At 43.8% G+C, this 144,179-nt stretch overlaps 4 protein-coding genes and 1 long non-coding RNA gene across 14 annotated transcripts in view; 4 read left to right on the forward strand and 1 right to left on the reverse strand.

Annotated features, from left to right (window-relative positions):
• Positions 1-16,761: 16,761 nt before the first annotated feature.
• PLCD3 (phospholipase C delta 3) lies at positions 16,762-64,461 on the reverse strand. 5 transcript variants are annotated; one of them, XM_044447031.1, is made up of 15 exons: positions 64,258-64,461; positions 54,215-54,376; positions 43,802-44,030; positions 42,984-43,113; positions 40,187-40,412; positions 38,861-39,062; positions 36,801-36,945; positions 34,195-34,347; positions 33,542-33,661; positions 32,656-32,815; positions 25,652-25,768; positions 23,672-23,850; positions 21,829-21,964; positions 21,127-21,276; positions 16,762-20,050 (listed from the first exon to the last, which is right to left on the reverse strand). In XM_044447031.1, exons 1-15 carry the CDS (start codon positions 64,361-64,363, stop codon positions 19,962-19,964), a joined length of 2,304 nt encoding a protein of 767 aa, XP_044302966.1. In that variant the 5' UTR covers positions 64,364-64,461; the 3' UTR covers positions 16,762-19,961. The 5 variants fall into 5 exon arrangements, with proteins under 5 accessions (XP_044302966.1, XP_044302970.1, XP_044302968.1 ...); XM_044447035.1 differs by having other exon boundaries at positions 32,656-32,854; XM_044447033.1 differs by lacking the exon at positions 64,258-64,461 and adding an exon at positions 55,987-56,980.
• Positions 64,462-64,775: 314 nt separating this feature from the next.
• On the forward strand, positions 64,776-96,875 carry ACBD4 (acyl-CoA binding domain containing 4). 5 transcript variants are annotated; one of them, XM_044447079.1, is made up of 10 exons: positions 64,776-65,233; positions 80,935-81,026; positions 81,994-82,114; positions 83,148-83,232; positions 84,730-84,871; positions 88,536-88,630; positions 89,650-89,845; positions 92,878-93,068; positions 95,609-95,662; positions 96,253-96,875. In XM_044447079.1, exons 2-10 carry the CDS (start codon positions 80,942-80,944, stop codon positions 96,361-96,363), a joined length of 1,080 nt encoding a protein of 359 aa, XP_044303014.1. In that variant the 5' UTR covers positions 64,776-65,233; positions 80,935-80,941; the 3' UTR covers positions 96,364-96,875. The 5 variants fall into 5 exon arrangements, 4 of the variants coding, with proteins under 4 accessions (XP_044303014.1, XP_044303013.1, XP_044303016.1 ...); XR_006416385.1 differs by lacking the exon at positions 64,776-65,233 and adding an exon at positions 77,807-77,914 and having other exon boundaries at positions 94,319-95,662; positions 96,253-96,348; XM_044447078.1 differs by lacking the exon at positions 64,776-65,233 and adding an exon at positions 77,807-77,914.
• Positions 96,876-102,522: 5,647 nt separating this feature from the next.
• On the forward strand, positions 102,523-105,079 carry HEXIM1 (HEXIM P-TEFb complex subunit 1). Of its 2 annotated transcripts, none has more exons than XM_044447195.1 (2): positions 102,523-102,582; positions 103,123-105,079. In XM_044447195.1, the coding sequence occupies exon 2, from the start codon at positions 103,575-103,577 to the stop codon at positions 104,640-104,642; it is 1,068 nt and encodes a 355-aa protein (XP_044303130.1). In that variant the 5' UTR covers positions 102,523-102,582; positions 103,123-103,574; the 3' UTR covers positions 104,643-105,079. The 2 variants fall into 2 exon arrangements, with proteins under 2 accessions (XP_044303130.1, XP_044303131.1); XM_044447196.1 differs by lacking the exon at positions 102,523-102,582 and adding an exon at positions 102,589-102,613.
• Positions 105,080-116,014: 10,935 nt separating this feature from the next.
• LOC123031837 lies at positions 116,015-121,511 on the forward strand. The gene is made up of 2 exons (XR_006416395.1): positions 116,015-116,889; positions 119,556-121,511. It is a non-coding gene; the product is annotated as an uncharacterized LOC123031837 (long non-coding RNA).
• Positions 121,512-140,973: 19,462 nt separating this feature from the next.
• Positions 140,974-144,179, forward strand: part of CDK5R1 (cyclin dependent kinase 5 regulatory subunit 1) — a 5,552-nt gene continuing 2,346 nt past the window's right edge. Inside the window, exons 1-2 of the mRNA XM_044447208.1 lie at positions 140,974-141,075; positions 141,893-144,179. The exon at positions 141,893-144,179 is cut by the window's right edge and continues 2,346 nt beyond it. Coding sequence (XP_044303143.1) covers positions 142,018-142,935 — 918 coding nt within the window. The 5' untranslated portion in view covers positions 140,974-141,075; positions 141,893-142,017 and the 3' untranslated portion in view covers positions 142,936-144,179. The remainder of the gene's footprint in view (positions 141,076-141,892) is intronic.

The following is a 144,179-nucleotide window of genomic DNA, read 5'->3' on the forward strand; positions in this document are numbered from 1 at the left end:
AGCAGGATGGGTGCAAGACGACCACCTGCCCAAGCTCATCAGAAACGGGTGTCTTTAGTTGGCATGTAGCCAGGAAGGCTACTAGCATTGATAGCCTTTCCCTCCATGAATTTCCCAGAACGATAATCCCTTTTTATTTGTAGTAGAGCTGTTCAGCTTGCCTTTGATCCCTCATGGTAAACCCATTGTTTCCCTTTCTGAAGTACTATCTTGTCTTCTATCTGAGAGAGGTTTGATGACGTGCCCCTTGAACTTCAAAATTTCCCTTTTTGCTGAAATTTCCTGCTATCTAAGGCAGCAGTGTCTTTTCCATACCATTCTTAACTGCAAGGAGGTTTGAAGGTTTCGTCTTCCTGTCTGTGTTGCAGAAGCATTATCAGGCTTTGTGCAGGCGTTGATAGATCCTCTTCTAGCATTTTTCATCTGGGGATTTGAATCACTGCTGTTCCTCATAGGGTTTCTGAGGTGTGCAGTTATGATTGTCCACACTGCTTTGCCTTATTTGTGCAAAAACTCCTTTGTCTTACTCTACTGCAGTCCATAGCATTCTTTATATATGAGAAATGTGTGACATTCCTTTTCACTGCTTTTTACCACTTGCGAGCATATTGGTGGGGGTCCTGAGATGCTTATTTTAGCCAAAGACCTGACAATTTTGCCCCTCCTCAAAGACAAGCCACTTTTGGTTGTGTCGTCTATGAAGAAGTCTTGAATTGCAATAATGTTGGTTGAAAATGGTATTAACTTTCAGTTTATATCCTAAACATGGAAGCAGTAGGTGGAAGGTTGATTGGCTCTTAGGTAGAATGCAAGTCAGTCACAGAGACTCCAGACAAATAATGTGGTAACTATAAACATCAACAGAAACAAAAATAGTCCTTTGAAGTCTTTGAGACTCACCCATATAGGCTCCATTTCTGCACAGAGCACTGCTGGGAACATTCGAGAGCTGAGCAGAATTTTGCCAGGAGCCCTCCCAACATCTCCACATTTTGTGCTCCCTTGTGGCTCCCATAATCCCTTCTTTGTTACCTTTCACCCACCTCCATTCTCAGCATTCGCCTCAGATTTCCCTAAGGTAGACATGAAGGCCTGGGGGAATGGGGAGGATTGTTTCCCCCTACAAGGCCATTTTTGTGTTTCCACAAAAACTGAACTATTGAGCAGCTTTGAATTATGAAATACTTTCTTCTAGAGCAATGAAGTAGTTGTTTTAGACAAGTTATATATTGTTACATAGCTTTTGCTGCCACCAAATGATCTCTAAAAACTAGGTAATAAAACTGCTTGAAAGACTAGGTGCATACAATTTCTAGGGATAATGAAATCATGGGGGAAATGTTTTTAATCCTCTCTGTAAGATTTCCAGCATGGCTACTTCTTCTGTTCCTTAATTGTTGCTCAAGCATATCTTTTATTGATAGACATTTGGGAATGCACCAAGTCATGCTCAGTTTCCTAACATGAGTAGAGTCAGAATATCATGAAAAAAAAAATTATATTCTTGACAATTCAGGTTCTGTTTGACAGTGTACTTTGTGTTTCTTCTTGGTTAGATGCTGCAGCAATCCGTATAGTTCTGTTCTAAAACTCGGATAAGAAAAATAGAACACCAAGATATTCTGCCACTACCACCAGATGTGACAGAACAGCCTTTTATCCCACCAATATTTTCTTTAAAAATTAACTTTGAAGCTTGGGTCCATGTAGCTTACTGTCATTGTTTTTAATAAAGTTCCCTATTAGACCTCAGCACTAGGGAATGCTGTATCAACTATAAAACCTTTAACTGCTGCCACTAGACTAAGCTGCCCCTATTTTAAAGAAGCTCAGAAGTTTGGTTCTTATCACATAGATGTGGGACTGATACCATTAGAGAAAACTTTCAGAATGAACCAAAAATAAGATCTTTGTTAATGGAAATTATTTTCAAATGAGAATAAAATGTCACTATTCACAGAATAGGCTGAAATTGCTTAAAGGTTCTTAAATACACTTGCATAACATTTCAAAATCTCTGGGATGCCCACATGGTAAGGGGGTTTGGGAGTGTAAGAGGAACTATGAGCAATGCTGCCAGGAGGCTAGACTGTCGCATTGGGCTAGTTTCCTAGCAGGGTCTCCCAAGATAGAATGGTCAAAGTGGCAACATGAGACTAAGATGCATCCACCCTCTGCAGGAGGAATGATCAGATCACCAAGAGAGAATGGATTTTTCTAATGATGATGTGGGCAAATAAGCTTCTGAAGGGCAGCTACTGGGCAGCAGCAGTAGCTGAAGGCAACACTGGCAAAAAGGATCTTTCACAGACAATGGCAGTGATGCTCAAGCTAACTCTGGTTACTACTATACAAAAGAAGGCAATGGTAAACCACTTGTGCATCATTTTAACCTTGAAAAGCCTATGTTGAGACCATCCAAAATGAAACAAGTGATAGTGCCAGAAAATGAGACCCCCAGTGTGGAAGCACTCAACCAACTGCTGGGGAAGAGCAAAGGACAAGTATGAATTGTGTTCTTCTTAATGTCACCACTAAAAGCCAGAAGGAAGACTAGTGGCTGATATGCACAGATGTGGAAGGAAAGCCCAAGGCTCCTCTACACATAAAAGTGGAACATGGAATGTGAGAAGTATGAACAAAGGCAAACTGGAAACCATAAAGCCAGAAATTAAAAGGTTGCACATTGAACTACCTAGTGTGAGCAAGATATGATACCAGAAGATGAGCCCCTCAGGTCGGAAGGTGTCCAATATGCTACTGGGGAAGAGCAGAGGGCTAGTACTGGTAGCACCAGAAAGAATGAAGCGAATGGGTCAAAGCTGAAAGGACATTCAGTTGTGGATGTATCTGGTGGTGAAAGGAGAGTCCGATGCTGTAAAGATCTATATTCCATTGGAACCTGGAATGTAAGATCCATGAATCAAGGCAAGCTGGACATGGTCAAACGAGATGACAAGACTGAACATCGACATCTTAGGAATCAGTGAACTAAAATGGACAGGAATGGGTGAATTCAATTCAGATGACCATCAGGTATACTACTGTGGGCAAGAATCCGTCAGAAGAAATGGAGTAGCCTTCATAGTCAATAAAAGAGCAGGAAAAGCAGTACTGGGATGCAATCTCCAAAATGACAGAATGATCAAAGTTTGAATCCAAGGCAAACCATTCAACATCACAGTAGTCCAAGTCTATGCTCCAACCACTGGTGCTGAAGAGGCTGAAGTTGACCAGTTCTATGAAGGCCTACAACACCTTCTAGAATTAACACCAAAAAATGATGTCCTTATCATCCTGGGGGATTGGAATGCTAAAGTAGGAAGCCAAAAGATAACTGGAATAACAGGCAAGTTTGGCCTTGGAGTACAAAATGAAGCAGGGCACAGGCTGGTAGAATGTTGTCAAGAGAATACGATGGTCATAGCAAACATTCTTTTCCAACAACCCAAGAGATGATTCTACACATGGACATCACCAGACGGTCAACACAGAAATCAGATTGACTATGTGCTCTGCAACCAAAGATGGAGAAGCTCTATACAGCCAATAAAAACTAGACCAGGAGCTGACTGTGGCTCAGATCATGAGCTTCTTGTTGCAAAATTTAGGCTTAAATTGAAGAAAGTAGGGAAAAGCACTAGGCCACTCAGGTATGACCTAAATCATATCCCTGATGAATATACAGTAGAGGTGACAAATAGATTTAAGGATCTGATAGACGGAGTGCCTGAAGAACTATGGACAGAGGTTTGCAACATTGTACAAGAGGCAGCAACTAAAACGATCCCAAAGAAAAATGCAAGAAAGCAAAATGGCTGTCTGAGGAAGCTTTACAAATAGCTGAGGAAAGAAGGGAAGTGAAAGGCAAGGGAGAAAGAGAAAGATACACCCAACTGAATGCAGAATTCCAGAGAATAGCTGGAAGAGATAAGAATGCCTTCTTAAATGAACAGTGCAAAGAAATAGAAGAAAATAATAGAATAGGGAGGACCAGAGATTTCTTCAAGAAAATTGGAGATATGAAGGGAACGTTTCATGCAAAGAGGGCATGATAAAGGACCAAAATGGCAGGGACCTAACAGAGGCAGAAGAGATTAAGAAGAGATGGTAAGATTACACAAAAGAACTATACAAGAAAGAGCTTAATGTCCCTGGTAACCACGATGGGGTGGTCACTGACCTCGAGCCAGACATCCTGGAATGTGAAGTCAAATGGGCCTTAGGAAGTCTGAGCAACAACAAAGTTAGTGGAGGTGACAGTATTCCAGCTGAGCTATTCAAAATCTTAAAAGACGCAGTAAAAGTGTTACACTCAATATGCCAGCAAATTTGGAAAACTCAGCAGTGGCCACAGGATTGAAAAAGGTCAGTTTACATTCTGATCCCAAAGAAGGGCAATGCCAAAGAATGTTCAAACTACCGCACCATTGCACTCATTTCACATGCTAGCAAAGTGATGCTCAAAATCCTACAAGCTAGACTCCAGCAGTATGTGGACTGAGAACTATCAGAAGTACAGGCAGGATTTTGACGAGGGAGAGGAACTAGAGATCAAATTGCCAACATACGCTGGATCATAGAGAAAGCTAGGGAGTTCCAGAAAAACATCTGCTTCATTGACTATGCTAAAGCTTTTGATTGTGTGGATCACAACAAATTGTGGCAAGTTCTTAGAGAGATGAGAGTACCAGACCATCTTCTTTGTCTCTTGAGAAACCTATATGTGGGTCAAGAAGCAACAGCGAGAATTGGACACGGAACCACTGATTGGTTCAAAATTGAGAAAGGAGTTCGGCAAGGCTGTATACTGTCGCCCTGCCTATTTAACTTATATGCAGAGCTCATCATGAGAAAGTCAGCACTAGATGAATCACCATTTGTAATTAAGATTGCTGAGAGAAATATCAACAACCTCGGATATGCAGGTGATACCACTCTAATGGCAGAAAGTGAAGAGGAACTAAAGAGCCTCTTGATGCAGGTGAAGGAGGAGAGTGCAAAAGTTGGCTTGAAACTCAGCATTAACTAAGATCATGGCATCCGGTCCTCTCACTTCCTGGCAAATAGATGGGGAAGAAATGGAGGTAGTGACAGATTTTATTTTCCTGGGCTTCAAGATCACCGCAGATGGGGACTGCATCCAAGAAATTAAAAGATGCTTGCTCCTGGGGAGGAAAGCTATGGCAAATCTAGCATACTAAAAAGCAGAGACATCACCCTGCCAACAAAAGTGCGTATAGTCAAGGCTATGGTTTTCCCAGTTGCAATGTATGGCTGTGAAAGCTGGATCATAAGGAAGGCTGAGCGCCAAAGGATTGAGGCCTTTGAATTGTGGTGCTGGAGGAGACTCCTGCGAGTCCCTTGGACTGCAAGGCGATCAAACCGGTCAGTCCTAGAGGAGATCAACCCTGACTGCTCTTTAGAAGGCCAGATCCTGAAGATGAAACTCAAATACTTTGGCCACCTAATGAGAAGGAAGGACTCCCTGGAGAAGAGCCTAATGCTGGGAACAATAGACAGCAAAAGAAGAAGGATATGGCAGAGAATGAGGTGGCTAGATGGAGTCACTGAAGCAGTCAGAGTGACAAACTCAGAAGAAATGGAGTGACTCTAAGATGGAGGCAAGACAGCACAGGCAGCAAGAGCACATAATGCAAAATCTGATCAAATAATAGCAGAATTTGTGGAAAACTTATCAATATAACCAAAATTCAAGTTTATGCTCCAACAAAGATGCTGAAGAAGAAGAAATCAAAAACTTTTATGCAGGTGTTCAAGAGGGAATGGATAACACATCAAAATAAGACTTGCTGCTAATCCTAGGGGATTGGAACACAAATGTAGGTAGCAAAACAGAATCAAATGTGGTAGGAAATTTGGCCTAGGGCAAAAACAGCAAGAGAATGACTCATAGAATTCTGTGAAGCCAACTATCTGTTTATCGCAAATACATACTTCAAGCAACCAGTCATACAAATGGACAGCACCATATGGCCATTACAGAAATCAAATAGATTATATAATTGGAAGCAGGAGAAGGTGTAGTCTCATTGCCAAAACAAGACCAGGAGCAGATTGCCGTAATGACCATGAATTCTTAATATCAAAAATCAGAGTAAAGTGGAAAATGATCACCATTGAGGAGTGTAAAGTCCACATAAAGAACAGATTTGCATTTCTTAAATGACCATGACCAGAAGAACTGTGGACTGAGCCAGTGACATTATGAAGGAAGATTTCAAGAGAACAGTTTCTGTAGCAAAAAGAGAAAAATATATGAATGAGAGAAGAAATACATGTGCTACAGACAGTTGAGAATCAAAAGCAAAAGGTGACAAAAATAGGATCAGAATCCTGAATGCAACTTTTCAGCAAATATCATTTAGAGACCAAAAGAACTATTAGACTGGCCAGTGCAAGGAACTAAAAGAAAGCAACAATAGAGGAAAAACAAGAGACTTCCAGAAGATCCTAGAAATCAAAGGGAAATTAAAACCTATATTAGGAGCACTAAAAGACAAGCAGGGAGACATACTATCTGATCAGGAGAAAATAAATAGGTGGAAAAATATGCAGAAGGACTATGCGGAAGAGATTAAAGGATGACACACTTCTTCAAAGAGGAATCCTATGAAGAAGAACCTGCAATATCAGAAAGCAAAGAGAAAGCTGCTCTAGAAGCAGGTTCCAGAGGAAGGAATAAAGCATCTGGAATAGATAGGATACCAATAGAATTAAGAATTATTCCAAGCTGCATACACTGAATCAGTCCAAATCATAACAAGAATGTGTCGACAAATATGGAAAACAACACAATTGCCCACAAACTGGGAACATTCAGTATGCATTCCTATCCTACAAGAAAGGAAATGCAAAAGAGTGCAGCAACCATTGGACCGTTACATTCATTTCCCACACAAGCAAAATGATGTTCAAATATTGCAACAAAGAGTGAGAGTGAGAAACGCCTGATGTTCAAGTCAGATTCTGAAAAGGAAGAGGCACTGAAGATCATGTTACAAATATATGTTGGCTACTGAAGCACACCAAGGAGTTTCAGAAAAAGATCATTCTTTGCTTTATAGGCTACAGCAAAGCCTTTGACTGCATGGATCATGAGAAGCTATGGATGGTGCTGAAATAAATGGGTGTGCCTCAGCGCTTGACTTTCCTGATGTGTAAGCAGTTTCACAGATGAAGCTTCAGTTAGGACAGACTATGGAGAAACAGGATGGTTTCCCCTAGGCAAAGGTGTCAGACAAGGGTGTATTTTATCTCCCTATCTGTTCCATCTATACACAGAACATATTATAAGAAAAGCTGGATTACAATCAAAGGAAGGAGATACAAGAAGCAAAAGACACATCAATAATTTGAGATATGGAGATGACACCATACTACTGGCAGAAAGCAGGATTGCAGTGATGTATTAAGAAAGCAAAAAATTATGAACAAAGAATTATTACCAAACTTTACCATTAACAGTGAACAAATAATTGTGAAGGAGGTCACATATCACCTCAGTCATCAATTCAAATGGATACTGCAGCCAAGAAATTTGAAGAAGACTGAGATTTGGAAAGGCATCAATGAAGGAAAAAGAAAAGATTCCCACATGCAATTCTTTCACTTGCATACCAAGGCCAAGGTCATCCACATGAGAGTATTCCCATGCATATTGTATATATGGTGGGAAAGCTGGAAGGTGAAGAAAGCCGACAGGAAGAAAATGGATATGTTTGGATCATGTTGCTGAGGAGAGCTTTGTGAATACATAAGGGTGTACAATGAAATCATAGATCAAATCAAGCCAGAGTTTTCCCTAGAAGCAAAAATGACAAAACGGAAACTGCCATACTTTGGACACATCATGAGAAAAAAGGCTAGATTCATTGGAGAAGACAATCATGCTAGGGAAAAATGAAAGCAGAAGAAAAGGAAGACCAAATAAGAGATGAATTGAATCCATAAAAGAAGCCACAACCTTGAATTTAGATGAGTGGAGTGGGGCTGATGTGGACTGGTCACTTTGGAGGGCTTTCATGCATGAAGTCGCCATAAATCAGAGACAACCTGATGGCACATGACAACAGCAACCAATTCTAAAAGAAGAAAAGCTCTCAATAGCTTTGCTTTCAGACCAGGTTTCCCTAAACAGCAACAGGTTTAGGCATTTCATTACAATCAGGATCAGAGGCTGTACTCTAATCTTTCTGTCCTGCCAGTTCTTTCTGCTGCTTCTGAATTTTAAAAAATCCCCAGTGTTTTACATGCTACGTCTAAAATACAAGTTGGTCAAACAGAATAGGTTGCTTTAAACGCGCACACACACACACAAAATATCATAGTTTATTCAAACAAAAAGTACAAATTTACTGTGTTTAATCATTTCATATCTTAATGATAATTGCATGAGTGAATCAAATTATTTTCTGTTCCTGAGGTAGCTTCCTCAATCTAGTGGTCTCCAGCTATTTTGAACTGCAACTCCCAGTATTACTGCTCACTGACCAAGCTACCTGATTTCTGAAATATATGGAGGGTACCAGGTTGGAGAAGGTTGCCCTAAAGCCACAAAGTGGCTTCAGATTTTTAAAGAGTGCTTGAAAGTATTTTTTTTCCAATTTTTGTGTTTTCATCAAAATCCTCTAAAGAAAAAAGTTTTCCTTCCTGTGCTTCAACATTTGTGGAAATTTTATATCTCTTCCTTGACATTCACCAGAACCTTCAATTAATTTATTTGCTTTTTTCTTTTTCTTTTCTTTTTTTCTTTTTCTGGCTTGTTATGTTTTGCTTTGTTTGTGCATTTTTAACTTTTTAGGACAGGAAGTTTAGTCAGAGTTTATCAGTGTCCAGTGTGGGGGCGGCTGACTAGCAGGTGAAGGCGCTGGGACCCAGGCAGACAGGGCATGGAAAGAGCAAAACCAGTATACAGTCCAAGAGGTCAGAGCCGGGAGTCAAGATAGAAGTCAAGTCCATACCGAGGGTAGCGTTGTCAAAAGCAGGCTGAGGGTCAGAGAACCAAGGAAGGCACGTCAAGCCAGGGAAAGCCGGTACCTTGCGGGTCAGGGCAGGAGAAGGGGCAGGCAGGGTCCAGGAGTCGTGAGAACAGGAGCACAGGTGAAAATAGGAGCACAGGCAAAAACAGGAACAGAGTTCCGGGTCCAGTAGACAGGAGAGCTTTGTCAACACTGGAAGATCTTCATTGCCAAGGCAGTTTCTGAGGGGAAGAGCTGGTTCTTCTATAGCAACTGTCCAGGGCTTCCCAGGTGGGACTCATGAGAGCCCTGGTAGCTGCAGTGGACTGGGGACAGAATCCCTTGGCCAGCAGAGGGAGCCCTGAAGCTGCTTCGGGTCTTGACAGAGTTATTTTGTTTATTTTCAGATTTATAGGCCACTGAATAGCCAAACAGGACTCTCTAAGCAGTGAACAATAAATTCAGGATAGCATTACACTTCCAACTGGGCGGTGGGGGGGGGGGGGGGGGGACCTGCTGGTAATGGTGTGAGCTCTTACAATCAGCTGGTGAAATTAGGTCTCAAAATACCTGTGAAATGAAACTAGTGCCAGCACCATCCGGACCTCTCTAGGAAGCCCATTCAAAGGTGGGGGGCAGCCACCAAAGAAATGCACTAACTGTGGAGGGAGGATTCCCTTCACTGGCAGTTGCTAACCCTGTCTAAACTCATGTTTAGGGCCTGCCTATTTACATCCTGACAAGGTAGATCTGCTGATAACATTTGTACATCAGATCAGAATATAGCAGCCTGCTATTCAGACATGCCATCTCCATAGACATCTGGGACCCCTCATGGCCTCCATGAGAGTCACACCATATACTTGCTTAAACCTTGACTGCTTCAACCAAGGTTATCTCCTTAATACTCGTGGCTTCTGCCTGAAGGACAAGGAAACTTTGTGAACATAAGAGCCATGCTGTACCAGACCAAGGGTCCATCTAATCCTGCATTCTGTTCACAAAGTGACCAACCAGCCCCCAGTGGAAATCCATCAGTAGGATATGAGTGCAATAGCTGGCGTTTTGCTGGGGTTTTTGCACTCTGCTGGAGAGAACACTCCCTAGCTTTGCATTCACACAGACACACACAGAGCAGACATAAGCTTTTAAACTGATGTTGTCTAGGCATCAGATATTCCTATTGCATTCCGATCTTACTCTATTTTTGAAGAAATAAAGAGCTTTCTGCCTTATAGAAACTAACAGAAAAAGAGTGTGTGCCCCAGTCTACTATTTGGAATTGTTCTGTGCAGTAGATTCGCCACAGCAATCTTTTGCATGGGTAGGAAGGGTGCACATGGTCCGTGTTCCAGGCTGGCTTGCCGCGTTTCCATTCAGAGCTTTCCAACTTCCATTTTCTAAGTCCCTGGTCCTTATACACTTTTCCTCTGTACTTGTTCTATGAGACTGAGAAGGTTCCCATTGCTTCCCATACTTAAGCTAATTGTTAGTGTGTGCTTGCTCTTGATTATCTTCCCTGTTGCTGCCTGCTTATGTGACCATGTCTGTTTTCCATGGGTAAAAGGTGAGTTCTCTGTATTTCCTGGCTGCTAGTGATTGGGTACTTTCCAGGTGTCTCAGGACAATGACCATCAACCTTGAGAGGTGGTTTTGCCTAATCTCTTTGTGGGGAAATGTCTTGTGCCTGACTTTGCTCTGCAAGAATTCCAGCTTTTCTGACTGGGGGATATGGATTGTACAGAAGATGTAACTTAATTTCCATTGGTATGGTTGGATGTGGCATTCTAGTTCCCCCCTCCATTTGGAGTGTCTGGATATAAAGCTGGTTATCACTCCTATTCATGCTGGCTAGCCCAGGATAGTAGATCCCTGCTCCTCTACAGAAAATTCTGCAACATGACACAGGAGCTGGGGGCCTGTCTTTGAAATGCATGTGCTACAGTAATAGCTATTAATAGCCTTCCCCTACATCCTCTTTCAAAGCCATCTAGATTAGTGGCCACCACTACCTCTTGTGGTGGTAAATTTCATAATGTGCTGTGAAGAAATGCTGTTTATTTTCCCTGAATCTTCCACCAATCTTCTTGTGGTGATGCTGGTTTCCAATAGGATGAAAAAAATGTCTTCCTAGGCACATTCTTTACACATGTGTTTGTACACCACTATCACATCTCCTTTTGTTCTTTTGTCTAACCTAAATGATCCCAGGCGTTGTCCCAGGAGAAGTTGCTCCAGTTCCTTGATCATTTCCCAGCTCTACAATATCGTCATTTTAGTTGTCATGATCAAGACTCCAAGTGTGGTCACACAGTAGATTTGTATAAGCCCAGTGCCATTTTAATTTTCTATTCCTTTATTGAGTATTCCTAATATGAAATTTCCCTTTTTCGCAGGATGGCCAAAACTGAGTCAACATTTTCATCAAGCTATTCACCACAATCTTAAGATAGTTTCCTCTTGTTAGTCACTATCTTGGATTCCATCATTGTATATGTGCAGTTGGGTGTTGTCCCAAAGTAAGGCAGTTTACTTACCTGTAACTCTGAATCTTTGAGTGACCATCTGTGCATTCACACATATGGGCTGTGTGCCTGTGTGGAGCCTGTTGCCAGGAAGGTTCAATAGTGTTTTTGTGGGAACCCTCCCCCCACCGTGGCATCCCTATTAAAGGGAAGGGTTCCTGCCATTTGCCTCAGTTCCAATGGTCAGCCAGTGGTGTCCGAACTGCAGTGCCAACCTCACACTGAGCAGAATACCTGCATTAGGAAGCAGTACTATGGAAGGGAAACACGGAAAACAAAACACAGACAACACAGGTAGCTAGGTCACTCACGACACCCAGTGGAGTAGTGAGTGGGCTGTGTGAATGCACAGATGACCACTGAAAGAATGAGTTACAGGTAAGCAACCTGCCTTTCTTCTCTGTGGTCCCCGTGCATCACACATGTGGGCAACCAGCCAGCTTACCCATATGTGGATGAAGGGTCAGTGTCATAACTGTAGTAGCTCTGAAAGGACAGCTCTCCCAAACATGCAGTCAGCCCAGCATGAACATTCAGGCAATAATACTTGGAGAAGGTGGATAGAGTGGACTGAGTCACCACCTTGCAAATAAAGTGATGCCAAAATGTAGTGCTGTTGAAGCTGCCAGCACCTGAGTTGAGTGTGCTTTGGGTTGTTCAGGGAACTGCGATCCAACAGTTCATACGCCAATAAAATAGTTTATACAATCCATCCCAAAAGTCTCTGTGATTAACGGGGTTGGCCCTTTTCCTTGCCTCCACAAGACACAAAAAGTTTGGGGAAAAGGTTCAGTCCTGGAGTGGAAGAACACCAGTGCTTTATGCACATCCAGAGTATGAAGCGTAGACCCCACCAGACTGGGTAGGGATAGAAAAATGCTGGTAAAACAATATCTTGGCTTAAATGAAAGGGAAATACATCGTTTGGGAGGAGGAGGGGGGATCCAGATGCAGCAGTACCCTGTCCCAGTGAAAGACAAGGTACACAGGATGTATCCGTAGGGCACAGAGTTCACTGGAGTGAAGTCATTGCTACCAGGAATGCCGCTTTCCCTGATAGGAAGCAGAGATCAATGGTCATGAGGGGCTTCAATGGTTTCCTCATCAGGGCTTGCAGGACCACTGACAAACTCCAAGGTGGTATTGGGATGCGTAGGTGGGAGAATGTTCTTAAGGCCTGTCAGAAAATGCCTGCTCATCAGGTGTAAGAGAGTTGAGGAGCCCTGAATCATGTCATGGAAGGAAGAGACAGCTGCTAGCTGGACTCTAATGAACAATCCCTTCAAGCCATGCTGTAGAAGCATGACCAAATATAGGATTACCTGGTCAATTATGCAGCTTTTGCGATCAAACCCTTGAGTCTTCATGAAGACAGAAAAAGCTTTCCATTTTGCTCCATAGGACCTCTTGATTGCCAGCTTCAAGACTGCCTCTAAGATGCTCATGGAGAGATGATCGATTGTGCCCTACAGACAGATACTCCAAGTGGTCAGGTGGAGGGTATGAATGCCCAGGTGAAGAATTCTCCTAGGTAAAATAGGGTCCCCTCCAGCATAGCAAGAAAGCATCTCCCAGAGCAGGGGTCCTCAAACTTTTCCACCAGGGGACCAGTTGAAAGGTGCTGGTGCTGAGCGCGGGCCGGCGGGGGCAGGGCATGCGGGCACGTGTGCTGAGGCGAGGCTGGGGCGAGAGGAGGCGAGGCGGGCGCACGAGACAGTGGCTTGCTCGCTTGAAAATCATTTTCCTAATAACCATATTAGCTATTGTACCTAGATGGAGTCACTGAAGCAGTGGGTGTGAGCTTGGGTGGACTCCCGGGAGTGCGGGGGATGGTGGAGGACAGGAAGGTTGGAGGAATGTTGTCCATGGGGTTGCGATGGGTGGGACACGACTTCACGACTAACAACAACAACCACTTAGTTTTGTGTCATCTGCAAATCTGTAATTGTTGCCTGCACTTCCTTATTCAAATCATTAATAAAAATGCTGAAGAGCGCTGGGCCCAGGACTGAACCCTGTGATACCATACTTGTTACTTCTCCCCAAGTTGAGAAGGTGCCACTGATGAGCACTCTTTGAGTCTGATTCTGTAGCCAACTGTGGCTCCACCTCATAGTAATTTCATCTAGCTCACTTTTTAGCTAGGTGGCTAATCATGGAGCACTTTGTCAAAAACTTTGCTAAAGTCAAGAGATCCATAGCATTCCCACATTCCATCCAGGAGGTTACCCAATCAAAAGATGAAATCAGATTGGTCTGGCAGGACATGTTCTTGACAAATCCATGTTGGCTGGTAATAATCACGGCATTGTTTTCAAGGTATTTGCAGACTGACTGCCTTATAATCTGCTGCAGAATTTTTCCAGGGGTTGATGTCATACTGACTGGTTTGTAATTCCCAAGTTCTTTTTTTCTTTCTTGAAGATGGGGACAACATTAGCCGTTCTCCAGTCATATGGCACTTCCCCTGTCCTCCAAGATTTCTCAAAGACAATGGACAATGGTTTTGAGAGTCCTTCCACCAGCTCCTTTATGACTCTAGTATGGCGTTCATTGGTTCCTGAATTCATTCAACACAATCAGATGACCCTTGACCATTTGGTTATCAATCTTGAGCAGCCATCCTGCTCCTTCAGCTTAGACTTCCTCTTCCTTGGGTAGGTCATAGATCTCTTGGGGGAAGACTGAGTCAATGGCTGTTCAGGTGATCCGTAAGGGTGAAACACCAGTCAAAAATCCAGGTGGCTACCATGTTAATATAATTGATCTGCTGCCTTCCTGCTTGTTGATGTAGAATACTGCTGTGGGATTGTCCCTTGCAACTTGCATATGGTGTCCTGGCATGAAAATCTGGAACACCAGCCCATATCAAGAATTATATGTGGGGCCTTGATGGTAATAGGCCCACAGATTGATGAAACCTGGTACGGTTGCAGTATAGATGAGACCAACCCCTTTCCCAGTCTAAAATCAGGGAGCAGGAACATTCCTTGCAGTCCTCGAACCCAAATGATTCTGGTGGAGGTGGAGGCAGAGATAGTACCATAGCTACTGTAGAGACAGTAGCTATTGGATGGATTTGAGACAGTGGTGTGTTTCATATCTTGCCTTCTGATTCCAAGGCTAAGACAGGCTCAGGTCATGGCACTGGAGCATCTATGGGCAACTCCAGAACTAATGGTATCTGCTGTGTTTCAAGACAGTACTATTTGGGTTTCTGGACCAAAAGGTCCTTGGAACTTGCCCCCCATTTGGTCAGCTTTTTGACTTTTTAAAGATGAGGGCGATGAAGGAACCACTGAGACAGTTACCAGGCGAGCAGTGCCTGAAGTGGAAGACACAGAGCAGACCGATTGGGCTAAAGCCACTGTAGATGGATGGGAGGAGCAGGGCAACCCTGTGGCATCAACTGTATGTAAGGCTTATTCGCAGATCTTGGCACAGAGGCGATGGGCTTATGCATGCTGATCTACGGCATGCTTCTTGCCCAGGCAGGGGAAGCACCAGGAATGCCTGCCCATTGGAAGCAGTTTTGCTCACAATGAACGTATTTTCTCAAGGGGCCTTCAATGCCATCCAGATGAAAAGGCGGAAAAGGCAAGGAAGTGAGATTAAGAAAAGATCAAGAAGGTGGTAAGTAAATAAAGGGAAAACTGAGAGGGTTTTTTTTTCTTCCTGAAGAAAGGTGAAACAATAGAAGAGAACCTGTGAGGGCTCCAAAATGAGTAGGAAGGGAGAAAAATGCTTAGAAAAAATTATGAATAGAAAAGGAGGAAAAACATTCTGGGGAGAGGAAATAGTGAAAGGATGTCCTGAGGCACCAGAGGCAGTCAAGGAACTGAGGGCAATGGCAGGAGCCCCTCGCTTTTATATGGACACCAGGGTTGGGGAGGGGTTCTGAGCAAAACATGCTTAGCTATTGAATCTCATCAGCAAGAGCTTCCATGCAGGTGCAAAGCCCATGTGCATAAAGCACAGAGACCACAAAAAACATCAGTTTACACGCTTACATTGAGCTGCACCTGTCACTTTGAAGCCTATTCTCCTGTTTTGGAGAAAACTGTCAGGAACACTTTACAATTCTGTTTTAACTACCCTAGATAATTGGGCACCATCAGGAAATCTGGTCACCTCACTGCATGCTCTAAATTCCAGACCATTTATGAGAAACTGAAAAAGCATTGACCCTGATACAGATTCTTGTGTGATCCCTTTATGTAAATTCCTCCATTGGAAATGGAATTGGGGTGTAGGAATATGTTACTACACTTTTCTTTTGTTCTTTAACCAGGTACTGATACATAAGAGGACCTGTTCTCTCAGACCAGAACTGCTAAGTCTGTTTCAGGTGTCTTCAGTGCAGGGCTTTGTCAAAAACCTTTTGCAAATCTGTATAATGTATGTCTACCAGATCACTCCTGTCCACATACTTGCACTTCCAAAAAATCCTGAAAGCTTAGTGAAACTTGACTTACCTTTACAGAAAACATGTTGATTCTTTTTCAGCAGGGTCTGCCCTTCCTATATGCTTGCTAATTTTATGTTTTGCAAAGCTTTCTACCAATTTACCTGGAACAGGCATTAAACTGACTGGTCTGTCATTTCCCAGATCCCTTCTGGATCCTGTTTTAAAATTTGGTCTTGTTCTCGACTCCCCTGATATAGCAGCTGTTCTTACATACATGTTATAGTTGTTTCAGAAGATCAACACTTTCTTTGGAAACTGTAGGACAGGTACCATTTGGGCTTGATTTGTTAGCCTTCAATTTATTTATAAGGGCAATAACATAGCCTGTCACACTCACCACCATTTCGCCTCAGTTCCTCAGACTTCCTCCTAAAAGCATCAGATCAGGTACTAACGTCTGCCTTAAATGTGCTGCAGTGATGACAAAAGAATTCATTCAACTTCTCTACAAAGTTCTTCTCCTTTACCACTCCTTTAACTCTTACTGTCATCCATCAGTTCAACTGTCTCCCTCGCTGGATTTCTGCTTCAGTATATTTAAAGAATTCTTTATTGTTGTCCTTGCTGTTGTGTGATTTACTTTATGTATGTTAATGTTCAATTTTGTTTTTATTTGGGCAAGTTTTACATTTGAAAGAGCTCATCCTTTCTATAATAGCTTCCTTGACACTGCTTACTCAAAAGTGTAAAATGTTGAACTATGAATTTTGCAACCCAAGCAGCATATTTGGAAATACAGATACTCATTCACACATGTGGCCATTGCAATTAATTTCAACTATACTCATAGTAAAAACTTGCAATTTTATTTTTTTCTTCTTGTTTAAACACTTCATATATTTTAAATATTTGATATATCTGTGACATTTTTCTTAAAATAAAATATTCTATTATATCTATTGAATACATTATAAACACCAGTCTCTTTATAGAATTTTGCAAAACCAAATTCTAGAAGGTGCCTTCAGTTCCTGGCATGTTCTTATAATACTAGAAGTGATACTGGTAGGCAGCTGAAATCACACCAGGGCTTTTTGTAGGTTTGCACGTGTTCAAAGGCTGGATGTGTAAACTGTTTCATTCAGTTAATGAATCAGAAAAAAGGTTAGTCAAAATCAAGCTGGAAAGAATTTGTCTAGTACTGGATATTTTCACAGCAGGTACAACAACCTAGGGATGGGATGGAATCAGTCCAAATGCCATCATCTTCCATGAGTCAAACTTCCAGACCTATTTCTGGTGTGTGTTCTTCCAATCACTTATTTAAGGTAGTGGCTTCTAGTTATCCCTAGAGAAAACCGGTCCAAAATTCTCCCAGGAAACATTGACTGCTATATTTCTATTCTATTTCTTGCATGTATAACCCACTTTCCTCTAAGGTGCCTACAGTGGCATATATGGTTCTCTTCCCCCACCTCCACATTTTATCCTCACAACAACTCTGAAAAATAACAGCTGGCTGAGTTTCACCCAGTGAATTTCTTGACTGAATGGGGATTTGAATGCAGGGTTGGGAGTACAACTCATCCCTCCAAACATGTAGTGCTTCTTCAGAAAGTAGGTAATGAAATGCTAGCTACCACTTTCTTACATCAACACCTATCTTCCATTCGCATGGGTGGGTTGGCAACAGCCATCAAAAAAAACAGTCCGGTGTCATTTCCCCTTTTGTTAATGCCAAATAACCAACACATGTCGTGTGATTGGGGCCTTGCAACTTTCCCTTCTCTCACTCCACAAGGAGATAACCTGTCAATTTTGTAGTAGCAGATAATATTGGGACGTGAACAGATGTGGGGCTTCTGGTTGCAATGACAGATGTGGCCATAGTGTCCAAGCTTCGGCTTTGTGGAAGCATGGCTACTTAGCATGCTTCCTCCTTACAGCACATATACTCTGGACGGCTGTCCTTAAAAATACTCCTGTATTACTGGTATATCAAAAATCTGTGGAGTGGCTACTCAACTAGCCATTTTGCTTGTGGGTTATTACACTGCCCCTCTGTGCATGTGGCCTTCTGCTTCCTGTAAAATGCAGTCTTGTGCCCTCATGTGACAAGTTAACATGGAGGGTTTTCACCATCAAGGAGGAGATCTGTTCAAGAATTCACCACATTTTAAAATGACCCAAAGTTGATTGCAAGTGCTAGGTGGGCTTACAGATTATCCCCATGACACTGAGGACCACATTTCACAGAAACTAAGCTTGTGTGAGGGGAGGATGCTAAAGAAGACAGGCGGTCGAAAGATGCAGCTACTGGCCTCAGCTGCTGCCCCTGGCTGAGCAAAGGTGCTTCCATTGACAAAACTCCCTTCAACCAAGATGGGCAGCTGTAACCTACATGGCCAGAGAGGCTCACTGGAGGAACAGCTTGCTTGAGAAGCCCCATTCATAAGAAGGAACAGGCAAAAAGGAAGTGCCTCCTGAGCTTTCCCCACAATCAGATGAAGTGCAGTGCAGGGGCAGAATGACAGAGGGATTATGAGTGATTGGCAACTCTGTTGCCTAACTTGTGGGGCAACCAGTTGGCATGGTCAAAGGGAGTAAAAGGTGCCACACTTAACATTAAAAGGGTTTTTTCCACTTAAAAGGCTTCTTCAAAGTCATTTTCATGAGAATTGCTGAAATTGTTGGATGCATTTCTGTCATCTATCTATTATCTATCTACAGTTGCTACGCCAACCTAACTTTCAGGTGCAAGGAGGTTCATTTTGCACATGTGAGAAATACCATAGCAAAATACTGTTTGTTGCTGGAAATAAAGGCCCAGAGGCTGACAGGGGTCTGGATGACAAAGACAGAAACAATGGTGACTACTAAATTTTTAAGGTTTAGCTTATCCAATAGAGAACAATGTTCTCAGTGAGCCTAACCCTCATCCAAATTAACACATTTTTGTGGGACTCTTGCATTTTTCAAGGTTCCTTGTTTACAAGGTGCACTATTTCCGTAATTCACATTCAACCAATCTTCTAAAAAACCAGTAGTAGAATAGTGCAAATATTGCAATATTTTCCTCATGTATCCATACATCCGATACAAACCATGCTGCCTTGGATTTAGGCTGTGCCTTCCACTGATGGAAGGTTGTGTCTGCTGAATTTTCAGGAATTTCCCACCCTCCATTCCACAACACTGTGCTGGGTAAAATTTTCAGGGGCTTAGAGGCACTGCTGTGGAAAGACAGCAGCAAGGAAGTCTACTTCCACTTCTACTAGCAAGTTAAACAACTGAATTTGAATCCAACACCCTTAAAATAAGAATCATATATACTTTATGAGGCTAGTTGTTGGTTAGCACTAGGTCTGGCATGTGCTTCTGCAACAATTAGGAAGCTTGCATGCAAAACAAACAAAATAAAAAACCCAAAATACCAGCTCTGTCGAGAGGTGTCAGTACAACTAATTTTGTAGCTTAGGCAGAATCAGACTATATCAAATGTTCCACTCTGACGGGCTGTATATTTTTGCAGTCAGATTCCAAACAAATTATCCACTGGCTCTTAGGCCCCTGTCAGAAGCTTCACACTCCCTTAAAGCCCTGAAACAAGCCCTTAAACCCTCTCACCTGATCCTCCTTTCTGGGATGAGTGTGCCCCATGAGTGTGTAAGATGGCTTGCTCAATCCTCTCACTAGTCATTTCTCACATCAAGGAGGCATCCCTCCAGCATGTGACTGATGCAGAGATGAAGTGCTAGCCCTGCACCCAGGCCTAAAACCTGAGCCAGAAGCAGCATTCCCAAAGCCACTGTGTAGTTGCCACTAGCCCTCAATAACATGAAGAGTCTTCTCTGACCCAAATGCAAGTAGGAAAGTTCCAGCACGGGGGCCCTGTTCCAGCCCACAGCACAGGGCAGGGTCACACCACTTTCTTGGCGTGATTCAGACACACTTCTGGTTCAACAGTAGGCAGCATTCAGAACTAGCACCGCTGTCGTCCTTTCTTCTGCTGTGGGTTGATCAGAATGTCTTTCTGCTCAGCGCTCTTCACACCTTCCTGCATCTGACATGCACAAAAAGCGTGGCCGGGGACAGAGATGTGCCATCCTTGGAGAGCAGGTGGATATGGCGGTAGCCTGAGGAGCAGAAAGTGGCAGAAGAAAACTAGTTGCAGAGGGGGAGGAGGGCACATGCCTCCCACCCACTGACCAGCACATGCCTTCTGTTATCTAACTTGGCTCCTTTCACCGTCAACACTGCTTCAACACAAAGCCACCTCTCTGCTGGAGGAAGTTAGGCAGTAACAAGAGCGGAAGGGATTCCGAAGTGGCACAGTAAACATTCACCTGGCACATATGACTCAGCTCCACTGCTCAAGTCAGCTGGAGCTAATCACTTTGCGGGCACATTCCTGCAAACAGCCTCTCTACCAGGTGCCCTCCAGAAGGTTTGGACTACAGCTCTCATCTCACCCAATTGTCAAGACAGCTGGGAGTTGTAGTGCAAGACACCTGGATGATACCAGATTGGTGCAGGCTGATCTGCAGGGCCTATGGAGAAATCGTCATGATAGGCATGACCAGTTTTCTCTGCGACGCACCTGGACTGCACTAAGAGTTAAAGGGAGGGAGGGAGGGAGGGAGAAAAAGTGCTGCTGGCCAAGGCAAGATCAAGCACAGCATGGGAGGAAGAAGCAGGGCACAGAGAGCGATGGCCCAGCACCAGGAAAGGACAGGCTACAGTGCAGGGCTCGACCCTCCACCTGGGAGTCCAGCTCTAACCATGCCGCTGAAATCCATATAGAGTGGGTTTTCAGAAGTGGGAGAAAAATCACAGACAGAATTAGACCATGTACATTTTCCCTTAAAAAGCCCACACAGCTGAAAGTCAAACCAAAGCCTAGCTGAATTGGCTGTGCACAAAACGCACTTGGGATTGGGCTCTGAGATTCTAGAGGAGCCACAGGAAGCCTCCGAGCTGCAGCTTTCCCATGGGAAAGTTGTGAGTCAGCTATCCCTCACCATACCTGGTCACACAGATGAATGGAAGGTGGGGGGACCATGTTTGTAAGCCAACAAGGAGTGTTGTCCTGTGCTCCACATGCTTATCTGAAGCCGATTCAGTCTACAGGGTGCGAACAGTCCCTCACTCTCAGTCACCCAGCCAGCAGGTCACACCGAAGCTCCCCTGATCCTGGAAGAGAAACACTCACCTTCCCTAAGGCTTGGCAGTGGCAGTGTGAACTGTCCCACAAAATCATTGGAAGAAGTCGTGTCATAATCCTCAACTACAAAGCGCACCAGGGCCAGCTCTGGCACCTCCACCTGGAATGTCAGTGTCTCATTCCAACATGGATTGAATCCTGCGGCAAGGGAAACCCATGAAGTAGAAATTTAAGGTAAACTACCATGGAAGGACCTCACTCATTGCTCTGCAACAAGATTTCAAAATAATACACCAGTCATGTGGACTGGAAACTTGCTTTCTTTAAAAGAAGTTTTAAAATGTGGAGGCACTCAAGTCTACGTTTTGTCCTCTTCACCAGACACATTCTTTTAAATAACTTTCTAAGTCTCAGAAAAGATGCTGTATTTGATGAAACTAAACAAAGCTGCCTTTTGGATTCTATGACATCTATCGGTACAAAGTCCTACAGCCAAATGTGTCGCCTTACCCTTAGCCAGTTCATCAGTCTTCTACTGGTTGATGTAAGTTAGCTTTGAAGACAGGGACTGGAATTCAGGTCCCCTGCAGATATTTTAGACTACATCTTCCATATACCCTTGGCCATGCAGGTCATGAATGCATGGGAGCTGAAGTCTCAAAGCATCTGGAAAGCACCAGACTGCCTAGCTCTGCTGTAAGACCTTCCCCATTCCAGCACTGTTTCCTCCATTGGGAAGCTCTGCCTCACCATTGTTTAACTGGTACGCAGTTTGCTTCTTGCAGCAGTCCACCGAAACTCCATGGATCTCAACACGCACAAAAGGATCCACAATGGAAGAATTCTTCTCTTTGTTCAGTTTTGGCAGCTGCTGGGCTGTGATCACCTGGGAGTGGGAGACAAGGCATGTGGAGCAGTGATATTTACTGTGTTTTCAAGGAGGAGCCATGCTGCCTCCGGGGCCCCTCACCAAGGCCCTTCCTGCCTATGCAGGGGCCACAGGCACTGACTCAGCCGCAGGCCGTTCATTGTCCAACCCTCAGTCAGTCCTCAGGCGGGCAAATTCCAACAGGATCACCTTGTCTGTGGATTAGAAGGGGCCTTTTTCTCATCACTTAGAGAGTGCTCTGCTCCATTTGGCACTGCACCATTTCCATACTGATTTGTAAAAGTAAAATCAAATAATCTATATTGCAATCATGTGTTGTAAATGTAACTGGGAAGTGAGTACATATTTCCATATGTGGTGGGAGTGTGAATACATAAGTAAGTTTTGGAAAACAGTTTTAAAGAAATTAGTAAAATATCGTATTTAAATATTGAAATAGACCCTGGATGTGCATTATTGTCATCATTTGGCAGAAAACAAGGTCTGTATTTGTTGGTCCTGGTGGAGGGTAGCACGGTTGTTTTGTATTGTTTCAATTAATTCATAATAATTTTATTTGTATTGTTTTATATTTGTGTAGATTGAGAATTTTTTTTTATTCTGTGTGTTTTGCATCAATTTTCAAAAGTAAAATTTAGTGGGGGAAAGCACTGCACAATCTCCCAGGCTTCATCCATATTCCCCCTTCCCACCCCCATCTGTGCTTTCAATTGCCTCTCCACAAGACACACATGCAGCTAGCTGATCACATTACACTTTTCCTCTGGGGTTACTCCCCCACCAAACCTAGAAAGCCCTCACTGAGAGTGAGCAGCAGCTGCTGCAGAGAGACAGGATTCATGAGTATTAAGTGGAGAGCAGCAAGTTTCATTTCTGCATGATCCCTCAACTTTTAAAAACTAGTGAGAAACTGAAAAAGAGCATGCAGTTAAAATTGGCTGAACATTTCAAAATACTATTCCAAACTCAAAATTAACCTGCAAACTAAGCTATAGTCAGAGTTTAGGGTGGTCATTTGCAAGAGAGAGAAAAAAGGACTGATCTCCTGCTTCTTTAACAGTCATGTAGAAGAGGAAGGTCAGTGGGTGTGTAAGTTGTTAGTCAAGCTACATCTGCAGAAATCTCCTCCTTTGCACAACTACTAAAACAGCAAGAATGCTGTTTTCTTTCTCACCTGACTGCACGATCAGAGCCATCCTGTGTTAAGGGAAAATTACAATTCTGCACCCAAGTGATCCAAGTTCTTTGCCAAGAAAAATGCCGAATGATTTAAAATGACACATGTAAAATGATCTAAAATTATTTAAAACAGGTTTCCAGAGGTTTTCTTTGTGTATTGTTATCTCACATAATCTATTCTACCAGAGACAAAGACCCTGACAAGTACCAGTCCCAAACTCTGTAAAACTTATTCAACACCTTTCCAGTTCCTAAGATTTCAGCTGGCATTTCTTGCATACTTCCAAGCATAGCTTTGCAGCCTTGAGGATTAGAAACTTAATGTTAGAAAAAGCTGAAGTGTGTACTACTATTTCTGGGCCACATCTGCTGACCTAAGGCCATGAAAAACCAGCCCAGATAACAATTGTGCAATGGTGCTTCTGGTGCTATCTGAGCCATTTCACATTTTCATGCACTTAAATAGTAATAAGGAAACAAGTAGAAAAAGTTGGTCAGCCTTTTACAGACAAGCACTGCATTTACCTTGATGGTGAGGACAACTGAGTGCTGGTCAGTCCTGCAACCCAGACCCTCAGGATCAAAGGTGCTCTGGCTACTGCGCAGAAAAGCAGGTTTCAGCACGTACCCACAACGGCCATTCACCAAAAAGCGCCCTTCGTTCAAGTCCATCTCTACACCGGGGGTCTGGAAATTCAGGGCCACTAGAAAGGGGGCACAAAAAGGGCTTTTGATTGTTGATTTTGGTCATGCGCATCTGGAATATTTGCAAATTCAGAAGAGGCTGGAGGAGCAAAGGGAAAGGGAGCAACCACGGCCAATATGCTGTGGCTGCGGGTCAGGTAGCCAGTATGCTACCACTGTAAGAACACTTAGGCAAACCCAGATAAATTACTCTGCAAACAAATTTTAATTTAAATCATGCAGATCTTAGATAGCTTGTATAACTTTCTTCTTAAAATATGTTGCCCTTACTTCTTAGGTTAGGAAGCATTTTTACCACTTATTATTAAAGAATTTTCTAAAACATTTTGACTTTTCCCCTGCCCCCAAAAGAAGCAAAGGAAATAAACAATGCAAATATATGCAAACACTTGCATGTGAGACATTACTAAAAGATAGGTTGCTTACCTGCAACTAGGCATGTGTGAGAAATTTCTTTTAGAGGTTGGAATCCATCAGATTCCCTGGTCTTATTTCCCTGGATGCCAGCCTGCTTTGTCACAGCTTTAAATCCAAGTTCCAACAGGTGTGCTGTGCTTGCCAGGAAATGAGCCCTCTGTGGCCACTGCACAAGCAGTATCCCATTTCCACAAAGGTGATTTGCAGCCTTTGTTTGCTCTGCATGTGATGTGAAAGACTTCCTCTCAGTTTGGCTTGCTTTCTGAGATAGGGCCGAGCACAAGAGGCCCCATGCAAGTGCAGAGCCCATATGCATGATGCATAGAGACCATGAAGGAAGCTGCGTAAACCTACGACCTTGTGCATAGGCATGCAAGAGCCTGGATCAAAGGCACCTGCTTGTTTAGTTAAATACCTTAAGCAGGCTCATGTTTCTTCTGGTGCCATAAAAACTTAGAATTCATCTCCTGGGCAATCCAAATTTTGAATTAAGAAAATTGCTGTACCTTGTATACATTATGCAAACATTCACAATTGTTCTGCTGTTTTGCAAAATTTAGGCTATTTTTACTCTTCATGGGAGAGAGAAAGTTATTGAAGTCCTGCCCCGGCATCACCAAAATGTTGCTGAGGGCTAGCTGAAGAAATGCAGGCATCGTTTCCAGAGGTTTTGGCGAAAGGGACAGAAGCAAGGCAGGGTGTTCTAGAGTCAGAGAGCTTGGCTACACTCCCCTTTCAGACTTTTATGGCAACAAACATCCCAGTAGGAATTGCCCAAAGTCAAGTTTATGCCCCAAAGGACCAGAATCTTTCCATTTTCAATATGAAAACTAAGCTTCTTTGAAAGCTAGTTTCTATGCCCACTGCCACATTCTGTGGGTTTTTTCCCTAAGCACTTAGAATACTGTTTAGAAGTTATAACCTGTATATCTACTTTGCATGCATTTTATTCTTTCCTGATAATACACATTCTTATTTATTTTTATTTATTTATTTATTAAAACATTTTTATGCCGCCCCATTCGCTGAAGCCTCGGAGCGGCTTACAACAATAAATTAAAATAACATTTTAAAATATATACATTAAAATACAAATATATAATATAAAACATACAATATAAAACAAGCCGCCCTGGCCAAATAAAATTCAATAATATTAACATTTAAAATACTGCTTAAATAAAAAGGTCTTCGCCTGGCGCCGAAAAACAAATAATGACGGCGCCAGGCGGACCTCTCTTGAAGGTCATTGATCTGCAGAGGTTTCAGGATCCTTCTCTTCTGCTTCTGAACTTTTGAAGCATGACTGGCAAGGGTTCATGATTTATATCCTGCAGTTACCCATGAAGTCTACAAAAGTTAACCCCTCCTTTTCCCCCTTACCAAGTTGGCAGCCAGCATTCCACATTTCCTGAGGGTTGTAGTTAGAGGAGTTCAACTTGAGTCCCAGTGGGTAGATGCGGCTAAGGTGCTGAGCGTTGTATTGGACAAAAAGGTTTCCTGGAGGACAGAAAGGATGACTGCAGCCGCAGACCAAACCAAAGGAAAAGATGCAGCTGACAGTGCTGCTGACCTCAGTCCACCTCAGCAAGTGGAACCTTATGCCCACACTCAACTGGAACACACTTTACAACACGTTTTAGGACTAGTTTAGTGACATTTCCAGTAAATCTATTCCATCAGGTAAGAGGTTACAAAGAGGTTACTTTGTATCTTGGCTCAGGACTGCATTGGCCCTATAAGAAATGCAGTTTGATGTGGCCAAAATTGTAGCAGAAGAGTTTGAAAGTGTTTTCCACCAAGAAATAGCAGCTAATTAACAAAATCTGCCAAAATCAAAGCACAGAAGCTTGCTCAAATTTGCATTTCAAAATGGTGGTCATGTGCTATTCTGTAGGTACTTTTAATTCTTCCTTAAACTTTTATTTTTTAGTTTTGTAATACCCCAGTGACTACTTACTTAATTTTAAAGTATGCAAAATATTCTAAGGAATATGCAAGCCTATAAGCCTAGTATTGTGCTTCCTATACACAGTTATCTATACTAAAAGAAAATATGTGTCCATTTTTCATCTGCAAAATGCCAAGAACCTTAACCTCTGAATTTTGGCATGCGTACAAAAGAGAATGCACTTCATTTTTAAAATATGTTAATTACTTTTCATTCCTGTAAATGTGTCCATATGTTTGAAGCCTGCAGTTACTTCTTCAGTCACTGGGTGGCAAATTCCCATAAACATTACACAATCTTGCATTTGATAGTATCTGATGCCAGGGGAGGTTGTTAGGCCAAGGGGCAGCAACATATGGCTTATCCCGTATAATGCATTTGATTTTATTGATTGTGAGCCATCCTGAGATGCCATGCATAAGGGATGGCATATAACAGTTTTGAATGAATGAATGAATGAAATTTCTCCCTGCACCCAACCTGGGGCAATCCCTCTCAGGGGAATCCTGTGGAGAGACCCTCCCTCAACGGCTTATGGTGTACAATGGGGCAGGGCCCATCTCTAGGGAACCCATCGGATATTGCTTCCATCAGACAGGGTAAGCCCAGTCTGGCAGTGATGTACATTTCCTTGAGAACTTCGTTGTATCAACAAAGGGCTACTCCAACCTGTGGAGAAAACCTGTGCCATTGAAAAGCACTCTCTCCGCACAATTCTTTAGTCCACTGTGGATCCACCATCTTGCCCCCTTTGAGCTAGTTTGCTAGTCAAGATATCATGCGGCTGAAGGCAAAGTATATTATGTCCACAGCATTCCTGGATACATTGATGGTAATCAACAGCAAAGCTTCCTCTCCTCATACTCCAAGGCACCAGACTGAGACAGCCCAGAGAAGCCCTCTAAGTGTTCTGCATCACAGGAAAAGTGCAGAGGTCACCTCCGTACTCCTCCTGCCACGCACTGGATGCCCATAGTTCTCCAAGTTCAAAGTACTACAAGCCGCCTCATGGAATTCCACCTTGAAATAATGAAAACGCTTTCAGGCAAAACTGTGCCAATAAATCCATTCACAAAAACCTTTCATACTCCAGTCTCCAACCACTGTCACATTCCACAGATTTGTCAGCTACCAAATTCACAGAGCCACGGAAGAGTATGGCTGAAAGAGATCAGGAAGGCCCAGCTCTAAGTAGGACTCCAAGTTAAAACATCCCTCTCAGAGGGCTGTCCAGTTGCATCTTGAATGCCTCTCATGTAGGAGAGTTCATGATCAACCTAAGTAATTGTTTCCATTGTTGTACTGCTCTAACAGTCAGGGAAATTTTCCTAATGTCCTGCCAAAATCTGGCTTCCTGTAACTTGAACCTGTTATTCCATGTCCTGCACTCTGGGAGGACTGAGAAGAGATCCTGGCCTTCCTCCCTGTGACATATTTTCAAGTACTGGAAGAATGCAATCATATCTTTGCTCAGTTCTCTCTTCTCTGTGCTAAACATACCCAGCTTTCAATCTCTCCTCACAGGGCTTTGTTTCCAGACCTTGGATCATCCTTGTTTGGTTTGGAAGTGATATTTCTATTAATGCAGCCCAAGGTGGCATTTGCCTTTTTTGTAGTCACATCACATTGTTTGTTGACTCATATTCAGCTTGTGATCTTCAGCATGTCCAAGATCCTTTTCACTTGCAATATTGTTGAGCAAGGTTTCCTCCATCTTGCAATTATACATTTGCTTTCTTTTTCCAAGGTGCAAAACTTGGCATTTGTTCCTATTGAATCTCATTCTGTTGCTTTTAGCCTATGGCGACAGCCTATCAAAATCCCTTTGAATTTTGTTTCTGTCTTCCAGAGTATTAGCTATTCCGCCTTTTTTAAAATAAGCATTCCCTGCACCTCCTCATTAAAATCATTAATACAAATTTGAAACCCAGTGCTGAACCCTGTGGCATCCTACTCTCCCCAATTTGAGAATTTGCCATTGAAAAGCACTCTCTCTGCACAATCCTCTGGCCCACTGTGGACCCATCTGATTGTTGTTCCTTCTAGCCCACTCTTAGCTAGTTGGCTAATCAGGATATCATGGGGCACTTTGTCAAAAGCTTTGTTGAATATATTATGTCCACAGCATTCCCACAGTCTACCAGTGAAGTTACCCAAACACAAAAAAAATTAAAGAGAGAGAGAAACCAGATTAGTCTGTTCCCAACAAATTCCTGTGGGCTTCTAGTAATCACTGCATTATCTTCAAAGATTCTGAAAACTGACTTTATGATCTGTTTCAGAACTTTCCCAGAGACTGTCAGAATGACTGCTCTGTAGTTCCCAGGGTCCTCCTTTTTCCCTTTCTGAAGATAGGGACACCATCAGTCCTTCTTCAGTATTCTGGCACTTCACCTGTTCCTATGAGTTCTTCAGGATAGTAGACAATGGTTCTAAAAGATTTCTGCTCTTGGATGCAGTTCATCAGTTCCTGAAGATCTGAACTCATCCAAAACATTCTTCCAAAGTTATCTCTTGACCTAATAACCTCAAGCTGCAATCCTGCCCCTTCAGCTTGTACTTTGTCTTTTCCAGGAAAGTTATAGACCCTCTTTTGGGAGAAGGCCAGGCCAAACTAGGAATTGAGCATTCCTGCTCTTTTTTGTCATCTGTTATCTGCCCTCCTCATTAAGAAGTTGAACTGCCATTTCTCTGTCTTTTACTAAGGACATCTCTGAAGAAGGCTTTTTTGGTTGCTTTTCACATCCTTTCATTCTCAGCTTTAGTCTTCCAGATGCCATCCCTGCAATTCAGTGCTACCTGCCTGTAATTCTTCCTTTGTAGCCTGGCCTTCCTACCACTTCCTGTAAGCATTCTTGTTTTCAGATCATTTCTAAGCCATTTTGGGGCCACATTGGCTGCTTTTATTCTCTTGTACCTCTTTTTCTTGTTGGGAAGGTTTGTAATTGTTGCTTTAGAATTTCTTTTTTTAATGCACTCTTTTCTTATTAGACTCACTTTACTTTACCTTACCTTACCTTACCTTACCTTACCAGTGTTCTGAGGTTCTTAAAATTGGCTGCCTTCACATCCAGGGTACAGAAAGATCAGAAGGAAAGGATACCTGTCAGTAAGGTTTTTATGAGCTTAGGCAACTCCTCCCAGTCAAATCTCTAATCTCCTTCCTCCAGGGAGACAGCATACCTGGTCAATTCATGGGTCTCTCTTGTGACATACATAGGCTTCTTGCCCACACAACTATCACTTTTCTTGTTATTACAGGCCTTGGTATCACAGTCTCTGCTTGACTGTCCTTCAGCCTCTTGCTGTTGCCTGGGGTGCCCTAAAGTCTCATTCTCAAGTGTCTGAAAGTGGTTCTTTGCTTCCACAGCCGTGTCTTCTAGTACTTCCCCTTCTGTGGTCACCATTTCCTAGGGAGCTTCCTCTACATCGTTTTCACTTCTCTCAGGATTTTCCTCTTCTGTCTCAGTTTGTTGTTACTCTTCAAGCTCTCGCCCTTCACTTTGCTATTGCAGTCCTACATCTCCAACCAAAAACTCTTCATCCTCTCTTGTTCCCTTGGAGATGGACACTTGCCTCTCTTGTATTTTCTTTTTCTTCCAATGGAACAAGCCATTTACACTTGCTGCACATGTAGCCCACGTTGAACTCAGGCAGGAAAACCAGTGTTGCACAGATCTGCCACATCACCACCACTGGAGAGTATTTTCCATACACAGTCTCTACTCCAATTCTGTTTCTACTTTACTGATTTTATTGGAACGGCCTGTATTTTGTCCTGACTTCCCTGAAGGTTAAGAGCAAAGTCCCACTGGTATGTAACTGTATGTTACAAAAAGTGAAAATAATAACTAAAAAGAGACCTCCCCTGCTGAGCTCTGCTGCCAAACTCCTGTTGGTTCTCCCAGTTTGCTGGCTCCAATTGCTCTCTCTGCATGGCCCCCAGACCAGCTGGGGCAACTTCTCTGCTCAGCTAGGAGTCAGAAAACGGAAATTGAACAAAATAAGCCATGTTGTTTGCATCCACAGGGCAACAATACTGAACATGTTGTTCCACAGTTTCAGCTAATCCATGTTGTGCTGTGAATACAGGCAAAATTTTAGGGAGAAAATCACTCAGATTCGCCATGAGCTTGACTCTGCTATTGAATCAGATTTCACGGGGGAGTTGCCATCAACGCCATCGAGTCCACAATTGATGGATGAATTTCAGTTGTTGCGGCCTGATGATGTGGACAAGGTGCTTGGACAAGTACACCCTGCCACTTGCTTACTAGACCCATGCCCATCTTGGCTACTTAAGAAAGCCAAGGACGGAATTGGGACCTGGATCCTGGAGGTGGTCAATGCCTCTTTAAGAGACGGCCGGGTACCTGCCCCTTTAAAGGAGGCAGTAGTCCGGCCAGTCCTAAAGAAGGCATCCCTGGATCCAGAGGTGGCCGCCAATTATAGACCGGTGGCCAACATCCCATTCCTGGGCAAGGTACTAGAGCGGGTGGTGGTGGGACAACTCCAAGCACTCTTGCATGAAACTGATTATCTGGACCCATTTCAGTCCGGCTTCAGACCCGGGTATGGCTCTGAATCTGTCTTGGTCGCCCTGTATGATGACCTGTGCAGGGAGAGAGACAGGGGGAGTGCGTCCCTCTTAGTTCTCCTGGACCTCTCGGCGGCTTTCGATACCATCGACCATGGTATCCTTCTGAATAGGCTAACGGGATTGGGAGTTGCAGGCACCGTGTGGCGGTGGTTCCGCTCCTATCTCAATGGCCGATTTCAGAAGGTGGTGCTGGGGGACTATGGCTCTGCACCATGGCAGCTATGCCATGGAGTTCTGCAGGGGACCATTTTGTCCCCTTTGCTATTTAACATCTACATGAAACTGCTGGGAGAGGTCATCAGGAGGTGTGGGTTGCGGAATCATCAGTACGCTGATGATACCCAGCTCTACCTCTCGTTTTCCACCAATCCAGGTGAGGCAGTGGCTGTGCTGAACCGGTGCCTGGCTGAGGTAATGGGCTGGATGAGGGCCAATAAACTGAAGCTCAATCCAGACAAGACGGAGGTCCTGTTGGTGGGTGGCTCGGGCCTCAGGATGGGGGACATGGGCCTTGTCCTAAATGGGGTTGCGCTCCCTCTGAGGGACAGGGTTTGCAGCTTAGGAGTGCTCCTCGACCCTGAGCTGTCTCTGGAAGCCCAGGTGACGGCGGTAGCGAGGAGCGTCTTCCTTCAGCTTCGGCTGATCCATCAGCTGCGTCCCTTCCTAGAGAATGACTGCCTGGCGACAGTGACACACATGCTGGTAACTTCCCGATTAGATTTCTGTAACGCTCTCTATGTGGGGCTACCCTTGCAGATGGTCCAGATACTTCAATTGGTGCAGAATAGAGCTGCCAGGTTGCTGACGGGGACTGGGCGTTGTTCTCATATAACCTCAGTTCTCCGTCAGCTTCACTGACTCCCGATTGAAGTCCAGGCCCGATTCAAGGTGTTGGTTATGACCTATAAAGCCCTAAATGGCTTGGGACCTGGATACCTAAAGGAACACTTGCTTCCATATATGCCCTCCCACCCCTTGAGGTCAGCAGCAGATGCCCTTCTCCGGGAACCCTCTGTGAATGACATCAGGAGGGTGAGTACCTGGAGGAGGGCTTTCTCTGCGGTGGCGCCCCATCTATGGAATGCACTCCCCAGAGAGGTCCGCCTGGCGCCGTCGTTATTTGTTTTTCGGCGCAAGGCTAAGGCCTTTTTATTTAAAATTTATTTTAATTGTTAATTTATTTATTTAACTAGGTTTTTAAAAAAAAAAATTTAGCCGAGAATGCACTGAGGTTTTATTGCACTGGGGTTTTATTGTATTGGGGTTTTATTGTATTGTTATTTATTAATGTTTTGTGAGCCGCCCCGAGGATTTATTGTGATGGACCGGCATAGAAATGTTTTAAATAAATAAATAAATAAATAAATAAAATGGCTCAGCTTTTCCAAACACTTTTGGTAGCTGCCAGGTCAGTGGATGTGACAATGGTTTGACAGTCATTTCCTAGAAGGTAAATGGGTGAGACTAAAGAAAAGTAACTAGCTTAAGAATCTATACACAAAGCAGAGGTGGAACACCCATACAGAAGAGCAGCCCTTCACAGTATGCCAGTTAAAAATAAACATCAACAATCTTAAGAAATACAAATCGGGAAGAGTAGGGAGCCTTGTAGACACCAAAAAGAAGTGCCCATGGGCACAATCCTGGAGACCGTAGCTATAAACACACCCACATAATCCTTGCCACATGCTCCTCTCTTCCTTTATTTGTTTGTCTGATGTTCCACCTTCAACCACAGAGTTGTCTCTAGTTCATCGGGTCCCAGGGAATCACTGCTGAGGAAACACACCAGCTCACTAAAGAAGGCCCTGACGCTCTCCAAAAGCCCAACCTTACCTGATTCTTTGATCAACTTCCTGGCTTTCCTTTCACTGAAAGATGACATTTCAGCAGCCTTCTGGTAGTTCAGGGCATACAAGAGGCTTTGGAATGGGACAGCCTGGCAGTATACAACCACATCAGAGAGTTCACGTGAAAAATGCACAGCATCCCTAACCTGTGGAAGGGAAATTGTTAGTTGTGTCCACTTAAGATTCTGTGCTTGGTCTTACAGACATATTATCCCAAGCTTATAAAAAGATACTTGCCTCCTAGCCTACAGAGACTAACAATAGCCTCTGGGCAATCAGGAAGAGAAACCTTAATTAAATACATTGGATTAGGCCACGTCTAGCCTTCAAGCTCTACTGCCCTCAGTTTCCTGGCAACAGATGCATCACAGCTCACCTTTGTCAAAGAAATGTGTACATCTTGCTGTTTACTTTTGGAAAGAGAAATCCACATTCCATGAAAACAGCACAGAATTGTTGCCATGAATCCAACCCACGTCTACAAATAGTTATACTGTTCAGGATCCTAACCAGTGATGCCCTCTTCCACAATATTTGTTTCTATTTCCACTCCCTCTTGGTTTTCCATTATCCACAACAGCCACTCAACATCCCATGGCCACTGAACAGGCTCAGTCCTCAATGAGTCTGTCTGGGTCTCCCACCCCCATCACTTAGGCCTCTCTCCCTCCAAAGATTTGCTGTGCTTCTGTGACCCCTGAGCACAATAAATCCTTCTTTTTGCTTCTGAGTCATCCTGATTTGGCTGCATTGCTGCAGCATTCAGCCACCTGTTATTAAAGGGAGAGTAATAATCTATCCTAGAAGGTTTTTCCAGGATTCTCTTGCTCATCCTCTCAGGAGCAGTGATCGAAACTCTGCTGTGTCCTCACCTTCTCATCTTCTTTCTCCTGCATTTCTTCTTCATGACTGGAGATGCGGCTCACTTGGTCGGGATCACTATTGTCCTCTTGCAGCTTCTTTCCCTTCACTAGTATCTTCCACTTTAACTGCTGTGAGGTTTGGGAAGGGGAAATCAAGTAGCTTAGTCCTCTAGTAAAGTTTCCCATTAGAAATTCAATCAGCTGAGGGACCAGGACTGACTGCAGAAGGTAGTGAGTTTGGGGATTTGCTACCTAAAACTGACAGAAGACTTGCCACCCCAACAGTCTTCCTGCCATTTTACTTGCTAAATACAAAACTGAACCACAGTTACAGAGACAGAGAGACTCGCTGGGTTCAAGAAGGAAGCTAGATAAACAGATGAAAGGAATCTTGCAACACTTTAATTGCTGCACTGAATGAAGCCCATTAGGCTTTAGTTCCATGGACCTTCCAGAGCACCATCATTGCCCAAATGCAAACATGGCGTTGGTGTAAAATTAAAAAGCTGACTCATTGTTTACTTAAAGCAAGCTGCTAGCCCTTAATGCTATGAAAGGTGGCTCTTCTTTCCTTCAGTTTCCTCCTCAATCTCTTTCCCAAACTGACATTATAGAATTATATCTCACCTAACACACAGCTGCCCCTCAGTGGATAGTATTACCTCTGGTGATGGGAGTGGCTTGGCCATGTTTCCATCCAGTGGCTGGGTCAACAGCATGTCACCTAAAATAGTCTTCATGTGGCGGGCCATTGTGGATTGTTGCTCTGGACCACAATGGTTTTCCAATGAGAGAATCACAGGATAGCAGGATTGCTAAGGACAAAGAAGTGGGGTCAGATACACAGCCACCTCAAAGAGGTACCAAGCATCCCTCTCTGTTTCCACTTTATCTGTAAAGATCTTCTGGACAGTCAATGTGTAGCACCACCATCTGTAGTTTTAAAAGCTGTATAAAATGCAAAAATCAACAGGAACCACTTTTTGCACTCTGGGGTCTAAGTGCTAGAAAACCACAGCTACTGATTTTTTCCTGTTACACAGCAATTGAAGAAATGGCGTACCATTACTGTGGTGTGAACTGTGAGATATACGTGATGGACATACTTGCCACCTTAGGCAGATACATCTTATACATTGGAAGAGGTGGTGCTGGGCTCACATCTGAATAAATCTGTTACTTTTAAGGTGCACCTAGTCTTTGTTTTTAATGTAGGAGACATTAAAAAAGAAAGTAAGAAGAGCCCCTCTCAGTCAGACCTGCAGCCTCCTTGGCCCAGCATCCTATTTCCCACAGGATACCACTGGGAAGTCCAAAAGGACATAAGACATTGCCTTATACTGAAGGAGTTGCTTGGTTTGTCTAGCCCAATGTTGTCCAAACTGACTGGTGGTAACTTTCCAGAGTTTTATGCCGGAATTCTTCCAGCCCAATGTGGAGATGCAGGGACTGACCTTGGGACCGTTGACTCTGCATCCAAGCCACAGTTCCTCCCCTGCAATAGCAGCCTCCCACTGTTCTTCCCCAGCAACCATGATGCAGGTTAATGTTACTACTCCTCTGGATTTTAATAAATGTGTGATTTCAGTATGATTTCAATGTGTTTTCAATGTGGCTATTTTTTCAATGGTATGGTGAAAGATGAATACTATGGTTCCTATCACTAATCATGATTTTAAAGAGGAACAATATTTAATTTTAATTTTAATTTAATAAAACATTTTTATCCTGTCTTTCACTATACGTCTCAAGACGGCTTACAGTATATAAAATCAGCTATGATAAAAATACAATTCATAATACAATAATAATAAATCAATTATAATAAAGACAATCAATAATAACAGAATACCATCAAATTAATCCAATAATAAGCAAAAAAGAATGAATCAAACATAAGAAAATAAATAAAAATAACTAAAATAATTAAATTAAAATAAAATAAAATAGCAGTGGCAACCATTATCCTAAACCATCTCTTCCTCTTTCTTAAATCTCACTGACAAGCTGCAGAACACACACGGATGCCCCTATTATTCCAGGTTCCCTGTGTTTTCACTTATTTCCTAAGTGGCAGGAGGCCTTGAAAGGAATTCCTTATGCTCAAGGCTTCTGATAATGCGGTAATCTCCATCAGTGAACACAACAGAATTGAAGCAATTACAAAGCTACTGGACGCATTAAATACAAAGGAATTCGCACAAGAGGACTGACAATGTAAATCTGCCCCAGGACTTCCTGCCAAGTCAGGAAAGTGATAAATGAATATAAGGATAGAACATACATAGGCGGATCAAATGAGAGATAAACCTGCAGGCAGGCAGAGGTGCTCATACAGTGACAACAGCTGCAGCACTTCAACTGCCCTAACCCTAACCTGTTAGCCAACTTCAAGGTCTCTAACTAACTTGTGGTCTCTCTTCCAGGACAAACTGAAGTCACTACATCCCCTATCCAGGCAGTTAGTATGGTGAAAATTCTAGTAGTCAGAAATGGTTTTGCGATGGAAGAGTTTCTCTACAAGTCAGATCAGAGCAAGCCTAGGCAAATCATGAGATTACTACATACCTCCTTCCCCTCTCCTGCACCAGCACAGCCACAAGGAGAGAAGGATCTGGTTCTGTTTCAGATTAACAGCAGTTTAGCAAAGCTTCCAAACCCAAACCATAGTTAATCTTAACCGTGATTAATGGAAACATGCCAGCTTCAGAAACCACAGTTTAGGGTTCAGATCATATGCTAAACAGCCATTAATCTGGAAAGGAGGCAGATATTTCTGAAATTTTCTTCACAGCAGTACCAGAGGAAGGGTGGGGGCCGGTGTGAGCCCAAGGTGAACACTCATCACACAAAATTATGTTTTAGCTACATCTAACCATGCATAATTGTAAGCAGTTGTGCTCTCATTTCAAAGGCAAGGATTAGAGGGTCTCCTGAGTGTCCCTCTGAAAAAGGCTTGTGGGGTGCTCATACAAGAGAAAAATAAATCAATGTTTGCATCTCACATTGTGTGAAAATTGAACTAAAGCCCTACTCAGCCATTCAAAAGGACGCATGAAGCACAAACTCTGTTGAGCCAAACGTGCTGGCCTTGCCCCAAGCATCCCCCATTTGCTGTCCATGCCACCCTTTATGCATTGGACACAAAAAAAGTTATAATTAATTTGCTTGTAGGGGAAAAAAAACTTTCAGAGAAATGTCTATGCCTGAGGTTTCAAAGAGGGAAGTTTTACCTGCAAGGGATGTTGGGATGTGTGGTTTAGCCTACCTTGAATGCATAGTCCCTGATGCTTTCAATGGCATCCCTGAAGAGAATCTTGGAGGTGAAGGTGTGGCCATGGTAGATGATCGGTTCCCCATCAGACCCCTCCCAGCAGTCAAGCTCCACACATCGGCACCCTTTGATCAATGCCCTGTCAAAGAGAGAGGTAGGGCTCTGAAGCCAAAGGAAAGCAGCTACACCCCCAGCCACACAGGAGATCATGCCATAATTTCTGCTAACCAAAGAAGAGTCGTCTTGGATCAAACCAAGGGTCAAGCTAGTCCACCATTTCATTCACACACTGGCCAACCAGCTGCCCATGGGAAACCCACAAATAAAAGCACCCTCCTGCCCCAGTTCTCCAGCTACTGGCAGCATATAGCCATTTCGAAAAATAGCCACTGTCAGTGTCCAGTCCCCTTCTAAAATGATCCAAATTGGTGGCTATCACTATATCTTGCTTAAGTATGTGCCATCGATCCTAAATCTCCTACTAATCAGTTTCACTGGATGACTATGAAGGAGAAGACCTCTCCCATCACTTTTACCACACCATGCATAATTTGGGGCATTTCTATCAGGTCTCCTTTCTTCTGAGCTACACAACCGCAGATGTTGTAACATTTCTTTATTGGGGAATTGTCCAAGACACTTGATAATTTTAGTTGCCCTTTTCTGCACTCTTCCCAACTTTACCATTTTTTAGGTAGAGTGACCAGAACTGTGCAGTTTTCTAGCTGAGATTACCTGCAGATTTGTATGAGGGCAAATGATACTGACAGTTTCATTTTTCTATTATTTTCCTAAGTATTCCTAAAATTGAGTATTTTTCACAGCAATCCATATTTTGCACTGTCTGTCTGTCACAACTTCCCAATCTCCTTCTTGGTTAGTCTCCACTAACTCAGATCCCACCAGCATATACAGCAGGACCCCCAAATCTGCAGGGAGACGTTCCCAGCCCTGCAATGGGTGCATGGAACTGCAGATAATAGCCAGCACTATATGTACTGTATACCTGTACATATGCTTTTCTTTTTCACACTCTCACAGATAGATTCTTTCCTACCATATATCCTAGCAACCTTGGCATATGATTCTTTCTTTTCCCTATTAAACTGAGAATGTTCACTTAAAGAAAGTACAACTTCTCTTCGGCACTTTATGACTTCTTTCAGACTAAGGTCAGTTGTGGTTAAATGAAAGTGCACTAACTAATCCAGGAGATTCCTGGATGTATATGCATAGGAATTTGTCATCCCATCATATATCACTTTACACTTGCTTATGCTGAACTTTATTTGCCACCTTGATCACTATTCTGCTTGTTAGACAGATTACTTTGCAGTCTCTCTTTATGTTAACCACCATATATAATTGGGTATCATCAGCACACCTGCCCCCCTCACTGTTTACTACTAATTCCAGATAATTTATACACAAGTTCCTGCCTTGGGGGAATTTACCATTTATGTCCACTCTTTCCTTTCCATTCCTTAACTAGTTACTGATCTAAGTGAAGCTCTCTTCTTATCCCATAACTAAGTTTGCTCTGGAGACTTCAGTGAATGATTTTGTCAAAAACCTTGTTTCCAAATTCATTCAACTTTCCTTTGTTATCCTTTGGTACTCTTTTAATTCCCATCATCCAGCTGTCCAACCGCTTCTGTACTTTAGTTTTCTGCTTCCAACATATTTAAAAAGTTCTTTATTGTTGGCCTTGATGTTAGCAATATGCTCTGAAAAAATGCTTTTTGCATCTCTTCTTCTCAGCTCTAACTCTCTTTGTTCAAATATGTGTTCTCCTTATTTGAGTAAGACTTTCACTTTCTGAAAAAACTCTTTGTTCTAACATCTTCCTTGACACTGCTCATTAATCATGCTGCTTTGCAGTCCACCCATCCAGCAACTTCCCAAGATCAGCTAGAATCTTTACCCATCTTTACCAGTTCTCACAACAGTAATCTGCACCTGATAATTCCTTGACTTCCATCAGCAATACCTGCTCTCTCTTAGCCTGTTTAGTGGGAGCCACGGTCCTCTGGTTTGGCACGAAGCCTTCTTACCGGATATAAGCCTCCGTGCTACTTTCCCCCTGGATCTGATTGTCAGTCAGGTAGGTGTTGTGGGAGGAAGAGATGAAGTAATGGCACAGTGGCTGGCTCATGTCTTGGTAGATCCTGGTATGGGCTGGGTTGAGGATGTTTCCGGCTGAGGACAGCAGGTACATCATGAAACCATCCGCCATCATAAGGTTGTGCTGCCTGGCTGTGGGATGAGGAGACTGTTAGAAAAGGAGTTTTTCGCTTCCACCCATCAAGCATGCTGGGTAACTTTCCTCTCATATCTGAGTGTCCCTCTGATCACCAGTCGCTGGGGACCAGGAACAGGTGGTTGGCCACTGCGAAGAGAATGCTGGGCTAGATGAACCTTGGTCTGGAACATCACACCTGTCCTTGGGTTCTTGTATTTCATAAGACAGTAAGACCAGGACAAAAACGTGAGTTCTGGAAAGCATGTGGAACAGCCAACAAAAGCAGTCCCCCTGCCTCTTATTCTTGCCCTCTCTCCTAGAATGTGATATGTGACAAAACATGTAATGTCATGTCACTGTACTTTCTATCTGACTGTCCCTACTCTACTATGTTAGCTGCCTCTTGCGTTTTGAATAGTCAGTCCTTGACTGGGGTGTATGGGAGGGTGCATGTCAGCAAGATTTTCCATCTAATCCAAACCAAGATAGCAGTGATTGTTGGACTGCTTCCTCCTCCAACAACCCCTACAGCCAGAGTTCAAACAACACAGAAAACCATCGCAACCACTCACTGGGGTTGAATATTCAAAACAGTGGTCAGCACACACCATAAATATGCAAACCCAGTCAATTTGTGTCATAGATTAATGGCTGCACGCAGGTGATAGCTTTCCAGAGATGATAGGCTTGCGTTCTTATGTATGTAGCATCATCTATATACATGGCACTGTATGAAAAACTGTTCTGACAGATTCCCTATATGAAAGAACCTACAATCTAAAATTAAAAAACAAAGAAGACTTCTGAAGAACTTTGGAAAATAAATGCAACCCAGTGGTTAGCCTTATTTGCTTGCAAGAACTCCACTTCCCATACCTCACCAGAGCTTTATATAGTTACCAAGCTGCCCTTTCTAGATCAAGTGTGAAATTGTACTACTGCACAAAAGAAGTAGCTCTGGTAGTTACTTCTGCACAACCTGTGAGAATTTCCTGTTGGATTACAGCCCAGATCTTACATTCCAAGGATGTCACCACCCCAAGCTTTCTGTTCTTTCAATGCACCAACATCACAGTTTTGCTAGGCTGGCAGATTCACCATAACCAAGACATGGTGAGTGGGGACTGCAGATTCATACCTTTCTCATTTAGTTCATAGGTCTGGATGATGTCATGGGCCTCCTGCAAGCTTGCTTCCTCACCCTGGTCATGCAGGAATTCCTGCAGTTCCTCAACTGACAGCACACAGTCGTTGCCTGAGTAAAGGCAGAAGATGTCCTCCAGCTCTGGCCGGGCCATTAGCCGTGAGCAGAACTCCTCAATCTCATATTCCTCCAAGCGATCATTGTTTGATCGGTCACACTCCTGGCAAAAAAAAGAGGGAGGAGTGAGCAAATTGCCACAGGTGGCTGGATGACGGGCAACAGGACGCAGCAGCAAAGAAGCTTAGGCAGCCGTCAAGGCAGAGAAAAGCAAGACTGCAGGCTTTTTCTTTTCTTTTAACATAGTCTTCTTTACTCTTCTTGCAACAGATCAGTTAACCCTAGGTGAAAGAGAAATATAATAGGTGATGCTGGTTGTTTTCTTGCTTTGCTTTGATTTGCTTTCTCTGATGGTGCTTCTATTTCACCCTGGATGAATTTGGATGATAGACCAAACCACACTGAATCACAGAATAGTAGAGTTGGAAGAGGCCAACACCCCTGCATCAGGTCCAACCCCCTGCTCAGTGCAGGACTCTCAGGTAAACCATCTCTCTCACATGGCTGTCCAGTTGCATTTTCAATGACTCTAGTGTGGGAGAGCCCAAGGTAATTGGTTCCATTGTCATATTTCTTTAATAGTCAGGAAATTTTTCCTGGTATCTAGCTCGAATTTGGTTTCCTGTAACTTGAGCCTGTTACTCTTTGTGCTACACTCTGGGTTGATCAAGAAGCAATCCCATCCTTCCTCTTTGTGAGAGCCCTTTAAATACTTGTACAGTACTATCATATCTCGCCTCAGTCTTCTCTTCTGGAGGCTGACCATGCCCAGCTCTTTCAATCTCTCCTCACTGGGCTTTGTTTCCAGTCCCCAGATCATCCTGTTGCCCTGCTCTGAACCCTTTCCAGATCATCTGCATCTGTGGTATCCAGAACTGGACACAGTGCTCCAGATGAGGCCTAGCCAGTGCCGAGTAAAGGAGAACTAGAACTTTGCGTGATTTCGAAGTGTAACTTTGATGAATGCAGCCTAAAACAGCATTGGCCCCTTTTGCAACCACAGCACATCACATCACATTGTATAGGAAGCTCCAGTGTGGCTTGTTTTCCCTAGAACTGACAGTGTTCTTGATAGATGATCACACCCGTTATGGCTATGGGACAAACTCCATCACTGCTTGGTGCTTCTACAGGTTTTCCATGGGAAACAGCAGGAAAGCTAGTTTTCCCCACCTTCCCACCACCATTTGACCACAGCACCAGGGAAAGGGGGCATGGCAGAAGCTCCCATCACTCCACTCTACTGATGAGTAGGCTCAATGAGTGTTGCCTGCCACCAAGCCCAGCCAAAAGGAGGAGGAGGCATCATGGCCACTGCTGACTCGAAACAGCAGGTCAGGTTGATAGGGATGATCCTGGCAGGGAAGGGTTGTTTGATATTGGTCTCCTCCTCTGGAGAAGACCCAGAAAAACACAGCTCTTCCCAACTCTCTTGCCACAGAAAGCAATGAGGGTGCTTACTGCTGGGCCTCTTCCAGGCACCCGCAACCACAGCAAACGCTGAGGGGCACGCTCTGCTGGGCCCCCTCCATGGCAGGCTGAGCAGACTATGCTGCAGCCACCCCTGTGGGCAATGTGGAGGCAGGGGGACAAGTGGTAATGGACTCAGGAGGAGAAGCTGGTACAGGCTGTCTCCAGGTTGCAATCTCAATCTTATCCCCACAACAACCCTGTGAGGTAGGCTGGGCTGAGTGCTTGTGACTGACCAAAGTCACCTAGTGGACTCTGTGGCTGAACAGTGCCTAGAACCCAGATACCCTGAGTCCCAGTCCTACATTCTTAACTAATGCACCACACTGGCTGTAGCCTGCATTTCCACCTGCAATTTAACAGGCAACAGTGAAAAAATAAAGATTCAAAACAATATTAAGAAAAATATGAGATAAGCACAGATCCATTAAAGCATTTAAAAATGTATCAAGAAAAGAAAAAGAATGCCCCAAACCAACAGCAACAGACCAGCTTATTTGTTTGAGGCATACCTGAATAAAAATGCCTTTGCCTAGCAGCAGCAGGACAAGCGAGAAGTGGCTAACCTAACCTCTCTCAAGCAGGGAATACCAGGGCCTTGGACTGGACATGGAGAAGCCCTCTGTTGTGTCCCCATCACATGTGGGAGTGCCTCCTCTGGAGGTTTTAAAATCTGACTGGGCTTATATGGCAGAATGCAGTCTTTCAGGTAGCTCAGTCTCAGGAGCTTTATCCCTTTTTGAGAGTCTCATCACTGACTGTTCTAGTGCACTCTATCCTGAAGACAATCCAGAAATTTAATCCAGCACAAAACACCACAGTAATAAAGGCTGAAAGGCTAGAAGGCACAAACATGGCCAATTCATACTGAACCACCTACACTTACTTCCAGATCAATTCCAGGCTAAATTTAAGGAGATGGTTCTGACTTTTGAGGACCGACATGGCCTGGGAGAGAGCACCTCACCCCACATGAGCCCTCTCTCTCAAGATCCCCATTCCCTGTATCTTCCAGTGTGCAGCTGATGTTTCCCATGAGGATGAAGCACAAGCTACTTTCTTGGGCTTGTCAGTGCCTTATTCAGAGCACTAAACAGCCAGAAGAGAGTGCTGCCATCATCCTCTGGCCGAGTGGACGAGCCTCCAGGAGCAACTGCATCTCAACAGTCTTGCAAAGTCAACAATTTGATTTGCAGGGAAGTACCTTGAAGAGCCTGTAGGCATAGACATCATTCATGTCTATGTTTATCATGCACAACATGTTTTTGATCTCTTTGAAACTCATCTTGTTGTCTTTGTTCTTGTCAGCCCGATGCAGGATGTCATGGATCCAGATAGAACCTGATGTAAGGAAAGTGCAAAGGAACTGGGAGGCCCCAGTCTTGGAATGTAAAGTCTCCCTCTGCCCCCATTCCAACAGGATAATACTTGTTACAAGGGAATACAGAACATAACAAGATGGTGAGTGACCAAGATACCAAGTCCTATGAAAGAGTTGGAGCATGCTTAGCTGGGAGGATGATAAGCATCCTCAAATATCTGATGTAGCAAATTTGCTTTCTACTGATTCAGTAGGCAGGAACCAAACCGTGAGGTTCAACTTAAAAGAAAAGGAAAGAACTCCCTGAGAGCAGCAGCTGTTCAAAAGTGGGCCAGACTGCCTTAATGGTGGATTAGCCTTCATTAAATACTTTTCAAGCAGCAGCTGCAGGGTCAGAATGCTTTAGCAATGGATTTGCTATATTGGCAGAAGATTAGATTAGATTAGCTTTGAAGTCCTTTCCAACTCTGTGATACTATTATTCTAATTATAATGAATGATTATTTACTATCCAATAATAATGCACAAACAAGTCATGGATTTAAGCTAGCTCTGATCCCACTCTTGGGATGCCTTCTCCAAATACAGTTTTAAACTTTGCTGTTTGGGACTAGTCACTTTCAGTGATTCAGCAAAACCCACCTATGGAGGAGTATAACTACCATTCTTGAAGTCTCTGATGGCTTGAATAGAAAGGATATTGCTCAAGTTTTTCTCGCTGGCTCATGGCTTCAGCTCTGGCCATCAATTTTGTGAGTCCCCTCACCCACTGCTGAGCTTCATCCACATTCTGAGCAGCAAGATCCAGGTTTTTTCGCTTGCCCTTGAAGACGATGGTGAAGCACTGCTCCTCAGGGAAAGAGCCACCAAATTTCCGATGCCCCTCAGACTGATAACCTTCACGTACACTTTCAATGTGCAAGATGGAAACTGAAAGACAGGAACGTGGGAAATGCATATGAAGATCAGATACCGCAGAAAGGAGAACTCGAGATTAAATTACAAGCTATGCTAGGGGTCCCAAACCACTGAATTCTTATGACTTTCCAATAAAGTATTATTAGATTGCCATAACCGAGCTGGAAAAGACCATAGTTCAGTCACACAGCACTCATACAGCATGCAAAAGGACCCAGGTTTCAGGTTCAGTTCCTGGCACCTCCAAATACAGCTGAGACCCTGGAGAGACACTGCCTGACAGTAGGAGCAGTACTCAGCAAGTTGGACTCCCAGACTGACTCTGCCCTGAGCCCCTAAGCTAAGTCTGAAGAAGACTTCACTGTCCCGGAAATTCCAGAAGGCACCTTGGCCAACGAAAACAGTTGACAGAGGTCTGTAAGGAAAACAAGCTAAGGAGGCTGAGGATGGGGAGCTCCTAGTACAACCAGCCAGAGGGCATTACGCAACTGGTATTCATTTCCACCCCCCTATATTTCCATGGCTCCACTATAGTTTATTTCACTTCTATTCTAATTGGTAAAGAATGGCTTTACTTCCAAAGTTGTTACATCTTTTTTCTAAATTCTGAAACTCAGAGTTTAGTTAATTTTATTATTGTTCCTCTATTATTATTGTTTGACTAAATTCCAGTATACAGTGGACCTCATAGGGACTTTCATGGTGTCCCATTGTATATGTATTGGAAGGATTATTATATTTAGAAAAAAGTAATTTAGTTCTTGTTTTCATTTATGCTGAGATTCCTGATGCAAAAGTACAGTGGGATGCAGTTTCCAGGAGAACAATTTATGCTGATAATGCATTAAAGAAAATGAGTAACTGATACTGGGTATTGGATGCTTGTTCTGGCTTCCTCTGAAGCCCAGCTGAAAAGATGTAAATCCAATCAACTACTTTTTTAATGCAAAAGTTACAGACAAGCAGACATTGCTTTAGGCTATAGGCAAACTCTCCATAGAGAAATTCCATACCAGGACTACTGAATTCTGGTTAGTTTCTTAAGTTAAGTATCATTAAGAAAGTTGCCAGGGAACTGATTCTAATTTATACAACACTCCCTATTCAAGTCAAGTGGTCTACTAGGTTTTGCATCCAATGTGGGTCTTCCACAGGGTGGGATCACTGGCTGCCAATCTCTTGGATAGCCATACTCCACTGTTGATATCTCACTCTTGGATCTCTCCTCCTTCCTCCTCTTCGTCTGAATTCCTATGGTTTCCAAAGGTCTAGGTTGACCTCTACCCAAAAGACTAGACAGCAACCAGATGGCCTCCACTCTCTCACTACTATTCCCACTTCTCTTCAGGTCTCATGCCATTGATGCCTTGGCAGCATCTTCCTACTCCCCTTTGTCTGACTCAGAACCAGCTCCTATGTCATCTTGGGATGCATCTTCACAGATGAGGGCACCAATTTCTCCACTGGGGCATGATGGGACACTGTGACTGCCCCAATGTTAGCAGCTTTCAGCACTAATGTCCACTCTGAAGAAATTAATACATAATAAGTCCTGGTGTACAGCTCATGCCTGGCTGAATAAAATATAAAGTTTTTTTCCATGGGATACATTGATCATCACATGGGCTCTGGTTTATGTTTCAATGCCTCCTTGGTAGAATTAGTATTAATCTTCCTTTCAATGCTCAAGTTTAAATCTCCTACTAGGATTATTTTTCCTTCCTTAAATTCAAACAGTTTCTGAAGTACTTCTTTCAAAAACTTAAGACAATTCCTATTCGGACCATAAACAGAGCACACCATTAATTTTTCCCCTTCTGATGATCCTTTAATGAAAATAAACCTACCATGGGGATCTGATGCAAATAGGAAGTTACATCCCCTACCCCCAATTTATGGCTACTTCCCTTGATCTAGAGGAGCCTGAGGTTCAGGTCCCCAGAACCTGGAAAGAGCCTTATTGACTATGAATGACTCTTATAAGAATGTGATATCTAGGCTTTCTTTCTATAAAATGTTTTGGATTTTCCTTCTCCTAATGGGAATCCCCAGGTCCCATACATTAAAATATTTTGAATTATGTCATTTTTTTTCCTTTTCCTTTATTTTGGCCCTGGAGAGGTGGTTACTATATGGCCCCACTTAATGAACACAGTGCTTCCTTGATGTACTCAGACAGACAAGAAAACATGCAATTGTCTACAATGGAGTGGAGAAACAAACATAGCTAAACCCAGCATTATTCTAGAAAGAATCCCCTTTTCCAGATCTGTAACCCTAGATGGGGTTAACGCTAAAGCAAGAATTATTAGGAGGCAAAGTTACTATTCCCTTTTTTCAAGTCAATGCATAACATATATTACAACTGTTAAACATTTGGCAGCTGTTCAGTGCTTGATATTAAAAAAAAACCCTGAAACATTGACTTCACTTTGATAGAGTAAGATGAGGAATGTCCTTGGTTCTTTTCCCCTTAAGCAGCTATTCTCCCATGCTGGCATTTCCTCTGTCGTCATCTTCTGTGTTCAGACAGATGTGCAAGAGAAATTTCCTGGCCGTCCAGTGCAACAAACTAATTGTGGTAGTGTCATCCATTTTAATGGTGAGTTTAACTGGGTGTTCCCTACTGTAGTTTATGCACATAGATCAAATCTTTTCAGTACGCTATTTAAATGCCTTTCATCTTTGAAGAGTATCAGGGCTCAAGTCCGGAAACACTTGGACTAAATCATTTTCCTATTGACATTACATGCTCAGCCTGGATCCTGCCAATATAGCTTCTTCATCTGTCTCATTGTTGAAGCATGCAATGATGCCACTTCGCTATCATTGCATACTCTCACCGCAGATTTAGCCTGCAGAACTTTGTGAGCTTGTGCTGCACCCCTTCTTTTTATGTTCACTTCCAAGAAAAGATCTGCTAGCCAGCTTTACAAGAATTTGAAGCAGATTACGGGATCAAAATCTCAGATTTAGGTGGCTGCTATAATTTGTAAAATACTGCATTTTTCTGTCTTTAAGTTGCTTCCATGTATAGGATGCCCACTTTTCTTACTTATCTCTGAGTGAGCGAGCAAGCTGCTGCTGCGCACACGTGCCCGCTGCCTTGCTGCCTCCCCACACACGCGCCGGCACCGGTCTCCCCCACAGTGCACCCACGCCCGCAATCGCGCCAGTCTCCCCCCCAACGTGCCTGCGATTGTGCCCGCCTCCCCTCCGTCTGTGCCCACACTAGTCTCCTCCCCAGCGCACCTGCAGCTCTCTTCTCAGCCCCCCATGTATAAGACGCCCCTCCATTTTTAGGTAAATATTTTGAAGAAAAAGTATCATCTTATGCACGGAAAAATACGCTATATCTATTCCCCTTGCAATGCTGCATTAGATCCTATTAGTTTCAGTGCTGTGTTTTATGTGTGGGAAACTTAAGACCATAGCTGCACTGGCTCTTCCCCTTAAGGTGCGAGGCCTATTTGGTTTGGATTTTCAAAGCTTGGACAGTAGCAGACCATTCTTGCCCCAAGCCCCTTAACTGTTCTGCAGCCATAGCTCCTTGCTTCTCAAACAATCAGTTCATTTAGCTGTCGTGTTAGACTAATAATTTGTATTAGAGCATCAGGTTAATGCAACATAGCAGTATGATTGTGTCATTCCCACCCAGCCCCATGAGAGATGGGAGCTAGTGGCTTGAACCCCACCCAAGGATTTATATTTCAACTCATTCCCTTTTCGGTGAACTGAACATTTTAAACCCTTTCCCCTTAGGGATGATCTATACCATATTGAGAGTTCCCCAGTTCCTCTTGGTTACCCACAAGAAGTCAGTTTAAATTAGCAACAAGCTGAAAGCTTTTTCTTCTTTAATATATTTTATAGTATTTTATTTAAGCATACAAAAATGCCTTTACAACATGCATTATACTTCTTAGTTTTATGTAACAGTTTGCAGTGATAAAAAATAATAACAACAGCCAGATATGTGTTGCACAACATAATCATCGTGCAAAAACATAAGGAATTAGACATCTTTGTTTCTGCATCCCTTCCCACATTCAGAGGAGTCTGTATTTGAGACAGTTTTAGTAGCATAATGTACCAACTATGTGCTCATTTGAATGCTGATCCACATAGAGGCTGAGACTAAAAGTAATGGCCTTTTCTGCCATATTGTTCACCCCTTCTCTCCTGTGATTCTTTCCTCAAGATCGTTTCCCCAACTTTTAGTCCTTCCACTTTTCTTGGTTTTGTGTTCAGTTAAAAATGTAAGCCTGAGCAGTTTTTTTTAACACTATGGGACTCTCTACTAATTTCTTCCATCAAAGAGGGTGGGCTTCTTAGCTTGCTCTCCTGAATTTCTACTGAAATAGCCAATATATTATCTGATGTAATTGCAGTAGTCTGCCAGGCTTTGGTAGTCTTTCTTTTAACTGATTGTCCATTCACGGTTTCTTCTTGGTGTTAAGATTTTTCTAACTGATATATAAACTTCAGAGTCTTCCCACACACTGTCTAACAGCCTACCTAGACAATAATGGGCCCGCTTCAGACAGGTTCCAGGGAGTTATTTAGTCTGGGGCAATCAGTACGCTTAAAGGGCCAGACCAGGCTGTGGGGGACTCCTGAGACACTTGTTCCACCCACTCTTGTCCTCCTGCAGGTGTCCAAGGGGACCATGGAAGGACTGAGTGGGGCAGGAAATAAGGATCACTTTCAGCCAGAGTAGAACATGGTTGGTCCCCTTCCTGGCAACGTAGCTTCCAAGTGGCACTTCTGGCACAAGAGGCAGAATGCAAGCAGCAACCCTGCTCTGCCAGGACTGGCAGCAGAGGCACAGGATAGGAATGGGGAACCCAAGCTGCACTCTGCTTGGCCTGCTCTGGAGTAGACAGAGCAGAGCACGGCTTGTGTGGCCGTAGTCCACAGCCCTTTCAGCTGCAAGCCACACTCATATGTGGAGCTTCTGACAGCCCTCCTCAAGTGAGACTTGGGCACCTCAGGGTGGTTGTCATCTGCACTTGCCCAGAGCTGATTAGCCAGAGTGCTGTATGCCAAGAAAGACAGAAAAGAAAAAAAAAGACCAAGCTGCTGTGTTGCAGGTTCAACTGGGTTCAGATGACATAAGCCCAGAAGTGGCCTACAGGCCCTGTTGCATGGTTTATAAGCAGCCCCATGGGAAGCGCATCAAGTTCAGACAACATGCTAAGCCACCTGGGCTTATAAAGCTAGGTAGGTTACCCAAAGAATGTTTCACTTCTAAGGAACTGTTTCCTTTTTCTTCAAGAAGCTGCAGACTTTCTTAAAGACCATCATTCTGCATGACAGTGCAGAAGCGTTAACCTAGGTGCAGGATACTTTTATGACGACCATGAACATCATGTCTATGTATTTTTTTAACCCCTCTCTCAGGTTCACCAGGTCAGTTGCCTTGTAGTGCTTCCGGAGGAGGCGTTATTCTAGAACCTCTCTGCCACATGCACAGAATTTCACAGGGCATCCAGGCAACACCTTCCATTCATAACCTCCTATGTTTCCCCACCACTTCTTCCGTTTTTGCTACCACCGAAAGCCTCCTGAGGGAAGAGGAAATACCTGCACAACACATTCGAACCAATAGAGCAAATTACTGTCCAGAAGCACCTTAGACTCAAGGAGCAACATGTTCCCTCACAACCAGCTCATTGTACTGAATACACCCATATTCTGCCCTGTGCTCATACCTGTGGCACTTGGTGCAATACACTGCACAGCCCCCACACTCTTCGGGGCTTTTTGTCTACAGGACTTCCTGAAACCTTTTCTTTGAATACTCTCTGAATACTCTTTTTTCTTCTAAGCTTGTGCATTCGCCCACAGCTATTCCCGAGAACATCTCTCCCAAGCCCTCCAAAAAGCCCCTTTCAATCGAATAACACTGCCACTCCCCCTTTATTTATTCATTATATTTCTATCCCACCTTTCTCGCACTGTGGAACTCAAGGTGATTCCCAGGTGATCTCCCCTCCAAACTCAGGCCAGCCCCAGACCTGCTTAGGTACAACATGGGAGGAGAACCATGCATGCTACCTTGAATTTCTTGGAGGAAAAATGTAATGTAAATGTAATTAAATAAATCAATATATTGTAATAAATATATAAATGTCAATATATACACTGTGTCCAGTGAGGTATCTTAGGCTGAGAGATAATGAAGCAGTTTGCATGTCTCAGCAGGACATTGTGGCTTAATTAACCCACGTTTTCTAGGGACACACGCAGCACGTTCACCATGGCTGATCTTAATAAACAGCCCAGAAACACTCCATTTGTAGGTTATTAGTGTGGCATCTGAACCAGAAGAGTTATGGGGCAAACAAAAACCGATGGATTAACTCTGAATTGTTTAACCCATGCCCAAGCCTTGGTTGTTTAATCAATGAACAATCCACAGTTTCCCAGTTCATAAATCACATTAAAAACCTTGAAATGGGGCAGTGGTGGGTTGTTTATTCAAATTGGAAAAGCTGTCATGCCATTCAAACATTCTGCACATCCCAATAAATCATGAATTAACCCTGGCCCAACATCACTCAGTGACCTTTATGACCAACTGGTATTCAACAGTATCACCAAATTAGCACCATGGGGGGGGGTAACTTTTACTGCACATGAAAGCACATGCCCAGTTACAAAATTGCATGCACAAGCTCTTAAAGGCTGAGCAAAACATTAAAAGTGCATAGAGTTTCCTCTCCCAAAGAAAGTTTTCACATTCCTTTCCACGGCCTAGCCCTTACTAACTGCCAAAATAAAACAAAAACAAAAAGTGTAAGAAAATAAATCCACACCTTTGCCCACACCACACCTTATCTTGAGTGGGAATGACCCAAATGAAAGAGTGATTTAAAGTTTAGGCTACAGTCCAGGATGTACAAGTACAAATATTTCCTGCTTCATGCAAGACTGAAAGACACTAGGGTGTGGAAAACTAGTTTAACAGTTAACAGTGAGCAATCAGGAAGTCCTCAATTGAAATCACAGCTCTTTTCTGAATTCATTCAAGTTGACTCTTTGTTGTTCTTAGCTGCAACCCTACAGCTGCAAAATGGAGATAATTCTAACCTATTGCCCAGGTTGTTGAAAAGATTACTAAAATAATGTGCATGAATAATGCACACATGAATGTAAAGCATTATGGCCACCATCCTTCATGCTCCCTACCTATAGCAGTTGGAGGGGCTGGAAAACTTTGCAGAAAATACAGAAAATTAATTTCCATATGAACTTTCCTTCCATATGCATTTTCCTCCTCCTCAGTTCTCCAGGTGGCATCCCAGGAGACACAGCAGGGAGGAAGGGCACTCTTCACTTTGACAGCCATGGTCGAGAGAGGAGTTCTGCTTTCTGCAGCTGTTAAGCAGTCTCTGCCGCAGGAACAGTGCTGATGCCCTAAAGCACAGCAGAGAGGACAAGCAACTGGCCAGATATCCTTCCCTCCAGTTTCAAAGGGGACTGCTTGAGCAAGAGAGGTTGTCTGATCCATGCTCGTGCAAAAGGGAGAGGAATCAGCTGCACAATGCCATGGAAAAGAGCTGCTGCCCCTTCACAAGCACTAGAGCAAGGACCCTCCTGCATCTGAGCAGTGGGGTGAGACGTTGCGGGGCAGGAGCAGCAACGGTGTCTGGCTGAGGGCTATGCACTGCAGTGCATCCCCACAGGGCCACTGCCCTGTTTGCATGGGCAGCAGGGTGAGAAGCAGCTGAGCAGGGGTGAAATGGGCAAGGGACTGGGGACACCCTCTGACAACCCAAAGCAAGAAGGTCGGCAGCACAGAAGGATGAGCTGGGACATGCAGCCCTACCCAGCTGCTTTCTGCCCTGCTGCTCCCATGGGAGGGCCAGCAGCACAGGGGATGCACTGCAGCATGCCACCTCCAGCCAGGATCTGCTGCTCCTCATCCATCGGCTGCATACCGAGGGACAGAGGAGGGCACGTCTGAGCATCGCTGCTGCCTAGCGGATTCTCACCCCTGCTGTCAGCTTGCAAGGAATGGCATGAGAACTGTTGCTCCAGTTCATCCAAAAGCCTGCTTTAAGGTGCCTACATTGATATACAAAGCCCTAAAAGTTTAGGGTTTATCTGAAGGAATGTCTCCTCCCATACATTTTTAATCTTGTAAACCATTCTGAGAGCCAAATTGGCTATGGAGAACAGTGTATAAAAGCTTGTAAAAATGAATCAATAAAGCACTACACCAGTACCTTGCAGTCACTTCCTACAAAAAACAGTGGAAAGAATTTTGTTTGCTATAACAAAATCCAGCTTATCCAGCAAAATCCCTGAAGGCAGTGCAATGTTAGTAAAAGGAAGGAAGCAGCTAAAGCAAACTGATGTAAAGGAATTCAAAACTGCACTGAGATCTGGATACAACTGTTGTTTTCAGCAGGCAATCAGCTGCTAATCTAAAAGGGCGCTGAAATGACGTAGGAAGGAAAGATGTTGTACAATCACGTGCTCATCTGAAATCACCAAGACTGTGGCTTGTGACTGGGCTCCTGAGACTGAATAAATCAGCAGTCACATTGCATAGTTGCTAAGAACTGATATGGCCATTACCTATAAGGATGCCCATAGTGGTAATGGAGGTACTTTGCAGGAGCCAATGAGACTCAGAAATCACGTCACAGAAAGAGATTTCAGGGGATCTTTCCCCCAAACACCCTCCTGAAAAGGCATCCCCAGTGCCTTTCCATAGGAGGTCATGTTATGTGCATGTGTGGTTGCTGCACGTGAAGTATAGCATGTCTAGTTACAACAAAACGGAGATGGAAGTCTTGTGGCTCTCTGCTGCAGAAAGACTCTTACAATATCAGACCCTTCTGTACCGATTTCAGTGAGATTATAGCTTAAATGTGAATTGATGCCTTTTCGATGAAAATAACAACATTATTAAGCAGTTTGTAAGCACTATTGTATTTTTTTCTGGTTGTTCTCGTCTAATATATCTTGAAATTCTATTTTAATTTTGGTTTTTTATTTTTTCCTCCCCCACCATATCCTGGAGGAAATGGTACCCTGATAAAGATCTTGTAGATTGGAACATTATGGAATTTGCTCTCTCGGTATTTTAATACCCTTGCATTCTATCCTGTTTCCAAAGGGATCAATAAACCCTTTCCAAATGTGACACAAAATGCTGGGCTTTTTATTACCATTCATTTATGTAAGAATAGATTTATTATCTGATTAAACTGAATGGGGCTTTGAAGCCCCTATGACATACAACCAGAGGCTGCACACAATAAAGCCTTGCAGAAGATGCCCTGATGCCAGTTTTGTATTTAATCGTTTAATCCCAGGAAAGACAATGTCTAATACGCTGTGCCAGCTTTCAGGCAAATTGAAAAGCAGAGACAGACTAACAGAGTTGCACCCACAGTTCTTCCATTTTACTACAGAATATTCTCTGCAGCTCCAAACAGGCTTTTAGGATAGAAATGTTAATCAGTTGCAGCACATGCTACTCAGTATCTTATCCCAAAATGGTGAAATCTCTCAAGACATTAGACCAAATGGGAAAGAATTCCACAGTGTTAGAAATCTCTGAAGACATCAGACCAAATGGGAAAGAATTCCACAGTGTTAGATGGAGGGAAAATACTTCTTACTTTCTGATCCCCATTAAACAAGCCTCAGAATAAACATCTTTAGAAATACAAACATACCTAATGCTTATCTCACTTTCATAAAGGTACTTTCCCCTGCTAGGTTTCTTGTGTCATAATCATGTCTCTTCAAAAGAAAGCTACCCTCCGGTTCTGCCCTTTGGAATCTTCAGTGTTGGACTGTCTGAGAGTGCTTCTAGATTAGACGTTCATTATGCCATTGCCCTGCATCAGTCACAGAATGTCACAACACTGTTTCCCACTCATCAGTCTTCCCTGTCTCCCTGTTTTTTTCTAACAAGTTTCCTCCTACTGCAAAAAATCAATTAAGGAGAAAAATATGGAATAGCTGCATGACACCTTCTGATCAGTAGCACTAAGAGCCCTCTGTCTGAAAGCACCCTTAGCCAAGGAAGAGATCCAGCTACTAGAACAGGCAGCACTATTTTCTAGACATTTCATCTAGGTTTGCCAGCTCTAGAACCTGTAAAATAATTCCACACCTGGGCTGTATTCAACATGCTAAACAAAAAAGTCCACAAACACCTCAAGACTTACAGACATGTTTAGAGTGAGCCTTTTTAAAACGTGTCTCAAACCAAATAGTCATCCCATCTTCCTGAAGCCGGTACAGCCTTTGTTTCCGTGGCTGGTGGGCCTTGACTTTCCAGAAAAGGGATCCCTTCAGTAGCACCTTGATGTCTTCATCATTTGCCAGGCCTGCAAGTTAAAAAAAGAAACCCTCAGGTGGCAGGTATAAAACTGACAAGGTACTCAGTGCAGACTTTCAGTTAAAAGAAGACAATTCTATTCACCAGTGCTTGCTGCAAGCCAGAACTCAATCTTGGAACCCTGTTTTGAATAGTATGAATCCAATTCAGCAATAAATTTTGGGAAAGCTTAGGGCGAAATAATTAACCATTTGCCTACAAATGTCTGTCAGAACCAACAGGGACAAAAGTACAGATCTGTCCAAGGTAGGTACGTCCTCAAGTTGTAAAGCTGTGGGGTGGTTTGTTAACTGCCCCAGGAAGTCACCATTGCCTGGCTCGGACAATACAAGAAACCATGATGTGGGGACTTGACTTTGCAGCCTGGAGCTCATGGATATTACAACTCATCATAGTTTAAATAAGCCATAGTGGGCTGTGGCAATCATACAAACTAGGTCCAGTCCTCAGTTGAGCTCTGCCAAATGAGCTATGCTCCCCACCGAGAGGCACTTCTATGCTTAATCTTCAAAGACAAGGATTAAACAATGCTGGTTATATTGGGGTCTGACTTTAGTTGCTGTCCTGCCCTTCCAGATTCAATTCAGTTCAATGCTGTTCAAGTCACTCTTCACAGAGTTTCCATGTCTGAGCAGCAGAAAAGGAGAAGAAAATCTTGGACTATATTTTTATGTAGTGGATGTGGTGTTCTGACAATCCTGATCAATCATCTGCCCAGATGAATTATTTTCTGTGCTTCTTGATCAAAACACAGTAGCAATTCTGCTTTTGCAGTAGCAACTTGTCTGAGAAAAAGGGCATTTTGTGCATGTTTGAAAACATTGAGATGCACACAAAATTTGTTAAAAAAGCACAATGTTGCAAACTCAATGTACAATTGAAACTAAAAATAAAACTGAGCCTTTGGAAAATTTTGGGTATCCAAAATCAGTGTAAGAATAGTCAAAACAGTGTATTTTGAGATTTATCAAGAAAGAAAAATAACATTATTTTAATGTGTAACAAGAGTGACAGAAGTTCTCCATAGTTTGAAAGCATTTTATGATACTATGTGTCAGATAGCATAAAATACACGCATACACAGAGAGAAAGAGAGTGGGGAAGAGAGAAAGAGAGAGAACTCAAGACCTAAACCCTTCTGGGGGACAGCAATATAGAAAAGGGATTTCTAGAAGTGTCAGTGGGACCAGCAACTTCATATGATAGTGTGGAGTGCATATGTTCAGGATTCCAGCCAACCAGCTGGGCCCACTTCCAGGATATTCCATTTCCCCTTCTCCCCATCCATTATCCACATATTTCCTCACCAAAAGACACTCTGCATCCTATCCCATTATTTTTATTGGTCTGCTTTGGAGTTCCCCTCCTATGAGGCTGTTTTTTTCCGTAAAAAATGTGGAATTCTGCAAACCTTTGGATTCCCCCAGGCCTGCTGAATATCTTTCTCTTCTATGGGGTCAACACTGTTTTGGCTGCGGGAGTGGAACTTGAAGAATTTATTTGTGAATGTAAGCTGCCTTGTGCTCTCCTTTACCAGAAAGGTGGAATACTAGCTGAAGAAAATAATAATATTTAGTATTTTGATATAATGACACATACCTCAACATAAGTAGCTCCCTCAGTGTTGTGTTCCTTCAGAAATTATGGCTATATTTATGCTGTTGTTTCTCTCTATGACTTCAGCCTTTTTTCAACACTGCAGCTTGATTTTCTGGGCAGAGATTCGTGACAGCATTATGCAACCACCTCCCTTAAGAAAAAAACAGTTGCTCAGAGGTTGTCCCACTCCAGGTGGACAACAGAAGCTGAAGCACAATATAATTCAATACCTCTAGCTGTCTTCATTCTAGGGAATAGCTGGAGTTGCTTTATTCAACTTGCTGGGAAGATTGCTGAAGTGTTAACGATCTTAAAACAGTACAGTGCATCTTACTTAAGATGTGCATAATGTTGAATAACTAACAGAACAATTCAGTGTGGCTATTTGTAATCCTCTGAACATGGAGGACCGTGAGCATCCAACTGAGGACAGAAGCAGCATGAAGGAGAAGCTCAACTCCATATTTCCCTACCCTGCAAAAGACTTAGATGTCTGCTTTCAACTAAGTCCTTTGTGCCTGCTCATGAAGAGGAAAGAATGAGGTGCCCACAGGATACCTCACTCCCCCTCTCCCCAGCCCCAGAAAACCCACCCAATCTTGGTTCTGATGTCACATGGCTGGCTTGGTCTCCAAATTACACTAAGAATGGCACTCTAGGGATTTAAAAATGTAAAGAAGCAAAAAACAGTTACTGAATTAAAGCAAACACATAAGCAGATTCACAACTAATTCTGGGCAGCCAGCACAAAAATATTTAACAAGATGACGAGGATGTAAAAAGGAAAATTCTGAGTTAAAACCACTTAGGCCATTATTTTAAATTAATTAAATTAATTAAAATTAATAAGACAAGTATTTTCCCAATGTGAGATTTATAACTCCTTGAAACAGGATCCGAGTAGGTACAAGCAGTTTATTCCATACAAAAAGCGTTTGCAAAGGCTGGCTCAATGCCTCAGTAGTCTGAGAAACAAAGAGCAATCTTTTACTGTTTACAAGAGATTTTATACATTCCTTTCCCCAATGCTCAACACTATCCCCGCTTCGCCATTGGCTGGTTACTAAGAAGTCACAATCTTCCCCATCCGCCTATATCATACTACCTTAATATGTTCCCCCCTCCCGCTCATACATCCCATGTTCATGCTAATGAGCCTATTACCTATGAGAGGTGTGTCATTTACTATTTATGAACCTATTGCGCATGCGCAATACCTTCTAAGAGGTCAACAGGCCGAAGTGGCCTTGAAAATTCCTACTTGATGCCACGATGTTTCTTAAATCTTGTGGGGAGGATGAGATAATGAGAACAGGCCTTTATTCATTCTAAAAGATACAGATTCTACACTTCTTAAGAAAGAACAATCCTTCACTCATATTTTAAAAGATACAGACTTTACACTTCCCACACCAAGTAAAAAGTATATTTAAAATTTTCACTTATCAATGAAATATTGTGAAAGGCATACACAACAAAAAGTTGTCTAGAAAATAGTTGTAGGTTTAATTGGCAAATGTTGAGTAAAAAATTATTTTCTCAAAGGTATGATTAACAATTGATATTTCAAAGGTATAGGTCAGGGGCCTCAAACTCGCGGCCCGAGGGCCAATTGCCCGGATGGGCGGGGCACGGGGAAGGGGCCCTGCGGCCTTCAAAGCGCCGGCGGCACCCGGACTGGCCGCGGGATGAGCGGCACACCACCACCGTGGTGGTGGAATACTTGATGTGGCCCAGCCTCACCCAGACTCTACTTCCAGCGGCCCCCAGGTAAGTTGAGTTTGAGACCCCTGGTATAGGTCTAAACAAGAGGCATCCAACCTTTTGGCTTCTCTGGGCCACACTGGAAGAAAAAAATTGTCTTGGACCACACATTAAATACACAAACACTGATAAGCAAAAAAAAAAAAAGTATGCATAATTTTCGTGATACCTGTCACCAGAGAGAAGCAAAAAAGTCCTCACATAATCCTAATTATGTGGCGCCCCATTCGGAGAGTCTTTTAAAATAATCAAGCAGATCCAAAGTTTGTGATCACTAATAGAGAAAATGAACATATCTAAGTAATAAAACTTCATTGATCTTTTATTTTTATTATAAAAGTAAAAGAGGGCAACATAAAACTAGTGGGATATTTGACATTGTATTTGAGAAACTAATGGATCAATATCTGGTTCGATGGAAGTAGTTGCAATTCTCAGTGAGTTCTCAAGGTGCTCATCAGATATTCTGGTTCAAATTTTACTCTCAGTGTGTTTCATTCTTGAAAATAGTTGCTCACAAATGTAGGTGCTTCCAAAAAGCGAAGGCATGAATAAAGCATGACTGTGAAGCAAGGGATATTTGTCTCTGGGACGATAGGTCCTATAAAAGTCCATGATCAATTTTTTCTTTAAGTTGAATGTCAGATTGGAGCTCTATACATTCCATTTGAAAATTGGCAGGTAACATATTTATGTCAACTGAAAATGGAGTTGCAAATATACCAAAATAGTGCTTATTTTCCCAGAAATCTTGAAATCTGTTTTCAAGTTCTTGTATCAAAGAAATTCTTGTATCCTCTGTGAAAGGAGACAGAGTACCTGAAGGAGGGCCTTCTCTGCAGTGGTGCCCCGACTTTGGAACACGCTCCCCAGAGAGGTCCGCCTGAGACCGTCATTATATGTTTTTCGGCGCCAGGTTAAGACCTTTCTATTTAATCAATAAGTTAATATGTTTTAATATTGAATTTTACTGTTGTATTTTTATTAACTTCCAGCCAGAGTAGGTTGTCAATTTATTTATGCTGCAAGCCGTCCAGAGAGTAATTGAATGGCATACAAATTTTATAGATAGATAGATAGATAGGTAAATAAATAAATATCAAATCGAAAAGGCAGGCTTCATATTTTTTGCTGTCCACACGACTGTTTTTAGTCAATGTGTCACACTGTATAAAATTATTTGCAACGGTAGGTTGAAAGATTATTGATAATAGCTGCATTGCACTCACCAAGTCACCATGAGCACATGTAACTTTTGATGGTGTAAATTTGACTGTCTGCGCTTGGAAGATAACACACTGGAAGCCACAGACTGCCATAAAATTAAAGGCATGCATGTGTACAAATACTGAGAGCATAGGTACGTTTATTTTATGTGACACTGCGGCATGTGTACAAATACTGAGAGCATAGGTACGTTTATTTTATGTGACACTGCGGCACAACATTGTCGTCTACAAAGTTCACAATGGAGAACTGTGAGATCGAGTTACCAAAAAAATTGCAAAAAAATATCTCATAATGTTTTAAGTAAGTTTACAATTTTATATTGGGCCACATTCATAGCCCTTCTGGGCCACATGTGGCCCCCAGGTTGGACATCCCTGGTCTAAACCTTTCTGTATGTTTTTCTAAAAGAATGTTTAATAATATATAACTAAGACTGTGAGCCCTAATTAATGGGAGAGTAGATAACATTAGCTATAATTTCTGCACAAAATATTGTAAATATGTGTTGATTTTAGGATGTGGGAGCTTCTTCTTGGAAGTTCACCAAGCCTGAGTGCCTATCAGTGCATGGCCAATTCAGCATTAATGGAGAACCTGGTATTTATAATGAAATCTCTCCTTTTTAAGCTATCAGGTTCTAAAAGTCCAAGAACAAGCAAGGTTTAAGAAATACTAGAATCACAGAATAGTAGAATTGGAAGGAGCCATTGGGTCCAACCCCCTGCTGTTGCTTACTATTCCCTCTTAAGTTATAACGATTTAAACATCTTTAGCAAGTTCTATTTAACAACAGGAAATGTTTTATGTCATTTTTTGCAGCTGGAATTTTCATGTGACATTACAAGTATGCATCTAATAAAAATGAAAAATGGAACAAAGATTTTTTTGATCCCAACCCTAACCTCATACTATTGTAAGTACAAAACCAACACTGAAGCCACAAAACCAAACCTGTATCTCAAGTCCAGCACCTGTGTTTACAAGTCACTGGCCAAGAAGCATGCCTTGTGTTGGATGTCCTACATGTCATGCAAATACAGTCACTACCAAAGGCCAGGAGAGTTAGAAGTTAGGGAGGAAAGGGGAGTAAGAATGTAATGCCTGAGAAAGTTCCTCTATTCAAGCCCCCACAAATCAAAATGGTGAGCCTTTCTCTAGGGATGTGTTCAGACATCCCTAAAATTCCCCGAGAACTAGGACTATGAAGGTATTGTGCAGTCATTACATTTTTCTCTTCTTTAAATACATTTTTGCATTAAGAAAAAAGGAGGAGGAGGGTGTGCAGGTGAAACATTGGCAGATCACAAGAAAAAGATGGATCTGCTGCAAATTTCCATGGATGAGGAGGGGCAATGGCATGATCAAAACTTCATCTGGATGATCATAAGTTCAAGCTTCTCTGATCTGGGGTGCTTCTAGTCAGATGGAAGGGCCCAGCTCTAACGCACAAAAGACACTGTGAAGCTATTATATCTTTTTACCTCAATGGATTTTTATGTAACAAGAGAAGACAGAAAGAAGCGGCAGAGAAACACGAGGGAGGTATAAATCAAAGATGCCATTGTCTGAACCATCTAGTAAAATCCTGTGAATGAGGCTGCATGATTGCACAGTAAAAGCTTTACCTAAAATCCCCCCCCCCCGGAGCCCTCCATATATTTTGGACTACAACTGGGGGATGATGAATTGTAACCCAACATATTTGGAAAGCACTAACTTGGGGAAAGCTAGTGTAGTTACTAATAACAAAATGTTTCTCAGTTTAGTCAAGATAGATTTACCACACCCCAGCACTGAGTAGCCTGTACATAAACATCAGAGCAAAAGGATTACAGAAACAGTCTTTATTTCTCTCCTCACCCCACCAAATCCTACATCATGAAAAATTCATACATATGTGCTCCAAATTATAGAATAGATGGGGCACTGGCTAATTTGCTAACATTTTCTTCATTTAAGTATGTCAAGCCCTTTGTGCAGCTTTGGTACATGGCTGGGAGTTTTCTCACAAAACCAGGAAAGCGAGATGAGTCAGTAGAGCCTGAAATGTAAATTGTTTTTTGAACTTCAGGCAAAGGCATTTTTACTTGGTTGTGGAGGGCAAAGAAAAGTATCTCTTGACCCAAGAAGTCTCTCTCTGGTGTGTGGAAGTTGTTGTGATACATTCCAAAGGAATAAAAAGGGAAGCCAAGATGGGGAGTGAAGGCTGGAATGTGCAACCTTTCCAAAGGTTATACAAAGCTATGAGATACAGGAATGCAGTGGAGTAGAGAAGAAACGGTGAGGAGTGACATGCTGCAAAAACAGATGCCTCTCAACTAAACAAGCAGAAAATATCACTGCTGTATGATAAACACAACCAAGGCTCACCCACAGGGATACTGCTTTTCATGCTGCTCTGAGAATGAAAAGTCAGTACTTCCCCGCCTTTTCCTTTTTCTTGCTTTAGCTAAAGATTCTAGATGATATTTTAATAAGGAACAACCACGTCATCACCAGTATTTAAAAAAATAATGCCCTGGCAGACACCGAATGAGAACTTTGCCATAGTTTTCATTCTGGCTTGGGTCATCTTTCCACTGTCTTAGCTTCTCCCTCTTTCCTCGCTGCCATCTGTGTACTTAATGTTTGTTTATATCCAGATGGGTTTTTAAAGGGCAGGAGGAGGTGCATGAGCTGCTAAAGGGTCAGCCAGCGTTTAGGATTTCCAAGACCACTTATACGTGTCTCCATTCGACTAAATAAACAGGCATGTAAAACAGGCATATGTTCATCTTATGTGAAATGCATAGGAGATTCTTAGTAAGGCAGAGGGCAAAGCAGATGACTTCCATAGGGACTGGTGATTTGGGTACCTAAATGCAAATAGTCACTTCACTGATAGCACATTCATCTGCCTACAATCTGGCAGGCCCATTTTCAAGCTTAGCTATTTTTTAATTTCTTTACATTATTCAGCTTTCCATGTTCAGCCCTGCAAAACATTTTACAACATAAAAGAATTAACAAGCCCCTTTAACAATAGAAGATCCAACATTTAAAATAACCGTGGCAGGAAAAAGAATGAAATGAATCATTCATTGAATAAATAGGAAAGTAAGATCACTTTGACCTGAAGTGACTTCATTTAAAGAATAATAGAGTTGACTTAAAGAATAATAGCAGATATTCCATAAACATAGCACCACAATAAAGCCCTTTTCCTGGTCACTGCCTGCCTAACTTCTGTGGGTAGAAATGCTTGAAGAGGAGTCCAAGTCTTAAACAGGGCAGATTTATGCAGGAGCAGATGGTCCTTTAGATATGCTGGATTAATGTGTTAATTCTGTACATTTTATGTAGGATTCAATCCCAATGCACTAAAACAGTGCTTCTCTTAATTGACCACCAATTAACATGTGCGCACTACCGCTCCCCAGTACAGCATAAAAGCCAGAATAACAGCCAATGTAGAAGTGTTATCATTGTACTAATTTTCAAGGTTAAAAAAAATGAATGTGAAGGATGGACAATAGTTATTTACTAATTAACTATTGTACCCTGAAGCCTCAGTCTGGCCCACCTGGATTCTCCAGATGGTCATGTATCTTTCACCTGCCAGAACCCATTTTTCCAACCACCCATCATATGGTGGTTTCCAGATTTTGTGAAGTTTTTCCTTCAGTTTAAAGAGTTGAATTGTCCCTCCTAAGACTGAGATATTGGTGGTAAAGAGCTTTAAACTACAATATGCTATTTTTGGCTCTGTACCTTTTGTCTTTAGCCCTTCCCACCACTGGAATGCAGCTCCACAACTCTTCTCCAAAATGGAATTTGGCCTTCAAACTGAAAAAGTTTCTGCACCCCAGCTATAGTTGAATCAACTACAATATATTTAATCATGAAATAGCTCTGATTTTAATAGCATTTTGCTAATCCAGATGTACAGGAGTTTATGCAATGTGATTTACTCATCCACTACCCATAACTGGATGTTGATTCCAACCCTCACCTTCTATCCCATAATAGACTTCTGGCACCTGAAGAATGGTTGAAATACATGGGTATTTCTTGCAAGTAAGTAAGACTGCTCTTTTTCTACTGAACCTGGCAAAAATGGTTTCTGCAGAAACCTGTTATTTCTGCCTGTGGACACTGAGATCACTGAATTACAGCAGCTTCTGTAGTTACCACACCTCACTGTACAAGAGCATTCCAGAGGTTTGATAAAATAAAGTGTTGGATTCTTACTGCAACAAAGAAAGCCAAATTAAATTTCCCTCCTTGTAGTTTAGTACAAGAAGTCAATTTTCTGTAAGCATTATAATTTACAAACCAAGAAAGGACTGAAGGAACCTCTATTATCATTCACTTTGTATAATGCCATTTACTTAAGTTTTATTATTCACAATATAAGCTCCTGATGCCTCAAGGACTCTGTTAACGCACCTAACAAATTATAGGCACTCAGGAAACCATACATATTCTTCCTATGCAAATATTATACTATCACGTGGAACTGCCAATTATACTTATGTTAATAAAACGATCCTTACGAGTTATTTCTCACTCTTCAAGACTGAAGTCCTGGTATGGCGAACAGGTTCAGAGGCTGGAACCTTTACATAAATCAAGTTTCACATGACGTTGACTTTCTGGAGCTAGGTAACCTTTAGGACTATAGGCAGGCCTGACCTTCTTGAGGAAAAGTTGCTCGGGCTGTTTGTCCCTGCCCCGCTCTCACGGCTGCCTCAGCGCACCCCCACCTTGCCCCTGCTGTAGTCACTGTAGTTATTGCGAGGCAACGGGGCTGCACTTTGCAGCTGCCCAGAGGACGTCTTATCTACTCCACCGCCATGTGAGAGCCAGCGTAGAGTAATGGCTGGAGTACTGAACTGGGTCGCAGGAGATCTGAAGTTCTGTTCCCCGCTCGGCCATGAAGCTGACTGGGTGACTTTGGAGCAGGCACTGATTCTCAGACTAACTATATTGTGAAGCTAAGATGGAGAGAAGGAGGATTATGTGAAAATTTGCAGAAAAAAGGGCATGTACATATAATAAATAAACCTTTTTCCAGCGTTGAGCACCGGCACTGCAAATTTTCCGCGGCCAAACCCTAGCACTAATAAAGCCCTAGTTCCAAGACTACTGAAATGTCTGGGGATGTTTGGAACTGGCTTCAAAGGATTATTGTTAGAGCAGAAGTCTTTGGGAGCCTCCAACAGGTCTCACAGGTCCAGGAGAAAAGCGGTGCTTCTCTCGCCCTTACTTCCGGACGCCAGACGCGCCTTCACTTACCCATCTTTTTGAAGGCGCGGTGCCCCGAGAGTTTAGCGACTTCTCCATAAGGCGATTGCTGGTGGTGGCTTTCCCAACGGGAATTTTTCCATCTCCCACAAAGCATGGCTGACAGCAATGTCACCCCCGATCCCAATCTCGGCCTGAAGCGCTTTTTTTCGCCGCCCCCTAGACCAAACTCTGTTGTGACTGGGCGCAGCGCACAGATACGAGAGGCAGAGCTTGGAAAGGGCTCTCTTATTTCAACAACACCGGCAGAGGGGGTTTAACTCTTTGCCGCCCAGGTTCCCTCGAATGGGAGGAGGGATGGGCGCGCTCGCTCGCTGGTTTATCTCAGCCGGGAGGCTCAAGCCCGAAAGTAACCTGTTTTTCCCAGCTCCTCACCGCGCATGCCACAGCTCTGTCGTGAGATACGAGATACATCTGAGGTCATGTAAAGTGCCAGGCTCACCATGTAAGAGGGACCGGGAGGCTCAAATGAGTATTTTTGTCCACCGTTCCTCGCCTCTGAATCTATGTTGGAAAGTCATCGAACAAGTCAAATTATCAAACGTTGACCAGGACGGCATCGTCTCGCATGTTAAGTTCTCCTAGAGTTTTAAATGGTGAGAGGTAGAACTTCTTTTGCTGATACTAGAACTGAAACAGCAACTTGTCATTAAAATCAGCCTCTTGGCAGAGGACTGGAAGTTAGTGAACTTTCAGAAGCTGCATCCATTTTTAGAAACTGATGTTAAAGGGCCATCAGCCTTCCCGTACTTGGTAAAACGAATCGTGGCATAGCAAGGAATGAAACTTGTTGGGATAGAATCAGAATGGCGAGTCTGCCTCAACATTTAGTTCTAGGACAGTGTCAATGTCTGACAAATTTCTCGCAGGAGACACCTCAATGAAGTGATATGCTCATGGGATGAGAAGATGGGAGCTCTTAGGGACTGCAAACCAGTCAAAAAAACAGAGGATTCAAAGAAACAAGGTACCCTAAGAAATGTTTATACATAAATGACCTGTGGTCAGCAGTGAATAAAATTGCTCAGATTAGTGAAAACTTACGTAAAATCTAAAAGCTCCTAAAGGAACTTTTCAAACTGATTGATAAATGCTGTTCAAAATGTACATAAGTGTAAAGCATATATGTCTATTTACATGTTGATAAATTGCTTTTCATTCCAACTAAGAGAAAACAACCAATATGTGTTGAAATAAGCAACCTATAATGCAATGAATTGTAACAATTATTCACACAATGAATTAAATAACTAGCAATACCAAATTTAAATTCAGACTATATTACATGACAAGGTATACCTATCGGAACACATGATAATTTAGTAGCAATTCTGTTCAATAACAGCTGTTAATTTCAACAAAGGTGATAAGACTAAATAACCTGCATATAATTCTCAAAATGTGCTATTGTAATATCAGATCTGACAAGAATATAACGATTCAACTGAGAGGCATAATGACAATGTTATTGCTGTTACCTGCCATCAAGTCATCTCTGGCCTTGACAGTCCTGCTCAGTTCATGTAAACCCATAGTTGTGGCTTCCTTTATGGCAACTAGCCAATCTCATATTTAGTATTCCTCTTCTTCATCTGCCTTCTGCTTTCCCTAGCATTATTGTCTTCTCAAATGAGTCTTGCCCAGTGTGTAACAGCTGCTTTACAGCAATTCAACACAACACACAGAAAGCAGTGATTCCACAAAAATAAAGCCAACAATTTCAGATAAAATAACAGATTATGTACAGACTATAGCATTTCAAAATATGTATTCCTAAGCCTCAGCAATTTACCTTATCCTGTCTGAGCCTTCAGTCTCATGATGGTGTCAGTATTTTCAGGTCTGATCTTGCTCTTGTTTGTAGCTTAACTCATTTGCTACTCAGCAGCTTTGTGTCTGTGGTGGGGAGCAGGGAGATGATTGGAAATGTTCCTTTCCATGTTTAACTAACTATAGTTCAGTATTGTATCTGAACCCAAACACTATTAGTCCTGCTATGGTTCATTGAAACAAGGCCATCAAATCCTTATTTATTAGATTAGCTTGTTTAGGGTTTGGTCATAACCAAATAATGAAGCAAAACCTTTGAAACTCCTCATGGGTGTACCAAAGGAATATGGGAATAGGGCAGCATGCAAGTGTGACATTTGCTTGCATAATGCTAAACTGTAACATTCACTGTGATGAGGAAGCCTTAGAAGGCACTAATCTCTTCTCATTCTATACCAATATTATATCCAAATTGCCAAGTACTGTCCTTACACATGCCTGGGAATTCAAGATTGGATCTAATCAAGCTCCAACTTGAAATATTATTCACTGTCCAGGTGTAATCTTGGCCCACACCGAGAAAGAAATAGTGCCAATGTTTCTCTGTAGCCTAATTTATGCTTTTTCTATACGAGAGTCCTACCACTGAAGCTCTCCCTTGCCACCTGCAGAAAGAGCTTAAGAATTGCCAGTGGGATGTGTGTTCTACTGTTTTTCCAGGAGGAGCAGGAAAAATATGTAATCTGTTAGGGGAAAAATAGTAATGGAATAGCAGTGTCCATTTGCGAGGTAAGAAGGAGGGCTATGATACACAACATGAGTGCTTTGTAAAGTTCTCATTTAACTAGCATTCTCTTCCCCTTCCAGCTCTTAACCATCTCAGTGCAGGATCCAAGCACTTCCATTTTTCATTGGTTCCAAGAAGCCAAATCCTTTTAAATCTACATTTTAAAATTTTCAGTCATTGCGTACAACATTACATTCACAATCCACAGTAGTGAACATAATCCAAACTTGTATAATGTTCATACAGATGCCAGCAGCAGCTCAGTTTGCAGATGCTAATTTGTTGTTGGTTGCAGAGTCGTGCCCAACCCACCATGACTGCATGGACAACATTCCTCCAGGCTCTCCTGTCCTCCACCATCCCTTGGAGTCCACCCAAGCTCACACCCACTGACCCAGTGACTCCATCTAGCCACCTCATCCTCTGCCACCCCCTTCTCCTTTTGCCATCAATTGTTCCCAGCATCAGGGTCTTCTCCAGTGTGTTCTTCCTTCTCAGCATATGCTTATGAAGGGAACTATTTCCAAGGCTGAGCCAGGACTTTCCACACATGCCTTTAGGTTCAACACAACTGAGCACAGCTCACATTAACCCAGGGCGTAAGAATTTCATAACATGCACTTTAGCTGACTGTGTCAGTCCAGAGAAGTATCACCATCCTGAGACCAAAACAAGGTATTAATCTTACCAGTTATTGATTGATTGATTTTTATCCTCCCTTTTTCCTACAAAGGGCTCAAGGCAGCTTACATCTTCTCCTCCAGGTAGGTTGGGCTGAGAGTCTGTGACTGGCCCAAAGTCACCCAGTTGGCTCCATGGCTGAGCGGGGACTAGAACCCAGATCGTCTGAGTCCCAGTCCCATGCTCTTAACCACTACACCACACTGGCTCTCAAGTTACATAAACAGCAGCCAAGGGACAGTGATCTACTGGCCCCACATTATTGTATTAATAGGATGTTATTATTTTTAAGTTATTACATCTTTTCTGATACTATTTATAGCTGGAAATATATGAGAAACACTGTTTACTGCCTCTTCAAACATATTTACCCTTTCAGACTTTTAGCATCCTCTACACAGAGCAAGCCTGTAAATGCAGCCATGCAGAAGGAATAAAAACTGAGTCAGCACACAGGTAATTGCCATTTGATTTAGGCTGGCACATTTTTTGACCCACCAGCTAAAATTTGACAAAATTGCTAGGCCCACTGAAAAACTTAACATAAAATGTTTGCATCAGTTATGGTTCAGACACTACAAGTTCTACAATGCCAGTCTATGGGATGATTTTCAATTATTGCACCCTGAAAATATGACAAGGTATCTGAAGGAGGTGTGGTCTACTATTTGCTTGCCTGATCTTTGCCTGCCGTGGTTATTAACAGCAAGCAAAGGGTGCAGGTTTATTCCAGGCAATACAGAAGAATCTGGTGCAGCTCCCCATCTGAAACTTACTGGATGTAGCTTAATTAATCCTTGTGGAGGGACAGACATCTGTTTTGAAAGATGCAATCTTGAGGCCATTCCTAAAGAAGTCCTTCTTGGACCCCAAGGACTGTAATGATTATTGGTCACCTACAAGTATCCTTTTCCTGGGAAAGGTGTCTGCACATTTTCTTGGAAGGACCCCAATTATTCAGACTGGTTTCATGTTTGATATGAAGATTGTCAGAAGCTCAGCAGAACTGCAGCCCTTCTAAGTCTCTTGGATATCTCAGTGGCTTTGATATTATCTTACAGAGTATGAAAATGCACCCAAACTCATGTAACTGATTTACAAACCCTAGAGGCCAAAAAATTAATGTACAGAGTTCAGAGCAGCATCCAAGCCTTAAAAAAATAATTTACAGAGTCTAGTGCTGCACTAAAGCTTTAAACATTTATTTGCAGAACCTAGAGCTGCACCCAAGGCCTAAACATAAATTTTAAGAACTGAAAGCACTATAAATTAATGGACAGAGTCTGGCACTACATCCACAAAGAGCACCTAGCTCTGCAACAAAGTTGTAAAAGCAATATTTAAGAAATTACTTGCCTACTGCCTGCTACTGCCTGCTAAGTGTTTGGAGAAATTCAAGCTTGCTGCCATTTTAGCAGGCTCAATTGCTTCCCCCCCTCTTCCCCCGCCACACACATTCCAACTCCAGTAGTCCTTCCATGTACTAGGCTGAAGCAAGTGACTGAGGCAGTAGAATGGAAAGAGCCATGGACTGCAGCCAGGTTTCAACTTCCCTACTCTTCCTGACATTGGATTGCCTCTGCTTGGCTTGCAAGCCAATGCACCAAGCTGCTGCTGCTTGTTTCCTAGCCTTGTTAGGTTTTCATCTGGGCACCTGCTTGTGTAACAGTGGTAAGTTCTGTGGGGCTATTTGCTTGCTAACGAACACTGCAACACAACCTTACATACAAAATGAACCTCTTCTGATCAACAATTATGTAACAGAACAATATGAACAATTATAATATAACAAAATACTAAAACTTGTGCACCCAAGTCCCTGGCAGCAGCACCAATACAAAAAACTGGCTGTAGAGCCACAAAGTTCAAGTGTTCTTTTGAATCCAAGCCCAGACAAAATGTCCTCAATTGGTCTGAGTATCCACAACACAGAAGAGTCAGCAGCATGCACATAATCTTCAAAACCCTGGAATAAAATGCCAATTCAGTATACACATGAATTCACTATGTGGATTCACCCCTCCAGCACAACATGTAGGAATTATAGCAAGACCAAGTCAGCAAGGGCATTAGTAGCAACAGCAGTTCCTGCCTCTTCAGCTTTCCCAGTCTTTTTGATTCGAATTTCTTACAGCCCAGCAATTTCTTAGTCCCTTTGGACTGTACCAATATTTCACAGGGGTCACACTTGCTTGCTCACTTATTGGCTCATTCATGCACATGTTCACTGGAGCAGACGCACTGCATGGTCCCCCTTTCAACTGGCTGGGGCTGCTCCTTTCCACCCACTTAGAGCAGCTGTCACTTGCCTTCCCCCTGTGACTGTTCCTTGGTGCATGGGGTGCTGTTGCCCCTCCCCCCCCAGAACTGTTTGCCTGTGCCTTGCCAGTTAAGCCAAGCCCTAGGTCTCCCTACCTGGTCCAAAAATGTGCCAAGCAATGACTCTTAACTGCACTGGGCTTCAAAAGGGATGGGCAAGAATTGCCCCATGCTCCTCACTCGGTGTTTTCTCTCCTCCTCCTTCCCTGGTTGATTTCTGTCTCTCCTTCATCAGTCTTCCTCTGTCTCTGTCAACATGAGACTTGTTTTCCCAATCATCCCACAAGGTGCAGCTCTTGATGAGCTGTGGAAATGAAGCAAAGCAGGCTCTTCTAAGGTTCTTAAGAGACAGAGTGCTCCTTTCCCTCCCCAAAGGATGGGCTGCTCTCTTGGGCAGCAGGCTCAGTTTTCCAGCCTGAGGGGTTGGTTGTGCTGGCTTCCGCCTGACCATAGGAACTGCTTGCCTTGCCTCCCCTCTTTCTTGTGTTGGAACTACTGCTGCTGCTTATTGCCAGGCTATCACCCCTTCCACACTGTCCCCCACTCAGTGTGTCTGATCCCTAAATGTCAATAGACTCCTAAGGCTGAGAGGCACAACCCTGTCCCACTGAAAGCAAATCCTAGGCCTAAGACTCAGCTTCTGTTTTTTGCATTTGGACTGGTGGAGGCGGGTAAAAGGCCAACAAGTCTGTGGCAACTGCATGGGGTGTTAGGGTACAGCTACATTTATTGGAGATCTGGTGTTATCTTTGCTACACAGTGTGGGCTGAGGTTGGAGTCTATTGTTGAATTTTCTACTTTCAGCAAGATTGATAATCTCGGGCGCTTTTCTAACACAAGGCATTTATTGCGCCCTTGCAATCCCTTACTCACAGCTGTTGAGGGGAATGGTGCTCTTTCTGCTATAGCACAGCTCCACCGAGAGGCTCTGAGCCAGTAAAGCAGAGCAGAGTGAGTTGGGATGTCTATGCTGGCAAAACTGAAAGCAGATAGTGCGAGTAATGGCACAATGCGGAAAGCTCCACATGACTTACAGAGCAACCTTATCCATGCCTAACCAGCAGTAAATCCTATTAAGTTCAGTAGGTATGCCCTGTAAATGGCAATCCTGAACTTTTTTACATAGTACACCTCACTGAACTTACTTGTTACTTCTGAGCAGGAATGTACTGCATGGACACTGTTAGCTAAAGACGCTCACTTGAAATATAGGAATATGTCCCAGGACATCTTGTCCTAGAATTCTTACAGTGTCTGCCATTGTCTTGGCAGCAAGCATTTGAGAGTGGATCTTGGATCGTTTTGCCAATAAATATCAAGAAAGCACACGCAGATCATTACTTTTAGAACACTTTTGAAAGCCAGTCTCTTTTATCTCAATCCACTTTGGGTATGTGGAAATCATAATGCAATGTGGCTATAAACTGCCATAAAGCCAAATCTGCAATATAGAACTTCTTTTTAAAATATATATATCTTTCTGTATTGAAATTATGTCTCACCATTTTATTTGCTCCATTTTAATCTATACTTTTGATTGTAAAGAGAAATGTAATGTATACACATGCACATACACACACTTCTTGTAACTTTTGGTCAGATGGTGTGCATGATGCATGAAGCCCAAATAAAAGTGCACGAAATGACACAGAGCGCTGTTATGCATAGTGAGGCAGTTACCCTAGGCAAAAGATTTTAGGTGTCAGGAAAAAGCACAAATTATTAACTGCTTTAATTTTATTTGTTTATTTAAGTTATTTAACAATTAAATTTATTGTTGTTATATTTTTACTGCTATTGGGTTTTCTGCCTCAGGTACTAAAATAACCTGGCTTCCTTTGGGCCCTATGAACTTAGACTAGGAAGGGTGTGTGTTGGGGACATTTGCTGCTTTGCTTCAGGAAGCAAAATATTGTGCCTGACTCTGCTCAGCCTGCTGCCCACCCTTTCAGAAGCAATGAGGCTTGGCTCCATTGTTCCTCCAGCTCTGGCCAATGAAGCTAGCATGGGCCTTGTCTCAGGGCAGTTTCTTTACCAACCATTTATTTCCTTAATCCCTTTTGCTGAAGTACAGGATGGGGATACCCCCATGCAGGTCAGAACAGCTCACAAATTCTTCTGCGCACTCCGTTGTGGAGGAAGAATAGAAGGGAGAATTAGCATTTGACAGTGGTGAGTGTGATGCGGGGGGGACAGAAGTGGAGAAGGAAACTTTGTATGCACGGAAAGGGGTCCTGCTTATTGATCTGGGGTGGGGGGGGGAGTTTAATGCAGGTGGAGGACCCAAGTGGGGCATCTCCTTCTAGCCTTAATGCATCTGCCACCCCTGGACAGTGCCTGGAGGAATGGTCTAGACAAGGGACAATAATTGAAACTCAATCTTGTCAAGACAATGATTTGGTAGACTGGGGTTCATCTACTGAGGGGCACAGTTTGTTCTAGGTGTCCACCCTGGCGCTCCTAGTATGAAGGCTAGGCTGTGGGTGGCAGCAGGAATGGGCAGAACACCTGGTTCAGGGCGTGAGCTCAGGCAAGAGTCCAGAACTTCGCCAACGGGCTAGAGGCTAAAGGCAAGTCAGCAGTCCCAGGTTGAAAGCACGGAGGAGAGTGGTCAGATTTCACGCAGAGAGAGAGAGAGTCAGAGCACAATTCTGAGGTCACTTTATCAGGTGAGTTGTTGCAGCGAGGGAGCAAGGCTGGGTCTACTCAGAGGAGGGCAGGAACAGCAGGAAGGGCACAGGCTGGAGTAAGGCAAGGTCTACTCAGAGGGTGGCAGGAACAAGGCATGGAGATTCTTGGAGCCAAAGCAAGGAGTCCTGAGGATAGTTTGCATTGCTGCGGCAAAGAGCAGTGGTGTGAAAGTGTCTTTTATGTAAGTTCCCAGGACCTTCAGCTGTAGTGCTTGATTGCTTCCCAGCTGTTTGCCCACAGAGGAGCCCCTGTCTCTGCAAACACTTGTGGGACCAATTAAGCCCTGATCCTGACACCTAGATGCAGTTTTAACACTGCTGGCCCAAAGGTCTTTTAGCAGAGCAGTGTGCCATTTTTGGCCTTTCCTAAACAGAAATAGCCTGGTCACTGCTATCAGTCCCTTGGTGTATCTGTGCCTGACTAATGTAATGTTTTGTATATAGGACTCACTTTGAGGATTGCCCAGAAACAGCAGTTGGTATAAGAATACAGCCACTTTGTTATTAAAATTAGTCACCCTGAATATATTACAGTAATGGTTAATGCATGTACATCATTCAATATTTAAAAGTGTTCCAATACAAAGTTTATCCATACAGTAACCTCCTCCTCCAAGAGAAGCAACTATTAAGTATTATCAAAAGTCAGTTTATCCACCCCATTCTCCCTCAAAAACCTTATCTTGCCAATTTTTAAATCTGGGTTTCTCCATAGAGGCAATTTAGCATGAGAAAATGAATACAGCCTTCATTTGCTATATTCTACTTCTGGAAGTGGAGTCATTCCACCAAGTTTCACTTACACCTATTACATTTTATTTATTTTCTTGAATCAAGAGTTCAAACTCATCCTTTTGAGTTTATTTCTCATACTGTGAGCATTAGTATAAAGTCAAGAACTTTTATGTTCCCATGACCCCCCTACATTTTTAAGACAGTTAACAAGCCCTGCTACAGCTGCTCTGAGTTCTTAATACCATACATGCTCCTTTATCTGTCATCTGGAATTCTGGAAATACGCCAATTAGCCATGGCAAAACATTTATTTTAAGTATATTAATTAAGTTTACTCATTTGAGAAATCTCTCTAGTCACCATTCTGTTTCCTGGCTCCTAACTGAGCAGAGGAGAGGAAGCTGCTCCAGCTGGTCTAGGGGAAGTACAAGCAAGCCCCCAGAGAGCACATAATCAGAGCAAGTGAACAGGTAGAGCTAACGGGAATTTGGCAGCACAGTTCAGCAGGGGAGGTCGCAGTATTATTACTATTAATATTTTCTTGTAACATGCATAGCTGTAAAGGATATAAATCAGCTGCAAAGGACTACTAGATGGATGACAAAAGAAACAACAAAAGAGAAAAATCAAGAGACCTTTTCCAGGCGTTCCAAGAATTGAAAAGGAAATTCAAAAACATAGCCTAGGAATGCTGAAAGACCAATAGGAGAACATAATCTCTCACTAAGATAAAATAAGGAAAAGATGAATATGTGAGAAGTGTAGATAAGAAATAAAATGTTAGCACACTTCTTCTAAGAGGGATCCTATGAATACTAAATATGAATACAGCATACTAAAAAGCAGAGACATCACCCTGCCAACAAAAGTGCGTATAGTCAAGGCTATGGTTTTCCCAGTAGCAATGTATGGCTGTGAAAGTTGGACCATAAGGAAGGCTGAGTGCTGAAGAATTCAGGCCTTTGAATTGTGGTGCTGGAGAAGACTCCTGCGAGTCCCTTGGACTGCAAGGCGATCAAACCAGTCAGTCCTAGAGGAGATCAACCCCGACTGCTCTTTAGAAGGCCAGATACTGAAGATGAAACTCAAATACTTTGGACACCTAATGAGAAGGACGGACTCTCTGGAGAAGAGTCTAATGCTGGGAACAATAGATGGCAAAAGGAGAAGGGGATGGCAGAGGATGAGGTGGCTAGATGGAGTCACTGGGGCAGTGGGTGTGAGCTTGGGTGGACTCCGAGGGATGGTGGAAGACAGGAAGGCCTGGAGGAATGTTGTCCATGGAGTTGCGATGGGTCGGACACGACTTCGCAACTAACAACAACAACAAATGAATAACCCCCTGCAATACCAGAAAGTGAAGTGAAAGCTGCTCTGAAAATACTTGGAAGGAATAAAGCACCCAGCTTACATAGGGTATGAATGGAACTTTTGCAAGCTGCAGAGACTGAATCAATCTAAGGACCAAATCCTAACAAAAATATGCCAGCAAATATGGAAAACAAAACAATGACCCACAGGCTGGAAATGTTCAATATACATTCCAATCTCCAGGAAAGGAGAGGCAGAAGAATGCAACAACTACAAGACTATTGCACTAATTTCTCATGTAAGCAAGGTAATGCTCAAGGTGTTGCAATTAAGAATTTTACGTTATATGGACTTAGAAATACTTGATGTTTGGACAGGATTCCAAAAAGGAAGGGGCACTTGAGATCATATTGTAAATATATCTTGACAACAGGACTACACCAAATAATTTTAAAAGAAGATTGATCTCTTTTTTAATACACCACCACAAAGCCTTTGACTATGTGGATCATGGGAAGTTATAGCTGGTTCTGAAAGAAATGGCTGTGCTTCAGAACTTGGTTGTCCTGATGCATAACCTGTATCACAGAAACATACAAACAAAGCAAGTCAGAAGAGGTCTCCTGGGCCATCTAGTCTGACCCCTGGCTCCAGCCAGCTTTTCTCATGACTTGCCTACCATGTACATGTCCAGCCTGTCCTTGAACACCCTCACTGATGGGGCTTCAACCACCTTTTGTGGAAGCCCATTCCATTCTCTAGGGGTCCTAACTATCAGGAAGTACTTCCTGGCATCCAAATTGAACCTTGGTTGCCTGAGCTTTGCTCCATTGGAACTCATCCTGCATCCGCAGGGGAAAACAGGTCTTGACCCAGCCCCTCATGACACCCCCTCACATACCTATATGTCACCAACAGATGCCCTCTGAATCTCCTCTTCTGCAGGCTGAAAAGACCCAGTTCCCTCAGTCTCGCCTCATATGGCTTTGCTGCAATCCGGCCACCATGCTTGTGGCCCTATTCTGCACCAATTCCAACCTGGCTATATCCTTCCTGTAATGTGGAGCCCACAAATGAACATAATACTCCAGTTGTGGGTGCACCAGAGTAGTACAAAGTGGCACTAATACCTGCCTCAGTCTAGAAGCTACGCTTCTGGCTATGCAACCAAGGGTGGAGTTTGCCCTCTTGACCGCCACATCTCACTGCTGACTCATGTATTGCCTGCAGTTGACCAGTACCCCAAGATACCTTTCTGCTGCTCTCCATTCACTTGTCCCCTAACCTGTACTTATGACACCCATTCCTATGCCTCAAGTGCAAGACCTCACACTCATCCACATTGAACTCCATCCTGTTGTCCCCTGCCCACTTCCACAGTCTGTCCAGATCCTTCTGGATCCAAACTACGTGCACCTCAGTTGTAGCCACCACCCCATTTTAGTATCGTCTGTAAATTTGGTCAGCAGATTGGTCATCCTCTCTTCCATGAACACGAAACTACTGTTAGGACAGAATATGGGAGAACAGAATGTTTCCTATAAGCAGAGACATTAGACAAGGGTGTATTTCATCTTCCTATCTGTTCAGTCTGTACACAGAACTTATCATGAGGAAATCTGGATTCAGATCAGAAGAAGAAGTTAAAATTGATAGAATTAATAATCTAAGACACACAGATGGCATCATGTTATTAGCAGAAAGTGGCAATGAATTGAAATGATTCCTAATGAAAGTGAAACAAAAACATGCAAAAACAAGACTCCAGCTGAACATTAAGGGGGAAAATCATGATTACAGAAAAATTGCACAGCTCTAAGATCAACTATTAAGAAATTGAAATTGTGAAAGATTTTTAATTCCTTGGATCCATCATCAATTTAAAAGGAGACTGTAGCCAAGAGATTAGAAGTTGACTGAGACTTGGAAGGGCAGCAGTGAAAGAACTAGAAACTATCAAGAAGTCTAACAATGTTTCACTGGAAACCATGACCAAGAAAAAGATCATCCACACTATTGTATTCCAGATTACTGTGTATGTGTGTAAAGGCTGGACAGCGAAGAAAGCTGACAAGAAAAAAAAATTAATGACACTGAAACATGGTGCTGGAGAAGTGCTTTGCAATTACCCTGAACCAACAGAACAAGTGGCTCCTAGAACAAATCAAACCAGAACTTTCCCTGGAAGCAAAAATGACAAAAGTGAGGCTATTGTAGTGTGGGCATGTTATGAGAAGGCAAGACTCACTGGAGAAGATAACAATCTAGGGAAAATCAAAGGCAGAAGAAGAGGAGGCAGAACAATTATGAGATGGCTTGATTCCCTAAAAGAAGCTACAGCCCTGAGTTTACAAGGGCAATGCTGCCCAAGCCAGGACATTTTAGAGGGCATTAATTTATAGGGTTGCCATAGGTCAGAGATGACTTGATGGCACAGAACAATAAACTTATACTAACTTTAGTTCCCTTGATTTCAATAGGCCTGCTCTAAGTATGCCTAAATCTAAATGTAGTCACAACCCTGATAAGGTAGGGTTTCTGATTGCACAGAGAGTTCTATTCACATTCAAGTGAATGGAGCAGAACACCTCTTCAGACCTTGCAGATCCAGCATGACAAGGTCTGAATTGCTTGTGAGAAGAGAAGCCAGTGTACCTGAAAACACAGAGAGCTGGGGCAGAATGCATGGTCCCATCTCCCTACCCACTCTATGTCCTCAGCAGTTCAGGTGAAGGCTTGGTGTGCATTGGGACAAATTCACAATTTTTAAATCTGAAGATTGCCTTCAAATCAACCCTTTTTCATGCAGTCTCTTCCAATTAACTGTAAATGGATTAGACAGCCGATTTCTGTAATACAGTACTAAAAGATATGTTGCCTCAAATAAATCCTGGTATTAAATATAGGCTGCGATTCTGTCGCACCCATTTAACTTAACCTCTGCAACCAATTAAAGAATTGTAACATCAATAAAAGCACTAGCGTGCCATTTTTGTTTTCTACCGAAAGATGGCGGTCTTATACCAAGGTTATAGCGTGAATTTTGACGGCCGAGGAAAATAATTTACCTCAAGGCGGTGCTAGAATACGGACATGATAGACGGCAGCAAAAATAACGGGTGGGGGAGTAATCGCTCGGTGTCGATTGGTCGAGACGCAAAGCATAGATCCTAAAGCGGTGCGATGGTTGGCTGAGGCGCGCGTCCCGCTGATCCAGGCATTGCGGGCTGGTCTTAGAAGGTCAAAAGTGGAACAATCGCTGGCTGCAAACGATTAAGCAAGGGGGTGGTTAAAGCTGATGCCCAAGTGAGCAGCTTAGTGATTGGACCCCTGTGCAAGCTGTGTTGTGTGCAAGGTAGGCCTGGAAGGGGCTTCTTGCGTAAAGAACGTGAAATAAATGATGCAGGTGGATGAGAACTCTTTTAGAAAACGGACAACCGGATCTCGCGCAGCAAGAGTGCCCAAACGGACGATGGATTTTAGGCATGTCGTCGCTAGGCAGAGGGATCTCTGTGGCAGGCCAGGAAAGGCCGAGGCAAGGGTTGGAGCACCCATATTGCCTCAGGGTCAAAGGGAAGACATATCAAGATATGGAGCCGCAGAGCGCGGCCTCGAGACGCGCAAAACCTAAGGGCCTGCGGGCAGGGCAAGGGAGGCTTGTGGGAAGGACTGACAGCGGTGAGCACGTTCCAAATCAGAGAGTGCTGTGCTGGGGGAGCGGGCATCGTGGTACCTGATACCAGTGGAAGATCGCAGTTGCCAGGCTGGCAGAAGAATAAAAGATGCTGGAAGCAGTGGGATATAGGTCTTGAGGGGGCAACGGGGGTGCCTCTGAACCCTGAACTTATTTCCCACTGGCCCTGTGTTTCTGCCAGTGGAGAAGGCTTAATTGCCATGCAAGAGGCGATTTGCAAGGGAGGAAGCCAGGGAGGAGAAAGCCAGCTCTCCCCTTTCCATATACTGTAGCACCTCCAATGTTTCCTATTGGTTTGTGGTGACCTTGAGTCAGGGGCAGTTAGCAGAAGAATTTAGTATATTTGGAATATTCAGATAAGGGGTTGGTTCACTTTGGTTCTTGTGAAATTTCAAGCTTAGTAATGTGTCTCTATAGATATGTATTAGCATATTCAGTTTCTGTGCATATTTGTGTTCTGTGAGCCTGTGTCCCAAACCTTTTAAGTACCTAGCATTACCCCACCAACAGATGAAAAGAACATTTGTGCTTCCTCTGGTGTGGCCACAAAGATCAGAATGGGGGCAGTGGAACACTTGTGATATGTCCACGTAGCTGGTGAGGAAGTAGGACAAGGGGCACCCACAAGGGCTTTGTGGTGGATTGGTGGTAGAAACGGTGGCCATTGGACAAGGCCATACAGACTACCAGCAAATGGGTTGCCCAGGTAGGACCAGCAAGGGACATCTGCTTGGCACTGGGGACACTGTGCGAACCAGCAGCCATTGGCTCTAAAACCACTCTGTAAACTCCCAAGTGGTACTGAATTGTCCAAGGCCATTCCAAAAGGCTTCATTCCTCATGGAGGAACTGGCCCTTGGTGTCCTAGGTGGAAGGCTAACCCTTGAGCCAGGGAGCACACTACTGGGTGAGAGAATTCTGCCAAGGATAGAGGTTCCTTGGCAGTAGGATGTCCTCGAGGCCATCATCCTGCAAAGGTCTAAAATTTCTCTTGGCAATATTCTCATGCTGTTACTGCACTTTGGGGACACTAAAGAGAGGATGCTTTCAGACAAGGCTTCATTCGCAGAATTTTACAGAGGGGTCCAAATGATGTCCATAATATATTGGGGGGGGGTGGTCCATACACACACACACACACTCTCTCATAACATTATGGGCATTGCTTGTAACCCTTTCATGTTTCCCCACTCTGGTGTCCACCTTTCTTCCTATCAAAGAAAATCCTTGAAGGAAGATTGAATAGCACATCAACTTTCAACTGGTAATGCTCAGAACTGTCTATTTAAAACTAGAGTCAGAAATTATATTTGGATTAGGGTCCAGATGGCTCTCAGACATTCTTATGGAATGGATGGAATATGGCATGCATGGGCAAGGAGAAGCAGGAGTGAAACACTGTGGCAGAGTTCAGACAACAGTAAATCACACTCAAGGGTTGAGTGTAGGTTGTTGTTAAACTAAGTTGCTATTGAAATGTGGGTTATTGTGTTTGATGGACCTGACTGCAATAACAAGCCATGGTTGGTTAATCACAAACAACCCACAGTTCACAACTCAGCAAGAAGCCAGGAGCTGTCTTCATGAGTTGTTCGTGTTAAACCATGTGTGTAACAGGTTCACGCAACATGTTATGCTGTAAGCTGTCCTGAGGCTTTTTGCGAATAGGACAGCATAGAAATATTTTAAATAAATAAACATAACCCTCATTTCAGCAACAACCCATTGTTTCATGACAGCTCACACTGAACCATTCAGCGGGAGTTATCCTGCTTTCTAAACTGAGCCACTCAGACAGTGCTCACAGGAGCCAGCTGAGTGCTGATGCTGAGGGGCTTAGCTGGCCCCTGCAAGTGCCGGCTGGGTGTACAGCTTAACACCAAAGCCTTCCCAACTCAAGTGCCAGGTGGAGGGAAGCCGTCCTCACTGCACCTCAGATTTTCTTGCCAAAGGAAATCTGGCCCATGGTGAAGCAGCCTGAAGTGTTGCTTCCCACACTCCCCCTCCAACTGAGGAGAATTCAGAGCAGCCCAAGCATTTAATGTGCCACTCAGCTTCCCAGCTGGGAGGCAGAACAGCATGCTAACTAAAGGAAGTAAATTAGGGAGCAGTATGAAAAGGAAGGGAATCTCCACCAAAATTTCCTATCAGGAATGAGTGATTGCAGTGAATTCCTTCTTCACCTACCATCCCAAGGCCACAATAGATGAGAAACTAGACTTCAAGTATGGTGTCTTGCCAACATCTAGCCTAGTGAGCCAAACTGGCCCTTGGGCTGGTGGTTTCCCATTATCTCAAAGTACCTTATGCATAAGATAATAAATTGTACCTCTGACAAGGACTCACATGACAATGTTGGTTAACTTTCTTATCTCTGAGTGATAAATAAACCCAAGCTATTCTAAACCAAGTGTTGCTATGTGATTGTTGATAGCTTGTTGTTGTTTTTTTTAATGATGATGATGATGATGATCAACCAGGAAAAGGGATTTGGGGCAATGATGTTTGTATAATTCACCACAGCATAAAAGACCCTGGGTAAGAATGTTGAAACATTATTTGGGTTTCCTCACTTTTCTGTCCAATACTTGTGAAGCCACCTGTCAGGAGCCCAAATTCAATACATCTCTGCATTTCTTTTCCACCAGAGCTTTACCTTTCAGTCAATGTTTGTCTTCCAGACTTGGCATGATGGGGTTGAAGGCAGAAGAGCCAGACTACCAGAAGCAATTTGAAGCAGCTGTCCGTGTCATCCAGAGTTTGCCCAAGAATGGTGAAAACCTATTTGGGATGTTCTCAAGTCCTTGCCTTGCCTACCTCAAGATGACACAAGATTCCTCAAACTCCCTAAGCTTGTCTGAAAAGCCATAAGGAATTTAAGATAACAAACACAAAGCCTGCCATTCTCTAAAGCTTGAACTCTGGGCCTGATACTGAGTTCTCAGCTTGTACAATTCCCTCATAGATGTGTAGAATGCAACCCAATTTGGCAAAGTGGGCAGGTGGGACATAGCCAAAGTACACATGGCTATGTGTACTGGCTGAAATGCAGAGCAACACACCTCCAGTGTGCCTCATCTGGCTTTCAAACTCTTCCTAAGCACCAGGTGAAAGCCATTGCATAAGATTCTCATTCCATAGTCCAACATCTTCCTTGTGAAATTTTATTGAATAAAAAATTCTGTGATAGCAGGCTGAACTTTCTCAGCCTTAACTAACTGAAATCTTCTTTTCTCCAAAGCTCTACTATGAGGGAAAGCAGATTTGGTGTGTGCTTATTTATTTATTTTATTTAAAACTTTTCCATACCATCCCATCACAAACTTCTCAGGATGGTTTGCAACATTGATAAAATAGAATAAAAATAAAAGAGTAAAAATATCACAGCTTCCAGTATTCGGTGTAAAACCACAAATTGAAACAATTGAACAATTAAAACATTGGGAGAATAAAAGGGCTTTCGCTTGGAGCCGAAAGGAAAGAAGTGTTGACACCAGGCAAACCTCTCTGGGGAGCATATTCCACAGTTGGGGGGCCACCACAGAGAAGGCCCTCCTCTGGGTGGTCACCCTCCTGATCTCTTTCAAGGATGGCTTCCGAAGGAGTGAGCCTCTTCTGTCAGGCACTTTTAAAATAGGATGCAGAAACACATGTGCCCACAAATGCACAGATACATACACACATACATACACACACAACTCCATGCAGGAAGTTCTAATCGCTTCCTCCTCCTCTCTCAGGTTCCTACCGCCCATCGTATGAAGAAATGCTACGCTTTTACAGTTACTACAAGCAAGCAGTGGTGGGCCAGTGTCAGACTCCCAGGCCAGGGTTTTGGGATCCCATTGGCAGGTATAAATGGTAAGAAGAGCCAAGACAAACTTCTTTGAGTACCAGGTGGAGCATTACCTTTAGTTAGAGTTACCTGAAACTAAGAGGACTCAGCTGGAACTTAGCCGCAGCTTACAGAAAGTATTTTCTGTAACAGGGTTCAGCACTGGGATGTTTCTTCACAGTGCCGCTACTTAACTACAGGCAGAACTGCTCCAATTGCACTGCCCACTAGCATGCTTCTAGGCCACTTCAGGGTGTTGATTTTGACCTACAGAGCCCAATATTAGCCCTCACCAAGCCGCTGCCTCCATATCTTTTAGTCTACAACTTGCATAGTCTATGGTCATTGGCTATGCTGACTGGGGATGTTTGGTGCTTTCAAAAGAAATGTGCCATGCCTTATTCATGGAATTTTATGGGAGGTCCAGACAGTGTTATCTTCCACTCAGTGTTTTCACACTGCTTCTTCCATCCTTAGCAAAGAAATCTGTTAAGGAAAAAAATATGGCATGGCTGCATAATGCTTTCCCACTGTTAGCACTGAGTGCCCTTTGTCTGGAATCATGCTTAGTAGTTTTTGAGCTGTTTTCCCCATGATCTTTTGCTATTTTGCTTTATTAGGTTGGACCGATACTTAATCATACTTAAAGCAGACCTGTTGAAATGAATGACTTCAGTAAGTTTTGACAGACTTAAGTCCCATTGATATGAATGGCGCTACTGTAAACTTGACTAATTCTGTAGCATGATTAAGTCTAGATCTGACCTAATAAAATGTTGCTTTTACTGTATTACTTTATCCTATTGTGTTGTTTTCTGCTGTGATTGTATGGAAAAATGTCCTGTAAATATTCTAAACTAATATTCTAAAGCTAAATGCAATGTGACTCAGAGCATGCACAGAGTGCTGTTCACCCATGGGTCAGTAACTGTAACCAGTGAAGGAATAATGGCTAGGTTGTGGAGGATCTCCAAGTCCACAGGTCCTCCCCTTTCATGTTTTCTTTTTTCAAAAATAAAGCACCTTCCCCAGGTGAGAATTACTTTTGTGGTTTGGCAGGGATGCATGGAATAGCTTGGGAAAGATGACCAAAAAGGAAGCCATGGCTGCTTATATTGCAGAGATGAAGAAGGCAGCCCAGAAGGTAGGAAATGGGAAACACCCTTCTTATTCCAATCTGTTCTGTGGGGCTGACTGGATGGGTTGCCATGGTAACTCATTACAGTAAAAAGCATCATTGTAGGTAGGCCGGAGCACAACACTGAACCCTGCTGAGGAACACATGGCAAGGGACGTAGGGAGGAGGCATGGCAATGAAAGCATTTCAGTGCTCAGGTCTGAATGGATATCTGGGAGTCCGGAGGTTGAGCACTCTTGGCTCTCAACCTCCAACCGGTTGTGAATGGAATGGAGGAGTATTTTCACCAATTTAGAATGTGTCAGATGTTTGAGATTCAAAGTGAAATTTTGATTCTAAAATTAGCTTTTTTTCAGAGAGCTTGGCACGAGGTAAATTGCCAAATTCATGATTTATGCCTTGGGCTGAATTTAGTTTTTTAATCTTCTAAGTACAACAGCATGCATGAATGGAAATGTTCTATTAAACAATCCCAAATAGGGAAATATTTTTGCATTTTGGCAGGCAGATTTGTGTTTAGATGTATTTGTTTGAGAATTCCTTCCTCTGCAACTTCTTCCCCTCACTCTTCTAATTTTCATCCTTGTGGCAAATGGGGTGAAACATCCATAAAAGATTCAGAATTTTTCTAAAACTGTTCATCATTTATAAACCCCTAAAAAGCTTGACGTAGGATATTTGAGAATATGTTTTCTCCCTTACTAGCCTGCTCAGCCACTGAAGTCATTCAGTGAGGCACTCCTGGTGGTTCTGTGTAGGACTTGCACACCATTTGGACTCTGCTTAGAGAAAAGCTTTGCATGTATTCCTTCTTTCTCTGTGGAATTCCCAGCCTGTTTGGGTCAAGCTGGCCCTTGTTTTGTTTTTGGCACCAACCAAGGACAGTTGTATTTAGGCATTTTCTTGTGTTTTATTGCCACAATCTATTTTTTAAAGCTTATGATATATTTGGAGTGATAACACTGATTATGATTCTCCCTTTTATTGTTCATTGCTTTGATATTTGATATTTTACTGGGTGTAGAGCAGTGAATACATTTCGTATATCATAAAAATTAAGAATACTGCTCATAAGTTGGAGCTTTCTTAGTCCGGCGATTACAGAACCATACTGCTTTTGCCTCCTATTTTATTTTATGGATATTTCCTTCTCCTGGCACATGATTGACTTGCTGAAAATCCATTCTGGAATTGCTTAATTATTGGAAGGGTGAGGAAAATATGCTCAAAGTGCCATCTTCTGTGTGGGTCACAGTCATGGGGCAGAAAGAATGTGCCCCTCTGGCAGCAAACAGCACTTTTACTTAGTAAAGTTGGATCTCCCACTGCTCCTTTACAAAGATCAAGGTGGTTTACTGGTGCTTTTAATGATCTAGGAGTTAGATCAGGCCTAGGCCTGCTTTGCTTCAACAGTGCTGCAGCTTCAGGTGCTCCCAGACCATTCACTAGGTCCCAGTGAAAGGTCTTGTACCACCTGGAATCCCTTCTAGGACTTTCTGGCAGGTCATCAACACCGTGCCCATGGATGAATCCTCGGAGGACATGTTTGTATACTTCAAACCACTCTATGAAGTGATTCCTGATATGCCCAGACCCCCTGAGTCCTTCTTCAAGAATAAAACAGGTATGCCCATCAGCAGCAAAGGTAAGTGGGTGGGGCAGTCCAAACATGCTTTCCGGTTGTTGTATTGAGGCAGCAGAGCGTGCCCCAATCTTTGGGCTGGTGGTTTTCAAATCATTACATGAAAGTCAGCTTGGGTCCCTGCCTTTCAGCCTCCCCAGTGCTTCTTTGCACACTTTCTGTGAGTTTGCAGAGACACCCTTCCACCCTGCCTGGCCTCCAAAGTGCTTCTTGCTTAGCAGCCCAAGGCTCAGCTGGATGACCTTGTGTCAGTTCATTCCACAATCACATAATTCAAGGCAAGGCGTCCTTAATCTTGCAAGCAGCACGTCCTTCTCTGAGCTTGCTCAGGTGCAGTTTCCCTCTATCAGCCTGGAGCATAGGCAGCTCCCACCTCCTAATCTTCAGGATGTTGGCAGGCAAGAAAGGCAGCCACCTCCAACCTTGATTTGGAGTTCAGTGCATGCTGGGTTTCTTTTTCTAAATAACTTATCCATTCTTTAACCCGTCTTTGATCTTTTTCCCAAAAGGGAAACTTGGCCTACATCCCAATTCTTATCGCTTCTCTTCACAGTGTGACAGTGGAGCCCTATTGCTGGCTGGGTCACCAGCAGTGGAGCTAGTCACGTTTGCAGAGCTGCCCTCAGTACCTGTTCCAGGGTTGAGGATTTTAATAAAATTCCAGTAAAATACCCACTAGTGAATTTCCTTTCACGTTCGTGGGCCTATAGTTGCAGGCTTACATGACAGCAGCAGATAGCTTGAAGCCACCATTTTAAATTTCCCACACTGATGCTTCACCATGGTCATTGTGAGAAATGTTAACGGGTCACTTGCAGATCTGAGCGCGGGGGACAGGGGAGGAAGCCCAGAACTGGCTGGTATGCAGTGGCAGTTGCTCCAGGACACCGGGTGTTGACCCCAGGGCCTGGCTTCTATTGATTTCAACAGCAGAATTTTCTTGTACAAGAGAATTTCCTAGTTACTTGTGCCACGTGCATTGGCACTGTCTACCTGCAGCTTTTTAATGCAGCCCAAATCTGCCATCTGAGATGGCTGCCTCCTTGCTTCATAGCAAAGCCAGCTCTGCCTGCCTAGCTCTTGTATACACAGCCAAGAAAAGCATGTTCTTGGTGCAGCAGGCATCCTCAAATGTAGGTTACAGCTTAGCTGAAAAGCCTCCCATGCACACTCACTGGATTTTTCTTGAACTTCAGTTCCTTTCTTCAGTGGAAAGTTGATCATGGTTGTAGGCTGAAAAGTTCATTGTTCATTGAGGAGGGATGATTAAAAGACTGGGTGGAAGAGGCTCTTGTCCATAATAACTTTCTTTCCCATCACTCCCCACTGCAGTCAATAATGATAGTTGCTAGATTAGGCCCTAAGAGACCACACACACACACACACACACACACACACAGAGTATAGCAGTGTCATTATCATGTTTCTGCTGCTACCTGTCCTACACGTGTCCCTGATCATAGTTTGTACCTTTCTGTGCAAAGGCTAGCCTGACTATCAGTGGCCAAGGAAGCTGTAGTTGGGCTGAAAGAAGAGACCAATAATTCCCAAACCATGTGCTACTCCTAGTGGTGCCTGAGAAATAACGAACTAAAGGCTCCTATCAGCTCAGAGTATTCACCCATCTACAAAGGATGCTGCTTGCTGCATCTTTGAACAATTCCATACAGCATTTCATCCCTGCTTTTCATGGGAGTGGGCAAATCTGCCACAGCTGGTAATAAATGGATCATTCAGTCACTCCAGATGCAGAGACACAACAGAATTAAATGCCCAGGCAAGGGTGGGAGGGGGGCACATGCCAAGGCAGTCACTTATTCAGAAGCACACAGGGCGGGTGTATCTGAGGCTGCACACTCGTACATATTTAAAAGTAAAAATGTTCAGCCTCAGAACATGGATTGAAGCATCCAGTTTTAATGTAGAGTGGGCCATGAATAGTAGACACCTGGGAAATGCTGAAAGATGCCCTTACCTCTGGTTTCCCACTGGGCTATATTACTAGCCCTAAATTGCAGGACTTATCCCTGCCTGAGGAGCACCCTCCTCCATGTGCCACGGCTCATGCAAACAGTAAAGAGCAGCCACAGTACACAGGAAGGGGCAGGCGCTGCCAGAGCACCTTTGCTGCCTTTCACACCGGGAGAACACGAGAGATTCTTTTCTGTTGTAAGCCTTGACACCAAGTGGCGGCTGTGTCAGGGAAGGATCCCTTAGCATTGTGCAGTCATTCCTGAGATCTGAAAACAGTCCTGCCAGTTTGGGTGTCATTGTTTGCCTTGTGGCCACCAAATGTTAAATAGGATGCTTTCATACTTAAATGAAAATGCCCAGTTTTCATTTGCTCTTAAATGTTCTCTGGAAGTGAGGATGTTCATCTTGCACTGATTGCTGGGTGGGGCTTCCGTGCCTTCACGTGGCACAGGCAGACGCAGTTGCTGGCTGCTGCAGCGTCCCTGCCACTGAGAATGCGGCTAGCTGTGCTCCGGGATGGAGGGCAGGTTTTGTCCCCACAGCAGTGGCCCAAGGATAGCACTCTGCCATACTGTTAAGGGTAATGGTCACATTCATACACATGGGAGAGAATGAGGAGTCTATTCAGAGGACACCAGTGAGAAGGGAATGAAGCTGCTCTCTCATCCTCGTGACTCCAGCCAGTAAGAGCTAAGCCTGCAGTCTTCTCCTGTGTCCTGTTTCTTGATACAGTCAAATCTGGTAGAAATTGGAGACAAAATATCTAGAGTAAGAGAGAGATTGGCTGTTCTCTGTAAGTGGGGAGATTCCTATGCATCTCCCCACTTAACAGAGGGAGATACATACGTAGGCAAGGGAGCTCTCAGTGGGAATCTGCGCTTGCTCAGAGACAAGAACACTGGGTTTTCTTGGGAGGAGATGTGAGGGTTTGGGATTCCATTGTACACAGCCTGACAAGACTTCATTCTGAGCAAGAAACGGTTGCTTCCTTCTCTGCTAGACACTGATGCCTCCAGAACTGATAAGCTTATCTCTAAGCAAGTTCATGGATTAATTGAAGCTTGACTCTTGGTTCTTAATGAGCTGTGCATAACCTGAGCAGTGGGATTCAAACAAGGCTCTTGCATTTCTTCTCTTTAGTAAATCGGATAAAATGCTGTTAAATCTGAGTTGCTCCACAGCTCTTGAAGGCTAAATCTATAGTTAGCATTAAAGCAAGAAGAAGTGCTTCCTTTGATTCTGCTTTTAGCGTGCATTTGGAATATGATCTGAGTGATACGGGTGCCAGTGCACATACCCTGGCTGCCTTGCGAGGGACAGCAGCTCCGTGGTGGAGTCCCTGCTTGGCTTGCAGAAGGCCCCAGGTCCAACCCCTGGCATCTCTGCACAGGGCTAGGAAAGAACCCTGTCTGAAACCCAGGAAGGAAAGCCACTTCCAGGCACTGTCCACAGCATTGGGCTAAATGGGGCAGGGCTCCGGCCCCGTAAAAGGCAGCTTCCTGTGTCCTTGGCTTTAATCTTTATCGTACAACACCAAGTACTGGGAGCCAGAGGTGGAGTCTCCTGAGCCAGGTAAAGGACCTGAATCCCCAGCATCTGAACTTTCAGGCATTACCAGTTACCACGTACACACTCATTCTTCTGTCTACATCCATTGTTCTCCACATCTAAGCAGTGATTTTTTCTATTGCAGAGCCAGTCCACAACATTACTGAGAACAGCCAAATGACTGGTGATACAGAGAGTGAGATATTCTGTGATAGCCTGGAACAGGTGGCTCCTGATCAGGTGATTAGAGGACAGAGGCTGGCAGTGTGGGGCACCAAAAACAGGCTTCCTTTCACAGCATCCTAGCTTGAAGACTCCCTCTTAACTACAACTCTTTTATTTGAGGTTGCTTCCAGATGAGGCTTTTATGGCACCATCATCCTGCCTCACTCATGCAAGGTCCAGACATCTTTGTCGAGCACTTGTAGTCTTTTCCCACTGCCTCTTCCATCTCTTTCCTTACTGCAGAAAATCTGCTAAGGAAAAAAGGATGGATTTGTGACACATTGCCTTCTTGATTGTTGACATTAAGAATTTGAAAGCTCTTGAACTGACAACATCACAGGGCTGCTTTATAAAGTGATTCCTTTTTTAATTCATAAATTTAAGGTCACATTTGCAGCAACAATTGTCCCCAACAAGGCTTTCTGAAACATACTGATTGATGTCTTTTAAGACAGCATTTGCAAGATCTGAGCACTTTGACTGGAGCAGGGTTCCTTATAAGATTTCTACTCCTTGGTAGGTTAATTCACATTATGTGAATTCATTTACTAAGCAACATGAAATTTGAAAACATACCAAAAATTACAGAAGGTAAGAAACAAACAATGACTTTGCTTTAGTCTTAAAATACAGGAGCACGAAGCATGTTCAGATTTTACTTTTTCAGCTCTTCCTGAGCAAAGCTGGTTAACCAGAATGCACTTTGCAGCCCTATCAAGAAATGAGGACAGCTCTGCCTGCCTGCCTATTGAAACTCCCTTCTCTTGCCATAGTTTGTGACAGCCCTCAAAGTGTTTTATGACTTCTATCTCAGAACTATAACACTTGCACTCCCTTGGGGAATGCTGGAGCGGTGGTTCTGTGAAAAGAGAGCTAGCTGGGATTATGGGAGTTGACAACACATCTGGCTGAACAGTCCGCTCATAATACAGCTCCCCAAGATTCCCAATGGTTAAAGGACTGTGAAACTTACACACTGTAGTCTCCACATGCCCTGGCTCTTGCACACTAACTCGCTCTCTCTTCTCCCACAGGCCAGGAGGGTATCAGCCAAGCAAATCGTTCCTCTGAGCAAACCTCACAGCATTCAGGCTGGTGAGCAAAGTGGGCACAAGCCTTCAGTTCATGCACTGTGTACAGCCAGGGAAGGAGAGCTGAACAAAGCTGGTACCACAGATGTGAGACAGGCATTGTGCCTTAAAAAACTGAGCTCCACAAGAGAAGAGACAGGTCAGAAACAGGTCTTTTAGCTGTTGTGACATGTGTTGCTGACATAGCTCCTGTGCAAATTATAACATTAAAATTCTGTAATGAATTTGGTTTAATTCTGGGATAAGAGAGAGACCAAGTCTGGTAGAAAACATTTTAATAGAAAAGGAAAATGACAGATCTGCCAGAAAATGCAAGGACTGTGACACTCTGAGAAAAGAGGTAAGCACTGTGAATTATAGGCAGGAAAAGACAGATAGGATGTGTGAGAGTGGGGATACTGTAGAAATCTGTGAAACCTTTTTCCAATTTTCTTTCCATTACACAGAACATGGTGGTAGGTAAGATGGTAGAAATCTGAGCCTATACAACATTCTGTTCTAGGGACAATTGCTATATTACAGTGATTATATACTTGAAGGGAAATGCCTCTGCATTTAGTAAGGCAGCACACCAGAGGGTTAAATTTCTCATAGTCTTCTCTCTGTTGTGACAGCTTCCTGCAGGGATAAGCAGCATGGCACCTGTGGACACTGGTGTGCACCATTTCAATGCCCACCAAAGTGCCTTACTCCCCTACAGATTATTCATTTTTATTTTTTAATAACAAAAATACCTGAGTAGCAGCTGGGCTTGCTTCAAAGCAAAGTCAGTCCTCTGGCTGCTTCTCTGTTCTTTTCTACTAACTACCTCCAGGCCACACATATTCTGAGGTGGCCACAAGCTGGAACTGCTTTCATCTGTACGATGCTTGCTTTGTGATGATGCACAGAACAGCAACCCCAATTGCCAGATGTGCACACAGGCCCCCCAAAGTTGCCAAGTTTACCACATGTCAGAAGAACGTTATGTGTGGGAGCATGAATAGGATCCATCGCCAACCCTGGACCTGGTTTGCGCATGCATCAGAATGAGGTGGAATGGACAGGAGATGTTAAAACAGCCTCTGCAACATCAGACTGCGAGTTGTGGGGATCGTGGGGATCGTATTTCTGAATGCCCCCTTGTGTTTTAGAAAATGCTCCCTGCAAGTACAACAGCAGCAAGTAGTCTGGGCTAGAAGCGTTTCCACTGATGCAGGAGCTTTCAGCATTTATGTTACCATGGAGGCACTTTCAAAATGTAGTGATGTAGTTTATTGCCTCATTCTGACACAAGTGTGAAGGCCAAAGTAGACCTGCCATTAATCACATGGTAGGCCCAGTGTGCTTGTGTTCCTTTCCTAAATAGGAGCCTGGGATCAGGATTGGAAATGTAGTGTAGAGGGCTTTTATCTTGTGCCCTTCCCATGGGCTAGCCTAGAGTACCCATGAGCATACCATCTCCACCATGGACCCTGAATGGGAACCTCTGTTGGTGGAGGGGTAGGGGGAGATTCAGATCAGCATGTAGCAGAAGATTAAAATCCCATTTCCCAGTGCTAAGGTCCCAATGTGGACCTGCCCCATGGCTGCTCTTCAGAAGAACAAAATGTAAACAATCAGTTTGGGCCTGGGCGACTGGCCAAGACAAAAAGACTAAATGGTTAAAAGGTGATGTTTCTGTTTTTCCTCACCCCTGGTTGGCTTCCTCCTCCTTTTTCGCCCTCATCCACTTCTCACTGAACTGCTCTTGTGCTTGTACTCACAGCAGTGTAGCAGCAGAGGAACTGCACCCCAAATGGTAACGGGCACATATACCATATGCAGTCTTCAGAGAGCTTTTCTAGTTCAGTTGCTGTCCTGGATAACGTGGCACTGTTTACGCCCTAGCCCCAAGCCTATTGCACCATCCTGGAGGCACTTCTTCACCATGCTGCTGCAAGAGGCTGGAGTTGGTGAATTTGTGGCCTGGAACAGCTTTCTGAGGAAACTTGTCCTACATTCAGTGCCCATAATATGTTGCCTGAGGCAGATGGCATAGTCTGCACCCTGCCTCAGGATGAGGCTGGCTCGGTGGGGCAGGCATTGCCTGATACTGCAGAAAGCTCCACTGAGTGCTCCCACCCCTCCCTCCACCCACGCAGGAACATCCTGTTACATTCCTGGACTGCTCCTCTGGCCTGTTCAGGCTCTTGGCCTTGAGAGAGGCTCATTAGTAACACACCTGTGGAGACAAGGCAGCTGTCCCCCTCCCCCCATCCCTTGACTTTTGCCTATCCTGCTGTAATCCTTCCTCCCATTTTTCCAGAAGTTACATGCTACTTTCTAGGGAACCTTTTTACCCAGCCCCTGTGCACAATCAGGGAACAGGGTGACTCATCAGATCCTGAATGTGAGGAAGTCTTTAAAAAGGAGTTGGGGTAAGGGGCCCAATTCTTACACCACCCAGTCTCCTGACCCTGGTGGGATTATTCCTGATTTCCCAATGGAAAAGAATTAAGAAATTTGGGGGTAGTGGGAAATCTCCTGATCTGAACAATTAGCCCCTATAAAGATGAGCACATAAAGGTGTTCCAACAGGCAAGTAGTGGCAGTGGCTGTCCAGGGTCATGTGCCTCTGTATTTGACAGCTGCAAATGCACTTGGAATTGTCTGCATGAAAAGTAGGGGCTTAGCTAATGTTTGGTTTATCCCACCCATCAGAGGTTTAGATGAGGGTTTTTCTTTAATCAGGTGTCATTTCCAGGCAAGTTTCAGCTCCACTTACTTGCATCTTAATATTTAAGCACTGCTTTCTATTAGTTCTCATGTAATGAAACCCCCTGCTATTTGTGGGGCCCATGCAGCATTCGGTGGGTGAGGGGGAGGCTTTGATATGAGAAAATGGTTAAAATCAAGAGCAGCAGTGGCAGTGCCTAACCCCAACCCCAACCCCAACCCCAACCCTGAAGAGTCAGAGAGACATTTACTGGCTGCCAAAATCATTCATGGCCACATTTCCACAGTTTGCACATGTAGAATTAGAGTGGATGTGATTTTCAGGTAGATTTGTGTCTTGGAGCCCTCCTTTTAGATATTAATTTCCATTTCCACAATTCTAGTTCCCTTTTTGGTTCACAGCCTATTAGCCATGTGTAAGAAATCCTCCTGCTGTAAGCCTATTTGATCTCTCGGTTCTGTCTTACATCACAGACCCACAGACTAGCCCCGATGAGACAGTTCTGAGCACCAACAGTCCTGAAGCTGTCAGTGAGAACCTGGCAGATGTCTTGATCCAACAGGAAGTGAATCTGCAGGTGACAAGCACCATTCAGGCTTTGCAGCAGGATGTGAAGGAAGTGATGGAGAGACTCAGCTACCTGGAATCATGGGCAGCCTTGCAGGTACATTCCTAGGGAAAATATGTCATGCTACAAACTGCTGATCAGTTGGGGCTGCACCTAGGATTGTTAGCCACTAGGATGCAGTCCTAAAGTTAATAGAGATTTCGCAAGAACAGAAGTTCCTTGCTTACCAGGCAAGACTTCTTGCGTGCTGGAAGAGTACAACAGCAGGCAAGAAGAGGCATCAGGAGATATGTTGCATCAACATCTGATAAGTGTTTGGTGGGGACGCAGGAGGGTGACTTCCAAGTGCCTTCTCCCCCATTTTGATATTTGACCAATATGCAAAAGTATCTCTGTTTTGGCAGGGCTTTGGCATTCTGAAATGATCATTCTCTCTTCTCTGCACAGTTTTCATGTTCAGCTGATGAAAGTTTCATCTTCTCATTTTAAATGTTTGTTGTGACATTTTATTGTACGCTCTTGCAAACTGATGATTTTATTGCTGCTGGTCACCTTATGTATCTACTGTGGACGGTGACATAAAATGTGATATGTGAAATAAAAATAAGCTTCCCTGGAAGTTGCTGAGGAAACAATCCTGTGGTCCCTGGACACTGTCTAAAGGGCCACAGGAGGCTGGAGAATCTCCCCTCCAAGGTCTGAGGCTGAATTCTGACACAGAATGGAGAGTTGTAGGTTGGGCACTTGCACCTGCTGGCCTCTACGGTCAGAACAGGGGACAGTCTGGTGGGTGGAAAGAGGCTGAGATATGAATTACTCTGAGGTTTCTTCTGTCCCTCCCCCAAGTGCCATTGCTAGATGTGCCAAAAAGCTCATGTAGCCAAAAAATAAAAATAAAAAGGAAAGGAAAGGGAAATAGAACGAAAGATGGGAGGGGAGGGGGGAAGAAAACAGGGCAAGGGGAGCACAGGGAGGCAAAGATTGCCTTTCTTCAGGCCCTGCACTGGATGATCTGAAGCCTCCAATTTTGTGGGCTTCTGATCATAGAGGATGGAGTCTATAGTGTTGTCTCCTGAATTGCTAGCCCAAAAACATAAAGCAGTCTCTCTACTGGAAAAGGTCAGGGATCATTTGTTAATGAAGAAACCTTCACAGCAATTAAAACTTGCAAGGATTTGCTATCTGGTTCCCTGTTATCTCATATGGTAGGTGTACAGAAGAGTTTCATGATGCTTGTTGGCTGGCCAGTGTTGAGGTAGCCATGCCTACTGATGTCATCTCTCTCTCCCCCTCTCCTCCCCCCCCCACTCTCGCTCTCACACACATGCACACCACAACCCTTTCAGCATTCAGCAGCTGTTTTTCTTCATGCTGGCCAAGCCCTTGGTTTCTACCAGCATCCCAACAGAGACTCCAATCACCAGCCAAAGCAACCCAGCTGCCGGGGCTAACGAGAATGGAGGACACACAGAACCGCCTTTCCCAGCAGCAAGTCCAGCCCATCGTATTTTGCCACCTCCAGCAAGGCAGGAGTGCCGCTGCTGCTGCCGCCACTGCCCACGTGCTCAGTTCCCAGCTTGCCTGCTCACCTGTCCAGCTGACTGGCTGCTCACCCCTGCCTGTGCCCCAGCTGCAGGGCTCCTGCACCTGGGGCAGCCAACCTCTCACTTGCCTCATGGCACTTGGGCAGAGCTTGCAGAAGCTCCTGCAAATGTTAGGCAAGTGCACAGTCCAGTGCAAAGGGCAAGTGAAGCCTAGCCATCTGCTCCTTGCACGAGCTCCCATAAGCATCAGTTCTGCAAGGGCTGGATGAGTGTACCCCCCACCACCACCCAGAAATCCCCACATCCTTGCCAAGGAGCCAGTGGGTGAGGAGGTAGCACTGGGGAGTGGAAGCCTGGAACAGAGGGAACCCAAGCCTCTGCTAGTCAGATAGGTGACCTCTGTGAGCTGAAATTGTCCACAGCCATGATTATATAAAAAAGGGTTTCACCAGTTTGTAGGAGGAGAACAAGAAAGCAGGTAAAGCAGTGTTTTGATAGCTGGCACATACTTTTCTCCTAGATTCTGGGTGAAGGCACACTTTACCCCATAATAGATCAAGGATGAACTATTTCTGGGCTTGCAGATGTTTTGGCTTATAATTCTCATGATCCCTCACCATTGGCTATGCTGGGAAGGGTTGGTGGAGTTTCTCCTCCCCTCCCAGCCAAGCCACCTGGAGGATCACAGGTTGCCCTGCCCAGCTCTATAAGCACTAAGGAAAAGGTGTGAGAAGGGGCAGGAGGACATTAAGAAGTTTTTTTTTTTTTTAATAAGCAAGTGCAAAACAAGACTAGTGGAAAAATAGAAACAAAATTAAATAGTGCACTTAGTGAATAGGTTGACAATCTCACAAGATGACCTTTTAACAAGGATAATAAACCTGTGTTGGGGAGAAAGGTGTGTATTTGATTAGTGTTGAGTTGTAAATCTTTGAGCAAACAACCAAGAATGCAATTCTTACATATTTAAAATGTTTACATAATTCAATAATATGCATCTTCAAAAGAGCTTTTTAAAATAAAGTACAAGATGGAATAGTGCACAGGCTTCTAGCCTGCATAAATACTTATCATGATGCTGCTGTCTTTCAGGACCATAGAGAAATGCTGAATCCTAGCCCACTGACCATACTGCATGATGGAAAGGTACAGTGCTCCACTGTGGCTTCTCTCCCAGCCAGTACAGAATGTACTGCACTAGCTGCCTCTCTGAAGTCAGAAATTCATTCTCAGAGATGGGGAAAGGGGTCTTTCCACTGCATGGGGAGGGGAGGATATAATTTATCCTGAGCCTCCTTCCTTCCCCCTCTGTTGCACCCTCACTAGTCAGGCTGAAAAGCTCCTCTAGCAAAAAAAATCAAGGAGCAGGGGATGAAGAGGCAAAGATAATTTCCACCATGCCTTCTGTCCTTCTGACTTCAGTGCTGCAGGACATAGGAATCCACTGAGTGTAGGGGCTTCAAAGTAGCAATGGTGCAGTCCATAGGATTGCATCCTATATAGATAAGAGTCTGGACATTAGTAAAAAAAAAGTTTCTGCCATCATTCCTTGCTTGTGATCAGCCCCCATTTAGCAGCAGGGAAATTTTAATCAATGAACAAGGTCTGAGTTGATAAATTCCACCTATTTGATCACCTTTATATAAAACCTAAACTGGGAGATAAAGTAAGTCACTTGGAGAAGTGTAGAAGTGTTGAGAACCGGCATGAGGTAACATTCTTCTCTTGTTCCACAGGAACTGCCCAGATGGCCTGTACACCTGTCTCCTCCTACCTGGTTTTTCTTGCTCACATGGCCTTTCATTGCCCAGTTGCTCCTTTGGTGTTTTCAGAGACAGAAGAGGTGAATTGCTAGCTGTCTTCTAGCAGCATTTTTCAAACAAATGAAGAAAGAGCTAGAAAGTTCTGAAGGTTTAAAACACTGGATTCCTGCCAACATTTCTACCATCAGGGCACAGCATGTCTTGATCTTTGCCTAACTGCAGTCCTGTAGTCCTGAAGTGGGGAGGGAAGATGCTTAATTAGATTTGATTTATACCAAACACAGAGGAGAGAGGCAAATGTACTTTCAGTTAGCATGAAGAAGGATTCAAGGAAAAACAGAAACAAGGCTTCTTCAGACAATCCAGTCCACATTAAGCCTTCACAACAAGGTCTCCCATCACTTTATAAGACTCTCTGTTGTGGAGTTGGCAGGCAGGCTTTCCTTGCCTATAATTTAGGAAGGGGTCCTTTTCTCAGCAAATCCCTTATCTCCCAAAGAAGGGGTGGATTTTCGAGATTGCTGTTTGGTCTCAGGGTATCTAACCCTTTCCAGCTGTGGCAGAGCTTCATGTTAATAAAGAAACTGCAGTCCTCATCCTTCTCTTGCCTGTTTCAGAAGTTGTTTTGGAATGTTTGCACACTGATTATTTGTTGTGTATGAACTGGAAAGGTGATGTAACAAAGAATAAGCTCAAACCCATTGCCCTGATGCAGCGGCTGAGATGTTTTAGCAGAGAAATTTGCACCTATGCATCTGTTCATTTTTGTATGAATTACTGTGTTTAAGATGCAGGCAAGTAAGCCAATTAGTTATTCCAAATCACAGAGAAAAGAGGCAACCCCTTGGGAGTAAGGTGATGGTTTCCACATGCCCCTGCCCCTCGAGGAGTCAGACAGTACCCATTCAGGGAGATCTTGCTCTGCACCAGCTCCCTTGAGGTGAACAGCACAATTCTAGATTTGGAGGGCATGCTGTAGACAGTCTAGTCCTGCCACCTGCTTGATACTTCAGCTTTTGATCTGTATCTGCAATCAGTGGTTTTCTAACCTCTACTGGAAGAGCTACCCCATCCTCACAATTGGTGCCATTGACCATCTGTTCTTAATATAATTAAGTCTCTCATGTTCAACCAATATCTACCTGCTTGTAAGTTAAGCTCTTTAGCTTTTGTCCTGCTTTCTGGGGAAGCAAAAAGCAAGCCTGCTTAGCCCCAGGTGTGCTATGATCAGACAGGATGATAATGCAGGGACATATGGGCAAGCAAACACCACAAGAAAGAGCAACCTCCCACACAAACCCCACTTTGGGTGGGTGGGTGGGGGGACTTTTTGGGTTTGGAAGCTGCCTTGCTTTGGCCAACAAAGTAAAAGGAACATTCAATTTTTATGGTCTCATATTAATTTTATGAGACCATAAAAAATCACATAATATGAAAAGGCTTTTAGGGAAATTCTGTGTCATTCAGTATTATTTTCAACAGGCGAAGTGTCAGTGATTAAGGCATGCCACATAGTATGGGTGGAGGGCCCATATATTGATGGCACTGCTGGTGAGATCAGAGTTTCTTGAGGGCCTTTCATACATATGTATCCCCACAAGGGAATGCACCTGTCTATATACATACACATCTCTCAGTATGGGCAGGCCTTCTTCCTTAAGAAAGTGGAGGTCAACCTTGGCCTCATTATTAACAGTGGGATGCATCTAGGCTTAGTCATACTTAGGGTTGTTCCACTGATACTCATAAGATTTATGTTAGTCAGGACAAAGTAAGCCAGCAGAAATCTGGCTTGGCATAATTAAGACACCAACTTTCCATGGGTCTACTCTAAGTATGACTAAATGTAGCATTTCAGTTTTCCACACAAAAGGGAAGAGAGTTAAGTAATGAATTACACCGAGACACCCATGAGGTGGAGGCTAAACCTCTAGAAATCCATGTCTCAGGAAAGTTAAACATTTAACATCTCTCTCTTATATTAAGCCAGATTTCTGCTAGCTAGCTTTACTGCACAGAATGCAAGGGTGAGTCCAGCAGAGACAGCAAGGTGTAGTTACAACACTGGCACAGAGTTCACAATGCCACAGAGAACTCACTGGGTAGCCCTTGGTCAGTCACACTCTGCTGAAACAGTGTCTTGGAGTCACAAGGATAAAAAGTGTGTGTATCCCCAAAATGAATTACCCTCTGACCTCTGGAGGAAGGATGGGATAAATAAAAGTTCTAAACAAATAAGCTATGCAAATGTGTGTAGCCTCATCCTGCAATCTCTTGATCATTACCCATGGTAGACCCAAAAGTGAATTTCAGATCAGACTTGACATGGATATATGTGGAACTGAAGCGTACAAAGGGTCTTTCTGAGATTTAAGAGTGATAGCAGTGACTTTTCAGTCACACTACAATTCTAAGTAGATGCCTGTTCCATACAATACCCTGCCTCAGTGAAGCACAAGCACAACAGAAGTACCCAGATATCCACAAAACAAGCTTGCTACATGGAGATCCAAGTTAATCATTCATTACATAATTTTACATCCTCTGACTGGGCCATGTGCTGGATTCCACTTGTGCTGTTGCTTATAGCTGGGTGTGCATGAACGAATCCAGTGGAAATTAGGGTTGCCCAACAATTTGCACAACTGGACAACTGCTGTAGCTGTGCCTGCTAAGAGCTGTTTGATTAGCACATTATACTGTCATCACCCTGCTGTGAAAAGCTTCCCAGCTGCTTCCTGCACAGCAACCTCTTCTTAAAGGCACAAGAGAAGACTGGTGCAGTTCATGAGATGCCCGTCTAAATGAAGGGATGCCCTCTAAATGAAGACCCTGTCTTCATTTCCATGATTGAAAGTTCTCTACATGTGTCATCAAGAGGAAGAAACTGGCAGTCTTGCCTGGGGCATGGTTGCAAGGATCCTGGAATGGAATTTAGCTGCCAGTTTGCATTCCCTCCTCTTCCAAAGAGGGAGCAGCCTGTCCAAACAAGAGTGAAGCCAAACTTCAGGGAGCAGCCAGCAAGACATTCAAAAATACCAAAACAGAGTTTGCTTGGAACACTTCTAGAAAGCAAGAGCTGCCTCTTTAAAAAGCGAAAAGGATGGATTTTATGTTACAACTATGCGGGAGAAAAACTTAGACAGCAAATTCTAGCATTTTGCAACTAAAAGAAAATTGTTAACTTCCACCAAGTATTAACATTCTTACTGTATCTTACTGTAGCAGTTCTCATGCCATTTTTAGGAGGTTGGTCACCTGTATCCCATTTTACAGAAAGTGACTTGGATCTAAATACCTGACCCACCCCTCTGTTTTTTGTAGGGCCAGCAAGAAATTGGAAATGGTATATGCTTTGAATCTAAAATTGGATTATTTATCTATTTCATGCTATTATATTCCACAAAATAGAATAACTTCTTCCAGCAAACACAGTATTACAAATTTTAGGCTGTAATTCTAAACACACTAGCAAGTCCCACTGAAGTCAGAGTTCTTTCCAAGGGAACATCAGGTTTCTTACTGACCTTGCTCTTTATAGGCAGCAATCTTATATCAATTTACATGTCAGCCAGTTGATTTCAAGTGGACTTACTTCTGAGGAGACATGAATACTATTAAATTATTAACATCCTTTGGCTTACTCAAGAGTTGGTGGATCACTGTTCGGTTCACTCTGAGTCATCCAATAAAACTGACTTGTAATCTGACCAGGATTTCGGAATCACTTCTGCATGGCTTTGGGCAAGTCCTCAACCTTAGTTTCTCCATGTGTAACATACAGGCATTAGGGTGTTTTATTTTCCTAAGCTGAGCACTGTCTTAAAACTTTTATTTTCTGCCTCCACCTTTCTTCTGGGAATCTTTAGTGAGTTTGTAGAAGCTGTCTTTCTGGCAAGAATGTTACTAGCTATGTTTAAAGTGATGTGCAAAATCTGTTTTTCTGTAAACTAATTAAGATATGCCTTGAAAAATCTGAACTTTTAAATCGAAAAAGAATGGAACCGGCTCCTTCACAAGTATACTTAAGATAAATTGTGCTGAATCTAATTTCTTAGTTTGTTTCCTGGGCCTTACAGGACCCTAGTTCCTATACTTCAGTTCTATAGTTTTAAAAAGTATTAATGTTAAGTGGAACCCTGACTATATATGTTTGCAACGTAAGTGCACTTTTGCCTGTACAAAATTTTATGTTGCTCCATTTTTTAAAAATGTGTATTGTATTTCACAATTCTCTCAGGAAAACTATTGCACTAGAAAGAAAAGTTTAATAGCAGTAAAACTGATCAAACTCGCTAATCAGGATGTAAAATAGATAGCAAGACAGGGTTCACTGAACTGCCCAATGAAGTTCAGCCATAACATTAAACAAATAATCCTTGCTTCCTTATCATGGAAAATGAATTCTTATATGATTGACTTTAATATGCAGTCAGTAAAGTGATAAACATATACTCATAAACACTGCCATTTCGGTTTATTTCATCGTCTCCGTGCATGAATTCATCAGCTTAGGAGAGAAGAGGGAATAGCTGGGAGTCAGTCTAGCCCCCAGTACAGGCTATGATCTCAAGGACAGGTCTTCTAGACACTACGAGTAAACACCTCGCCCGCTTGCTCCCAAGGTAAGACGCAGGCGGAGGGCTCAGCGGCAAGCCCACCGCCGCTGCGCCGCTCCGCAGCTCGCTCCCGCGGGCAACGCAAGGCGCTGGGCAGCGCCAGCCAGCAGGCAGGGGAGGGGCCATAGCGCGGGAGGAGAGCGCACGCTCTGCATGCCGAAGGGCTCGTGCGCAGCCCCCAGCGCTTCCAGCCCCGGCTGGGGAAGCGTCCTGCGTGACCCCCTGGCGAGCTGTCGCCAGTGGCGGACAAGAGGGGCCGCAGGGGCCAAGGATCTGCCTCATCAACTGAGGCATTTAAAGGAAGGCCATTTTGGGATTAGGTATCCTTTCTGGCCACAGTGTGGGAAAGCGGGTTGCGGGAGCCTTGGCCTGCATCTTAGCAGCTTGTGCAAGGAATGGAAGCAGTAGCGTTGCTGACCTTCCAGCCTTTGCTCAGTCATTAATATGGCCCCTGTCGTTTTCCAGAGTTGCAATACTATAGTTTCATGGGAAGGCCCCACAGGATTTGGAGCAGGTGCTGGGAAGGAAAGGCTCTCTGAGCATGTACAAAGTACATTTGCTTCCTCACGGGGTGACTTTAGCCTATTCCTAAACATCTGAAGTGCTGCATCTGCCTAGAATTTAGCTACTGGCCATTGATTTTCGGTCCTCCACACACTTTCTCCTAACAACCAGAAATAGAAGCCAGGAGTACTCTAATCCATTGCAACTCACATATCTCTTCCCTAGAGGAAGCAACAAAGTCAAACAAGACTCCAGGCATTCAGTCCTTAATCACTAGTCCACAATCCCCTTCCAAGGCTTCCAATTACATCATTAGATTTAGGAGGCTGCTCACTTTGTACCTTTAAGACGGAACTAATTTCTAACCGGTTTGTTTACAACTCCCTCTTCGCGGAACAGTCACCATCATAGGTTAACACAGTTGTCACTTTACACAATTGCTAGTGTCCTTCCGCTGCCCTTCCTACCGGAATCTCCCAACCAGATCTTTTTCGCCGCCGGATGACATTCCTCCTACTCACAAATATGCGAGGTGTTGATGAAATTCTGCGGTCCTAAACGAGTGAACGGTTACGGAACCCTCTTGATTTTCCGACTCACGTCGGAACTACTTTTTTGGGTGCTACCATTTTTTCTCTGGCGGGTAGAATCTCCGGGCCATTTTTCTGCAGCTTCATGATGAGATTTAGAGAACATGAAGCAATTTCCGTCTTAATATGTGATCTATGAAGAGTTCTAGGAGTTATTCGACACCCACTGGAGATTTCAATACCAGCCTGAACTGATGGTACGCTCCAGTTCCCACCTCTCCTATCGCTTCCTACTACTCTCCTTTCATTGGCTGAACTACAAATGAAAGACAACCACTATAGCTATTCACGCCTTAGATGTTAAGGTGACCTATCAGAAAGCGTCTCGTTCTTCGTCCAACCGTAACTGAAAGTTGATTGGTTAAGGAGCACAACCCCGCCGCCATTCTGGGAATCGTAGTCATTGTGTCAGGCGCACGCTGGGCAATCGATCGGAGAGAGAAACCACAAATCCCGGAATAGCTTGGGACAAGAGAGCTGTAGAGCGGCTGCGCACTGTGATGTGGGGGCTGGCTCGGTTATATAAGGCGAGGTAGCGAGCTGACAGTAGCAGTTGAGAACAGGAGGTGCCTGAGCGAAGGAGGAAAGAGGTTGGAGAAAGGGTGGGACTAACTGCTGGGGGTGGGTATTCGAACGTTGGGTGTGCTCGGAGAAGTTAACCAGTCCCTGCCTGGGGTTAACTCTTTGCGGTCTGGGGTGGAGATCATTTTAACCCGTTCGAGGCTGGACCGAGAAGGGTTTTTTATCCGCTGAAGTGGGGGCCGAAAAAATATATTCTCACCACCTGATTATTGCAGCCTGTGCTGGTGAGAGGAAGGAAAACCTTTGCACGTCCACACCCCTTGGCACGGGGACTGCCTTTGACTCGTCGGGGCTCGAACTAGAGCAGCTTTAACCCTTGGGTGTCTGCATCTGGACAGTTTAACTCTTTGTAGTCTGCTCTGGAGTGAGGCTGCTCGCTGTTTAATAATTCAGTGGCCATCTAAACTGGGTATTACCTACATAAATATATTTTACTTGTATACAGTAATAATTCTGCAAGTTGCTTTTGGGGAAGTATAGAGACTATTGTTTTGACTCCTGCATCAACTTTAATATCTTCCTCCCCCCCCATCATTTTGCATTTCCAGATGTGCAAAGTTGCCATGCTGTGAAGAGGAGAAGAAACAGACTGACCCTGGCCAGCGCTGAGGGCTAATGCAAGTGTAAAGGTCATTGGATGACAGACAGCTGTTGAGTTCCTCCTTCTGCAAGGGCTAATGGTGGCAGTGCTCCCGGACACTGAGGGTGGCAGCAAAGGCTAATGGAACAAACACCCTGCTAACTTGTTTTAGGATTAAAAGTAGCAAAAGAACTGTAAGGGGGGGTAGAATTGAAGACTAGTGCCTGAAGAATTAAAGACGTTAAGGTCTAGAGAACATCCAGAGCTGGCAAGCACTGCAATATCTGCCGGATTTAAAAGGTTAAAGGTGTTGCAGGTTGGTGAGACTTTCACTCCTGAAGGCAAAAAGGGAGCCAGCCCCTTGGACTTAAATAACCACAGATTAAATCTTGTCAGAGGAAGCTGTCAGTCAAACCAGCAATGGCCGATGGTGCCCTCTCTGCCAATCAGCAGCCTAATGGCAAAACGTCTCCCCTTTCCCCCTGTATGGATGCAGGAAGTGGTGGAGGGGGGCCTATTCACATGACTCCATCCACAAATCAGGACCAGCTCCAAGGAGAAGAGATGGATGGTAGGTGGCAACCAAGTGAAGCGAAGCAGCAAGCTGACAGCCCAATGAGTGAAGATGATACCTGCCCTGGTGCGGGATGTGCAACTTCTCTGGTTGGTGGAGGACATAACTTTGGTGTTCCGGAAGGAGCTATTGGAAAGGCTGAGGACCAGAATTGTGGTGGAGAGACAGAGCTCCAGAATGCAGGTGATGGACAGCAACTGAACCGACGATGTCAAGGAAACTGTGCACCTGTTGGCCAGAGGTGCAGGCCTCAAGCTGGAGGAGAGGAAGAAAAGCAGCTGGGCAAAAAGAAACACAGGAGGCGCCCTTCCAAGAAGAAAAGGCATTGGAAGCCTTACTACAAGCTCAGTTGGGAAGAGAAAAAGAAGTTTGATGAGAAGCAGAGTCAGCGTGCCTCAAGGCTGCGGGCGGAGATGTTTGCCAAGGGGCAGCCAGTTGCACCATACAACACCACACAGTTTTTGATGGAGGACCATGACCAAGAAGAGCCAGACTTGAAAACTGGCCTCTACCCTAAAAGGTCTGCCACCAAATCAGATGACACTAGCGAGGATGACTTTGTGGAAGAGGAGGATGGTGGCAGTGATGGGATGGGAGGGGATGGCAGCGAGTTCCTCCAGAAGGACTTCTCAGAGACTTACGAGAGGTATCATGTAGAAAGTCTGCAGAACATGAGCAAGCAGGAGTTGATCAAGGAGTACCTTGAGTTAGAGAAGTGTCTCTCTAGAATGGAGGATGAAAACAATCACCTGAGAATGGAGAACAAGAAATTTACAGGGGACTCAGTGGAGGACCCCCGGGTAAGTCAGTTACAGCAGGAACTGGACAGGTTGAGAGCTGAGAATCAAAAACTTTTGAAAGAGAATGAACTCTGCAGACAACAGGAGAAGCCTCTCTCCAAACTGGGAGAGTGAGATGGAAGGATTTTCTGAGGACTTAAGTGGAATGGGACAGAAATCCTTTCCAAGATAAGAATGCAAGATGCCATATCTATATTGTGAGTGTGTATATAAAAGAAATGGACCTTTTTCTTTTTGGTGATTTAATCGGAATAAATACAAAATCTCATATTGTTTTTGAAGATAGCTCTAACATAGTGTGTGCTCTTTTTTTAATTATATGTAATCAAGGGTCTTTGACTGGGGTGCTTTTTTAAAAAAACAAAATTTCTTGCATTGGGAGAACTTTTTTAAAGTACTTGTTAAAACTTGTATTTTGTGTTTCTTCTAATGGAGAGACTAGCTGGGTGGGGGATGGGAAAAGTGACAAAAGATGATGTAAAACAGTCACATTCTGAAACAAGGATATACAGATTCATGCTAAGAGTTCTAATAAACATAAGGTCATGTCAGTGTCATGATTCTGGTGTGGTTTCTAGAAAAATAATTCAAAATATTTTCTCTTGATGGAGAATATTATGAATAATTTTTCCAGGTGACATTTGGATTCTGTTTCTAAAAAACAGCTTAATGGAAAAATGACTCTAGAGGGAGAGACAGTTCTAAGCCAATATTGCATTGTGTTTACTTCCCATATTGGAAACATTGGTTTAATGCTTCTGTTCATTAGAATGTTCTTAATTGGCCTCAAGCTTAAAATCAGGGCATTTTTTGTATACATGCTATCAGAAGTAACTACTTCCTATTATGTCTGGCCTTGCAACAAACCAGTGTGGCAAGGCTCTGCTTCCACCTTTACATTTGGAGAATCATAGGTTGGAGAAGTGTGAGTTGCCCAATGCAGTATGGTAAGAGGCTTCCAAAGACCCATCTTGGCGAACTCCATTTTCTATCTGCTGTAAAAGTATTTTAATAATATTGCAGAGTATTTCTGCATAAATACTCTGTAGTTTTAAGAGCAGTTATATGCTTGGATGGAAATAGTTAGCATGCCCTTTCTCTTACAGAGACCCTAAAAATAAAAATGGGGCATTGACTTGGCTGGGGACAATTTTCTGATGGAAGGGTTTTGTTTGCATTCCATATTAAATGACGGAAGTATTTTCCCCAACAGCCAAATTGCTTCATGGACTGGGGTGTGTGCACGTGTCCTCACGCTTGCTGTTTTTCATCTTCTTGTGTAATTTGGCTCACTTGAGCCATCTGGGTAATTTACACCCTTGTGGACGCACTCTTTGTTTCTGGCCTGACTGCAGCTCTTACTGCAAATACAGGAAGGGGATCCAAAATCATGGACAGAAAATGGCACCCTAGATGCAACTTCCACCAACCCTAGACAGCATAATCAGAGTAAGCAAAGGTGGGACTCAGCTTCATACTGCAGTGTTGCTGGCAACGAGTATACAGCGAGATGCCTGGGGATCTCTTGCAGAATAGGCATGGCAAGATGTAGGCCCTTTGTGGTACTGGAAAGTTCTGGAAAGATGAAGGGAATCATCGAGGCTTGGGAGAGTAGGAGCAGGCCTTTGGTCTCTTGGGGCAACCAGCTGTGGACAGGGGGCCTCCAGCTGGCCATTCCTGTCATAGAAAGACAGAGAAGGGCATAAAAGCAAAAACATAAAGGACAGGGGCTGCAGCTGTTACCAGAAAAAGCTCTGCTACATTTTCACATTGAATTTGGAAGGCACATCTGGAATGGAACACTACATTTTGGCTCAAGGGAATCAACCTTATCTGTAAGAAGGTCATTGTGTGGGCAAGGGGTTTGACCAAATTAATGTCAAACCTCATACAAGTACAAGCTGTTGGCTTTTTAGAATCCCAAGTTAATTACTTCAGCTGCAAACCCCTGAGTTTTAGTACTAACAAGAGGCGAAGTGTACATAAAGTGAAAACACTTAAGCTCACCTTCTGGTTCTAGAGTTCTACTTAGTCACAGTTTTGAGTAACTCCAAAGCTTGCTCATTTCCAAGTTAAAGGAGGTCTGATAATACTTGTTTTCTCCATAGGTTTATTCCTGGGACTTTTTTTAAAAGGCTTTGTTTACTTAGATATTTGCAGCTGTTTCTCTATTTGTGTCTTTCAACAAAGTGTGAAATTCAATATAGTAAAACAGAAAAGGAACTTTTTTTTCTGGGGGAGGGAGATGCTGTTCCAGAACTGGCTATGGAGAAAAAAGCATTGGTGAAGGAGAATGTAAGCTTCTGTGATGCACAAAACTCATGCACATCTGTAATTTCATTTTGTGCAATCTGAACTCTAATCAGTGTTGCTCTGCTTCCTTTTTGTTATGATGTGTGGGAAGACAATAGCTCATATTAACACTGGTGAAATATGTCATCCTTTCTAGCCACAGGAATAGGGGAATCGACACCCAGTTTCCCCGCTCACATATTCACTTAAAACAGTGTGGCATAATGGATGCCTTGTCGCACAGACCATGGAGTTTGCCTTGAAGCCCAAAGTAGTCCTGGGCTAGTTGCTATCTCTTAGCTTAAACCCTTCCTCATTACTATTGTGATGAAATAGGATAACCCCAATATAAGCTACCCTGAGCTCCTTAGGACCATGGGGTACTAATGGGATAAATTAGTGTAACTAGGTACTTGCGTGGAGTAAGAACCACCTCTTGGTCAGCAAGCAGAGAAAGAGCTGGCTCTTTCTTCAAACCGTCAGTGTGACAAAAGATGATGACGACATAGCAATGTGTCTGGGCAAGTTAGCTAGTAACCTTCAGTTATATGCAAGGCTGGAGACTGGAAATAATTCTGCAGCAAAAGTGAAACATTCAGCTGAAAACATGAACATTCTAAATGGAAAATTTGTGTTGGAAAACTCCTTGGTGGTGACCATTCCTAGGCTGAAAGAGCTCACAAAAAAGAAAGGCGATGCTGTGTTTAAAAATGGGCCAAAGGGTAAATGTAAGAGGTATCCTTGCTGGAATTCTTCCCTCAGGAAGAGAACACAGACCTAGCCTCACTTCAGAAGACTGCTGATCACTGATTCTAGATATTTCCTCATGCTTTTAATTTACAGGGAGTCCTCAACAAATACAAGAGTGCAAGGTAGTTTACTTCCCCCATTAAAACACAATAAACAGATTCTGAGGATGAGATAATACTGCAATTCTCCAACCCCTTACGTTAAAAACAGTATTACTCTTTAACTGAAGTGGGAAGAGATCTCTAAAAAAAGATTGAAAGTGGCACGATGTTTCACTTAATGTTACAATGCATTTCATTTGAGCAATCCAATGATCCCATTCCATAAACATTACAATGGAAAGGGAAATTGTAGCAATTGTGGTCAGGAGTCATATTATGCAAGAGGAGTTAGTAGACTCTGTCACAGTAGGCGCAGGAGGGGTTTAACTCCAGCCTTGGCTACGAACACCTAAGTGGGATTCATGCCATGAAGTGTCTCATTAACTCTCATGTGTCAGGCCCACCTATTGCACAGAGATGCCTCTGCTGTAGTTCTCCACACTGGTCATGCCCAAAGTATGTTACAAGAATGCATGCCAGATAAGATGATCACTTGGGCGTAGGCATCCTAAACCTATTCTGGTGTTGTTAAGAGGCATGAGCTACTCCTGTGCTCTCTCACCATTGGCTATGCTGACCAGCACCAATGAAAGTTGTGGCCTCCAGTTCTTTTGCCCTACATCATGTTAAAACATTTGCACTGGCTGCCAATCTGTTCGAAGTGCTATCTTTGGCCTATAATGCTCTAAACTGCCATGATTCAGGTTATCTGAAGATCTGCCTTCTCTTGGATAAATTTGCCTCTGCACTAAGATCAGGTGGGAGGAATGTGTGGCCTTCCAGAGGCTGGTAGACTGCAACTCTCCAGCCAACCACATGAATGGTGAGGGATACTGGCAGATGCAGACTGACAACATCTAGAAGGCCATACATTGCACCTCCCTGGCTAAGATCACCCGAGGCCCTGCTGGGAACTTCAGGAATTAAGCAGGTATCAGGCAGGGACAGTCTCTTTTGTGACATTGTCCCTATTCTGGCAGCCCTCCCCAGAAATATGGGCACTTTAATCATTTGTGCAGTGGGGAAAGCCTTGTATTTTCCAAGGTGTTGATCACTAACATCATAATCTGTTACTATTTCCCGCCTTTCTGTTATATTTATTAATAATCAATAGGACTATGCTTTGATTATAAGCTGCTGCCTGAACATACTCTGTGGAAAGGTAAGATGAAGACATATTCTAAATAAACCATTCTGCTATATTTAAAAAAAACATACAACTTATGCACTAAGCAAGCTTATTGGGATGAAAGGAAATGTCTCCCTGCTCTAGTTGACTTTATGCAGTGTGGATGTGTGTGATTAACTTGTGGGCAGAGGTGGGGCCTTAAAAATACAATGCGTCTTGTCCACAATGTGAAGTGACATACTCCTGAATTCTGCCTGTGTACTGTGTGGAGGTCTTTCCTCATAACGATCAAGACTCTTTGGACACTCTTGGAGCTGATCAGCTCTTACAAGTACTTGGCATAAAACCTTGCACAACAAGCAGTTGCATTCATTTCTAAATGTTGGGCAAACAAAGTAACTTTTAATTTGGTGACTGAAAAACAACTTGATATTAGCAGAAGAAACCTCTCCTTAAGAGTTGGCATTCCAATGAAAAGAGCTGAATAAAGATACCTGATGCAATGCAAGAATTTTATCCCCACCCTCCTCCACAGGGCTCACACCTACAAATTTGATTTCATGGCCAACCAGATGATTCTGGAAAATGGATGGCTCTCTACCATATTCATCAAAAGCACTCTGCCACTGGCTGGTTCTATTTAGCCATCATGGTTAATTTGTTGTTGTTAGTCGTAACGTCATGTCCGACTCATCGCGACCCCATGGACAACATTCCTCCAGGCCTTCCTGTCCTCCACCATCCCCCAGAGTCCACTTAAGCCAGTGGCTTAACTCAACTTACCTGGGGGCCGCTGGAAGTAGAGTCTGGGTGAGGCTGGGCCACATCAAGTATTCCACCACCGCGGTGGTGGTGGGCCGCTCATCCCGCGTCGCTCCCAGAGGCCGGCCCGGGCGCCCCTGCGCTTTGAAGGCCGCAGGGCCCCTCCCCTGTGCCCTGCCCATTCCGGCAATTGGCCCGCGGGCTGCGAGTTTGAGACCCCTGACTTAAGCTCATGCCAACTGCTATGGTTTTCTAGAATATTCTGTCATCTTCATGAAGGGAAAAATTCACTGCTGCTTTCATACCACCAAAGCCACCCATGCAGCTCTTCCTCAGGAGTAATCGCTTTCCTGAGACATTTGCAAAAGAAGTTAACCTCTCTTCCTTAGTGTGTTGGTTCACCCAAGCATTTCTGTTACTTGGTGAATACAGCTTTAAATGATACAGATGTGAAGTGAATGATTTGTGGTAAATCAAGGGTTTCTGATTCACAAGTGTTTAATAGCAAAACCAAAAAGACTTTCCCTCCTCAATGAGGCAGTTAGGCTTCATCTGCTCAGAGTTGTAGCTGTCTTGGCATTTGTATACACCATCTTAGCCCATAGCTTATGGAATGCAGTATGTGCCATTTTTGGTAGAAAGGTGGGGTTCAATTAAATAGGTGACTGGTTTTATTGGTTTTACTGTAGATGGTTTTACTTTGCTCAGGTGAACCACCATTTTGTATGTGACAAAACTGCTACTTTTCACCTGGCACTGGTTGCAGTGTGTCCTGTCCTCAAGTTGCCAGATAATATTAAACTAGCAAATATGGCTAATGGTGAGGGAAGATAGGAACCACAGTTAGTAACATCTGGAGAACCAAGGCTGGGAAAAGCTGAGTTCTACTATACCAGTACTCTGCTGAAGCATAGTCTAAGAGGCATAGTTGTTTCCACAGAACATCTATTCACAAAGTATCTTGTCTGTTCCCATGGAAAGATCAATCTACTCCACGACTCATGTCAAATTTTACAAAATAACTTACCTTTAGAAGTCACCGTACAGATAAAAGTTAGGGCTGCCAGCTCCCTTACTGGCCTCTGCTTTGTACCTCTAAATAGCACACTAACATGGTCCACTTGTGTGATCAAACTGCAGTATGTACAGGTGAATATTTGAGCTGTGACAGCCAAACCCAGCAATGGTGGATTTCTGGCATGCTTAATGAACTACCCAGAACCCTAAAACAGCCACATGGGTTCAGGGTGGCTTGTTAACCACACCACAACCCTCCCTCACAGGGTTCACCTAACACAAGCTGTGGTTGTGACTGGAACACTCAAAAATAGCCTGGCACAGAGCAGAGTCCACTGTGGCTGAAATAGTTTGCATGATCACTGATTACTGCAGCCCACTGTAGTTTAAATTAGTTATGGTGGGCTGTGGTGATCATGCAAATCCAGCCAAAGAAATGTAGCAAAGGAAGTTTTTCCTGGCACGGCGATGGGGAAATGGAACTGCTTTAAGTTTTGTCAAGTCAGGTTACTATTAAAGGCATGGAGTTGGGTCTGTGCTTGTTTGTGTTCTAAAAAATGGCAATCCTGAGAACAATCCAACTTTTTAAAATTAGTATACTAAATGCTGACTTACAGCATGTTGACCTTGATTAAAGAATCTCCTGCTGGCAGAGCAGTGATGTTTCTTCATGTCCTGTTCTCACACTCCTTGAAATGAAGGCTCCTGGCTCTCGCCTTGTACTGCCCAACACCCCGTTTACAACACACCCCGTATGGGAAGCACTAGGAGGGAGAAAAGTGTTTCAGAGCCAATTGTTATAAGCCACTACTCCTATTACGTTGAAGCTGCTGCATCAGGCTGAACCAGGGTGTTTCTGGATGAGGCTTTTATTATATGATTGCCCTGCCTCATTCATGGACTTTTACAGGTGGTTCAGACATCATCATTTCCCACTCATTTCTGTTAAGGCAGAGAGCAGAATAGCTGCCCAATGCCTTCTAATCAGTTATACTAGGAACTCTCTGCCTAGAAGCACCACCAATCTCCCATCATCGATTGTAGAAACAGCCTTGGAGTCTTTCCACCTTCATCTGTATGTGCTGGTCTAGGATCCCCATCATTCCTAGCTGGCTGGAGATGGCAGGAATTCTACTCCAACACATCTGGAGGACACAAGGATTATGGAAGGCTAAAGGCCCTCATTTTTTTCATATTTAATATTCATGAAGGAAAAGGAATAAGGAATGAAGAAGGAATGGGAAAACAAGTGAACACTTTGTGATTCTTCATAAAGACAGTGGTGAATGATAATGGATCAGACCTGCCTCTCTTTAAAATACCTTAAATCACTTTTGTACTCAGGGTGTGTTCTTTGCAAGCCAAGTATAATTGAACAGCGACAAAGGGAGTCACAAGATGTGACTTGATAAATAACCCTTATGTTTAGTTGTAGGGTCAAGACACTAGCAAAGTAGTATTGTTTACTAGTCGTAGTGGCATTTAATTGCCAATGAATTAATGGGGAAGAACAGCTGGTTGTTGGGCTGTTCCCCTTTTGACACATCTGTGCTAAGAAGTCATCGCGTGAGATGATCTTTCTTCTGTTAAAGAGTTTTTGGGGTGCTAGGATTAAGATAGTTCCCTAAGGGCACAATCCGATGCATGTTCCAACAGAAACATAGCTAGCTGGGGCATGCTGGGAGCTGTAGGCCTCTTTTCTGTCTAAATATGTACAGAACTGAGCCATGAAGACATAAGTTCTGTTCCTAGTAAAAGAGCAAGCGGACTTTATGACTTGCATTTCTGGCCTCGCTTAGGGTTGCTGTCAAGATACAGAAAATGGTGCATTTCATTCTTTCCTCTTAAGCCTCACAAACCTTCCTGCTTTTTGTCTTCTGAGTTCTCAAAGCTTTAGCTGAAAAATCAATAGGTTATACAAGTAGGAGAGAAATCCTGCAAGCCACTATGCACTCAACTTCAGCAGTTTGCTTCTTATTCTTTCCTGCTCTTTGCAAAGCAGGCCCAGGCTGGCTGCCAGGTGGCTGCTTTTCCTGTGGGACTGCTGGAACCAAAGTCATTTTATCTTCACTTCTGAGATGACCCCTTTTGATTTGGCTTTGCATCCAGAATTCATTCTAGAAATTCTGATACAAGTTGGATCTTTGAAACCACTTCCCTGCACTTTTTCTGCTGTTTGTTTTGGAGAACACAATAAGCAAAGATCTCTAAAAGGATGGGTCAAACTATGCATACCAGGGAGATCTGTAATTGGAAGTCCCACCCCCTTTAGTGGGTTTTTTCCTTCTTTTTCATAGCAGCTGGGGGAGGAGGGATGCTAAACAGATTAGGAATCACAAGGGAATACCTTCATTCCCCATGAGGCTGCTACTAGGTCTGCTAGATGAAAAAGGTTTGAATTTGGTTCCCCCTGCCCTTCATGGTTAATAAAAATCTGGGACAGTTATTTCAATCAAGAAAGCAGTGGGGAGGCAGAGTTTTTTTTTTAAAGCCCCTTCTCACTTTTCCCTCAAATTAGTATTCTCCCACACCATAACAGGGAGTCAAGCATGGATTTCCCACATCATGTGTAGCCTCTTCTCTCTACACTTGCACAGTGCCTTAGCTAAGTTATATACCTAGCTAAATGACAAGAAGGCGATTAACACATTGTGAGGTGGCAGCAAGATGGAACTTCGAGAGCACTCAAACTGGGGTGTTTGATGGAGATATTTTATGTAACTTAGAGAGCAACAGAGTTGTTTTAGAACTGGCCCTTACAGATTAAATCTCCTCTTGCTTTTACTAATGCTTTCTTTAATACCAATCTGTGTATGTTTACTTGAAAGTCCCATTAAGTTACTAGGAAACTGTGCATAGGGTAGCAACTTCAGAGTGACTGCTAAGAATTGGAACATCTGGAACAAGTTTCCAGGCTGGTCCATAAGCATGACTGATAAGACAACCAAGAATGGTAAGTTTAAATCAGTTCTTGTTCTTTTCTGCTTCTAGAATGACCTTGCAATAGCAGATGCAGACCAGGGTTGCCCCTGCGCAAGTGAGTAAAGCATTATGGTATGAATCACCAAAAAAAGGAGGACTGGGCATTCCAGATGTTAAAAGGTATTAAGCTGCAACCCAGTTAAAGATATTTCCAGATATTATAGCCCAAAATAAAGAATTAATATGGAGTGATATTGAATTAAAAGAATTAAGGGAAATAGGTGATCATTTAAAGTCATATTGGTTTTAAAAGGATACTAAAAAGATTAAGAGAATTCAAAATCCCTTTTTAAAAAATACAATGGAAGTATGGGAAAAATGGAGGGAATAGTTAATCTCGGGCATTTCTCTGTTAACACCAGTGGTTGAAAAGGAGAAATTCCCAAAAATAGAATTAAAGGATTGGATTAATAAATTAAAAAATAACCATATATATAAATGGGAAGATTGGAAAAATAAGATAAAAATATAATACAATTAAGGAGTATATTGCCAGCGGTTAAATTAAATTGGTTAAATTTAATTCAATTAGAAAAATGGATAAAGATGGAGGACAAATTTAAAGAGGAAGAAAGACAATTAACAAAATTTGAAATGATTATAAAAGAATGTGAGACTGAGGAAGAATATGCAAGTAAAGGAAGAATTGCCAAAATCTATAGGATATTAAAGGAGTTAGGGGATCAGACAAAAAGTTTAAAATTAATTTGGAAAATTGATATAGGTGAGATAAAAGACAAGGATTGGAAGAATATTTGGAATAGAAGGGTATATAAGAATATGTCAGTTAGAATTAAAGAGCATGGATACAAGGTGATATGGAGATGGTATTTAATACCAGTTAAGTTAAATCAAATTGATGATAACTACTCTAATATATGTTGGAGATGCTGTAAAGAGATCAGAACTTATAAACATATGTGGTGGGATTGTGAAAATACAAAAGATTTGGATTATAGTATTTAAGGAAATTGGAAAAATTTTAGATATAGATTTAGAAATGTCACCGAGAATGGTGTTATTACTGTTGATAGAAAAACAAGATATAAATGAAGCTAAGAAAGGATTTTAAGTATGATCATGGCAGTTAGGCTAGTGATAGTTATATATTGGACAGAATTGGGTATTGCAAAGGCATGAATGGTATAATGAAATATGGAATATGATAATTAATGATAAACTGATGACAGAAACAAAAATTAAAAAGGGTTAATGAAAGCAAATGAATATAATGAAATTTGGGAAGATTTTGTAAAAGCAGTATTGATAGAAGGCAAATGCTGTAAACCCAATCAAGATTATATGAATTTCTGGAGGAGATATGGGTATAACTGAAGTATATTATATATTGTTATAGTATGTGTATGATGGTAGTATTGGTCTCCGGGGTGGTAGGTGCACTCTTTCATTTATCCTTTTTTAATTATTGTGTTCTTGTTATGTTATGTTTTATATTATTATTATTTCTGTCTAAAAAAATTTAAAAAGGAGGGGGGGAAATGGCAAGTGAGTAACAGTGGGTTGTAAGCCATCTCCATGTGTGTTGGCCAATTCTTCTAATTACACTTGCTGGGCATAACTTGTTATGTACTCTCCTGCCAAAGATGAGCAGCTAGGGTGGGTAACAAACCAGCCAGAGCCCGTGCTCTTTTGTAAGGTCTCTGTGTTAGACACTTGCCCTTGATAGGTTTGGACATAAGGACAAGCTGCTTCCAGCAAAGGTAGTTAGGGAAATTAGCTGGCACACACAAGCATGATTAACAAGCTACTGTGGTTTATTAATCACCCTCTTGTTGTAGGAACCCAGTCATCATCTCAGCCTCTTGCTAGGGAATCTGGGAGACATCTCAGTTGCATCCAAATGGTTGGAATTACAAGCTGTGGCCTACCAGTTAATGAGTTCTTCGCAGAGCTTCATGTCCACAGTTTGTTGCTCAGCAATCACCCCAGCAGAGCTAGTGTGAGTCAAAAACTGAGTTCTCACTGACAAAGTAAGTATGTGTTTGGTCCACTTTTACCACTGCAGAACAGGATTCATGTGGTGGGTTGCTCCTCCATGCTAAAAGTTCAAATAAAAATAAAACCCTCTGCATATGACAAGCACGTCAGGGTTACATCTAGGCTCAATCCTTCTCCCTCAAGTTTAATGTTATGTGTAGGGATTATTTTTGAAATGTTATGGATGGGACATTGGGTCAGGTAGGCCCCCATCTTCAGTGGCAGAGCCCAGACACAGGTGTACCATTTAAATGGGAGCCAGATTGCATTTTCCCAGGAATACCATTGCTTTGTGTGCTTGGGTGACTCTGATATTCCATCAATATAGCAGTAACCTCAATACAGACGATTTGGATTGTGCAAAGGGATTTATGGCAGCCCCCCCCCCCCAACCTGGTGCCCTCAGATATTCAGGACTTTGACTCTTATCATTCCGGTTGGGAGTTGTATTCCCAAATAAACCGCAGGTTCAAAAAGGCTGGTAAAGGGAATGCTTTATGTGAAACACACTGCAATCCTGCGCTACTTTAGCTGGAAGTAAGCCCCATCAAACTCTGTGGGCATTGCCTTTTGAACAGGCATGTATGGGGTTGCTGCTTCCTAAAAGTGCCTTATGAATGCTGCTGCCATTATTATTGCCCAAGAGGATACTAGATAAGCAGTAATAGCTATGCTTATGGTCCCTAAAACATGTTAAATCTCTCCTAACATTAGCGATTTAATAGACAAAGCATGTTGCCCTTCAGAGACCTCTACAATGCTTTGACCAATATGGGGTCGCCTTTTCTGTTTTTACGAAGAACATGATTTTAACTCCTGGGAATTCTTAGAAAACCTATTTGTCGCGGAGCTAGTTTTCCTTCAGAGACCTCACCTTTAACCAGGAAACGCAACTCCCCCTTCTGGCTTAATGTCTTACGGAAAATACTCAACGAGGTGGGGAAACTACATGTCCCAGTATGCATTGCTTCACCGTGCCCAAATTGAGAGTTGCATTTTGGGAACGGAGTTAGGGGAGAAGAAGAGAGAAATGGAAAAATGTCTGCCATGTCTTGGCTTGTGGAGGGGTTGGGCTTGCGTCGCGTCTGCGGACTGTAGTCATTTTGCTTTTGCAAATTAATCGTACATGTTAGCTTGGTGAAATACCTACGTTCTCCTCCAACACACATCTTAATAGATTCCCGACAGAGCAGAGTTCCTGCCGCTTTAGTAACTATTACGACAGGCAGACCTTTATCAATGGAAGCTTTTACCCACTGCTCCATCTCCATACTGGGAAGGGGAGAACTATACCTGATGGATTTCTGCCTTTGGCTCAGCGGTGTAAAAGGTACATGGGAACCCTGCCAAAGAGGGTGGGAGAGAAATAGTTATGCTAGCAGAGGATGCGGCTGGAGGGATTGTGGGGAGAAGAATGCCAGAGGCAGCTAAAGTATATATTTTAAAGCCTTTAGCAGGCAGTGCTGTCCCGTCCCCCGTCCCCCCCCCCCCACCTCTTTTCTTTTGGGAACAGTATGGAGAAGGCATCTGCCTCCAAAGAGCAGCATAGTGATTTTTTAAAAAATGAAATACACGAAGTGCTGGAGGGTAGGAGAGAGGTCATATTAATTGTCTTAATTAGTGCAAGCTTGACGATTGGTAAGTGGAGGAAGCATAGTTCAGTGGTGGGACCTTGTTCCACGTTTAGAGGGTATGCCCAGCCGGATGATCCCACTACCAGGGCTAAAGGGTGGGGGGAATCCTAGAAACACCACCAGCTCAAAAATAAAAGGATCTTTATTCCACAACTGCAGCAGAGAATCAGACTTCACTGTCCAACGCAGTGTAAGGCATCTTCATACGTGCTTCTACTTTCTTTTTTACAAAATGCATGCATGTGAGACCAGCTTTGTTTTTTAAATTAGAACCCTGAGATCCACCAGCAGGAGCCTGGTGTAAAGGTTATATGCTTAGCATGAAATGACTCTAAGCCTTGGATTTTGTTCTGAGTATCAGAAGTGAGACTCCAAATCCTTCTACACAGAAATCCATGTCTGATTACCCCAAGCACTCTTCATTTCAGCAGTATAATATTTCATGGGGCAGGGAGACATTTTGTCGCTGCTATTTGGCAAACACTTGGGAGTCCGACACCCTTGCTGATCTGCATATCACCTAGGGATCTAGCTCTAGCTCTGGCTTCTGCCCACTGCTACCTTACACAACGGAAGCATTGATGAAACTTGTGATATGCAGCCACTGAGCAGATGAGTCTTTTCCTGCCATGAAAATAGCTGAGAGGGAAAGCCTTGCCTCTAAATTTGCGTTCATACAATAATGCTATGCCGACAGAGAAGAACAGTAAAGGGGAAAGTGTCGACCCGAGTCATTAATGAGTCCTGCCTAATGGGTGTCTGGGACACCTGCACAATCATGGAGACAATGGGAGTGGACTGTGCTTTCTTACCAATATTTTACAGCTTGGCTGCTGGGAAATTCATTTTTCTCCCAGCAAAAGTGCCACTTTGACTTAAAGGTGGCTAGATCCCTGCTCAATTTTTTTCCCCCAAAACACTGTCCTGCTGGAAGGTCTACTTTTAGCTGCTGTCCAGGAGCTTTCATGGCAGATTCTGCCCCAGAATGCCAAATTCCAGGCTGCAGCCAGTGATACTTGCTGGATATCCAACCAGTGTGGGGAAATATGAGGGAGTTACATAGTGGAAATACTGATGGAGATGGAAGGCATTGGGGAAAGCCTGCTTGTCTGCCTTCACTTGAGAAAAGATCCACAGATGCAGCCTTCATTCTTAATTTTTATTTTCATCTTTGAAAGGGATAGTGGGGAAATGCCACACACCAGAAGACTAGCCTATGGTTTTGTCATTCATGGCTATGGCACTTGCATGCCGTTTTCAAAGGCATGGTGGATGCAAAACCAAGGTTAGGCTGCTATCAGCTTTCACCTGATCCGTTCAAATTCAGGTTGGGTGGGTTTGGATGACAGTTTAAGCCTATGTATCCACTCTGGGCTTCAGATTGTCACCTGAGTTTCCCTCAAGTCCTCCGACTGGTGTCCCAGTGCAGACTGTGCTGCAGCACAAAGGGGAGTCAGGATGACAACTTTTGGTGGCTATTAGCCACTTGCTTGCCTTGTGCTCCTGCCAGTGCTGGCTGAGGGATGGCACAGGGCAGCTGCAAGAGTGCAGGATCTGGGAGCCCAGTGCAGGCTGGCTCTTGCCCCCTCCCTGCCATGGTGCCATTAGGCCGAGCTACACTGCACTGCGCCACGCCTGAGCAGAGAGGAGGGAAGGGAAGAGCCGCCTGGCGTTGAGCTTGGAAGCCCATGGCTCACATCACAGTGGAGTGGGGAGGGGGAGGTAATGGGCTACCTTGCACTGGGCTTCCTTGCCTGTGCCCCCCTTCCTGTAACTCAGCTTCTCCCCACCCACCATCACCAGAACTTGCAAGGGTCTCGCCAGTTGGATTAGGGGGCACCTTCTGCATGTCAGTGCTGGGGACACCTGGGTCACTGGCAGGCAGAATGCCCTCGCTCCCAACCCAACTAGCATGAATTTTACAAGTTGGGTCAGGCCTGCTTGGCTGCTTCCTCTTGAAGAATCACAGATAAATGGGCCCTCTCCTTGCCACGTGCCTCCTTGGGCTCAAACTCCAAGCACGGCTGGAGAAAGAGGTGGCATGGGGCAGCCAGGGTCCTTTGGCTGGAGCAGCAACCCTTTTTTGCTGATCTTGACAAAGGACTCATTTTTGGCTTGATCATGGCTTTGCATGGCTTCAGATGACACACTAAGCCATGGACAGTTTCTTAAACCCTACAGCAAGCCATGGTTTCTTGTGGCTTATAAACCCACCCATGGGAAGCAAAGGAATCACACACCATGTTAAGCCACCCCCCGCATGGCTTCATACATTGCATAAACACTGTCATTGCTATAAACTGGTGCAGTTACCATTGCTAACGGAACACAATATATCTTCTGTTTTTCTTTCTCCCATCAGGGCACAAGCAGACATGTGGAAGAGGGCATACTTTTTCAGGGCCTCGGCCCAAGCTGCAACCACATTGCCAGAAGGAAACAAATTGAGAATAAATTGTAGCTCATAGATTGGAGTATTTATAGAAGGTTGTTTCCATATCTATGCACTGCTTGTCTAGAGCTTGTGAAGTTTTCTAGAGTCAGTTGGAAGTAGCATTTGAACAGAACACTCCAAAGAGTATGTTGCTGGCTCAGGCCTTTCTGTAGAAGCAGCATGTCTGCTTGCACTCTTAAATAAGGACATGCTGTTTGAGGGAGATAAAATATATTAATGCTTCTCTGTATTCCATGCTCTCCTAAGAACTACCTGTCCCAGAGTTTTTTATGCAGCGACTAGAGTGAGGGACAATGTAGGAGGAGAAAAGCAGCCGAGGAGAAAAAAAGATTGATCCCACGGATGAGAAATGTAGGAGGAGAAAAGAAGATTGATCCCACGGATGGTGGGAGCCAGTGCTGCTGGCATTGCCCAAGTTTAGCCTACCGATCTTTCTGAGGGTCTTCCTTACAAAATGCTACATCTGGGGGGAAACCCCCCTAAATCTTCAAGTCTACTTTTGAAATAGAGTATGATGCACCCCCCTCTGAGTATCTAAATGATACTTTTTATGAAAAAATGGGCAAGCGATTTTCAGTGAAAAATTCTCAGACAGGGTCATAAGTAACTGAGCACCATAGCAGACAGAACTGGTGAGTGAGCCATATAGCACAGAGAATGGTTGGGGTCACACAATGCAGCAAGCCCTGGGTGGGTTATAAAGCACCCCCATCCAACTATTTCGCCTGGCATTCCCAGGGTGAGACTAGCAGGCACAGCACAGGGCCTGAGCTACCTCCTTCCCCTCAGTTCTTCCAAATGTCTCCCACGAGAGCACTGAGTTTTTCTCCCCTCCCCACTGCTGCTTGTTGGCAGAGGCAGAAGGGCAGGGAAGAGGGCTACTGACAACCTTTGCCTTGACTCACAGGCCTGGTCAACCTCAGCAAGGGCTCTTGGACTCTGCCAGTCTGGAGTGGGCCAAGCGGAGCTGCTTCCCTGCCTGGGGCCACCTCAGAGTGCCACCGTACTAGGCAGAAGTGGCATTGTCTGCTTGGCCTGCTCCTGATTAGACCGAGCAGTGCAGGGCTTGGCTCTTTCTGTCTGGTGCTGCTCCTGAGAGGCAGCATCCACGATAATTTCAACTGAACCGATCCGCAGCATGCACAACAGCCAAGCTGAGCTGATCATACCTCCACAACCCTGTGAGTGGCAGTGTGGGCCAAGAGGAAGCTAACAGCCTCCCATCAAGTGCTTTGGGACCAGCTTGGAGGCAGCAGTCAGTTGCTTGCTAGCAGAAGGGGTTTCTTGCTGCTCTTGCCAAATGGCTCTGCAGCTGTTTGGGTCACCCCTTGGCTTGTTGGGTCATCCTGGTTCAAACAGCATGACAAGCCCAGGGGTGGCCACTAACTCCCCAACTATCCATACATGGCTTAATGAACCCAGAACCTGAGCTGATAAATCTCCCCAAATAAGTCATGGTGGGTTCACACAACTCGCCAAGACCCTCTGGCTTTAAGTCCATGACTAAGAACATGTTGCATCCAATAATTTTTAGAAAGGGTCTCTTCATAATTTGAGTTGAGCATATGTGGTTCCCTACTTTCAGTGTTCCTATTGCTATCCATGATGCAGGGGAGCCCAAGTAGTTCTGGAAATATTTTATGCCTTTACCTCTTTTAGGTTTCCCAGATTATATGCTAATTTCTCAAAAAGAACCTTTTATCAGACCTTTTCTAGCCATTGATTTTCTGGAACTTTGTCCCCTGTTTTCCAGAGAGACATGATCTCAAAATGTGCAGCAGTGAAAGGAAGCCTTACCAAGTCTTCATACAACTATTCATTTTCTTTTTGAAATACTGACAATAAAATGAACATTCCACAGTGTATAATGGTTTGATTTATTAAGCGATTTTTTATATGATTTGTAATACCACTGTCATTCAGAGTCAATTTCCACTGATACCAATTCTATTAGAATATCTTAAAACCTCCTAGTAACTGGTATAAGAGGCTTAGATGTGAGATGGATGTTGGGCACCAGCATGAAATCCAAGACAGTAAGTTGGGGGGACAGTCAGGATAAGGGCCTTCTAGGTGGCTGCACCCCATCCCTGGAACATGATCCCCAAGGAGGTGTGCCTAGCACCATTATTGGTTTTTTTTTTTTCCTGGCTCCAGGTACAGACCTTTTTATTCACCAGATGTTTTGATAGGTAGATTGATTTAAATATTGCCTTTATGTGAACTGTCATATATTTTCCCCTTTAAAATTAATTACATTTAATAATATGAAATACAGTACTAAAATACACCAATAAAATATAAAATGCATTAGAAGGAAAAAAATAAATGCAAAAAAGAAAAAAAATACAGAAAGCAACTACTGAAGACTTCCACTGGGACTTTGGAATACATAGTAATTGTTCATTCGTTTCCTTCTAAGTTTCTGGTCTTTCAGGAACACCGCCTTCCATCCAAAATTGCACTGAATGATCCAAAGGGTATAATACCCTTCCCTTTATGAATATGTGTTCAATAAACAAGCCCCAAACATAATTAAAACCATACTTATTTGTCAACCCGTTTTTCATCTTAATTCCACACATCAACTTATCATTAACAGCTATGTTCTAAATTTCTTTATACCACTCAATTAACTGGAAATCCCATTTCTCTTTCCAATTCTTTGTTGTTATTAAACTTGCTGCCGTTTCCAAGTTTGTTATTAATTCTTTAGTATTCCATTTCCATTTCTTTCATACAATATTAATAATGCAAATTTCAGGATCAGCTTCAATTTCTGAGTGCAATATCTTGCTAATTTCCTTAAAACCTATTAACCAAAATTTCTTAATATTTTCACATTCTCACCACATATAAAAAGGTACCCACTTTTTGCCCACATCTCCAATATACATTGGAATATTTATTATCCATATAAAATAATTTTACCAGTTTCCGGGTCCATTTCCATACGAATGTATAATTTTTTTTCTTAATTCTAATTGACATATTTTTAGTATTCTCTTATCCCATATTTTCCCCATTCTTTCTTGCATATATGCCTCTCTAAATCTATTTGCCATCCAGTTTTAAGAAAATCTTATTGGTCCTCTATACCTATTAGAATCTTGTAATCTTACCTATGATCCCCCTTGTTTGCACAATGCCTTTTGTTTCTGTATATAAAACAATCTCTTCAAATTTGGCAGGATCTCTACATTTATGATTTTTCTTCATCCATTCTTTAGTCTATTGTAATCATTTGACATTAAACCAAGGTAATTCCTAGCACCACCATTATCCATTTTTATTATCAATTTTCTTCAACCAATCTTTTAACTAAAGAATTTGTTTTTCCTTCAATAATTTTCTCAAACAATCTAATTTTCTGGAAATTCTTTAACTTCTGCAACTGGAATTATTGGTGAAATTGCAGCATAAGTCCTTCTCTATACTTCTCCCAAATTCACACAATATTTTTAAGAAAGGGATTTTCTATATTTTTTACAATCATCATCCTGTTTCTTAATTTTCTTAATCACCAGGGGTTGTCAAGTTTTTTATTTGGTTTAGATGTTATATTGCTTTTATTTTTTGTTATATGTTTTTATCTGTAAATCTCCCAGAGAGCCTAAGGGCTGTGGGGCAGTAAACAAATGTAAATAACAAATGCAAATAATTAATAATGAATGGATTTATTATTAAGCAAGTAATTTATAAAAGGGATACTTAATGCATAAGTGACTGCTAATATTTACTTTGGGGTTTTCAAAAGACTGCTTAGGGAGCAATCCAATGGCCCTAAGAATCTCAGAGAATCTGAGGGGCTATCGGATATCTTGGATTCCTAGCTCAAAATCAGAGGTAATGCTCTTCCTTTGGAGCTGGGAATGGGAGCTTTGCCACATTCACCTGCCTTTGCAGCTGGCTGGAAAAGAGCCGCAGTGGCTGCTTGTAAGTTTAGGAATGCAACCTTGGAGAGGAGGGATGGTGATATTTCAGTGAGTGGGAGAAGACTATTATTATCATTGCATTACATGTATTTTTCAGCTTTCTTTCACTTACAAGGAACTCCACCTCTCCATTTTGTCCATACACCAACACGCCTATCGGGTTTGGCCAAGAGTCCATAATTGGCCAGAGTCATCCAGTGAGATCCAGTGAGTGGGGACCAGAACCCACATATTCCAAGTTCCAGTTCAGTCCTCTAACCACTCTGCCACACCAACTAGATAGCTATTCCAAGCTGAAGATACAATCTCCCATTTTCTTCCCTCCCTTTCCAAAAAGCTTTTACTAGATGAACAAAAACGCTTGTCTAACAAAAATGCACAGCTGCAGAGCTCCTCCACTCCTTCTGCCCTGCATAGGATGCTGAAAAGATAGTTTGGGACTTATGAGCACTGAGTGGCAAGGACCCGAAAAATACTCTTGCTATTACAGGCTTCTGAGGATCAGTTTTACCCCATGCCAAATTCCCTAAACCTCTACCCCAGCCAAAAACCTTCACAGCCATATCCAGCTTTCTGGGTGCAGCCTTCTCTTCTTGTTCTCTTACTAGCTGCCTGGAGAGTTCATCAGTTTTTTGTTTTTTACTCCCTCCTGCATAGCCATGCTCTGGAAAGATCTGGGAGCAATCTCATGGCATAACAGTGCTATCACCTCCTAATCTTCACTAGCTGCGTAAGGTTATTCCACAGAGAAAGAATAGCTCAATATCCAACCCTTATCAATTCAATTTCAATTCAGTCCTAAAACACCACACACCAACCAGCAGCTCTTTCCTTTGTCTCTCCGCTGAATCTCTGAATAAGCGCCCATCTGCCACCTGTCATATCTTAACTGTTATTTCCAAACTCCCACCTAGGTAGAATCCCCGGAGGACCTGAATCAAATGTACCTGTTCCAAGCCCCTCTAATAATATTCAAAGGGATCCTCTCTCCTTGCCTTCAGAATGCTACACAGCAAATAACCATACCCAAACAAGGCCTTGCACCCACTCAGCTATGCTGAGGCCTCATAGAGACCACGCAAAAGAAACCTTACAGAAGAAGAATCTTCATATACAGGGCATCTCTTCACATAATTTAGCCACAGTGCTCAAGAGCATGGCCTGCCACCAGAGGAGAAACAAGCAGAATGAGCTTCATCAAGCCGAGCAATCTGGTACTGTAACCAGGAGCAAATGCCTGCAAGTGGACCAAGCCACTTTCTGAAGGATAACATTGCAAAGTGGTTCCTAAGTGACCAGCCCAGGCTCCATTTTGGGGCAAGTCCAGTAAGCAAGATGCTTTCTGTTTGGGAGAAGGTTTACCATTGATCACAAGAGAAGGACTAGATTGACCAATGCAGGTCCTCATAGAATTCCCAAACTTCCTCTTTGATCCAGTCACTATTAAATCCTCCTGCTTACCCAGACCCCCTCTTCCTTGACACCTGCAGCCAGGGCAGCCATCCTGTCTGGCACCTTCCTTTGTCCCAAGGAAGGAGAGGTCACCAAGTCTTTTGTTCAGGCATAGTAAAAGGGAATGTCATTTTAAACCTGATTTGTCATATGAGTTGCGATGCTCTTTCTTTTGTGTAAATCGTATAAAAAAGGATTCCAGTTGCTAGCAGTTACCTTTTTGTGTCCAGCTGTGGCTACTGGAATGCCACTGGATGCCCTCCCCAAAGGAGGTCGCCTGGGCTTGGAGAAGCCCACCCCTGCAGGGTGGTCCAGAGCCACAGGGGGAATGGCAACATCAGCCTGCAGCCACTAGCAGAGAACAGCAAGCTCACAAACAGCAAGTCAAGGCTGGATGCTGCAGCTCTGCCCAGCTCCACCCTAACCCAGCGTTGTCTGTTTTGTAGCCTGAAAGGAGAGGTCCATGACACATTTTAAAAAAGGCAAATGAGTCATTCTTTTGCTTCACCTGGACTCAGGTGTTGGAATGCTTGTTAGGTCCAGTCTGCAGGAAAGGGTTTCAGCCCTGGAAAAGATATACTTGTATTTCCTTATACAAATTGTAGCTTCCGGGCCCACTTCTTCCTCTTTGTGTGTTCTTTACTTTACATCTCTTTGGAGCACCAGCCACCTTTGTGCAGCCAGACTGGTTTGCAGGATTGTAGCCAGAACCCGCTTTGCGTTAGCTGGATCCCTACCATCTCTGACCTGTGTCCCTGCTGCTGTGCTCAAGACAAACTCTCTCTTGGTACCAGGGTGGATTTGATTTAAATCACTAGTCAGTAAGACTAGATGTAAATCATGGTTTTCTAAACAATTTGCACACATGCCTGCCTTACCTGTAGGTAGAGAAATTTCATTAAAACATTCCCAAACTGAATCTCTTTTATGGCCTACTGCCATTATAGGTTTTCTCCTCCAGGGAAAGAATAATAATGTGATAAACCTCAGGCTATGCACAAAAAGATGCATAGTTTTGCTCAACAGGTTTCACTTTCATTTTTACTGCTTTTCCCTACCTCCTCACAGTTAGCTTCTTGTGCAGATCTATTCCCTCCTAACAATAACAATAATTATTCTATTCAATTATTGAAGTAAGCCAAATGTTTGTCTTAGTGTATGTATATATTTTACCTTTCTATGCACATAAAACACTTAAGAAATTCATGAAAACATCTTAAACACAGATAATAATGCAGTAATAATAAAGCAACTAGAGGTACTGAAGAGAGAGAACATCTGTATGTACAGTATGTGTGTAAGTATACAGTATTGTAAAAAAAGCAAAGAGTTCCTAAAACCATTTAGAACATTCTTGAGGTAACATCAAACCCAGCATTAACTGATGGTGCTGGAGAGTCAGGGTTTCATTGTGCTGCTGTGGGGAGGTAGGGATGACCACCGGAGTCAGTGTCTTGAAGAGTTGTTTGCATAGCCATTTCCTTTTTCTCCTTTTAAATGGCCTTGTAGCAGCTGAGGGCCTGCTTACAAGGGTAACCACTAATCCAAATAGGAATGACGCACCCTACATGTGCCCCGAAACGCACTGTCTTGGACATGCTCAAGCTGACACCCAGAACAAAATGCTATGAATATTGTATCTCTAGGGAACTAGGTTGTCACTGATGACATGTCACCAAATGTATTACATAGTTCTCTAGAGATATATTGCATAGTTACGCAACGAAGAGATACCTGTGACTCTCTCTAGGGAATTTCTATCTCTAGAGAAAAGCCATGAATATCTCTAATGAAAAGCTGTTGCCAAACACCTCGTGTAGTTCCCTAAAGATATGTATGACTTTTTCTAAGACATGGATCCTCAAACTACAGCCCGGGGACTGGATCCGGCTTGCCATGTCCATTTACCGGCCCGCCATGCCCATTTGGACCTGCCGCGCGCTCCCGCCGCCACAGCGGTTTGCTTGCTGGGAGAAAACGATCTCCAAACGGGCAAGCCACTGCCTCGCGCGCCCACCTTGCAATGCGTGCCTGCCCCCACCTGCGCCTCGCCTCACCTCACCTTGCCTCTTTGGGTGCAGCACCCCTACCTCAGCGCCCACGCGCACCTCCGGCACCACCTTTCAGGCCTGCGCCCAGCACTGGCAGCTTTCAACTGGCCCCCTGGTGAAAAAGTTTGAGGACCCCTGTTCTAAGAGATATTCATACAGGGTTTATGGTAGTCCACATGCTCATAAGTATGGGTAGTTCATAATGTGGATGCTCATAACCCGGGGATTACCTGTAAATTAGCGGACCTGAAATGCAGCTAGGTATCATTTGAGGTTGGGATGGACAGACCCCTTTTATTTGGTGCCTATACACAGCCCCCTGCCCATCCTTCTGCCATCATTAATATACAGCTCAAGCATGTGTTGCCCATTCTGCAGTTGAGTATCGGAGGGCAGCATGGGAATCATTTGGAACAAAACCAAATCCTTGTATGTGGACATCATTTTAGTAAAGGTTATCCTTCCCAGAATCAATAATTTCAGGCTTTTTCCTTTCCAGAGTGCCTGTTTAATGTTCTGAATCACCATGTTGTAATTTTTATACATGAGTGCTGCAGAGTTACCTGGGTCATTCTCTGAAGGGTACTTAGGGTGTTCTGGGAGATAGTCATAGCATCAATTTATCACAATTTATTTGAAGTCTTGACCAGTAGTAGAACTGAGTTCAAATTGTTTTAGTGCAGGTAACACCTCTTCTGGAATTGATAGAAACAACAACATGTCAACAAATAAAAGTATTGCTTTGCTCTGCTATCCTTTTAAGCCTAGCAACTGCTCTTATCATATGGACCAGTGGTTCTACGGCAACAGCAAACAAGACAGGGAACAGGAGGCAGTCTTGGCTACTTTCTCTGTGCAATGTTACTGGAGAAGGTCCATTGTGTTCATATGAATGAGCACCTCAGATGATTGGTACAGCTTCCCCTTTCCTGCTAGGAAGCACTCCTCATATCCCAGTCTCCCAAGAAGCCCAAGTGCAGGGCTATTTGAGGCAGTCAAAGGCTTTAAAGACCTCAGGTGATAGGAAAGAGAAGAGCTGTTTAGTCCCAGTGTTTTGATGAATAACCTACACATAAATATTGTCATTTGCCTGCCAGGCATGAAGCCTGTTTGAGCTTTCTGAACATAGGAGGTAATCAGTGTTTTGTTCTTGGTCATACGGCCAAGAACAGCTTTGCACGCTGATTAATGGGTCAAGTGACTGGGAAGGAACCCACCGAGGATTCTTGTCATATTTATGGATCACTATCTCACAGGCTTACCTTGGATCCTGTTGGTCCAGGTAAGCCTTGTCCTCCTTTGTACGCCTTCTCAATTTCCCAACAGTCCTATTAATATTACCCATTGTAGGATGCTCATATTTGCAAAGCTCAAAATCAAAGGTTTGAAAAACCATGTTGATAGCTTCCTATTGTATTTCTACCTTTCCTGCCTGGCTAATGCATTTCTTTTTTGGTGGATTAGCTAACAACCAGGAGTTGTTATTGCTAAATACACAGACATTTGAGTACGATCATAATCAAGGGCCTGTAATTCCACGGTTTTAAGTAGGAAGATTATATCTACTTTGTCACTGCCTTTCTGCTTAGTTTACTTGATAAACCATCTATAACTAGGTCTATTCAGCCTGTCACTTATGCTTCTTCAGGTAGGAACTTACCTTGATGAACAAGCCCCATGATACGAACTTCACGGTGACCCGTAATGGTGCTGGAGGCCGGTCAGATCAGGAATTTTCAATGTAGAAAGATCATTAATCCTTTCTGTTGACTAATAGAGGATGGTGCATATGGGGCATGGGGTTCAGCTAAACAACAGACCTACGGGGGCATGAACTGAGATTGCGGTGGAATTCTTTTGGATGGTAGGGAGCAAGGACTGAGATATTAAGAAACAATTTGTGATTATGGTTGGTGTCTGGAGTAGAAGAATGTATATTCCACGGCTGCTGCTATTAGTATATTGCATTTATATCCTTACTCAGCTCCATGTTATCCTCACTACAACAGCCCTGTAAGGTAGGTTAGACTGAGAGTGAGTGACTGGCCCTAAGTCACCCAGTGACTTTCATGGCCAAGTGGGTACTACAACCCGGATCTCCCCCAGTCCAGCACCCTCACCACCGCACTATGCTTGCAGCTGTATATTTTTTCCTCTAGGCATTAATCAGAGCCTAGTATTATAAAATTTTATTTATCTTTTTGAGACCCCTACCTAAATTCTCTTTTATAACAGCATTCAAATCTCACTGGCAGCAAAGGTATCTAAGGTTTTGAAAAGTGTACTCCCAAATTTATCTTGAGCTTGGTTATGAAGGAAGTAGCTCAGTGATTGAGAAACAGAGAGGCAAACAGCCAAGCCATGAAGCCTGTCCGAAGGAATGTGGAGGGGAGAAAAAGATAATTGGCTTGAAAGAAAGTTTGCTACTTCCTATCTCATCCTCCCTGTAGTTTTATGAGATAGGAGGTCATAGGGCAAGGTGAAGTTAGAGAGGAGCAAACTAATGAACTTTAGTTATAAGCACGCAGGCGTAATAGGTTAATTAATATTAACTCACACACCTTGAATAGACAATGGGCTAATTACAATGCACATGTGATGTACGTAGAGGTATGTAGTGGGATGAGATGGGAGATATGAAGTAGGCAGATGGAAAACCTGTAATCTCCTAGTACCTTATCCATTGAGGGAAAACAGGAGGACTGTGCCGGATGGGTTGGGGGGTAAAAGGAGTTGCTTTGTGTGTTTGTACTTTGGAGACACATTGGAGAGATTCTGATACCTTGGAGAGATTCTGATAGAGCGGGCTTTCCCTGTCTGTTGCAATAAACAAAGGAATCGCCTCACTCTGTTGGTAGTCTTGGTTATTTAACTTGAGGAGAAGTATTTTTGCAGCTTTTTGTGTAACAGAAGCATGAATAAAGCCTGGGGTGATCTCTCTGTGGTCCAAGAACCCTTTCAAAAATATTAAATGACCATTGCAGTCCTTATCAAAGGGCAATGTCTGGCAAGTACTTTCTTGAGGATAGCTCATGTAAAACTGTTCCCCAGTATTTTAGTGACTTTCTGTGGCACATCTATTGCAATGGAAGAATGTCTGGTCATGGCCCCTTATGGTCAGAAGGACTCTGGTCAGGTTTGTGCATCGTAAGAACCCACCCTGCAAGTAAGCTGCATGGGGTGAGCTACTCCTGAAACAACCCATGGTTGTCAGTCTCACTGTGGGTTATTCCCCATTTCCCCCTTGGCCCTCCCATGGGTATCTCCATTAACGCTCCATTAACGCGCCAACTTGTTTCCTCACCTCCTGCCCTACTCACAAGCCTCTTTATGTCTACTGAGTCTCGCTGCTTTTTTCCCTCATAGACTACTTTTCAAGATGTCCAACTGACAGCCAATGACAGCCACTCAAAGTACCCAAGCAGAACATCACGCCCTTTTAAAATTATTGTTAAGCACAAGAAATTTACACAAATGATTTCAGATACTTTAAAATTAATTTTCTAGTCAGACTCTTCATGACTGAACCCAACCCATTTACACACATACAGAATACTTTAAGGTCATTCTGATTCTACCATCACTCCTGGCTCATCATTCCATGTCTGTCCTTGGATGAGAACGTTATTTGCTTAGAGAACAATGGTTATTGTGTGGATTTATCAATCCATTCATCAGTCAATTGAAAATCCCTCAAAGTCAGAACAATAAGTATAAACATATTGAACTAGTATTAACACCATAAACATTCTTCCCATAAGAATGTGGTGGTTCAGCCTCTCCCACTGGAGTGTAGGCAGGGTGTATATTGGGGGATACAGCATTGAATCTTAACTTGGACATTCAGCCTTCCACCTGTCTTACAATGCATCACGCTAGTTACATGACAGAAATTGGTTATAGTGGTCTTTCCGAGCAACCGCTCAGCTCAAAAGAACGAGAAGATGCCATCAGGATTTTGCCTAAGGCCCTTAAGACGCCACTGTCAGAAGGGAAACCAAAACATGTGCTTCTGTGGTGGGAACACTGAATCCATTCATTTCGTCTTCCAAGCTGCCATCCTCTTCTGCCTGCTTCTTTTTCCTAGTGATCTGAACCTTCTACTGCCAGCTTGAGCATCAGTAAGTAGCGTTCTCGCCATCAGACAGTTCAGCTGCCTTTGATGCAGGCACGGCTCGGGCTTCACACAGAGCCGCCATTCTGGCATTTGATACCTTTTTGGAAGACAAAGAGTTTGAAGGGGAGCCCCAATTCCTGCTCCTCTAAGTGAATGGTGAAATGATGCAGCACTTTGTGCTTCTGAACTTTCGCAAATGTTGTGGTCCAGAAACCACAACTGGGGACAAGTTTTACTGAACTGAGTTGAGCCTCCCCATCCCTCTTGCTCTGCCAGATCTCTAATATGCTGTCTGTGAGGCGCTTTTTCCAAATCTGGCACAGCTGCCTTCCCCAACCTGGTGGCCTTCAGAGGCATTTGGACCATAACTCCAAGAATTCCCATCCAGCAGGGCCATGGATTGGAAACTCTGGGTGTTGCAGTCCAAATGTGCCTGGAAGGCACAAAGTTGCGGAAGGCTGTGGGAGAGTCTGGGTTCAAGGTATTTAAAACTTTGTTCCATGGCCATATCAGTTGTTCTCTCGACACTTTTGTGGGTGCAGAGCTTGTGAGCAGTCAGAATGCAGGGCTGTCCTGAATTGCTGAAACAGGGCTTGTGTGTGCTTAGCTTCTTTTCCTTTAAGCATTTTAGGAGGTTTTGGATGAGCTCAAAGCCACATTAGATCTATTAAAGCTGAGGGAGAATCCGGGAGTTTCCTTTGGAGAAATGTAATTAGATTTCTTTCCAAAGCCAGTTGAAAAATCTACTTCAAAGCTACCTCATGTAAAACAGTGAATTAACTCAGTATTACAGGTTTGTAAGTACAGAAACCTATACATGGTTAGACAGGAAAAAAGTCCTACAACTTCCACCATTCCCCAGGATTCACCTCAAGATTGAGTAAACGGCAGGTAAGTGCTGAAGAGTTTAAGTGTCCATCTGAGATCATCTGCAGATGATGGCATCGCTTTGTTGACCAGTTTTGATGCATCATAAGTGAGCTTTTACTAGGGAGGACAACCTAGATTCTAAGTTGCTAGTGTTCCTGTTCAGTTGACTAGATGCTGTATTTTTTCTGAAAGAGGAGGTCCTCTTCACCACCACCACCAACGTAGTCAAGAAGAGGACCAAGGAACCAGAATGAATCCCAGAATGTGCTGTGATGGGCAAGATGATTCGGAGAAAACTCCTTTTTTTGCCCTCCAATTTCAATCAGCTGTAACCAGCCTAGCTAATGGTGACAGATAATGGGGATTGTAGGCTAAACCATCTAGAGGTTTGTGCTGTGTTTTAGCCTATGCCCTGAATCATGCATTCACATAATCAGCAGGCCATTAACAAGGCATGGTGGCTTGTGAACAATGCTGCATGTGAACCTAATCAGGATGGCTTGTTGCTGCAGGCAAGAAGCCACCTAGAGCTCATAGTTTAGGAAGCTGTGCTGCTGACAGTAATTATGCAAATTCCCCCATGCATGCTGCAACAAACCACTATGATCATGTGAACAGGACCACAGTGTTCTGTAAGGTGAACAGAGCTGCCAGGAGAGTCTGTTCTTAATGCTGGGATGGGCAACAGGGGAGGTCTGTGGGCCATGTTTACCCTGGGATATGCCCTTGATGTGCCCATCTCTGATTGGACCCACTTGTCTCTGTTTCTTTCTTACTTATTGCACAATACAAAAACAACCAAAGCACACCATAAAGCGGAAAAAGAAAGAAAAGAAAAAAAAGAAGAGAATGCATTATTTGAACAGTAAGAAAAGGAAGAGATCCAATACTGTGTATGCTAGCATATAACAGAAGATGGTATCGTTGTTAGCAATAATTGTTAGCAATACTTTGTCAAAGGTACCCCAAATATCCATATATTCATCCATTAGTAGATTATGGCTGAAGGCCAGCCATTCAAAAATGGCAAGTTTCATTCAATCCTCCACCTATTGTGTTATTTTAGTTGGCCATTTATCCTCTTAGTGTTGTACTATTATTGTTTCAGCTGTTCCATCACAAGATTTACCCAAATTGTTACCTCCTCCCAAAATGAAGTGGCAATTGGGCATTGCCAAAATAAATGGAGTGAAGAAGCGTTAGGCCTCCAACAATTTGCCAATTTAATTAAACCATTATTAAAGAGACATTGTGGCATCCAATATACTTGAAACATCTATTATCGCTGAGTACAGCATAGTCTGAGATCCATAATCCCTTGTGAAATAGATACTAGCTAAGGGTGCACTCCATTAGCTCCATTATCCCATTCCTGCTCGAGCCCCTGGGTGTCATGGTTCTTCACCAATTTTACATGTTTATAAGCAGGTGCACGGTTGAGGGCGGTGCCTTGGCTGCTTTTCAGAGAGCAGCTTTCTGCCTCTGGGTTTTCTACCAGGTTGCGTTGTGTTGTCCAGGGCTGCGGAGTGACACTGATTCCTGCCAACATCCCAAGCTCCTTCCCTCTCCCTTTCTGGATCACTGCCACACCTCCTTTGGGGCACAGGATGCTCATAAGCCACTCAGTGGATTTCCCCTTTGCATGTAGCAGAGCAATTGGGCTTGTTCCTGTGTGCCGGTGCTTCACTCTGGCTTGTACCAAGGGGCAGAAGATTCTGGAATGGCATTGCTCCCTCTGCAGGCTGCCCAGAGGGGTTCCTCTCCTCCTGCCTAACCGTGCATCAGGCAGGTCCTCCGACTGGAGTGGTCTGCTCTGGAGCAGGAGGGGAGGGTGGCTGGCCAGCTCCTTGTCCTTCCTGCCATGCTTCAGGGCCTGCGCAGCTGTGGTGAGCCAATCTCTCGGGTAGTGGAGCACAGCTGTCAAAGTGAGGAGCCGCATTCCTCCCCATCGTGCCCCGGGATACCGCTTGGAGGGCTGAGAGGAAAGAAAATGGCAGCTGGGAGGACAGTAACCATGCTGACCATGATCATCTTTCAGGCATGCCCGTGCCAACAACTGTGTGCAGTGGCAACCACATGGCTTTGCTTGCCAAGACATGTGGACCTGGCCACAAGCTTTCCCCGTCTTTCTTCTGGGTAAGGCTTGGGCACTGTTGCATGCTTTTCAGGAGACTGAAATGTCTACCACTTCCCCCAAATTACTCAAGAGCAGTGTATCTCATGAGTTAATAACCAACTCTGTTCAGCTAACTTCAGATCAGCGCTCATTTGGAAATGGAAGGGGGTTTGCATGCTTGAGTTTGGTCACTGTTGGGTTATACCAATGCATCGTGATTTCTGAATGGAGAACACTGTCGAACACTTCTGTTGCAATTTTGCCCAGGCTGAGTGCTGTTTCCCTCTCCCTTCCCTTCTTCAGTTTTGCCTCCAGTGGCATTACTGTAGATCTCCCAGGCCCAAGGTTTTGCTGGAAGTTACATACTCTTGACTGGGGCTGGGAAGACACTTTCCCTGTGCCCGTAGCAGAGGAGCTGTGGGGTCCTCCAGAATTTGTTGAGCCACCCCGTTCTGAAGTGCCCTGCCTGGAGCTGATGGGAGTTGGCAGACCAACAACATCTGATGGGCCAGAGATTCCCTACTCCTTCCAATAGTTACGTCACAAATCTCACTCCCACAGGTGCTGAATGTCATGTGTGTAAGGGCTCAGGAGGACCCTGACCTATGATTTTTCAGAGTGAGTACCAAATATGAAACCGTATGACCAGCTGCATTTCCATTACTAGCTCAGAGTATGTTATTTTCAGATGGAAACTTTCTGCAGAAATTACTGGGTAGTAATGAAATTCTTTACTACATAGGACCCCTTTCCTCCTTTACACACCACCTCCTTTAAAGGTAAAGGTTTCCCCTTGATATTACATCCAGTCATGCCTGACTCTAGGGGGCAGTGCTCATCTCCGTTTCCTAGCTGAGGGAGCCAGCGTTTGTCTGCAGACAGTCTCCGTGGTCATGTGGCCGGCATGACTAAACACCGAAGTGCACGGAACGCTGTTTACCTTCCCACCAAAGTGGTACCTTTTTATCTACTTGCATTTGCATGCTTTCGAACTGCAAGGTTGGCAGGAGCTGGGACGGAGCAACGGGAACTCACCCCATTGTGTAGATTCAAACCGGCGACCTTTTGATCAACCAGCCCAGCAGCACAGCAGTTTAAACCACTGCGCCACCTCCTTTAGACATACCCATATACACAAACACAAAGTTATCTAGGTGCTGACACATCTCTGTGTGATTCTGTTAATCCCATGTCCCAAATCCATGAAAACAACACGTTCCAGCTATGTGAATCTTTCTTTATATGGAATTCAGTGGCTGGCACTTCAGAGGTGGAAGGGGTGCTTGCAAAAGGTTATAAGGGATGTGAAGAAAAGAAAAATAAGCAGATTCGTGCACAGCTGAAAAGGCACCTAATCTAGGAAGACTGTGAGCCCATGGGCATGCATGCTATCAGATTTCAGGGGTGGGGACAAGATTAGAAACATCAGGAAAGGTGGGAGGAAGTTCAAAACTGTAGCAGTCCATCATATGTTTGCAGAGTAAATAACTCCATGTGAGTCACATAAAGCTGACCTTACTGGCTGAGCTAGACTTTGACCCCGTGATTTAGAGCAGCCCCTGCCCTGATTTGCAAAAAACCAAATTGGTGGAGCAAGTTGTGGACTGTTTCTGCCACTAGGTGGCGGCAGAGACTAAGACCTGTACCAAGAGTAGACCTGGTTCTTCCTCAGGCTTTATTACTATAGGCCCCACTCCATGGGTTGAATGGCATCAGGAGCTTTGGTCCGTAGCCAAGGCATTGGGTAGATCATCCGACTGGTGTTTCAGCTGGGGACCCAGTGGCCCTTGCCAGGGCTATGTCGGCTCTCTGCTGGGGAGGCACAGCCAAGGTGTTTGTTAGAGAATGGTACACCTGGTGTGTTAGCGGGGGGGGGGGGGGGGGTGTTTCACCTGCCCACATCTTCCCCCATTGGTGAAGCCAAGGGAAATACCATGTTCTGGAAGAGGTCCTCTCCTCTTTGCCCCCAGCTTGGAATGCTGGATGCAAAGTGGCTTCTGCGCCCAGTGCCTTCAGCCAGGTGGTACACTGTTGGACATCAGCTAAGGGGAAGTAAGTTACTGGAGATCCCCCGTGATGCGGCTCCATCTGTTCTGTGCCTGGAGATGAAGCGTCCCCTCCGTGGTGTACACCATCCCACAGATGGAGCCACGCGGTCTGCAAATAGGATGGGGATGCTCTGCATCTGTTGCCAGATCTTCTCAGGGATAAAAACTTGGCATCATATAAAGACGAGCACAGAGCTGGCAGCTGAACATACAGGCCCACATGTGCACACACAGAGGGAGAGAGTATTTGGCAACTTAATTATTGGTATAACACTTTTACCATAAAATGCATTTCTGGTATTATGTTATTAAACTGTGTATTCCAAGACAAAATTAAATGACACCATTTCCCAGCTAGTTCACTGAAACACTGGAACTATTCTCCTTCAATGCACTTGGCCTTCCTGATGAAAAAAGTAGTAAAATAGTTTTGTTTTTCCAATATCAGTCAGCTCTCATAGAGCCCGTGGAAGCAGGGCAAGGATGTGGGGAGCAAAATTAATTAAATGCAATTCTTTAATAATTTTGAAAGCAACAAAGGGGAAATTTCTGTTGAATTTCTGCCTCTTCTGCAGCTGTGAGAGATAAAGAGACAAGCAGTAGCTCCCCTTTTTAGTGTGTGACTGTGTATGAGAGAGAAAGAATTGGGAGACTCACAAAGGTTATCAGTGCCCCTCATGAACCTTTGATGCATTCCTCTTGCAAGACTTGGTCGGCTGCTCTGGGCTGAGTGGCAAGAGGAATGCCAGGAGCAAGCTCTGGGCAGAGGAAGTCTGCACAGGGCAGCAGTTTGAAGTCAGTCCCACGTGTGTAACTGAAGGCGTTTCACTGAGAGAGGAGGAGCAGGAGTCATCAGAAAATGAACTAAGTCACAAACAGAACAGGAAAAGGAGTGACTTGGGTATTATTTTTGCTTCTGAAACATGGAAGGAAGTGGATGAAGGAAGCGGAGCTGGTGCTGGAGCGCGCTCAGGTCACTAATAAGGCAATCCGTCTCTTCCTGGACTGTGATAGTGGATCACCCACCCCGCGGACACCTCCTCCTGCCAACCAGCAAATGAGAAGAAAATGGGGAGGACAGATCTGGTCATGGACTTACCTGGAGGACCTTTTCGTCATTAAGATCGTTGAACATGGTTCCACTGATCTGGTTAGGCTTCAAAGCCACCCAGTTGAAGACAGGCATACGGAATTTGGTCTGGATTGGCTTCTTGAACTTGACAGCTGCCCAGGCATAAGAAAGACTGTGAGGGCTTGACCACACAGGCCCCAGCCCAAATTAAGGTACATTTTAAAACACCCATCCCAGCCGTTTTGCAGAGTCATTCTTTGCTATTAATAATAATTGTCCCTTTTAGCGGTTTCAAAATTTTAATGTTTTTCTTTCTGATTTTCTGATTTTTATTGCATTTTTGTTGCCTGTTTATGGATTGTTGTAAACTGCTCAGAGTGCTCCAGCTGTGGAGCAGCACCAAAATGAACTAATAATAATAAACATTATTAGGGCTACAACATTTGGACAATTAAATTAAACCAGTTAAATTAATCAGTTGAAATACTTTTGGCTGACTAAAAAGATGCCCTTGACAAATCAGACAACCCATTTCTAATTTACAGATAGATTATTTTTACTATAAAATAGGGAGAGAGGCAACTTAGAGGAGGTGCCCACTTCTTCCTTATGCAATGCGTGCAGGTATTGATAGCTCACCTTTCCATCATATATGATAGGATGCCCAAGACAGCTTAAACATCCACTTTAAAATCAAAGAACATCTATCTTGCATCAGACATTATCTAAAAACAAATTATTTTTTTCTTCAAGATCATTGGCTTACGTGCTGCAGATATGAATTACTTATCAAAACTCGTGATTCAATCAGAAAACAGTTTCTTTTGTGAGAGGGAGTGATAATCCTAGATGTCATGCAAAACAAATAAAAGTACAAAATAAATGTACATACATTGTTTATACAAATATTGGACACAGCAAAAGCCCTCTTTAGAAAGGCTCTCCATAAATTCAGCTCACTTGAATGAAGCTGTCTTGAGATCCATTTTGGATAAATGCAGGGTAGAAATTGTTTTTAAATTAATAAGTAAGTAAATGTGAATCCGGGCAGATCTGTATCGTCAGCCATTGTTGGTGGGGGGGGGGGGAAGGGCGCCATCTGGTGTCAGGAGGAGTGGTGGAGGTGGCAAGCGGTGGGGCACTGGACTCAGGAAGGGGGGCTGCTGGGGGAGGAGGGAGGGAGGTGGGGAACGTTCTTGTGAGGCTGGAAGAGCCATGGGGCCACTGTCTTGGATGACAGGCAGAGGTGTGGAATGTCTGGAGCAGAAAGTACAGGAGATGTGGATGGAGACGGTAAATCTGGAAAGCAGAGAAGCAAAACTCTTTATAGTGCAGCAAGTTCTATAAAGTATACAAAGTCTCATAAAGTATTTGTGCTATTTCAGAGAAGGGGAGAAGGAAGCAGATATGAAGAGGGCCTACTCATCCCATCAACTAGGGACAAAAAAATAAAAGCCTTCCTGCCTAAGCCTTCCAGAAAAGAAGGGGAATTAAACTATGGAGCAGCCAAGCACATTAATGGAACATTTGAGTCTGTTAAAATGAGCAGCTAGGTCTGTTATACATTCCCATGCAGTGGTTGGAGATTTCTCAGCAAATGCAAATGCTAACTTCACACACCTGAGGAAAAGGTTCCATCCTGATCTGTGCCTTAATGGGCTAGCAGAATACAGACTATTTTCATATCTGGGAGTATTCAAAATGATCAAATGCCTATGCATTTAATGCTTTGATTCTTCTACTGTCTAGAAGATGCACTTTTTAATTAAAATAATGAACTAATATTCTGCACATGCTCAAAGCCACTATGCTTAGGTTGGCCTTTACAATACTGGCTTTTGTCAGAAAGGCACTTTGCACATCGTTGTTTTGTCTTGCAAGTCCTTAAAGCAAATCTGCCCTCAAAAGACTGAGATGCCAGAGTTTTAAAAATAAGGTTAGCCATCCTGTGTTCGGGTTACAACGGGGGGATTTGTTCTGACTTTCCATCTACAGATAAACGGAAAGGAAATCGCCTCTCTCTCCAGCGGCTTTAATCTTGGAGATGTAATACAGTCGCTGGTCAGTAGATGCCACTATTTGCAAGCACAGACAAAAAGAACCCAGGCGCTTTTAAAGGCAAGAGGAATGATAGTGGCAAAAATCAGCCTCCATCAAACTAGCACCATCCAGGTCTATTATTTATTATCGTTCTATGTTGTCTAATAGCCAAAGTAATCCAGATGTGTTGATCTCCCAGCATTCCCAGCCAGCACACTGGGGGACAATGTAATCGAGAAAGATTAACTGTGATCTGCAGAGACAGCAAAAACACAGCTAGCTGCCCTTTGCTTTAGCCAGACAGGAACCTGTCTGACCTGAAAATAGAACCTAGCTGCAACCATCCCCTCTCAAACTCAAGCTTAAGTGGCATGCAGAAAACACCTGGGTTGGGTCCGGGTCAGCTGCGCCGGCGGCAATGGGATCCCCCGTCTCCACCTCCCAGGGCAGCCCCTCCAGTACTGTTGCAAACGCTACCCGGAGCCCGCTGATGGTCCACAGACGGAGCTTTGTACGGGGGCGGGGCGGGGGGAGTCACCCAAAATCGGGCAGAGGAACCTTCCACGAGCAGAACTCTTCCTTTCCTGGAAGACAGATCCTGGATTCCTTCTGAAACGTACCCCCACAGGACTGTTTGCGCGCAAGAAGGATACGTATGGCATGGAGCTGAATTGCTGAGAGCTTTCAGCTGCGCAGAGATATGCAGGGAAACTGACAGTGACTGCCTAAAGGGACGGAACAGCAAGTGCCGATTCCACGGTAAAAGAGGCACATACCCACGAGTTTTGGAGAAAAAGAGGAAGTTGCTTTTACCAAAGTATTGCCCACCTAGCTCGGTTTTCATCGCCAATTACTGGCAGCAGCCAGATAGGATTTTCCCATGCCAGGAAATGAATCTGAAACCTTTTGCATCCGGGACATGTGTGGTGCAGCTCTTAAAATTTTGTGCCTTTGCTGCAAAGGGCTGCACTTATACAAAGGTCAAGCACAGCCTATCTTTTGAAATATTTCCAGTATTCTACAACAGCTCAGTTTGAATACCTAACCTTACCAAACTTGTTGCTCTCCGCTTCAGCGGATCTTTTCGAAGGAGGAACTAAGACTTGTTCAGCGCCAAGACAGGCGAGTTGCCCGAGAACAGAGGCGCTTTTTCCCGGCTAACAGGTCGCCAAAGCGGCTAGCGCCGGCTGGAAGGCAAGTTCTACTCTCTGCACGCGCTCAGAAACAGTCTTTTCCGGGGCTCCCCGTGGCGCCGCTTCGGCGCCGCTGCTGGCCGGCAGGGGGCGCCGCGCTTGGCAGGCGGGGGCGCGCTGCGGCTGCGGCTTGGGCTGCAGAGCCGACAGAGGCGCGGCCAGCGCGGAGGCGGAGCCAGCCAGGCGCAGCGGAGCCGGAGCCGGAGCCGGGGCGAGCGGGACGTGGAGTCAGCCGGGCGCAGCCACCGAGCCGGTGCCGGGAAAGGCGATCGGCGGCCGGTTCGGGCGTCTCGCGCCGTTCCGGGGAGGGGGGCGGGCCGCGGGGGGGAGCTCCATTCATGTGCCGCGCACCACGAGAAGATCTCCATGTACGTCCAAGTGTGACTGGGGGTAGATCGGAGCCGGGGGGAGGGGGCGCTGGACGGCCCCCATCCTGCCCCTCCGCCACCTCCCCTCAGCCGGAGCGGAGCGGTTTCTGCAGGACCTTGGACAGAAGCCACGCCACTCAGCGGCTCCGAGGCGGGCGCACTGCGGTGGGTACCACGGAGACGAGCAGCGGGATGGAGAAGAGCAGACGCCATCACATCCTTCCCGCTCCCCCTTGCTGTGCGGGCGCGGGGGGGAAGGAGTGCAGCAAAATTGCGGGGCGGGAGGAAGGGGTCTGGAACCGCGCGCGCGCGCGCGTGTGGGTGGCCCCGCGAATGCAAAGATCGGGCAGAGGAAAATGGTGGCAAAAGGAAAGCTGGCTTTGGAGGTAAATAGGCATCATCCCTGACAGCTGTTTGGTGGCTTGACTCCAAAAGGTACGGAGCTTAAAATGGATAAGCTGCGTGACTGTAATTATGTAAAACGCATGACTGATGCTGTAGGTGTATATGGCCGCACCAGATGTGTATGGATAGATACGTTATTTAGAGAGACATCTGCACATCTGACACTTTCCATCTGACTCAGTGGGCTCTGGCCCGTCAAACCTGCTGCTATAATTAAGCTGGTTAGTCCTGAAGGTGCTACAGCGCTCTTTGTTTTTGCTGCGGCAGACTAATATGGCTACCTCCTACATGGCCAATACTAATGTGGTTGCATAGACAGACCAGACACATGCAAGCATGGACACGTGTGCGTGTCTCGTTTCTGCTTCTAGGGTAGGATACGGCCTTTTAATAATATGAGGAGGCATCAGAGCAAGGCAGGAAGATTTGGGGTGGGGGTGAGAAGCCATGGCTATAACAAAACTTAGAAAGAAGAATGGGGAGGTGGTGAAAGATGGGCCTTGGTGCACCATGGGAGAAAGGGAACTTGCACATCAGAGAGAAATGGATCTGACCTGAACCTTTTTGCCTTTGGCAGGTCTGAACCCGGGTGGTAAAAGCAGCGGCAGAGGGGAAGGGGTGTTGGAAGTAGAAACCCCCTGTCCCAGCAGTGGCAGCCCCTGGCTCCGTTCAGCTCCCTTTCCTCCTCCCCACAGCTGCACCATGGGCACTGTGTTGTCCCTTTCACCTAGTTATCGGAAAGCGACCCTCTTTGAGGACGGTTCAGCAACGGTGGGACATTACACGGCTGTCCAGAACAGCAAGAATGCCAAGGAGAAGAATCTCAAGCGCCACTCCATCATCTCGGTGCTGCCCTGGAAAAGGATTGTAGCTGTGTCGGCCAAAAAGAAGAACTCCAAGAAGGTGCAGCCCAACAGCAGTTACCAGAACAATGTTACCCACCTCAACAACGAGAACCTAAAGAAGTCCCTCTCCTGCGCCAACCTCTCCACTTTTGCCCAGAACCAGAGTGCCCAGCCTCCTGCCACCAACAACCAGATCTCAAGCTCCAAAAGCACCCTCTCCTCCATCAAGAAGACCCCCCACCCCAACTCCAACCTATCTGGCACCCCCAAGAGAGTTATTGTGCAAGCGTCGACTAGCGAACTGCTGCGATGCCTGGGCGAGTTCCTCTGCCGACGGTGCTACCGGCTGAAGCACCTCTCCCCCACCGATCCGGTCCTGTGGCTTCGGAGTGTTGACCGGTCCCTTCTTCTGCAAGGCTGGCAAGACCAAGGCTTCATCACCCCGGCCAACGTAGTCTTTCTGTACATGCTTTGCCGTGATGTCATCTCCTCTGAAGTAGCCACAGACCATGAACTCCAAGCCATCTTACTTACGTGTCTCTATCTCTCCTACTCCTACATGGGCAATGAGATCTCCTACCCTCTGAAGCCCTTCTTGGTGGAGAGCTGCAAAGAGGCCTTTTGGGATCGCTGCCTATCAATCATTAACCTCATGAGTCCCAAAATGTTGCAGATCAATGCTGATCCACACTATTTCACACAGGTCTTTGCTGACCTGAAGAACGAAAGCAGCCAGGAAGAGAAGAACAGGCTGCTCATTGGCCTAGACCGGTGAGCATACCTCACTGCCACTTGGATGGAGGGGAACAGTCCATTTTCCTTCTTTTATGTTGTTTTCATTTTCAGAACAAACCAGGACACAGATAGGAGGCTGATCGGCCACAAGCCACATTTCTTCTCCGCCATTTTATCGGCTTGACTTCTTGGAAGCGAAACGAACAAAGGAGAGGAGGGCTTGTGGGTCTGGTTCTCTGTTTCACTGCATGTGCTGGATACAGCTTCCTTTCCACTCGGCGTAAGCAATGAGAAGGTGAGCAGGAGTGGAGAGCCAAGCCAGCCGTGCGAGACCTTGGCATTCCTGCCCCCACTGGCCTTGCCTGACTGGGGAGAATCATCTTGCACTTCTTAATGCCTCACAGTGGATTGTGGAGAACAGCAAGAATGGTCCATAAGAAGATGTAGGGACCCGATCCAGGGGATTTTTCAGCAGCTGGTATTCCAGAGTGAAGAGCCAAGTGTGGGATTTACTTCTTTTAAGTGTGATAACTTTGCACACTGATTTGAGTGAAATGGCACCAGCATAGTATTGGCCTCCAAAACAGACTCTTTATTGCATGAAAACAAAAGCATCAGAAGCAGGCAACGAAAAGGCTAGTATATACAAGACACATCCATGCCCTTCTGTATGTGATCACCTCTACCACTCTCTTCACTGGGGGTCAACATCCGGGGCTCTGTGGGGCTCTTTCTAAGCATCAGTGCCAAAAGGCAAAGGTGAGATTTGAGATAACTTCCTGTTAAAGTCCAGAAGAAAATAAAACAAGGTAGTCAATATGGGAAGGGGACTGAGATTCAAGATGCTCCCAAGGGATGGCTGGTATTAATTTTGCTGCCAAGTTGTTTGGGAAGGTGTTTGAGGTACAATGTTTTTTGCATTGTATAACTTGGCTGTTTCAGAATAGGGTGACCATGAGCCTGTTCAAATACTGCACATTTTAGTTACAAGTCTGTTCTCAGATGTATAGGCCCCACTTTTGATCCTACAGATTATATGCCAGCACCTCAGCATTTCAATATTTTTCCCACCCTTTGCACCTAAGCATTTGATGTAGGCTCTTAAACATTTGATTCTGATGTGTAGGAATCTGAATTTTGTTTAGCTTTCCAGTTCCCAAAAAGGAAGAGATTAAGTTAGCTTCAGGGATGGTAAATGTATATAAATTGTGTAGAGAAGGGGGACATAAAAAGCTACACTGAATTTTGCTAAGTTAATGACAATGTGTATTACATGAAAATAGT

This window comes from Varanus komodoensis, unplaced genomic scaffold (assembly GCF_004798865.1).
Source record: "Varanus komodoensis strain SLA01 unplaced genomic scaffold, ASM479886v1 scaffold50, whole genome shotgun sequence".
NCBI lineage: Eukaryota > Metazoa > Chordata > Lepidosauria > Squamata > Varanidae > Varanus > Varanus komodoensis.

Bases quoted from the DNA above. Each gene is read 5' to 3' on its own strand.
- PLCD3 (XM_044447035.1), bottom strand. From the start codon at position 64,363: ATGCTTTGTGGGAGATGGAAAAATTCCCGTTGGGAAAGCCACCACCAG. The intron at 33,662-34,194 runs GTAATACTATCC...CAAACCTCACAG, and splicing joins AGCCACTCCCATCACCAGAG to CAGTTAAAGTGGAAGATACT. The intron at 20,051-21,126 runs GTGAGTGTTTCT...TCTGCTCCTCAG, and splicing joins ACTGCCAAGCCTTAGGGAAG to GCTACCGCCATATCCACCTG.
- HEXIM1 (XM_044447195.1), top strand. From the start codon at position 103,575: ATGGCCGATGGTGCCCTCTCTGCCAATCAGCAGCCTAATGGCAAAACG.
- ACBD4 (XM_044447079.1), top strand. From the start codon at position 80,942: ATGATGGGGTTGAAGGCAGAAGAGCCAGACTACCAGAAGCAATTTGAA. The intron at 83,233-84,729 runs GTAGGAAATGGG...ACTTTCTGGCAG, and splicing joins TGAAGAAGGCAGCCCAGAAG to GTCATCAACACCGTGCCCAT. The intron at 93,069-95,608 runs GTACATTCCTAG...GCTGTCTTTCAG, and splicing joins AATCATGGGCAGCCTTGCAG to GACCATAGAGAAATGCTGAA.